This window comes from Heptranchias perlo, chromosome 11 (genome assembly GCF_035084215.1).
Source record: "Heptranchias perlo isolate sHepPer1 chromosome 11, sHepPer1.hap1, whole genome shotgun sequence".
NCBI classification, from domain to species: domain Eukaryota; kingdom Metazoa; phylum Chordata; class Chondrichthyes; order Hexanchiformes; family Hexanchidae; genus Heptranchias; species Heptranchias perlo.
The window spans coordinates 76,501,679-76,630,268 of NC_090335.1; the positions used below are offsets into that span (position 1 = coordinate 76,501,679).

Sequence of the window (128,590 nt, forward strand, 5' to 3'; positions counted from 1 at the left end):
TTGATTGCACTGCTGAAACAAAAGGTGAAGTGTGTTGCTACCTGTGGAGGGTGAAGGTCGCCCGGTGTCCCCATCTGTTTTTCGGCTCGGGTTGAACTTTGGGTGGAGGTGACTGCTCCAGAGCATTATTCTACATAGAAACAAAAATAGTCCATTCAGCCCTTTGAGCCTGCTGCATCGTTCAGTGAGATCATGGCTGATCTGTATCCTAACTCCATTTATCAGCCTTGGCTCCATATCCCTTAATACTGTTATCGAACACAAATCTATCAATCTCAGTCTGGAAAGCTCCATTTGACCCCCAGCATCCACAGCCTTTGGGAGGGAAGAGAATTCCAGATTTCCACTCCCCTTTGTGTGCTTCCTAATTTCACTCCTGAATGGCCTAGCTCTAATTTTAATACTGTGCCCCCTTTTTCTGGATCCTTGGTGCGGTGCCCAGAATTAAACGCGGTATTCCAAATGGGATCTAACCAGAGCTGTGTCGCATATCTTTGTATACCAGCCCCCTTTGAGATAAAGGCTCACATTCTGTTAACTGTGCCAAGTGCCAGCTCTCCACCAGTGCCCCCCCTCTCCCCGGCGGTCAGTGGTTGGGGTAGTCTGCCGCCTTGCTGTGTGCTCTCACAGGTCTCCTCGCTGCTCATGTCTCCATATTGTGAACTCATTTTCCTCTGTCTGCGGCTGCGGTTGGGAGAGCTGCAATACCCCCAGATTTTAACTGGTTGTCTGAAGGGATAAAAATACCTGATGTGAGCAGTGTTGGACATTAAATAAAAGTTGAATGGAGCATTTGACCGCAGGCCCCTGCTGGGGGCAGGCTGTGCTCCTCGTACTGACTGGGATCTTGTCGTCATGTGTGTCCGAGTTTGGAAGGGGATCACATTCACACTTCTCTCCATACACATGGGGGAGGCGATCCAGATGGTGCCCAGTGCGGGCACAGAGCGCAGACGCCAGCAGTGGCAAGACGTCTGACACCTCGTGGGGTTGAAATTTTTTTGACGGGGTGAGGGTCAAGCACTTTACAGCCAAGGAAGTACTTTGAAGTGTAGTCACTGTTGTAATGTAGGAAACACAGCAACCAATTTGCATCCAGCAAGGTCCCACAAACAGCAATGAGATAAATGACCAGTTTTAGTGATTTGGTTGAGGGATAAATGTTGGCCAAGACACCGGGGAGAACTCCCCTGTTCTTTGAATAATGGCCATGGGATCTTTTACATTCACCTGAGAGAACGGATGGGGCTTTGGTTTAATGGCTCACTGAAAGACTGACCCTCCGACAGTGCAGCGCTCCCTCGGCGCTGACCCTCCGACAGTGCAGCGCTCCCTCGGCGCTGACCCTCCGACAGTGCAGCACTCCCTCGGCACTGACCCTCCGACAGTGCAGCGCTCCCTCAGCGCTGCACTGGAGCATCTGCCTGGATTATGTACTCAAGTCCCTGTAGTGGCTTCTGACTCAGAGGCGAGTGTGATAAACCACGGGGGGGGTGGGGGGGGGGGGAGAAGGTGGATGATGGGGATTGAAAGTGGGGTTGTTGTTTGGGGTGGGGGCCCTGGTAATTCTGCCTGTGCCCAGTGAGAGGAGTATTTTTGCCATTAGCTGAATGTAGCACCGTAGGTTTATGAGACCTTTTGTTTTTTTAGTGAGGACGGGCCCTCAGAGGACAGGGGAGACGATGGGATCGTGGCCTTTGCGTTTTCTCCTTCAGGGACCTATGTTGCTGTGACTGTCGACAATAAGCAGCTGCTCCTGTTCGGTACCAGACCCTGGGAGTGTCTCAGTGTGCGGTAAGTAATCTCCCCGATAGAGAGATTGCTCCTCTTTTAGTGATCCCCCCCCCCACCGTTCCCCCGACGGAGGGATTCCCTCCCTCCCGGTCATCTATCTGTCTCTCTCCTAATCATCCTACAGCTCCACGATCCGTCGATCTACCTCATTGACCATTACTGGAGCAGAGGATCGAATCCTGCTGGCTGACAAATCCGGGGACGTGTACAGCTTCTCAATCAGCGAGCCACACAGAGCAGGTCAACTCCAGCTCGGGCACCTCTCCATGCTGCTGGCTGTGGTAAGGATCAGCTGCCACCTCCTGGGGGTGGTGTGGACGAGGAGGAGCAGGGGGAGGGGGCGGGCGGGCGAATGGGGGTGTGGAGGGGATGTGGGGGTGAGGAGGGTTGTTGGGGACCGCTGCTCCATGTCAGGTGTGTGAGACAGGCTCTCCCATGCTATTCGATCCCTTCCTAAAGGAGGGTCATCACCGGGTCAGGACAGGGTGCTGAGACCATAAGAGGTAGGAGCAGGAGTAGGCCATTTGGCCCCTCGAGTCTGCTCCGCCATTTAATGAGATCATGACTGATCTGATTTTTACCTCAACTCCACTTTCCTGCCTTTTCCCCATATCCTTTGACTCCCTTCCTGATCAAAAATTTATCTAACTCAGCCTTGAATGTATTCAATGACTCAGGCTCCACAGCTTTTTGGGGTGAAGAATTCCAAAGATTCACGACCCTTTGGAAGAAGAAATTCATCCTCATTTCTGTCTTAAACAGGCAACCCCTTATTCTCAGACTATGCCCCCTAGTTTTAGATTCCCCCATGAAGGTTAACATCTTCTTAGCATCTACCCCATCGAGTCCCCTCAGAATCTTGTATGTTTCAATAAAATCTCCTCTCATTCTTCTAAACTCCAATGAGTATAGACCCAACCTGTTCAATCTTTCCTCATAAGACAACCCTTCAATACCTGGAATCAACCTAGTGAACCTTCTCTGAACTGCCTCTAATGCAAGTATGTCCTTCCTTAAATAAGGGCACCAGAACTGTACGCAGTACTCCAGGTGTGGTCTCACCAGCACCCTGTACAGTTGTAGCATGACTTCCCTGCTTTTATACTCCATCCCCCGAGAAATAAAGGCCAATATTCTGTTTGCCTTCCAGATTACCTGCTGCACCTGTATGTTGACTTTTTGTGTTTCATGTACGAGGACACCCAGATCCCTCTGTACCGCAGCATTTTGTAGTATTTCTCCATTTTAAAAAAAGCAAAATATTATTTGATTTTTCCTCCCAAAGTGGATGACTTCACATTTTCCCACATTATAATCCATTGGGGGTAATATTCTGGCATGGGTGGAGGATTGGTTATCTAACAGGAAGCAGAGAGTTGGGATAAATGGTACATTCTCAGACTGGCAACCAGTAGCCAGTGGTGTTCCGCAGGGGTCGGTGCTGGGTCCCCAACTCTTTACAATCTATATTAACGATTTGGAGGAGGGGACCGAGTGTAACATATCAAAGTTTTCAGATGATACAAAGATGGGAGGGAAAGTAGAGAGTGAGGAGGACATAAAAAACCTACAAGGGGATATAGACAGGTTGGGTGAGTGGGCGGAGATTTGGCAGATGCAATACAATATTGGAAAATGTGAGGTTATGCACTTTGGCAGGAAAAATTATTATCTTAAGAGCAAGTTATTATCTTAATGGCAAGAAACTGGAAAGTACTGCAGTACAAAGGGATCTGGGGGTCCTTGTGCAAGAAAATCAAAGTGTTAGTATGCAGGTGCAGCAGGTGATCAAGAAGGCCAACGGAATGTTGGCTTTTATTGCTAGGGGGATAGAATATAAAAACAGGGAGGTATTGCTGCAGTTATATAAGGTATTGGTGAGACTGCACCTGGAATACTGCATACAGTTTTGGTGTCCATACTTAAGAAAAGACATACTTGCTCTCGAGGCAGTACAAAGAAGGTTCACTCGGTTAATCCCGGGGATGAGGGGGCGGACATATGAGGAGAGGTTGAGTAGATTGGGACTCTACTCATTGGAGTTCAGAAGAATGAGAGGCGATCTTATTGAAACATATAAGATTGTGAAGGGGCTTGATCGGGTGGATGCGGTAAGGATGTTCCCAAGGTTGGGTGAAACTAGAACTAGGGGGCATAATCTTAGAATAAGGGGCTGCTCTTTCAAAACTGAGATGAGGAGAAACTTCTTCACTCAGAGGGTAGTAGGTCTGTGGAATTTGCTGCCCCAGGAAGCTGTGGAAGCTACATCATTAAATACATTTAAAACAGAAATAGACAGTTTCCTAGAAGTAAAGGGAATGAGGGGTTACGGGGAGCGGGCAGGAAATTGGACATGAATTTAGATTTGTGGTTGGGATCAGATCAGCCATGATCTTATTGAATGGCGGAGCAGGCTCGAGGGGCCGATTGGCCTACTCCTGCTCCTATTTCTTATGTTCTTATCTGTAAAATTTTTGCCCATTTGCTTAACCTGTCAATATCCCTTTGCAGACACTTTGTGTCCTCATCGCAACTTGCTTTTCCACCTATCTTTGTATCATCAGCAAATTTGCCCACAATACACACTGTTCCTTCATCCAAGTCATTGATATATATTGTAAATAGTTGAGGCCCCTGCACTGAGCCCTGCGGCACCCCACTAGTTACAGATTGCCATTTTGAAAATGACCCTTTTATCCCGACTCTGTTTTCTGTTAGTTAGCCAATCCTCTATCCATGCCAAAATATTACCCCCAACACCATGAGCTCTTATCTTGTGCAGTAATCTTTTATGTGGCACCTTATTGAATGCCTTTTGGAAATCAAAATATACTGCATCCATTGGTTCCCCTTTATCCACCCTGTCCGTTACTTCCTCAAAGAACTCTAATAAATTTGTCAGACACGATTTCCCCTTCATAAAACCATGTTGACTCTCTTTGATTGTATTATGAGTCTCCAAATGTCCTGCTACTACTTCCTTAATAATGAATTCTAGCATTTTTCCAATGACAGATGTTAGGCAGATGTAAGCTGGTGACCGGTCTACCCAGTTATTTGGGCAATTGCTGCACTGCTGTAACTTATCAGCTGCTTCAGTGTGTTTGGGGCTTGTAATAGACAAACATTGGACCCTACAGTGCAGCCATATCAGGATTTGGGGCCCTTCAAGATGCGTGCTTGGGCCAAATAATAAATATGAAGGTTCAGGATTGGTTTCTCTGTGTGCCCCCCTCTGTGTCTGTGTGCCCCCTTTTACACTTCGAGCTGAGGCCTGTCATATACATCAAGTCCCACTCATCCTGCTTCCAGGCCCTTTGATGAATGTGGGTTTTTCTCTAAATGATGTTTGTTTCACCACTTCCACATCTAACTTTTTGAAAAGTTTAAAAAAAAACAGCAACGCCATCTAAGATAGAGCAGGGCAGACAGACAGACAAGTGGGGGGTGGGATACTTGAGTTGAGCTGCGATGCTTTGCTAACAGGTCAGTCTGAGGGCTGCTGCCAGTAATTGCTCTGCTTTTCTCAACAGGCAGTCAGTCCAGACGATCGATACGTGATTACTGCGGACCGCGATGAGAAGATTCGAGTCAGTTTACTGGAGCAGCCGTATGCCATTGAAGCGTTCTGCCTGGGGCACCGCGAGTATGTTCACAGTGAGCGTTTCACCTCCTAATGAAATTAGAGCACAGGGCCTGAAACTGCCGGGCTGGGGATCTGAGCCCGACCCTCAGGTCCCCTCTGGGCTTGGTCCCCCCCCGGGCTGGGGATCTGAGCCGGGTCCCCGCCCCCCCCGGGCTGGGGATCTGAGCCGGGTCCCCCCCCCCGCCCCCCCCGGGCTGGGGATCTGAGCCGGGTCCCCCCCCCCCGGGCTGGGGATCTGAGCCGGGTCCCCCCCCCCGGGCTGGGGATCTGAGCCGGGTCCCCCCCCCGGGCTGGGGATCTGAGCCGGGTCCCCCCCCGGGCTGGGGATCTGAGCCGGGTCCCCCCCCCGGGCTGGGGATCTGAGCCGGGTCCCCCCCCCGGGCTGGGGATCTGAGCCGGGTCCCCCCCCCGGGCTGGGGATCTGAGCCGGGTCCCCCCCCCGGGCTGGGGATCTGAGCCGGGTCCCCCCCCCGGGCTGGGGATCTGAGCCGGGTCCCCCCCCCGGGCTGGGGATCTGAGCCGGGTCCCCCCCCCGGGCTGGGGATCTGAGCCGGGTCCCCCCCCCGGGCTGGGGATCTGAGCCGGGTCCCCCCCCCGGGCTGGGGATCTGAGCCGGGTCCCCCCCCCGGGCTGGGGATCTGAGCCGGGTCCCCCCCCCGGGCTGGGGATCTGAGCCGGGTCCCCCCCCCGGGCTGGGGATCTGAGCCGGGTCCCCCCCCGGGCTGGGGATCTGAGCCGGGTCCCCCCCCCGGGCTGGGGATCTGAGCCGGGTCCCCCCCCCGGGCTGGGGATCTGAGCCGGGTCCCCCCCCCCGGGCTGGGGATCTGAGCCGGGTCCCCCCCCCGGGCTGGGGATCTGAGCCGGGTCCCCCCCCCGGGCTGGGGATCTGAGCCGGGTCCCCCCCCCGGGCTGGGGATCTGAGCCGGGTCCCCCCCCCGGGCTGGGGATCTGAGCCGGGTCCCCCCCCCGGGCTGGGGATCTGAGCCGGGTCCCCCCCCCCGGGCTGGGGATCTGAGCCGGGTCCCCCCCCCCGGGCTGGGGATCTGAGCCGGGTCCCCCCCCCGGGCTGGGGATCTGAGCCGGCTCCCCCCCCCCCCCCCCCCCGGGCTGGGGATCTGAGCCGGCTCCCCCCCCCCCCCCCCCCCCCCCGGGCTGGGGATCTGAGCCGGGGCTCCCCCCCCCCCCCCCCCGGGCTGGGGATCTGAGCCGGACCCTCGGGTCTCTTCCTTCCCCCCCCCCCCCCCCGGGGCTGGGGATCTGAGCCCGGCCGGCCCCCTGTGCAGTGAAATCTCTCTTAATTTTAAATTGATGACCGTTCGTCACTGACTCCCTAACCACAGGGAGTCTGTCCTGATTTACTCTATCAAAGCCCTTCCGTTTTAAGACCCTCTACTAAATCTCCTCCGCCTTCTCTGCTCCAGTGGAAACAGTCCCAGCAGCTCATCTCTCCTCATAACTATAGTTCCCCATCCCTGGCATCTTGGTGAATCTAGGAACAGGCGTAGGCCATTCAGCCCCTCGTGCCTCTTCCGCCTGTACAATCTACGCTATACGCTCTCCGTGGCATTAATGTCCTTCCTATAATGGGGCACTCAAATCTACACACAGTCTCTAATTGTGGCCTAACCATTACCTCATACAAATATATCTTTACTTCTTTACTCTTGTACTCTATGACCTATTTATAAATCCCAAATGTTAGCCTTTTTTATGTCTTTATCTACCTTCGCTCACACTTTGAGAGTTCTGTATTTGATCCCCTAGATTTCTCTGTTCATACTCACCCTGCAGTGTCTTTCCATTAAGTGTACACTCCCATTCCTTGTTCCTCTTCCCAAAATGTATAACCACATACTTGCCAAACACTTTATTTTTCATGTTGCAAGCAAATTTCTATATCATGTACTGTAGGAGGTGGAGGTGAGTGTCAGCTTCACCTCTGACTTCCGAGCGATTCGAATCGCTCCCACTCCCTGGGTTCTAGACCTTGGACTTATTTGGGGGTTGTGACAAAAGTGCAGCAGACAACTGGTTTTGGTGCAAGAAACTTTGATCTTTATTCAAGAGAGAAAATACAACACAACAATCTTAACACTCTAATAAAATGGGAACACTTCGGTACACACGAGGGAAATTACAGTAGAAAGATACCTCACCCCTCCCAATCCCACTTTACTAGCTAAGTTGGGCTCTAAAGGACCAGAGATAATGCTCACTAAACGAATCCTTGACAGTTGAGCTGGTTCGCGATTTTGGGGTTCGCTGTATGTGTTGGTTGGTGTCTGCTGTACCCCGGACACGGTAGAGGACTTCAACTGCGTAGCTGGCCAGTCTTCGGGGGTCCGCTGATGCGGTAGGGTGCGTCCTGGATCTATCGGGTGAGTACCCACTTTTCTTCATAAAGTGATAGGATTTAGAGTCTTTTGAGTAGAAAACTCAACCGGTGTAAGTCAGGAATAGATTGTAGAGTGGAAACTTTGCGGATCTTCGGTTTTCTCCTGAGTTGGTTTTCTTTGGTCGCGGTGGCTCAATATTACCCGGTTGGTTGGTGGTAATATTCGGTTGGTTGTTTCGTAAGGCCCTTGTTGCCGCGAGGTGTCCGATGGTCACTGGAGCAGTTGCTCTGGTTTCTTGTGTGTCGGCCTGCTTCTCGAGCTGCTGACCTTCTCTGTTGAACTTCTTTCTGTTGCCCCCTCGCCTTGTTGAACTGTTGTCTCCCGAGCTGTCGAACTCCTGGCTGAACTGAACTTCTTGAGAAAATGGGCCTTCAATTATGCTAATTGAAGCCTCCTTATCTGCACGCCAAATCTGACCTGGTTTATTGTAAGATTCTGGCTGGCTCGTTAAGAGTAACTTGTTTATGAAATGTGTGAAGTGGTTTCGGGATGGTTTCATGAGTTGTTGAGCTCTTGCTTGATTGTAGTCTTTGTGCTCAGGTTTCGAGTTTCCTGACTGGGCCTGAGATTTCTATGGAGTGGGCTGATTGGATTTGTTTTATGCATGTTTTGGATGGGTCCTGTAATTTGGGTGGGGACTGCTCTTCCGTGGGTCTGTTGTCTGAATGTAAATGTCTAGTAGGGGCTGAGTGAGGTCACACAGTTCCCCAGACAGTTTGATTAACTCCAATACTCAAACCGTCTATTACAGAGGTTGATCCCAACTCCTGTTGCAGCTGTTTTTTTCTTTACAAGCCCAAACATGCCTTTTTAAAATACCAAATGTTGGTTTTTGACCTTGAATCACTCTTTGTTAGGCTCAATATTTCATCACCCTGAAATGGTTAGAAGAGTCCAAAGTCCTTTTCTTTAGGGTTTTTCTCCGAGTTTTGGGGGATCTGTGAATTTTGAGAATCTTGCAGTACCCTGTGCCCAAGTGCATCATCTCTCTATATCCAAACTCCCATTGACCCGAGCCCTTGATTCACTGTCTCTCTCTATATACAAACTCCCATTGACCCAAGCCCTTGATTCATTGTGTCTCTCTATATATACAAACTCCCATTGACCCAAGCCCTTGATTCACTGTCTCTCTCTATATATACAAACTCCCATTGACCCGAGCCCTTGATTCACTGTCTCTCTCTATATATACAAACTCCCATTGACCCGAGCCCTTGATTCACTGTCTCTCTCTATATATACAAACTCCCATTGACCCGAGCCCTTGATTCACTGTCTCTCTCTATATATACAAACTCCCATTGACCCAAGCCCTTGATTCACTGTCTCTCTCTATATATACAAACTCCCATTGACCCGAGCCCTTGATTCACTGTCTCTCTCTATATATACAAACTCCCATTGACCCGAGCCCTTGATTCACTGTCTCTCTCTATATATACAAACTCCCATTGACCCGAGCCCTTGATTCACTGTCTCTCTCTATATATACAAACTCCCATTGACCCGAGCCCTTGATTCACTGTCTCTCTCTATATATACAAACTCCCATTGACCCGAGCCCTTGATTCACTGTCTCTCTCTATATATCCAAACTCCCATTGACCCAAGCCCTTGATTCACTGACTCTCTGTATCCAAACACCCATTGATCCAAGCCCTTGGTGCACTGTGTCTCCACCAATTTTCTGTCCATTCTGCTATACGGGTGAAGGCTGTGCTTGGCCGAGTTACGCAGAGATCTGCTTCAGGTCGTATGCCGTTCACCCAATCAGAATGCTGTGTTGAAGCAGGTTTCTGCAAACTTAAACCTTGTTGGTTTGGTGTCAAACACTGGGTCTGGATGCCAAGTGTAAGGAGGTGATGGAATGGGGATAGATTTCTGTGCCCTCTGACTGCATATGAAAGCATTACGGCAGCATGAGTCTGTTTTTAAGGGCAAATTACAGTCCACTACTGATAACTGAATGTTTCTTTTGCACTAAACCTCTTTTGCACTATTTTTTTTTAATAATGTAATTAAGCAATGTAAATAACACAGTAAAGTCTCTCTCTCTCTCTCTCTCTCTCTCTCCCCCCCCCACAGGTTTGTTAGTGAGCTTCTCGTTCCTCCAAACCACCCGCGGCTGCTTGTGTCCGGCTCTGGGGTAGGTACCGAACTTGTAATATCTCCTCTCTCTGGAACACGTACCGAACTTGTAATATCACCTCTCTCAGTACTGCACTGAAGTGTCTGCCTGGAATTTGTGCACAAGTCTCTGGAGTGGGACTTGAACCCACAACCTTCTGACTCAGGCAAGAGTGATACCACTGAGTCAAGGATGACACCTCAAAAAAAAACAACTTTTGATGTGCCATGTAAAAGACTAGTTTCAAAATGTAATGGATGATATTGAAGTGAATGTCGGTGCATGGATAGAGAGATGGCTAGTGAATCAAAAGCAAAAGATGGGGGCTCAATTAATGTTTTTTAGCTTGACACTATCAATAGTATGGTGCCCTAGAGATCTGTGCTGGAACCTCTCTTGTTTTCCATTCCTGTAAATGGTTTAAAATTAGATGCAAGAAAAATTATATCGAAGGTTGCTGCTAGCAAATTAGGGGTACAGGGCCTTGGGCAGGTGAGGGGCGTGGACAGGTAGGTGGCAGATACAGCTCAGTGCAGAGAAATATGAAGATTTTGGGAAAAAGAACAGTGAAAGGAAGTGTCCCTTTAAATAAAACTGTAAGAGTGGAAGCACATGGTGATCTAGGGGTGCAGATAGTTTGATCTTCAAAAGTGGGAGTGCAGGTAGATAAGGCCATAAAAAGGCAAATGGGATTCTGGGTTTTATACGCGGGGGCAGTGACTACAAAAGCAAGAAAGTGGTGTTGAATTTGTACAAGACATTGATTAGACCACAGTTTGAGTATTGTGTGCAGTTCTGGGCTCCGCATTGTAGGAGGGATATTGGAGCCATAGAAAGGGGACACTGAAGGTTCAAGCACGAGAGGTTATAGTTCGAGAGAAAAGCTCAAAATTAGAGGTTTTTCATTTGAACACGGAAAGTTAAGGAGGGGAATCGAATAGAGGTTTTCAAAATTATGAAAGAAGGTAAATAGTGAGAGATTGTTTCAGTAACAAGGGGCACAGACTGAAGATTATCACTGGAAGAATGAAAGGAGGAGTTAGAAGAAATGTTTTCTCACAGGTTTTGATGCTGTGGCTCCATTAGTTAGAGTGTTAGTTTTAATCACACTGGTTTTTAACCTGCTCTCTGATCCTCAGGATGGGACTGTCAGGTTGTGGGAGTACGAAAGTGGGAAGGAGCTGCACTGCTGTCAGCTGAGTGAACCACAACCTTCCGGGAGTCAGAAGGTGAGTGCTGTCTGTGGGTTAACCCCCAAGCCCAGTCTGTCTGCAGGTTAAATGCAGGGCTCAGAGTGGTTTGGGAGATGGGTTTCGATTCACAGGGCACTGGTACCAGTACTGGGGAAAGAGGGAGCTGTTCCGTTGGGATGGGCTCCACTTAAACCAGGCTGGGACCGGTGTCCTGGCGAATCGAACAACTAGGAATGTAGATAGGGCCTTAAACTAAAAAAAAAGGTTGGTGCGGGGGGGGTGGGGGTAAGGGAGGGAGGGGTCAGGTGAGGGGAAATTTAGAAATCTAATGAGAAAAGTCAAAGCAACAGAGCAGTGTAGCGATTTGGGTAAAGATAAGCAGAGTGTGACTGGAAGGGTCACACTCTGTTTATCAGTAATAGTGCATCAGCAAATAAGGTCAAAGCAGGGAAAATAATAAAAAGTTAAAATTAAAGACTCTTTCACAAATAGAGATAAATGGGTTTGATTCAATAGCCATTACAGAGATGTGGTTGCAAGGTGACCAAAGTTGGGAACTAAATATTCCAGGGTATTTGATGTTTCAAAAAGACAGGCAGAATGGAAAAGGAGGGGGTGTGTAGCCCTGATAAAGGATGAAATAAGGACAGTGGTGAGAAAGGACCTTGGCTCAGAAGATCAGAAAATAGAATCAGTATGGGTGGAAAACACTGGTGGGAGTAGGTTATAGGCCCTCTAATAGCAGCTATACCGTTGGACAGAGTATTAATCAAGAAATAATAGGAGCTGTAATAAAGGTAGTGCAGTAATCGTGGGGGACTTTAATCTACATATAGACTGGGCCAATCAAATTGGCAAAGGTAGTTTGGAGGACGAGTTCATGGAATGCATTTGAGACAGTTTCCTAGAACAATACGTCATGGAACAGGCTATTTTAGATCTTGTATTGTGTAATGAGGCAGGGTTAATTAGTAATCTCACAGTAAAGGATCCTCTGGGGAAAAGTGATCATAATATGATCACTGAGTTTGAGAGTGAAGTACCTAAGTCATAAACTAGTCTTAAACTTAAAGCCAATTACATAGATATGAGGGGTGAGTTGGCTAAGGTAAATTGGGAAATTTGATTAAAGGATATGACAGTAGATAAACAATGGCAAACATTTAAAGAAATAATTCAGTATTCTCAACAAATACACATTCCATTGAGAAATAAAAACTCCACAGGAAAAGTGATTCCCGTCTAACTAAAGAAGTTAAGGATAGTGTTAGATTAAAAGAAGAGGCGTATAATGTTGCCAAGAAGTGTAGAAAGTCTGAAGATTGGGAGAGTTTTAGAAACCAGCAAAGGATGACCAAAAAATTGATAGGGGAGAAAATAGAATATGAAAGCTTTTTTTTATTCATTCATGGGATGTGGGCGGCGCTGGCGAGGCCAGCATTTATTGCCCATCCCTAATTGCCCTCGAGAAGGTGGTGGTGAGCCGCATTCTTGAACCGCTGCAGTCCGTGTGGTGAAGGTTCTCCCTCAGTGCTGTTAGGGAGTTCCAGGATTTATGGACCCAGCAACGATGAAGGAACGGCGATATATTTTCAAGTGGGGATGGTGTGTGACTTGGAGGGGAACGTGCAGGTGGTGATGTTCCCATGTGCCTGCTGCTCTTGTCCTTCTAAGTGGTAGAGGTTTGGGAGGTGCTGTCGAAGAAGCCTTGGCGAGTTGCTGCAGTGCATCCTGTGGATGGTATACACTGCAGCCACTGTGTGCCGGTGGTGAAGAGGGTGAATATTTAGGGTGGTGGATGGGGTGCCAATCAAGCGGGCTGCTTTGTCCTGGATGGTGTCGAGCTTCTTGACTGTTGTTGAAGCTGCACTCATCCAGGCAAGTGGAGAGTATTCCATCACACTCCTGACTTGTGCCTTGTAGATGGTGCAAAGGCTTTGGGGAGTCGGGAGGTGAGTCACTTGCCACAGAATACCCAGCCTCTGACCTGCTCTTGTAGCCACAGTATTTATATGGCTGGTCCAGTTAAGTTTCTGGTCAATGGTGACCCCCAGGATGTTGATGGTGGGGGATTCGGTGATGGTAATGCAGTTGAATGTCAAGGGGAGGTGGTTAGACTCTCTCTTGTTGGCGATGGTCATTGCCTGGCACTTGTCTGGTGCAAATGTTACTTGCCATTTATCAGCCCAAGCCTGGACGTTGTCCAGGTCTTGCTGCATGCGGGCACGGACTGCTTCATTATCTGAGGGGTTGCAAATGGAACTGAACACTGTGCAATCATCAGTGAACATCCTCATTTCTGACCTTATGATGGAGGGAAGGTCATTGATGAAGCAGCTGAAGATGGTTGGGCCAAGGACACTGCCCTGAGGAACTCCTGCAGCAATGTCCTGGGGCTGAGTTGATTGGCCTCCAACAACCACTACTATCTTCCTTTGTGCTAGGTATGACTCCAGCCACTGGAGAGTTTTCCCCCTGATTCCCAATGACTTCAATTTTACTGGGGCTCCTTGGTGCCACATTCGGTCAAATGCTGCCTTGATGTCAAGGGCAGTCACTCTCACCTCACCTCTGAAATTCAGCTCTCTTGACCATGTTTGGTCCAAGGCTGTAATGAGGTCTGGAGCCGAGTGGTCCTGGCGGAACCCAAACTGAGCATTGGTGAGCAGGTTATTGGTGAGTAAGTGCCGCTTGATAGCACTGTCGACGGCACCTTCCATCACTTTGCTGATGATTGAGAGTAGACTGATGGGGCGGTAATTGGCCGGATTGGATTTGTCCTGCTTTTTGTGGACAGGACATACCTGGGCAATTTTCCACATTGTTGGGTAGACGCCAGTGTTGTAGCTGTACTGGAACAGCTTGGCTAGAGGCGCAGCTAGTTATGAAGCACAAATCTTCAGCACTACAGCCGGGATGTTGTCGGGGCCCATAACCTTTGCTGTATCCAGTGCACTCAGCCGTTTCTTGATATCACGTGGAGTGAATCGAATTGGCTGCAGACTGGCTTCTGTGATGGTGGGGATATCGGGAGGAGGCCGAGATGGATCATCCACTCGGCACTTCTGGCTGATGATGGTTGCAAACGCTTCAGCCTTGTCTTTTGCACTCACGTGCTGGACTCCGCCGTCATTGAGGATGGGGATGTTTACAGAGCCTCCTCCTCCTGTTAATTGTTTAATTGTCCACCACCATTCACGACTGGATGTGGCAGAGCTTTGATCTGATCCGTTGGTTGTGGAATCGCTTAGCTCTGTAAACTAGCAAGAAATATAAAAATGAATTGTAAGAGCTTTTACAAGTATGTGAAAAGGAAGAGAGTAGCAAAAGTAAATGATGGTCCCTTAGAGGCTGAGACAGGAGAAATTATAATGGGGAATAAGAAAATGGCAGAGACATTAAACAAATATTTAGTATCTCTCTTCACAGTAGAAGACAGAAAAAGCATACCAGAAATAGTGGGGAACCAAGGGGCTAATGAGAGTGAGGAACATAAAGTAATTAATATTTAAAAAGAAAATGTACTGGAGAAACTAATGGGACTAAAAGCCAACAAATCCCCTGGACCTGATGGCCGACATCCTAGGGTTCTAAAAGAGGTGGCTGCAGAGATAGTGGATGCATCGGTTATGATCTTCCAAAATTCCCGAGATTCTAGAACGGTCCCAGCATATTGGAAGGTAGCAAATGTAACCCCGCTATTCAAGAAAGGAGGGAGAGAGAAAACAGGGAACTGCAGGCCAGTTAGCCTGATGTCAGTCGTCGGGAAAATGCAGGAATCCATTATTAAGGAAGTGGTAACAGGGCACTTTGAAAATCATAATACGATTAGGCAGAGTCAACATGGTTTTATGAAAAGGAAATCGTTTTGACAAATCTATTAGTGTTTTTTAAGGATGTAACTAGCAGGGTAGATAAAGGGGAACCAGTGAATGTAGTATATTTGGATTTTCAAAAGGCATTCAATAAGGTGCCATGTAAAAGGTTGTTACACAAGATAAGGGCTCATGGGGTTGGGGGTAATATATTAGCATGGGTAGAGGATTGGTTAATGGACAGAAAACAGAGAGTAGGGATAAACAGGTCATTCTCAGGTTGGGAGGGTGTAACTAGTGCGGTGCTGCAAGGATCAGTGCTTGGGCCTCAGCTATTTACAATCTATATTAATGACTTAGATGAAGGGACCGAGAGCAATGTATCCAAGTTTGCTGACAAAATAAAGCTTGGTGGGAAATTAAACTGTGAGGAGGAGACAGAGTCTGCAAAGGGATACAGACAGGTGAGTGGGCAAGAAGGTGGCAGATGGAGTATAATGTGGGAAAATGTGAGGTTATTCACTTTGATAGGAACAGGAGTAGGCCATTCAGCCCCTCGTGCCTGCTCCGCCATTTGATAAGATCATGGCTGATCTGTCATCTAACTCCATATACCCACCTTTGGCCCATATCCCTTAATATCTTTGATTGCCAAAAAACTATCCATCTCAGATTTAAGTTTAGCAATTGAGCTAGTATCAATTGCCGTTTGCGGAAGAGTTCCAAACTTCTACCGTCCTTTGTGTGTAGAAATGTTTTCTAATCTCACTTCTGAAAGGTCTGGCTCTAATTTTTAGACTGTGCCCCCACTCCTAAAATCCCCAACCAGCGGAAATAGTTTCTCTCTATCCACCCTATCCGTTCCCCTTAATATCTTATAAACTTCGATCAGGTCACTCCTTAACCTTCGAAACTCCAGAGAATCCAACCCCAATTTGTGTAATCTCTCCTCGTAACTTAACCCTTGAAGTCCGGGTATCATTCTAGTAAACCTACGCTGCACTCCCTCCAAGGCCAATATGTCCTTCCGAAGGTGCGGTGCCCAGAACTGCTCACAGTACTCCAGGTGCGGTCTAACCAGGGTTTTGTGTAGCTTGCAGCATAACTTCTGCCCGCTTGTACTCTAGTCCTCTCGATATAAAGGCCAGCATTCCATTAGCCTTATTGATGATTTTCTGCACCTGTTCATGACACTTCAATGATCTGTGTACCCGAACCCCTAGGTCCCTTTGGACAGCCACTGTTTTTAACTTTTTACCATTTAGAAAGTACCCTGTTCTATCCTTTTTTTGATCCAAAGTGGATGACCTCACATTTGTCTACATTGAATTCCATTTGCCACAGTTTTGCCCATTCACCTAATCTATCAATATCGCTTTGTAATTTTATGTTTTCATCTACACTGCTTACAATGCCACCAATCTTTGTGTCATCGGCAAATTTAGATATGAGACTTTCTATGCCTTCATCTAAGTCGTTAATAAATATTGTGAATAATTGAGGCCCCAAGACAGATCCCTGCGGGACTCCACTAGTCACGTCCTGCCAATGTGAGTACCTACCCATTATCCCTACTCTCTGTCGCCTTTCGCTCAGCCAACTTCTGAACCAAGTCCGTACTTTTCCCTCGATTCCATGGGCTTCTATCTTAGCTAACAGTCTCTTATGTTGGACCTTATCAAATGCCTTCTGGAAGTCCATATAAATAACATCCATTGACATTTCTCTGTCCATTACTTTAGTCACCTCTTCAAAAAAAATTCAATCAGGTTTGTCAGGCACGACCTACCTTTCACAAATCCATGCTGGCTCTCTCTGATTAACTGAAAATTCTCGAGGTGTTCAGTCACCCTATCCTTAATTATAGACTCCAGCATTTTCCCCACAACAGATGTTAGGCTAACTGGTCTATAATTCCCTGGTTTCCCTCTCTCTCCTTTCTCAAAAAAGCGGAGTGACATGTGCAATTTTCCAATCCAGAGGGACAGTTTCTTGAATCCAGAGAACTTTGAAAGATTATAGTTAGGCATCTGCAATGTGCTCACCTACTTCCTTTAAAACCCTGGGATGGAAACCATCTGGTCCTGGGGATTTGTCACTCTTTAGTGCTATTATTTTCTTCATTACTGTTGCTTTACTTATGTTAATTTTATTGAGTCCCTGTCCCCGATTCAATATTAGTTTTCTTGGGATTTCCGGCATGCTATCCTCTTTTTCTACTGTAAATACTGACGCAAAGTAATCGTTCAACATGCCCGCCATTTCCCCATTGTCAATGACAATATCCACGCTTTCAGTTTTTAAGGGGCCAACACTGCTCCTGACCACCCTCTTTTTCCTAATATAACTATAAAAGTTCTTCGTATTGGTTTTGATATCCCTTGCAAGTTTCTTTTCATACTCTCTTTTTGTAGCTCTTACTATCTGTTTTGTGACTCTTTGTTGATCTTTGTATCTTTCCCATTCGCCAGGATCTGTGCTATTTTTTGCCTTTTTGTATGCCCTTTCCTTATGTCTTATACTGTCCCTTACCTCTTCAGTTGTCCATGGCTGTTTTTTTTGGCAAGTAGAGTTCTTGCTCCTCGGGTATAAACTGATTCTGTATCTCGTTAAATGTTTCTTTAAACATTTCCCACTGATCATCAGTCGTTTTACCCATTAACGGATTTGCCCAGTTTACTGTGGACAGTCTCTGTCTCATCCCATTGAAGTCGGCCTTACCCAAGTCTAGAATCTTAGCAGCTGACTCACTTTTTTCCCTTTCAAACACTACATTGAACTCAATCATGTTATGATCGCTAGTGGATAGATGTTAGTGTACAGTTAAGCCGTTAACTAAATCTGGTTCATTACTCATTACTAAATCGAGTATGGCTTGCCCCCTTGTTGCCTCTAGGACATACTGCTGTAGAAAACTATCCCGGACACACTCAAGAAATTCACTACCTTTCTGACAGTTGCTAGTCTGCTTTTCCCAATTTATGTGAAGGTTAAAGTCCCCCATTAAGACCACTATGCCTTTGTTACACGCTTGTCTAATCTCTGCATTTATACAATCTAGCACTTCAGAGCTGCTGCCAGGGGTTCTACACACAACTCCCACTATAGTCTTAGATCCTTTTCTATTTCTCAGTTCAACCCATAAGGTCTCTGTTGGCTGCTTACCTCTCGTTGTATCTTCCTTTATCATTGAAGTGATTTCATCTGTAATCGCTAGGGCTACTCCTCCCCCTCTTCCATTTTCCCTATCTCTCCTGTAGACTTTATAACCTGGTATATTTAGTTCCCAATCCTGACCATCCTGCAGCCATGTCTCAGTGATAGCTATCATGTCATACCCTCCAATTTGAATTTGAACCTGTAGTTCATTTAATTTATTCCTTATACTCCGTGCATTTGTATATAGAACTCTTAGTTGGGCCACACACCCTAGCCTGACCTTCAGCTTTGATGCTGGGTTAATCGCCTTACACCTTCTAGTTTTCACTTTATCTGTAGTGTCTAAAGTACACTTTCTGCTGCTCTACGCTTTTCCCTTTCACTTGTTCTTGAACAACTGTTTGTACTATTTGTATTCTAAATTTTCCCTGGGTCTTCCCCTTTCTTGCTGCTCTCAACTTTACTCCCTTCTGACTCCCCGCTCAGGTTCCCATCCCCCTGCCACTCTAGTTTAAACCTTCCCCAACAGCACTAGCAAACACCCCCGCGAGGACATTGGTCCCGGTCCTGCTCGGGTGTAACCCGTCTCGCTTGTACAGGTCCCAATGTCCCAGGAATCTAAATCCCTCCCTCCTACACCATCCCTGCAGCCACGCATTCATCCTGTCTATTCTCCTGTTCCTATACTCACTAGCACGTGGCACCGGTAGTAATCCTGAGATCACTACCTTTGAGGTCCTGCTTTTTAATTTATCTCCTAACTCCTTAAATTCACCTTGCAGGACCCTCATCCCTTTTTTTACCTATGTCATTGGTACCAATATGGATCATGACTTGGTTGTTCACCCTCCCCCTCCAGAATGTCCTGCAGCCACTCCACAACATCCTTGAACCTAGCACCAGGGAGGCAACATACCATCTGTTCCCCTTACAATTGAATCCCCTATCACTATAGCCCTGCCACTCCTCTTCTTCCCCTCCTGTGCAGCTGAGCCACCCGTGGTGCCACAAACTTGGTTCTTGCTGCTTTCCCCTGGTAAGCCATCTCCCCCAACAGTATCCAAAGCGGTATATCTGTTTGAGAGGGAGATGGACCCCGGGGACTCCTGCTCTACCTGCCTAGTCCTTATACTCTGTCTGGCGGTCACCCATTTCCTTTCTGCCTGCGTAATCTTTACCTGCGATGTGACTACCTCACTGAACGTGGAGGGAGAATAGGAAGAATAGAAAAACAGAATATTTTTTTAAATGGTGAGAAACTATTAAAAGTTGGTATTCAGAGAGATTTGGGTGTCCTTGTACACAAAACACAAAGTTAGCATGCAGGTACAGCAAGCAATTAGAAAAGCAAATAGCATGTTGGCATTCATTGCAATGGGGTTGGAGTACAAGAGTAAGGAAGTCTTACTACAATTGTACAGGGTTTTGGTGAGATCTCACCTGGAGTACTGTGTACAGTTCTGGTTTCCATATCTAAGGAAGGATATACTTGCCTTAGAGGCGGTGCAACGAAGGTTCACTAGATTGATTCCTGGAATGAGAGGGTTGTCCTATGAGGAGAGATGAAGAAGAATGGGCCTATACTCTCTGGCGTTTAGAAGAATGAGAGGTGATCTCATTGAAACATATAAAATTCTGAGGGGGCTTGACAGGGTAGATGCTGAGAGGTTGTTTCCCCTGGCTGGAGAGTCTAAAACTGGGGGTCATAGTCGCAGGATAAGGGGTCGGCCATTTAAGACTGAGATAGAGAGTCATAGAGTTATACAGCACGGATAGAGGCCCTTCGGCCCATCGTGTCTGCTCCGGCCATCAAGCCCTGTCTACTCTAATCCCATATTCCAGCATTTGGTCTGTAGCCTTGTATGCTATGGCATTTCAAGTGCTCATCCAAATGCTTCTTGACTGTTGTGAGGGTTCCTGCCTCCACAACCCTTTCAGGCAGTGAGTTCCAGACTCCAACCACCCTCTGGGTGAAAAAGTTCTTTCTCAAATCCCCTCTAAACCTCCTGCCTTTTACCTTGAATCTATGTCCCCTTGTTATAGAACCCTCAACGAAGGGAAAAAGCTCCTTAGTATCCATCCTATCTGTGCCCCTCATAATTTTGTGCACCTCAATCATGTCCCCCCTCAGCCTCCTCTGCTCCAAGGAAAACAAACCCAATCTTCCCAGTCTCTCTTCATAGCTGAAGCGCTCCAGCCCTGGTAACATCCTGGTGAATCTCCTCTGCACCCTCTCCAAAGCGATCACATCCTTCCTGTAGTGTGGCGACCAGAACTGCACACAGTACTCCAGCTGTGGCCTAACCAGTGTTTTATACAGCTCCATCATAACCTCCTTGCTCTTATATTCTATGCCTCGGCTAATAAAGGCAAGTATCCCATATGCCTTCTTTACCACCTTATCCACCTGTTCCGCCGCCTTCAGGGATCCGTGAACTTGCACACCAAGATCCCTCTGACCCTCTGTCTTGCCTAGGGTCCTCCCATTCATTGTGTATTCCCTTGCCTTGTTAGTCCCTCCAAAGTGCATCACCTCGCACTTTTCTGGGTTAAATTCCATTTGCCACTGTTCCGCCCATCTGACCAACCCATCTATATCGTCCTGCAGACTGAGGCTATCCTCCTCGCTATTTACCACCCTACCAATTTTTGTATCATCAGCGAACTTACTGATCATACCTTTTACATTCATATCCAAGTCATTAATGTAGACCACAAACAGCATGGGACCCAGCACCGATCCCTGTGGTACCCCACTGGCCACAGGCTTCCAGTCACAAAAACAACCTTCGACCATCACCCTCTGCCTTCTGCCACTAAGCCAGTTTTGTATCCAAAGTGCCAAGGCACCCTGGATTCCATGGGCTCGTACCTTCTTGACCAGTCTCCTGTGGGGGACTTTATCGAAGGCCTTACTGAAATCCATGTATACCACATCCACTGCGTTACCCTCATCCACACGCCTAGTCACCCCCTCAAAAAATTCAATCAAATTAGTCAGACATGATCTTCCCTTGACAAAGCCATGTTGACTATCCCTGATTAATCCTTGCTTCTCCAAGTGGAGACTAATTTTGTCCTTCAGAATTTTTTCCAATAATTTTCCTACCACTGATGTTAGGCTCACTGGCCTGTAGTTCCCCGGTTTTTCCCTACTCCCCTTCTTGAATAATGGTACTACATTAGCGGTTCTCCAGTCCTCTGGCACATCCCCTGTGGCCAGAGAGGTTCTGAATATATGTGTCAGAGCCCCCGCAATCTCCTCCTTTGCCTCACACAGTAGCCTGGGATACATTTCGTCCGGGCCTGGGGATTTATCCATTTTTAGGCCTGCTAAAACCGCCAATACCTCCTCCCGCTCGATGTTAATATGTTCGAGTATATCACAGTCCCCCTGCCGTATTTCGATGTCTACGTCGTCCTTCTCCATAGTGAAAACAGATGCAAAAAATTCATTTAGAATCCCTCCTACATCTTCCGGCTCCACACACAGATTGCCATTTTTGTCCCTAATGGGCCCTATTTTTTCCCTAGTCATCCTCTTACCCTTAATATACTTATAAAACATCTTAGGATTTTCCTTTATTTTGCTCGCCAGTGTTATTTCATGGCCCCTCCTTGATCTCCTAATTTCTTTAAGTATCCCCCTGCACTTTTTGTACTCCTCTAGGGCTTCCTCCGTCTTTAGCCTTTTGTATCTGCCAAAAGCCCTCCTTTTTTTCCTCATCCATTCTCATATATCCCCTGACATCCAAGGTTCCAAGATGAGGAGGAATTTCTTCACTGAGGGTTGTGAATCTTTGGAATTCTCTACCCCAGAGTGCTGTGGATGCTGAGTCCTTGAGTATTTTCAAGACTGAGATCGATAGGTTTTTAGATTCTAGGGGAATCAAGGGATATGGGGATCGGGCAGAAAAGTGGAGTTGAGGTTGAAGATCAGCCATGATCTGATTGAAGGCGGAGCAGGCTCGAGGGGCCGTATGGCCAACTCCTGATCCTATTTCTTATGTTCTTAACCCCCAAGCCCCCTCTGTGATCACCATTGCCTGTGTTACTGGGCTGTTGTAACCCTGGTGATCGCTGCCTGTGTTACTGGACTGTTGTAACCCTGGCGATCGCTGCCTGTGTTACTGGACTGTTGTAACCCTGGTGATCGCTGCCTGTGTTACTGGACTGTTGTAACCCTGGTGATCGCTGCCTGTGTTACTGGACTGTTGTAACCCTGGTGATCACTGCCTGTGTTACTGGGCTGATTTTAAGTGCCAGCCACTGACCTCTGTCTCTCACTTGCAGGCCAGATGTGCTGTGGTGCGGATAGTCCATTGCAGATGGGGGGACTTCTTTGCTGTTCTGTGTGACAGGTAAGTGTGGCTACAGAATGACTGCCTGAATCCTCTGCCCATAACACTCAAAACAGTGAAAACTTGTCCGCACCTTGTTCTGGCCTTCGCCGCTTCGAATGTGGCCTACACTCCCAGGGCAAGGGCTTCCACCAGCCTTTCCAGCTCTTAGGGCTGTTTTGAGTTAAGTTTGGAACAGTCACAATGCAGTTCCGAGTGGGGCTGAACTCCAACAGCCTCTAATTTGGCTCCAGCACACACACAATTTGCCATCTCACTCAGGACACAGGATAGCTAGTGTGGGAAATGGAAACATCACTATAGGGCATTCTTGAAGTGAAACAGTGTAGATGGAGCTTTACTCTGTATCTAACCCGTGCTGTACCTGCCCTGGGAGTGTTTGATGGGACAGTGTAGAGGGAGCTTTACTCTGTATCTAACCCGTGCTGTACCTGCCCTGGGAGTGTTTGATGGGACAGTGTAGAGGGAGCTTTACTCCATATCTAACCCGTGCTATACCTGTCCTGGGAGTGTTTGATGGGACAGTGTAGAGGGAGCTTTACTCCATATCTAACCCGTGCTGTACCTGCCCTGGGAGTGTTTGATGGGACAGTGTAGAGGGAGCTTTACTCTGTATCTAACCCGTGCTGTACCTGCCCTGGGAGTGTTTGATGGGACAGTGTAGGGGGAGCTTTACTCCATATCTAACCCGTGCTGTACCTGCCCTGGGAGTGTTTGATGGGACAGTGTAGAGGGAGCTTTACTCCATATCTAACCCGTGCTGTACCTGTCCTGGGAGTGTTTGATGGGACAGTGTAGAGGGAGCTTTACTCTATATTTAACCCGTGCTGTACCTGTCCTGGGAGTGTTTGATGGGACAGTGTAGAGGGAGCTTTACTCTGTATCTAACCCGTGCTGTACCTGCCCTGGGAGTGTTTGATGGGACAGTGTAGAGGGAGCTTTACTCTGTATCTAACCTGTGCTGTACCTGCCCTGGGAGTGTTTGATGGGACAGTGTAGAGGGAGCTTTACTCTGTATCTAACCCGTGCTGTACCTGCCCTGGGAGTGTTTGATGGGACAGTGTAGGGGGAGCTTTACTCCATATCTAACCCGTGCTGTACCTGCCCTGGGAGTGTTTGATGGGACAGTGTAGAGGGAGCTTTACTCCATATCTAACCCGTGCTGTACCTGTCCTGGGAGTGTTTGATGGGACAGTGTAGAGGGAGCTTTACTCTATATTTAACCCGTGCTGTACCTGTCCTGGGAGTGTTTGATGGGACAGTGTAGAGGGAGCTTTACTCTATATTTAACCCGTGCTGTACCTGTCCTGGGAGTGTTTGATGGGACAGTGTAGAGGGAGCTTTACTCTATATCTAACCCGTGCTGTACCTGTCCTGGGAGTGTTTGGGACAGTGTAGAGGGAGCTTTACTCTATATCTAACCCGTGCTGTACCTGTCCTGGGAGTGTTTGGGACAGTGTAGAGGGAGCTATACTCAGTGTCGACCTGTGACTTGTTGCCCTGTACTGAAGCCCCGATTGTTCAGTTTTTCCGCAGTGTTTGTCCTTGAGCTGGATGTGGAAGCGCGGAGACTTGTTCAGAGGCAGACGATCACTGTGAAACAGCGAGCCTGGGACGTGGCGTTCGATGACTGTGCAGGACTCTGGATCCTTGATGGTGAGGTGGCCGTTCTGTACCGACTGGAGGAGAGGCAGTGGCAGGTGAGTGGGGGGGGGTCAGAGTTCAGTAAAGGTCAACACTGGAGGGGTCAGAGTTCAGTAAAGGTCAGCACTGGGATGGGGGGAAGGACATGTGATGCATTGGGTGAAGGGAGTTCTGAGAATGAGAAGGCGCAGAGTCTCCCCACATTGTTCAGCAGCATGAGCTGAGAGTCCAACCTCGGGGTCAAGGGACACCCAGTGTTCCAGGAATTAACCTTCGGGAGGGGTTTACAACACAAAGCACTCGATACCCTGAGTCAGTTGTACGGTCAGTGCCAGGCGGTCAGTCTGGGCAATGTCCGGCTCAAATTCTCGAACTGCCATTGATCTCACGTCCTGTGGATTACTAGTGCAGTGATATAACCACTGCATTACTGCACCCACTTTTTTTTTTATTCGTTCACGGGATGTGGGCGTCGCTGGCAAGGCCGGCATTTATTGCCCATCCCTAACGAGATTTTTTACAACTGAGTGGCTTGCTAGGCCATTTCAGAGGGCAATTAAGAATCAACCACATTGCTGTGGGTCTGGAGTCACACATAGGCCAGACCAGGTAAGGATGGCAGGTTTCCTTCCCTAAAGGACATTAGTGAACCAGATGGGTTTTTATGACAATCCGGTAGTTTCATGGCTATCATTACTGATACTAGTATTTTAATTCCAGATTTTTATTTAATTAATTGAATTTAAATTTGCCAGCTGCCGTGGCGGGATTTGAACTCGTGACTCTGGATTTTAGTCCAGGCCTCTGGATTACTAGCCCAGTAACATAACCACTACGCTACCGTACCCTCACTGACCCCTTGTGCCACCCTGAAATTGGACTTCCAGAACAAGGGGGGATAATAAAATTAGAGCTCGGCTGTTCAGGGGTGATATCAGGGAGCATTCCCTCACACAAAGGATAGTGGACGCTGGGGGTCAGTTGGAGCTTTGAAGACTGAGATTGATAGATTCTCCTCTTTTCCCCCCCCTCCCCCAAACCCCGCTTCTCCCTCACCAGTCGGTGCACACTTGCCCGTTGAGTTACTGACCCGATAACGTGCAGTGCTGCACTCAGATTTCCACAGATTCACCAACTTGTACAATTCCTGAAATCGTGTTTGACTAACTTGATTGAATTCTTTGATGAAGTAACGGAGAGGGTCGATGAGGGTGGTGAGGTTGATGAGGTTGTGTATGTGGACTTTCAAGTACCACATAATAGACTTGTTAGCAAGATTAAAGCCCATAGGATTAAAGGGACAGTGGCAGCGTGGATACAAAATTGGCATGGGGAAAGAAAGCAGAGAGTATTGGTGAACGGTTGTTTTTCAGACTGAAGGGAGTATACAGTGGTGTTCCCCAGAGGTCAGCATTAGATCCCCTGCTCTTTTTGATATATATTAATGATCTGGACTTGAGTATACAGGGCGTAAATTAGAAGTTTTCAGATGACACAAAACTCGGAAATGTAGTAAACATTGAGGAGTATAGTAACAGATTCAGGAGGAAATGGGCAGACACGTGGCAGATGCAGTTTAATGCAGAGAAGTGTGAAGTGATACATTTTGGTAGGAAGAACAAGGAGTGGCAATATAAACTAAATGGTACAATTTTAAAGGGGGTGCAGGAACAGAGACTCCTGGGGGTGTACGTATATAAGTCTTTGAAGGTGGCAGGTCAAGTTGAAAAGGCATCCGGGATCCTTGGCTTTGTAAATAGAGGCATAGAGTACAAAAGCAAGGAAGTTATGTTAAATCTTCATTAAAACACTGCCAGAAGGGTTGGTAACCAGAGGGGACAGATTTAAGGTAATTGGCAAAAGAACCGGTGTCATGAGGAAAAAATTTTTTACTCAGCGAGTTGTTCTGATCTGGAATGCGCTGCCTGAAAGGGCGGTGGAAGCAGATTCAATAGTGACTTTCAAAAGGGAATTGGATAAATACTGGAAGGGAAAAGAATTACAGGACGATGGGAAAAGAGCAGGGGAGTGGGACTAATTGGATATCTCTATCAAAGAGCCGGCACAGGCGTGATGGGCCAAATGGCCTCCTGTGCTGTACCATCCTATGATTTCCGCAAACTGGTTTGTGACCCTGGGTTCTGCACGGTTTTCCCACTCCTCCAGGAGCCATGAAATGTAAATAAAATTGTAAATGTGGAGTTTAATACTCTTCCCTGATTTTTCAGATGGTTTCAACATGTTGGAAATTTGAAAACTGGTCCCTAAACATTAAAAGCAGCTGAGGGGGGGCGGGGTCACAGAATAAACGGAAGATGCAGAACCCCAGCTGCATGTACTGACTGAGACTTGCTGCCTTTCACCCTCTTCCACAACCCAGGACCACAGTGGGGAATGGGGACAGTTTTCAGTCACTAGTCGGGGTGACTATGTGTCTGTGGGGAACGGGGGCAGGTTTCAGTCACCTAACCAGCGTTCATCTCTCCAATAGAAAATTCCGGAACATCGAGAGCAGATGAAGATCGAAGAAGTCATTCGTGCCAACTGGGCAGTGTTCCGGGGTAAGTCACGCTGCTACCACCCCGGGGAGAGTCGGTGCCTGTGGGGCCCGGGCCCCGGGGAGAGTCGGTGCCTGTGGGGCCCGGGCCCCGGGGAGAGTCGGTGCCTGTGGGGCCCGGGCCCCGGGGAGAGTCGGTGCCTGTGGGGCCCGGGCCCCGGGGAGAGTCGGTGCCTGTGGGGCCCGGGCCCCGGGGAGAGTCGGTGCCTGTGGGGCCCGGGCCCCGGGGAGAGTCGGTGCCTGTGGGGCCCGGGCCCCGGGGAGAGTCGGTGCCTGTGGGGCCCGGGCCCCGGGGAGAGTCGGTGCCTGTGGGGCCCGGGCCCCGGGGAGAGTCGGTGCCTGTGGGGCCCGGGCCCCGGGGAGAGTCGGTGCCTGTGGGGCCCGGGCCCCGGGGAGAGTCGGTGCCTGTGGGGCCCGGGCCCCGGGGAGAGTCGGTGCCTGTGGGGCCCGGGCCCCGGGGAGAGTCGGTGCCTGTGGGGCCCGGGCCCCGGGGAGAGTCGGTACTTTCAGGAGAGGAGAAAGAAGCAGAGGTGGTTTTTCAGTTTCTGCCATTCACTAAGTCTGTCAGTGGCCGGGTTGGGGCCACTTGCAATGTGTGGAATGGGGCATCACAGATGCTGTTAGACTTAATTCTCCCAATTTTACTTTCTTTCCATTTGATGTGAGGAGTTGGGTGTAGAACAGAACAATGTGCTTGTCATTAAACGAATTCTACCGTCTCCGGTGCCCAGCTGTGCTGTTAGTTAACTGGGCACCAGTCTCCAGGAGCTCCCTGTTTAACAGAGCAAATGGAAATTGGCTGAGTGGCAGAGCAGCTGATGTGGTTCAGGTTTTTCCAGAACGCACTGCCCATGCTCACAGATTCCACCCCTATGGGTGGTGGGGAGCGGCCTGCCCTTGAGAAGGTGGTGGTGGGCCTTCTGCTTGAAGCGCTGCAGTGCATGTGGTGAAGGTGCTCCCACAGTGCTGTTAGGGAGCTCCAGGATTTTGACCCAGCGACGATGAAGGCAAGGCCAATATATGTCCAAGTCGGGATGGTGGTGTTCCCATGCACCTGCTGACCATGTCCTTCTAGGTGGTAGAGGTCACAAGTTTGGGAGGTGCTGTCGAAGATGCCTTGGTGACTTGCTGCAGTGCATCCTGCAGCCAAGGTGCACCAGTGGTGGAGGAATGGATGTTTAAGGTGATGGATGGGCTGCCTTGTCCTGGATGGTGTCGAGCTTCTTGTGTTGTTGCAGCTGCATCTATCCAGGCAAGTGGAGAGTATTCCATCACACTCCTGACTTGTGCCTTGTCGGTGGTGGAAAGGCTTTGGGGAGTCAGGAGGTGAGTCACTCGCCGCAAGATATCCAGTCTCTGACCTGCTCCAGTAGCCACGGTATTTATGTGGCTGGTCCAGTTAAGTTTCTGGATAGTGGTGACCCCCAGGATGTTGATGGGGGCTTTTATGATGCTAATGCCATTGAATGTCAAGGAGAGGTGGTTAGACTTTCTCTTATTGGAGATGGGCATTGCCTTAATAGATTCCAGCCTGTAACTCCCTCCTGGGTATCTGTTATTCTATATATAAACCACCCGAACCCCTCAACTAGATTCCAGCCTGTATCTGTTTGGTGTTTTATCTCCTTCCGTCCTTTCTCTTTCCAATGACAGGCTCTGAAATCAGCTACAGCAATTTGTACAAAATTAGCATCGATAACATGGCCCAGTATCGGTTGAAGAAGGAACAGAGAATTCACCAGAGACAGAACAAGAGGGAATTGGAGACGGGGCAGGTGACTGAAGTCACCAAAAGGATGAGGGTGGGGGAAGCGTCACTGTGAGGCCGGCGATGGGACGCTGAGCTGTGGCTGGAATCTTGGTCCCGTCGTTGCTCCCATTCCCAGCGGACCAGGTGGGTTATAGGGCTTGGAGGAGTTTGTAGAGATAGGGAGGGCGAGGAGGCCATTGAGGGATATGAACATAGTGGGCAGCTGATCCAATATTGCCTTGTTTACACAATTGCCAAAAGTTAGAATTACCCCCATATCTCGCTGTCCCATTTACTCTCAAAATCGGGCCATCCTGTGTAACTGGGTTTGTCAGTCCTGTGTATATTATATATTTATATATATATTCAAAATCTGTGTGGTGTGCACTTCCTGTCCATAAATTGTACTTCCTGTAAAACTTCAGGTAAACATACGTTTATAATGGGGAAAATCATATGTAAACATACATTTATAATGGGAAAACCGCATGAGAACATAAGAAATGGGTGCAGGAGGCAGCTATACCACTCCTCAAGCTTGCTCTGCCATTCAATAAGATCGTGGCTGATCTTCTATCTTAACTCCTTTCCCGCCCTATCTCCATATCCCCTGATTCCCTTAGTGTCCAAATATCCATCGATCTCAGTCGTTGAGTATATTCAAGACTCAGCATCCACTGCCCTCTGGAGTAGAGAATTCCAAAGATTCACAACTCTGAGTGAAGAAATTTTTCCTCATCTCGGTCGTAAATGGCCGACCGCGTATCTTGAGACTATGTTCTCTAGTTCTAGACTCTCCAGCCAGGGGAAACAGCCTCTCAGCATCTACCCTGTCAAGCCCTCTAAGGATCTTATACATTTTAATGAGATCATCTCCTCTTCTTCTAAACTCCAGAGAGTATAGGCTCATTCTACTCTATCTTTCCTCATAAGACACCCCTCTCATCCCAGGAATCAATCTAGTGAATCTTAATTGCACTGCCTATACGGCAAGTATATCCTTCCTTATGTAAGGAGACCAAAACTGTACTAAGTACTCCAGGTGTTGTCTCACCAGAACCCTATATAATTGCAGCAAGACCTCCTTGCTCTTATACTCCAACCCCCTTGCCTTCCTAATTGCTTGCTGTACCTGCATGTTAACTTTCTGTGATTCGTGTACAAGGACACCCAAATCCCTCTGACTACCAACATTTCTTAGTCTCTCACCTTTTAAAAAATATTCTGTTTTTCTATTCTTCCTATAATTTCACATTTCCCCACATTATACTCCATCTGCCACCTTCTCGCCCATTCATTTAGCCTGTCTATATCCCTTTGCAGACTCTTTGTGTCCTCCTCACAGCTTACTTTCTCACCTAGCTTTGTATCGTCAACAAACTTGGATATATTACAGTCGGTCCCTCATCTAAGTCATTGATATAGATTGTAAACAGCTGAGGCCCCAGCACTGATCCTTGCAACACCCCACTAGTTACAACCCGCCAACCCAAAAATGACCTGTTTATTCCTACTCTGTTTGCAGTATTACATTTATAATGGGGAAAATCATATAATGGGGAAGACCATATGAAAACTGTATGTAAACACATTTATAGTGGGAAAACCTATATATACATTTATAATGGGGAAAAAAATATTTACAATGGGAAAACTGCATGTAAACATACATTTACAATGGAAACCCGTATAACATACCATTTATCATGGGGAAAGCCATATTTAAACACATTTATAGTGGGAAAACCTATACATTAATAATAGGAAAAACTGTATGTAAGCGTACATTTATAATGGGAAAAACCACATGTCTAGACTCTCTAGCCAGGGGAAACAACCTCTCAGCATCTACCCTGTCAAACCCCCTCATACTCTTGTATGTTTCAATGAGATCCAGAGAGTATAGGCCCATTCTACTCAATCTCTCCTCATAGGACAACCCTCTCATCCCAGGAATCAATCTAGTGAACCTTCGTTGCACTGCCTCTAAGGCAAGTATATCCTTCCTTAGATAAGGAGACCAGAACTGTACACAGTACTCCAGGTGTGGTCTCACCAAAGCCCTGTGCAATTGTAGTAAGACTTCCTTATTCTTGTACTCCAACCCCCTTGCACTAAACATACATTAATAATGGGAAACCCATACATTTGTAATGGAAAAACCACATGTAAACATACATTAATAATGGGGAAAACGGCATTTAAACACATTTATAATGGGGAAACCACATGTAAACACATTTATAGTGGGGAAAACCTATACACTTATTATGGGAAAAACCACATGTAAACATACATGTGTAATGGGAAACTGTACATTTATAATGGAAAAACGCATGTAAACATACATTTATAATGGGAAAACAATATGTAAACATACATTTACACATTTGTAATGGGAAAACCGTATGTAAATATTTGCTTGTCGCATCAAACAAATCTCACAAACGGCTTTTTGAATCGACCGCCATTTTTAAAAACTCTAATTGAAACTTCCGTGTCTAAAATAAGGTTTTGAACAAAATAATCAAAAAATTTGTTTCACAATAACATAATTAAATTATTTGGCTTTTCTGCCTTTTAATATCTTCATTTAAATTTTTACGTCAAGGCCTTAGCCTGTCTCAAAAGCCTGGGGTTCCACTGGATACAGAATCCTCCAGCAATTTGCGCATCAGTATGAGTAGATTTGAAGGGGGCGTCTCCTCATCCCCAAAAGACTTTAAAAGAAACTGGAGATTGAATTCTCAAAGCTTATCCCAGGTGATTTAACAAATGCTGTTTACTATAAAGAACTGCGCAGACGACAACCGGCATTGGATTCCCTTCCCTCCCCTCCCGTCCCCAGATATCGTGGTCCAGGTTTGGGGGGGACAGAAGGTGTGGCCCAGAATAGGCCTCAGCTGAAACCAGAGGCCTGGCCACACTCTGTTGTGTGCCTGGCCCATGGATTTTTGGGACCAAGGACTTTGCCTCAGTTTTACTGAGGAGGTGGATATTGGGATTGTAGAATCACCAGAGGTGAGTGTGGAACAGTTAGTGCGGGTTAATAGACAACCACGTCGGTGTGGGACTGGAGTCTCACGCAGGCCAGACTGGGTAAGGACGGCAGGTTTCCTTTCCCAAAGGACATTAGTGAACCAGTTGGGTTTTTACGACAATCCAGCTGTGATGTGATCAGAGATGGTATTAAATAAATTACTCAAACTTAAATTAGACAAATCACTGGGACCTGATGGATCCTGAGGAAAGCTAAGGAAGCAATAGCAGAGGCTCTGACTATAATTTTCCATAGTGCTGTTCAAAGAATTTGAATTTAGTTTTTTAAAAAGAAAACTGGAATAAAAAGCTGGTATCAGTAAAAGTGACCATGAAGCTGTCGGATTGTTGTAAAAACCCAACTGGTTCACTAATGTCCTTTAGGGAAGGAAATCTGCCGTCCTTACCCGGTCTGGCCTGCGTGAGACTCCAGTCCCACACCGACGTGGCTGTCTATTAACTGCCTTCTGAAATAGCCTAGCAAGACACTCAGTTATATCAAATTGCTACAAAGAATAAGAATAAAACTGGATGGACCACTTGGCTGGGACCTATGCATCGAATTCAGACACAACAAAGGCACACCCAGCCAGTTGACCCTGCAAAGTTCCCCTCACTAACATCTGGGGACTAGTGCCTGAGATGGGAGAGCTGTTCCACAGACTAGTCAAGCAACAGCCTGACAGTCATACTCACAGAATCATTCCTATCATTCAACATCCCAGACCCCTCCATCACCATCCCTGGGTATATCCTGCTCTACTGACAGGACAGACCCACCAGTGGTATACAGTCGGGTTTGAGTGGTCCTCTCCCTCCCTCAGCCGATGATTCAGTACACTGATGAAGCTACAACACAGGTTTACATGCATGCTAAACAGCGGAAGCAGCCTGCTATGGACAGAGCTAAGTGATCCTACATTCAACAGATCAGATCAAAGCTTTGCAGTCCTGACACATCCAATCGCGAATGGTGGTGGACAATTAAGTAACTAACAGGAGGAGGAGGCTCCATGAACATCCCCATCAATGATATCGGAGTCCAGCACGTGAGTGCAAAAGGCAAGGCTGAAGCGTTCACAACGATCTTCAGCCAGAAATGCCGAGTGAATGATCTTTCTCTGCCTCCTCACAAATGCCAGTCTCCAGCCAATTCGACTCACTCCACGTGATATCAAGAAACGGCTGAGTACGCTGGACACAGCAAGGGCTGCGGGGCTGCAGGCTCGCATAGTGATCCCAGGATTTCCCGCCATATTCCGAGAACCCCCTTCCCAGGCCATAAAGACCTTTTTAAAAATACCGTTCGACCTTGAGGCCAAGTTACACCAGTTCCCTTCCCCCTGCTCCCAGAATGCTGCTAATGTTGATAAATTAGTGTCCTTGTTAATGTGACTTGTCCACTAACAGCCTTGTTCTTATGAATCTCTGACTCAATTTGATCCACTATATTATTAAAAATCTTGCAGGTACGTGAATTTCCTGTCCACAAACCTTACTTCCTGTTGTCACAATTTTTGGTAATACTTTTGTGTCATTTCTACATAATCATTTTATAATGACATTTCTCCGTGTAAACAATCAAATCGCTCAAAATTCTTTCTGAAACAAACTTCAGCCACAAATTTATTTTCAATAATTGAAATTTCTACTGTCCAAAATAATGTTTAAAACAAAATTTCAAAAAAATTCTTATTTCATAATATGATTAAATTTAGTAACTGGATGTTTTTGTGTCTTTTAATACCTTCATTAAAATTCTTACTTGAAGGACTCAAGCTGTCCCAAAAGCCTGGGCTTGGATTTAATGGACCTAAAGTCCACGTCCCTTTCATTGTAGCCCTGTCATAACTCTGGTGCAAAGATCACAAATTAGGTTAGGACCTGAGCTGGGAGCGGGGACTCCTCTCTGGGAGTCGGGGTCCATGTCAGGTGCGACCACAAGTACTGGCCCACAGAAAGGCAGGAATAGGGCCCACCTGGCAGTTCAAACCTTTGTTCTTGCCTGGACCCCTGGACCCCCGCCCCCAGGGGAAGCAATATATTAAAAGAAATTGTAGTCCTGTTTAAAAAGGGGATTGAGGAGGAGGTAGTTGCACTTTCATTCTAGGGGGCCCTGGCACCCCTCTAGAACCAGCACACTAGGCCTCAGTATGAAGTCTCCCTTCACCAGTGAGCACCAGCCCGTTACATTTAAATTAAGGGACTTCCACCTGAACCCGCAGTCTGGTGGGGTCAGCACTGGAGGCTCCGGCTCGGCCTATCCCAGCATTTTGCTTTTCAAAATTATCATAAGCTTTTGAAATGTCTCTAGCTTTATTCAGGTAAAATTGTGTGTGTGTGAGAGAGAGAGGGAGAAACTGATATCTGTTGTCACTTTAGCTGGTGTTTCGATTCTAAATACATTATCAGCTTAATACTCTTTAAAAAAAATTATAAAGTGGCAGAAAGGTTTTTTTAATCAAAAAAGTTGAATTTTGAATGTAAACAGAGAGCCTCTAATTATCACCTTGGTTTTGTTAAGTTAGAAAATATAAACATTCTAGTTATTAATAGCTATCAGGCACAGACAGAGAAATGCACAGCAAATGTCTTTCCTCTTGATTTCTTTTTTCCAAAAAAAATTAATAAGAAATGGTTGAATTTTGAAAATCCTTTTATCACCTGGGTTATGGCATGAGAGAGATGGGCTTTGACAATTCTTATTATTTAGTGAGCCAGTAGTCAACAAAATATGAACAGAAATCATTGTAAGTAATTTTAAAAATAAATAAATGTAAACAATGATCTACAAAATGATTTAAAAATCTGAACAAATGAAAGCAGCTGTGACTATAGGTAGAATCTTCACTTCAGCAACAATTAAAGTTTAAATAATTCGATCAACGACAGAGATAAACCCAATAAACATTCATTATATTAAATACAATTTCCATTCTCACAGCTCTTCCTGCAATTGATCAACTTGTGTCTCAGAGAGCAGTTTACACTGAGACACAGGCCCCTGCAGCCCAGTGAGAGGCCCAGAAACAGGCCCCTGGTGCCCAGTGAGAGGCCCAGAAACAGGCACCTGGAGCCGTGAGTCCTGGGCTCGGTGAGAGGTCAAAATGTTGTTTTTAAAGAAATAAATACCAAAAAAAAATGTAGAAAATGTAAAAGTTAATCATAGACACTGGAAATCTTACAAAATAAACTAGGTCAAAGGTGAAATGTTCTGATGGGATGCTGAGAGAAACCAACAATATTAACAAATAAATAAAGACTGTCCTTGTTCTGTTGGGTGTTTCCAGCGCACTGAGGCCTCCATATTCAGGCAAAGGCTCCAAAAATAGATAAACTTTCGGTAAACTCAAGATCACATGGAGCAAACTATCAGAATAACCAGGAGCAGCGTCAGGGGAAGGAAAATGATTGTTGACCAAATCCGGTCACCTGACTCCTCAAACACATCCCACAGCAGCACAGGTGCCGGTTTCTGCTCCACCTGTTTTGCTGCTGTGGAAACTCTCCATTCCCTCGAGTTCCCGGGTTCCTCCCTCATGGAATCCTTTAACGAAGAAAGATTATTCTCTGTGAATTTACAGAATGTCCCGCACTTTATAGACAACACAATGGACAGACCCCTCGCTGCTCATTCTAGGCACAGTGAACCCCACAAAACATAAATAGAGGTAAAGGACACCTTGCACCCAGAGTGACTGAACCCCAAAGACTTCGAGCTCCTCTCAACCCTACTATGCCCGTCTGTCCACTGTGCTGATCAGTAGATTTGACAATCAATTACCCTCAGGAAGCCCTTCTGTACTTGGTCCGTCAATCGCAGAGTTATAATGAACCGGAACATTCTGTTGCTGAAGGAAATCCCTGACTAGTATTCATCTGCTCACCTTGAACAAACATCTCAATTTCCCTTCTTTTTGCTCCCAAGGGTTAAGGACTCGTTCTTCTTCTTTTGTATCTAGAAATTAAAAATTCAGGAGGTGTAAGGTCCCACAGGATTGAGCGAGACTGTGGCAGCCCTCAGTGTCTGGCTGTTTGGCAGTCAATCAGTCAGTTCAACACCAGACAATTTGCAGATTACCGAGAAATAGGAATGTAAAAAATATGGCACATGAAATGGGTGATGCTCTGCAGCCCCGGCAGTGCAGTGACCCGGGGAATCACTGAACCCGGGAAATCACTGAACCCGGGAAACAACGGCACAGGTGAGTGTGACAGGACACGTGTCCGGGGTGAGTGTGACAGGACACGTGTCCGGGGTGAGTGTGACAGGACACGTGTCCGGGGTGAGTGTGACAGGACACGTGTCCGGGGTGAGTGTGACAGGACACGTGTCCGGGGTGAGTGTGACAGGACACGTGTCCGGGGTGAGTGTGACAGGACACGTGTCCGGGGTGAGTGTGACAGGACACGTGTCCGGGGTGAGTGTGACAGGACACGTGTCCGGGGTGAGTGTGACAGGACACGTGTCCGGGGTGAGTGTGACAGGACACGTGTCCGGGGTGAGTGTACAGTTTCACGGTGTTACCTCGTTCATAGTGTCATCGATTTGCTTTAACTCCTCATATCGGTCACGTGAATCTCGCAGCGGCTGCACCATCACATCCTCAATCTGAGGGAAGAGCTGAACACAGAGAGCGGATTCTAAACATTTACATTTAATAAACTGAAAACATTCTCTTTGAATGTTGGTGAAAGGCTCTGAGCCCAGCCCACTGGACCAGGGTGGGCCTCAGGTCATGACCCACAGTTCTGCCTGTGCTGAGCTCCCAATCCCATTGATGTCAAGAGGAAACCAGTGAGCACAGCCCAGTCCCTATCCCACAGGCCGGGGACTACCCCACAGGCCGGGGCCTATTCCAAAGACCAGTCCTTGTCCCACAGGCTGGGCCTCTGCTTAATGCCCGGGCCCAGCTCACAAACAGCAGCTGATCATTGAAGAAATGGTCCAGGTAAGGTGAGGGGAGACTGGAGGGAGAGAAAAACATTAATCAGAAAAGAAAAACAGGGGAAAAAAAAGAAATTGATTGGGGTCAGGAACACTGGGGTCTCACCAGTGGTGAGCACAAATTGTAAAATCAAGGCCACAATGTTCAGCTTGGTCTCTACCACTGAGGGTTCGCACTGGGTCTGGGCTCATAAATTACCCATCGTCTAATCTTAGCCTCAATGAACGGCATCAGGAATTCTCAGCCCCATGCGTGTGTATCTGAATGAATGTATAAGCGCATGAGTGTGTGAGTATGCAAGTGTGCACGTGTGTGAATACGTAAGCGAGTGTGTGTACGTGTGTCATTGTGTAAGTACGTTGAGTGTAGGTGTGTGGATGTGAATATGTGTAAGTGTGTACGCGTGTGAGTCTATGCGTGTGGCTGTGTGTAAGTGTGTGTGCATAAACCAGTGCACTTCACCACTTCCGTCACTCACTTTCATCACTGTCTCAAACATGGGGACCAAGACGAACTTGATGAATCCGATCTGTGCCGTGGGCTTCGTCACCATCTCCCGGTCCATGAACGGAGCCACTGGGAGACCCTCCGACTTCTCCCGGTCACTCTGCAAAAAATAAAATCAAAGAACTTGCATACGGTGGGGGATATGGGGAGGGGGACGACGGGGCAACAGGGGGGAGGGGGACGACGGGGCAACAGGGCGGGGGGGTCGGGACAGGGGGACGTGGGGGGGGGGTGAGGGATGACGGGGACAGTGGGTACAGGGAGATACAGGGTCTTTACCTGCAAGAAATATTCTTCCAGTAAACAGTCCACCCAGGGTTCCGCCACCTCCATCGGTCTCACCTCGTTCGAGATGTCGCAGCATTTTATCAGCACCATCTTCAGCTGCAGGGACAGAGAAGGGAGACTTTACACAGGCTCAGTAACTCCGCCTCCACAGGGGCAGGACTCAGTAACTCTGCCTCCCATGGGGCATTGCCAGTGTTGTAGCTGTACTGGAACAGCTTGGCTCGAGGTGCGGGTAGTTCTGGAGCACAAGTCTTCAGCACAACAGCTGGAATATTGTCGGGGCCCATAGCCTTTGCTGTATCCAGTGCACTCAGCCGTTTCTTGATATCACGTGGAGTGAATCGAATTGGCTGAAGACTGGCTTCTGTGATGGTGGGGATATCAGGAGGAGGCCGAGATGGATCATCCACTCAGCACTTCTGGGTGAAGATGGTTGCAAACGCTTCAGCCTTGTCTTTTGCACTCACGTGCTGGACTCCGCCATCATTCAGGATGGGGATGTTCATGGAGCCTCCTCTCAGCCCCAGCCCTGGGCCCCAGCCCCCTCCTAAAATCATAGAATGATATAGCACATTATAAGGCAATAGAAAAAAGGGACATAAATAACATTAAGATAGAAACAGATTCCGTATGGATTGAGACAAAGGATAAGAAGGGATCGGGCATGTTAGTAGGTATATTCTACAGACCACCTAATTGTCTGTAATAGTGGAAGGGAAGTGGAGGAGGAAATATGTAGACAGATCTATGAAATGAGTAAAAAACATTGAATAATAATCATGGGAGATTTCATAAAATCATAGAAAATTTACGGCACAGAAGGAGGCCATTTGGCCCATTGTATCCGCGCCGGCTGAGAAACGAGCCAGCCAGCCTAATCCCACTTTCCCGCGGTTGGTCCTCAGCCCTGTAGGTCACAGCTCTTCAGGTGCACATCCAGGTATTTTTTAAATGAATTGAGGGTTTCTGCCTCTACCACCCTCTCAGGCAGTGAGTTCCAGACCCCCACCACCCTCTGGGTGAAAAATCTTTTCCTCATTTCCACTCTAATCCTTCTACCAATCACTTTAAATCTATGCCCCCTGTTTACTGACCCCTCTGCTAAGGGAAATAGGCTCCTCATAATTTTGTACACCTCAATCAAGTCACCCCTCAGCCTCCTCTGTTCCAAGGAAAACAACCCCAGCCTATCCAATCTTTCATCATAGCTAAAATTCTCCAGTCCTGGCAACATCCTCGTAAATCTCCTCTGCACCCTCTCTAGTACAATTACATCCTTCCTGTAATGTGGTGACCAGAACTGTACACAGTACTCAAGCTGTGGCCTAACTAGTGTTTTATACAGTTCCAGCATAACATCCCTGCTTTTATATTCTATGCCTCGGCTAATAAAGGAAAGCATTCCATATGCCTTCTTAACCACCTTGTCTACCTGTCCTGCTGTCTTCAGGGATCTGTGGACATGCACTCCAAGAACTCTCACTTCCTCTACACCTCTCAGTATCCTCCCATTTATTGTGTATTCCCTTGCCTTGTTTGCTCTCCCCAAATGCATTACCTCACATTTCATTGGATTGAACTCCATTTGCCACTTTTCTGCCCATCTGACCAGTCCATTGATATCTTCCTGGAGTCTACAGCTTTCCTCCTCACTATCAACCACACGGCCCATCTTTGTGTCATCCGCAAATTTCTTAATCACACCCCCTACGTTTAAGTCCAAATCGTTAATGTGTACCACAAAAAGCAAAGGACCTAGTACCGATCCCTGTGGCACCCCATTGGAAACAGCCTTCCAGTCGCAAAAACACCCGTCGACCATTTCCCTTTGCTTCCTGCCACTGAGCCAATTTCGGATCCAATTTGCCACATTCCCTTGGATCCCATGGGCCTTTACTTTTTTGACCAATCTGCCATGTGGGACCTTGTCAAAAGCCTCGCTAAAATCCATGTAGACTATATCAATTACACTACCCACATTGATCCTCCTTGTCACCTCCTTGAAAAATTCAATCGAGTTAGTCAGACACAACGTCCCCTTAACAAATCCATGCTGACTGTCCTTGATTAGTCCGTGCCTTTCTAAGTGACAGTTTATCCTGTCCCTCAGAATTGATTCCAATAATTTACCCACCACCGAGGTTAGGCTGACTGGCCTGTAATTACTCGGTCTATCCTTCACTCCCTTTTTAAACAACGGTACAACGTTAGCAGTCCTCCAATCCTCCGGCACTACGCCTGTATCCAGTGAAGTTTGGAAAATGATTGTTAAAGCCTCCGCTATTTCCTCCCTGGCTTCTTTTAACAGCCTGGGATACATTTCATCCGGTCCTGGTGATTTATCCACTTTCAAAGATGCTAATCCCCTTAATACTTCCTCTCTCACTATGTTTATCCCATCCAATATTTCACACTCCTCCTCCTTATCTTCAATCCCTGCATCATCCCTCTCCTTTGTGAAGACAGATGCAAAGTATTCATTAAGAACCATACCCACATCTTCCGCCTCCACACATAGTTTACCTTTTTGGTCTCTAATAGGCCCTACTCTTTCCTTAGTTATCCTCTTGCTCTTAATGTATTTATAAAACATCTTTGGGTTTTCTTTGATTTTACCTGCTAATATTTTTTCATGCCCTCTCTTGGCTTTCCTAATTTCCTTTTTAACTTCACCCCTGCACTTTGTATACTCCTCTAAGCTTTCTGTAGTATTGAGTTCCTGGTGTCTATCATAGGTTTTCTTTTTCTGCCTTATCTTACCCTATTTCAACTACCCCAAAATAAACTGGCAAGAAAGGGTAGAGAAAGGGATGTTGTGATCTTTCTTTACAGTGGCGCCTTTATATCGGTGCACAAACCCAAATTCATTCCACAAATGGCCGAAAAGAATTAGAGGGAACATTGGAAAGGGAAATGGAATTTTTCCAGTGCGTACAGGACTTTTTCCTTACCCAGTGCGTAAGAAGCCCAACAAGAGAGGAATCACTGCTGGATCCAGTATTGGGAAATGAATCGGAGCAGTTTAGAGAAGTAAGTGTAGGGGAACATCTAGGCAATAGCGATCATAACATAATAAGGTTTAAAATAATGTTGGAGAAAGACATAAGACAGACAAAAACCAAAGTCATAAATTGTAAAAAAGCTAATTTTGAGGAGAAACGAATGGAACTAGGGAAGGTAAACTGGAAAAAAAATTTGACAAACAAAGAGATAAAACCGCAGTGAATAATATTTAAAACGGTAATTACTATGGATGAAAAAAGAGATAAGGGTAAAATTGAAACTAAAGGAAAAGACATAATCTAAGTACATAGACAATAAAGGAGGGGATTTCAAAAGGGAATTCAAAGAGGTTAAGAAAGATGTCAAAAAAACAATTAGCAAATAGGAACTATGAAATTAAATTATCAAGGAATATAAAAAGGAATAGTAAAGTATTCTACAGACCCTTAAATAACAAAAGAAAAATCAGGTTAGAGATAGGACCACACGATAAACTCACAGGTAATGACAGCAAAATGGCAGAAATATTGCATAGTTGCTCTGCCTCGGTATTTACCAGGGAGGCTAACATGGTGGGCATGACATTAGAAGAGATCAAAAAAGGTATAAAGACATTTAAGACAGTAAGGGGGAGATAATTGATAAACTAATTAAAATTACAGAGGATAAAACCCCTGGTCCAGATGGATTGCATCCACGAATATTAAAAAAAGTTAGGGAGAAGAGAGCAGAGGCACTATTACATATATATAAAAATTCATTATGAAAGGGAATAGTGCCAAAGGACTGGCGGACAGTTATTGTGATTCCTATATTTAAAAAGGGAGATAGAACAAGTCCAGGGAACTATAGATTGGTTAGCTTAACATCGGTGGTAGGAAAGATAATGGATCTTTACTCAAAGATGTAATAGAAAAACATTAAGAAAATAAAAATATACTAAAGAATAGTCAGCATGGATTTCAGAAAGGAAAGTCATGCTTGCCCAACCTTATTGAATTCTTTGAAGAAGTAACAGAAAGAGTAGACAAGGGTAATGCAGTAGATGTAATATATTTAGATTTTCAAAAGGCCTTCGATAAGATTGTAGACTCATGACTAAGGTCAGAGCAGGTGGAGTCAGGGGACAGGTAGCAGAATGGATACCTTCTCAAGGGGCAATTAGGGATGGGCAATAAATGCTGGCCTTGCCAGCGACGCCCACATCCCATGAATGAATTAAAAAAAATAGAGCCCAGGATCCCATATGCTATATAACAGCCTGCTGTTGATACTTACAGAGGTGACATGTTCCTCGTTGGAGAAATCGAAGTTGTCGACTTTCTGTTTGAAGCAGTCGAGGATCTCTCCGTGTCGGGCCATGTCGGTCGCCAGGATCAGATTGATTATCCCCTGGAATAGGCACACAGGGAAATGCTGAGTAAGTCTGAACCTGAGTCCGAACCTGAGTCCAGAGACACAGGTGCGGTCTCTCCCCTCCTCTCCGGCAGGGGTACGGTTCCACAGGCTTCTGTCTGGTGCCTCACGCACGTGGTCTGTCTTCATGCGTCAGCTAACAAGTGATGGCAGGCCTTTCCACCGTGTGAGGCATCACCCCCGAGTCTGATGACTAAATACAAGCATTTTTCAGCGGGCATCACTGGGCAGTGATCAGGAGCAGGAACCCTGGCTGATTTCCCCTCTCCCTAACCCACCCTCTTCCCTGTGCTCCTCACCTGGCGAACCTGCTTGAAGGTATCCAGGTCCATGTTGGCGAAGATGTGACACTCGGGCTGTGAATAGATTTGGAATGCGATGGCACAGTGATGGTTTTCTAGCGGTGAGATGTCGTTGTATCGGACTGCGAGCTCGGTGCGGGCGTTTATTTGGTAGCTGTGTAGAAAGAGAAGCCCAACAACCGGTAATGGTGCTCTCAGTCGCCGCGTTAGTCACCCACAGCTGTCACTGTGACCACCCAGACTCACCCTCCGGAAAACTGCCCACTTCAGAGACGTTAGAAGGTCTCTTGGTGCGTAACACAGGAGGAGGCCATTCAGCCCCTCGAGCCTGTTCCGCCATTCAGTTAGATCATGGCTGATCTGTATCCTAACTCCATTTACCTGCCTTCATTCCATAACCCTTAATAGCCTTTCCCAACAAAAATCTATCAATCTCAGTTGTGAAATTTTAAATTTTCCGGGAATCCCGGCCGGTCGGCCCACTTTGGGAGGGGTGGGTGATCCCCCCCACTACCCCGTCCTGAAAGAGCTGCCCACTGGCTCCATTTGTAAAGAGGCCTTCAAGCAGATTCTCCAGATGAGGAGGGTGGGGGGCAAGCGTTGGGTTAGGGAGGGGAAATCAGCCAGGGTTCCTGTTCCTGATCCCTACCCAGTGGCCCAAGTCTGGAACCCCGAGAGGAGCCCCACAACCTCTTTCTCTCAACCAGTGTTGCCCAGGCCAGGGGACGCGGGGACTCCTGGTGTCGGGGGGCGCGGGGACTCCTGGTGTCGGGGGGCGCGGGGACTCCTGGTGTCGGGGGGCGCGGGGACTCCTGGTGTCGGGGGGCGCGGGGACTCCTGGTGTCGGGGGGCGCGGGGACTCCTGGTGTCGGGGGGCGCGGGGACTCCTGGTGTCGGGGGGCGCGGGGACTCCTGGTGTCGGGGGGCGCGGGGACTCCTGGTGTCGGGGGGCGCGGGGACTCCTGGTGTCGGGGGGCGCGGGGACTCCTGGTGTCGGGGGGCGCGGGGACTCCTGGTGTCGGGGGGCGCGGGGACTCCTGGTGTCGGGGGGCGCGGGGACTCCTGGTGTCGGGGGGCGCGGGGTCTCCTGGTGTCGGGGGGCGCGGGGACTCCTGGTGTCGGGGGGCGCGGGGACTCCTGGTGTCGGGGGGCGCGGGGACTCCTGGTGTCGGGGGGCGCGGGGACTCCTGGTGTCGGGGGGCGCGGGGACTCCTGGTGTCGGGGGGCGCGGGGACTCCTGGTGTCGGGGGGCGCGGGGACTCCTGGTGTCGGGGGGCGCGGGGACTCCTGGTGTCGGGGGGCGCGGGGACTCCTGGTGTCGGGGGGCGCGGGGACTCCTGGTGTCGGGGGGCGCGGGGACTCCTGGTGTCGGGGGGCGCGGGGACTCCTGGTGTCGGGGGGCGCGGGGACTCCTGGTGTCGGGGGGCGCGGGGACTCCTGGTGTCGGGGGGCGCGGGGACTCCTGGTGTCGGGGGGCGCGGGGACTCCTGGTGTCGGGGGGCGCGGGGACTCCTGGTGTCGGGGGGCGCGGGGACTCCTGGTGTCGGGGGGCGCGGGGACTCCTGGTGTCGGGGGGCGCGGGGACTCCTGGTGTCGGGGGGCGCGGGGACTCCTGGTGTCGGGGGGCGCGGGGACTCCTGGTGTCGGGGGGCGCGGGGACTCCTGGTGTCGGGGGGCGCGGGGACTCCTGGTGTCGGGGGGCGCGGGGACTCCTGGTGTCGGGGGGGCGCGGGGACTCCTGGTGTCGGGGGGCGCGGGGACTCCTGGTGTCGGGGGGCGCGGGGACTCCTGGTGTCGGGGGTCCCTGCCTCCAGTCTCACCACCTCTGACTTAATGCCCTGGCTTGGGGTGGGCAGAGGCTCCGCCCCCAAGAAGAGGCAAAGGGAACTCCCAGGCCAGGTGACTCCCAGTCCTAGCCTGGTTTGGGTCCCGTGGGAGTTACAGCAGGACTGCGCTGGAAAGGCTGTGGGACTCCATACTCAGACACCATGCAATTATTTCACTTCACAGGCAGAAACTTCTGTTCCTAAAGTTTAAATAATGTGGTGAGTGGAGTGTGTCCAAGTTGCCTGGGGAACCATCAGCCGAGTCTAGAATTGGAACTTGTGTCTGTCCCCGAGAGGCACAGGGCTCCTCAGCTGGTTAAATCTCAGGGCAGTGTGGAGTTAGTCCATCTCAGCCGAGGCTCAGTGCCCCAGACTAAGGAGGGGGAGCCCCAGTCAGGGTTCCTGCTCCTGGTCACCATCCAGTGACCCCCTGCTGGAGGTGCTGATATCAGGTGAGGTCTGGATCAGGTTCCACTGCGATACCCCCACGACCGAATAGCCTATTGACACTCACTGTTTGGGCTAACATTTTGGTGAGGTCCTGGAGGCCAGCTGCGGACTGTGGAACCAAACCCCAGTGAGAGCCAGAGCCTTTGGGGAGGAGGGGTGGGGGGGAAAAGAGTACAGGCAGGTTTAACCAGAGAGAGGTGAGGACAAGACGACAGAAGATGGAGAGGAGACAGGACGGGACGAGATGGGGTGGGGTGGGCCGGGACGAGACGGGATGAGACTCACGTATTGTTGTAGCCGGGGTGGTCCAAGTCATGACAGACGGCGGCGCTCATTAGGATCAGGATATCGACCTGTGTGAACTTCTCCTGGAACAGACGGACAACCGTGATCAGCTGACGGATAACGGCCAAACCTCCCCTCCCCCACCGCGTGACCCACTCTGTGACCTCCCCTCCCCCACCATGTGTGACCCACTCTGTGACCTCCCCTCCCCCACCGCGTGACCCACTCTGTGACCTCCCCTCCCCCACCATGTGTGACCCACTCTGTGACCTCCCCTCCCCCACCGCGTGACCCACTCTGTGACCTCCCCTCCCCCACCGCGTAACCCACTCTGTGACCTCCCCTCCCCCACCGCGTGACCCACTCTGTGACCTCCCCTCCCCCACCGCGTGACCCACTCTGTGACCTCCCCTCCCCCACCATGTGTGACCCACTCTGTGACCTCCCCTCCCCCACCATGTGTGACCCACTCTGTGACCTCCCCTCCCCACCATGTGTGACCCACTCTGTGACCTCCCCTCCCCCACCATGTGTGACCCACTCTGTGACCTCCCCTCCCCACCATGTGACCCACTCTGTGACCTCCCCTCCCCCACCATGTGACCCACTCTGTGACCTCCCCTCCCCACCATGTGACCCATTCTGTGACCTCCCCTCCCCACCATGTGACCCACTCTGTGACCTCCCCTCCCCCACCATGTGACCCACTCTGTGACCTCCCCTCCCCACCATGTGACCCACTCTGTGACCTCCCCTCCCCCACCATGTGACCCACTCTGTGACCTCCCCTCCCCACCATGTGACCCATTCTGTGACCTCCCCTCCCCCACCATGTGACCCACTCTGTGACCTCCCCTCCCCCACCATGTGACCCACTCTGTGACCTCCCCTCCCCACCATGTGACCCACTCTGTGACCTCCCCTCCCCCACCGTGTGACCCACTCTGTGACCTCCCCTCCCCCACCGTGTGACCCACTCTGTGACCTCCCCTCCCCCACCGTGTGACCCATTCTGTGACGTCCCCTCCCCCGTGTGACCCACTCTGTGACCTCCCCTCCCCCACCATGTGACCCACTCTGTGACCTCCCCTCCCCACCATGTGACCCACTCTGTGACCTCCCCTCCCCCACCGTGTGACCCACTCTGTGACCTCCCCTCTCCCCCGTGTGACCCACTCTGTGACCTCCCCTCCCCCACCGTGTGACCCACTCTGTGACCTCCCCTCCCCCAGCGTATGACCCACTCTGTGACCTCCCCTCCCCCACCGTGTGACCCACTCTGTGACCTCCCCTCCCCCAGCGTATGACCCACACTGTGACCTCCCCTGCCCCACCGTGTGACCCACACTGTGACCTCCCCTCCCCCACCGTGTGACCCACTCTGTGACCTCCCCTGCCCCACCGTGTGACCCACACTGTGACCTCCCCTCCCCCACCGTGTGACCCACTCTGTGACCTCCCCTGCCCCACCGTGTGACCCACACTGTGACCTCCCCTCCCCCACCGTGTGACCCACTCTGTGACCTCCCCTGCCCCACCGTGTGACCCACTCTGTGACCTCCCCTCCCCCACTATGTGACCCTTTCTGTGACCTCCCCTCCCCCACCATGTGACCCACTCTGTGACCTCCCCTCTCATGTGTGGCTCGTCTCTTTATATAACACAGTGCTGCTCGATCTGCGGCCAGGCCATTGATTGGACCCCGATTGTGGAGCCATTCCCTCCCCCGCGCTCCGTTCCCTCCCCCGCGCTCCGTTCCCTCCCCCGCGCTCCGTTCCCTCCCCCGCGCTCCGTTCCCTCCCCCGCGCTCCGTTCCCTCCCCCGCGCTCCGTTCCCTCCCCCGCGCTCCGTTCCCTCCCCCGCGCTCCGTTCCACCCCCCGCGCTCCGTTCCCTCCCCCGCGCTCCGTTCCCTCCCCCGCGCTCCGTTCCACCCCCCGCGCTCCGTTCCACCGCCCGCGCTCCGTTCCCTCCCCCGCTCCGTTCCCTCCCCCGCGCTCCGTTCCACCCCCCGCGCTCCGTTCCACCCCCCGCGCTCCGTTCCACCCCCCGCGCTCCGTTCCCTCCCCCGCGCTCCGTTCCACCCCCCCCGCTCCGTTCCCTCCCCCGCGCTCCGTTCCCTCCCCCGCGCTCCGTTCCACCCCCCGCGCTCCGTTCCCTCCCCCGCGCTCCGTTCCCTCCCCCGCGCTCCGTTCCCTCCCCCGCGCTCCGTTCCACCCCCCGCGCTCCGTTCCCTCCCCCCGCGCTCCGTTCCCTCCCCCGCGCTCCGTTCCCTCCCCCGCGCTCCGTTCCACCCCCCGCGCTCCGTTCCACCCCCCGCGCTCCGTTCCCTCCCCCGCGCTCCGTTCCCTCCCCCGCGCTCCGTTCCACCCCCCGCGCTCCGTTCCACCCCCCCGCGCTCCGTTCCACCCCCCGCGCTCCGTTCCCTCCCCCGCGCTCCGTTCCCTCCCCCGCGCTCCGTTCCCTCCCCCGCGCTCCGTTCCACCCCCCCCGCTCCGTTCCCTCCCCCGCGCTCCGTTCCCTCCCCCGCGCTCCGTTCCACCCCCCGCGCTCCGTTCCCTCCCTCGCGCTCCGTTCCCTCCCCCGCGCTCCGTTCCCTCCCCCGCGCTCCGTTCCACCCCCCGCGCTCCGTTCCCTCCCCCGCGCTCCGTTCCACCCCCCGCGCTCCGTTCCACCCCCCGCGCTCCGTTCCCTCCCCCCGCGCTCCGTTCCACCCCCCGCGCTCCGTTCCACCCCCCGCGCTCCGTTCCCTCCCCCGCGCTCCGTTCCCTCCCCCGCGCTCCGTTCCACCCCCCGCGCTCCGTTCCCTCCCCCGCGCTCCGTTCCCTCCCCCGCGCTCCGTTCCCTCCCCCGCGCTCCGTTCCACCCCCCGCGCTCCGTTCCCTCCCCCGCGCTCCGTTCCACCCCCCGCGCTCCGTTCCCTCCCCCGCGCTCCGTTCCACCCCCCGCGCTCCGTTCCACCCCCCGCGCTCCGTTCCACCCCCCGCGCTCCGTTCCCTCCCCCGCGCTCCGTTCCCTCCCCCGCGCTCCGTTCCACCCCCCGCGCTCCGTTCCCTCCCCCGCGCTCCGTTCCACCCCCCGCGCTCCGTTCCCTCCCCCGCGCTCCGTTCCACCCCCCGCGCTCCGTTCCCTCCCCCGCGCTCCGTTCCCTCCCCCGCGCTCCGTTCCACCCCCCGCGCTCCGTTCCCTCCCCCCGCGCTCCGTTCCACCCCCCGCGCTCCGTTCCCTCCCCCGCGCTCCGTTCCACCGCCCGCGCTCCGTTCCCTCCCCCGCGCTCCGTTCCCTCCCCCCGCGCTCCGTTCCACCCCCCGCGCTCCGTTCCACCCCCCGCGCTCCGTTCCCTCCCCCGCGCTCCGTTCCACCCCCCGCGCTCCGTTCCACCCCCCGCGCTCCGTTCCACCCCCCGCGCTCCGTTCCCTCCCCCGCGCTCCGTTCCCTCCCCCGCGCTCCGTTCCCTCCCCCGCGCTCCGTTCCGCCCCCCGCGCTCCGTTCCGCCCCCCGCGCTCCGTTCCGCCCCCGCGCTCCGTTCCGCCCCCCGCGCTCCGTTCCCTCCCCCGCGCTCCGTTCCACCCCCGCGCTCCGTTCCCTCCCCCGCGCTCCGTTCCCTCCCCCGCGCTCCGTTCCACCCCCCGCGCTCCGTTCCCTCCCCCGCGCTCCGTTCCCTCCCCCGCGCTCCGTTCCCTCCCCCGCGCTCCGTTCCACCCCCCGCGCTCCGTTCCCTCCCCCGCGCTCCGTTCCCTCCCCCGCGCTCCGTTCCACCCCCCCGCGCTCCGTTCCACCCCCCGCGCTCCGTTCCACCCCCCGCGCTCCGTTCAGCCCCCCGCGCTCCGTTCCCTCCCCCGCGCTCCGTTCCCTCCCCCGCGCTCCGTTCCCTCCCCCGCGCTCCGTTCCACCCCCCGCGCTCCGTTCCACCCCCCGCGCTCCGTTCCCTCCCCCGCGCTCCGTTCCCTCCCCCGCGCTCCGTTCCCTCCCCCGCGCTCCGTTCCCTCCCCCGCGCTCCGTTCCCTCCCCCGCGCTCCGTTCCCTCCCCCGCGCTCCGTTCCACCCCCCGCGCTCCGTTCCCTCCCCCGCGCTCCGTTCCCTCCCCCGCGCTCCGTTCCACCCCCCGCGCTCCGTTCCCTCCCCCGCGCTCCGTTCCCTCCCCCGCGCTCCGTTCCACCCCCCCCGCTCCGTTCCACCCCCCGCGCTCCGTTCCACCCCCCGCGCTCCGTTCCACCCCCCGCGCTCCGTTCCACCCCCCGCGCTCCGTTCCACCCCCCGCGCTCCGTTCCCTCCCCCGCGCTCCGTTCCCTCCCCCGCGCTCCGTTCCCTCCCCCGCGCTCCGTTCCCTCCCCCGCGCTCCGTTCCACCCCCCGCGCTCCGTTCCCTCCCCCGCGCTCCGTTCCCTCCCCCGCGCTCCGTTCCCTCCCCCGCGCTCCGTTCCACCCCCCGCGCTCCGTTCCCTCCCCCGCGCTCCGTTCCCTCCCCCGCGCTCCGTTCCACCCCTCGCGCTCCGTTCCACCCCCCGCGCTCCGTTCCACCCCCCCCGCTCCGTTCCACCCCCCGCGCTCCGTTCCACCCCCCGCGCTCCGTTCCACCCCCCGCGCTCCGTTCCACCCCCCGCGCTCCGTTCCCTCCCCCGCGCTCCGTTCCCTCCCCCGCGCTCCGTTCCACCCCCCCCGCTCCGTTCCCTCCCCCGCGCTCCGTTCCACCCCCCGCGCTCCGTTCCACCCCCGCGCTCCGTTCCACCCCCCGCGCTCCGTTCCACCCCCCGCGCTCCGTTCCACCCCCCGCGCTCCGTTCCACCGCCCGCGCTCCGTTCCCTCCCCCGCGCTCCGTTCCACCCCCCGCGCTCCGTTCCACCGCCCGCGCTCCGTTCCACCCCCCGCGCTCCGTTCAGCCCCCCGCGCTCCGTTCCCTCCCCCGCGCTCCGTTCCACCCCCCGCGCTCCGTTCCCTCCCCCGCGCTCCGTTCCCTCCCCCCGCGCTCCGTTCCCTCCCCCGCGCTCCGTTCCACCCCCCGCGCTCCGTTCCACCCCCCGCGCTCCGTTCCCTCCCCCGCGCTCCGTTCCCTCCCCCGCGCTCCGTTCCCTCCCCCGCGCTCCGTTCCCTCCCCCGCGCTCCGTTCCCTCCCCCGCGCTCCGTTCCCTCCCCCGCGCTCCGTTCCACCGCCCGCGCTCCGTTCCCTCCCCCGCGCTCCGTTCCACCCCCCGCGCTCCGTTCCACCCCCCCCGCTCCGTTCCCTCCCCCGCGCTCCGTTCCACCCCCCGCGCTCCGTTCCACCGCCCGCGCTCCGTTCCCTCCCCCGCGCTCCGTTCCACCCCCCGCGCTCCGTTCCACCCCCCCCGCTCCGTTCCACCCCCGCGCTCCGTTCCACCCCCCGCGCTCCGTTCCCTCCCCCGCGCTCCGTTCCCTCCCCCGCGCTCCGTTCCACCCCCCGCGCTCCGTTCCACCCCCCGCGCTCCGTTCCCTCCCCCGCGCTCCGTTCCACCCCCCGCGCTCCGTTCCCTCCCCCGCGCTCCGTTCCCTCCCCCGCGCTCCGTTCCCTCCCCCGCGCTCCGTTCCCTCCCCCGCGCTCCGTTCCACCCCCCGCGCTCCGTTCCCTCCCCCGCGCTCCGTTCCCTCCCCCGCGCTCCGTTCCCTCCCCCGCGCTCCGTTCCCTCCCCCGCGCTCCGTTCCACCCCCCGCGCTCCGTTCCCTCCCCCGCGCTCCGTTCCCTCCCCCGCGCTCCGTTCCACCCCTCGCGCTCCGTTCCCTCCCCCGCGCTCCGTTCCCTCCCCCGCGCTCCGTTCCACCCCCCGCGCTCCGTTCCCTCCCCCGCGCTCCGTTCCACCCCCCGCGCTCCGTTCCCTCCCCCGCGCTCCGTTCCCTCCCCCGCGCTCCGTTCCGCCCCCCGCGCTCCGTTCCCTCCCCCGCGCTCCGTTCCACCCCCCGCGCTCCGTTCCCTCCCCCGCGCTCCGTTCCACCCCCCGCGCTCCGTTCCACCCCTCGCGCTCCGTTCCCTCCCCCGCGCTCCGTTCCCTCCCCCGCGCTCCGTTCCGCCCCCCGCGCTCCGTTCCGCCCCCCGCGCTCCGTTCCACCCCCCGCGCTCCGTTCCCTCCCCCGCGCTCCGTTCCCTCCCCCGCGCTCCGTTCCCTCCCCCGCGCTCCGTTCCACCCCCCGCGCTCCGTTCCCTCCCCCGCGCTCCGTTCCCACCCCCGCGCTCCGTTCCCTCCCCCGCGCTCCGTTCCCTCCCCCGCGCTCCGTTCCACCCCCCGCGCTCCGTTCCACCCCCAGCGCTCCGTTCCCTCCCCCGCGCTCCGTTCCCTCCCCCGCGCTCCGTTCCCTCCCCCGCGCTCCGTTCCACCCCCCGCGCTCCGTTCCACCCCCGCGCTCCGTTCCCTCCCCCGCGCTCCGTTCCCTCCCCCGCGCTCCGTTCCACCCCCCGCGCTCCGTTCCACCCCCGCGCTCCGTTCCACCCCCGCGCTCCGTTCCCTCCCCCGCGCTCCGTTCCACCCCCCGCGCTCCGTTCCACCCCCCGCGCTCCGTTCCCTCCCCCGCGCTCCGTTCCCTCCCCCGCGCTCCGTTCCGCCCCCCGCGCTCCGTTCCACCCCCCGCGCTCCGTTCCACCCCCCGCGCTCCGTTCCACCCCCCGCGCTCCGTTCCCTCCCCCGCGCTCCGTTCCACCCCCGCGCTCCGTTCCCTCCCCCGCGCTCCGTTCCCTCCCCCGCGCTCCGTTCCCTCCCCCGCGCTCCGTTCCCTCCCCCGCGCTCCGTTCCCTCCCCCGCGCTCCGTTCCCTCCCCCGCGCTCCGTTCCCTCCCCCGCGCTCCGTTCCCTCCCCCGCGCTCCGTTCCCTCCCCCGCGCTCCGTTCCACCCCCCACGCTCCGTTCCACCCCCCGCGCTCCGTTCCACCCCCCGCGCTCCGTTCCACCCCCCGCGCTCCGTTCCACCCCCCGCGCTCCGTTCCACCCCCCGCGCTCCGTTCCACCCCCCGCGCTCCGTTCCACCCCCCGCGCTCCGTTCCACCCCCCGCGCTCCGTTCCACCCCCCGCGCTCCGTTCCCTCCCCCGCGCTCCGTTCCCTCCCCCGCGCTCCGTTCCCTCCCCCGCGCTCCGTTCCACCCCCCGCGCTCCGTTCCACCCCCCGCGCTCCGTTCCACCCCCCGCGCTCCGTTCCACCCCCCGCGCTCCGTTCCACCCCCCGCGCTCCGTTCCCTCCCCCGCGCTCCGTTCCCACCCCCGCGCTCCGTTCCCTCCCCCGCGCTCCGTTCCCTCCCCCGCGCTCCGTTCCACCCCCCGCGCTCCGTTCCACCCCCCGCGCTCCGTTCCACCCCCGCGCTCCGTTCCCTCCCCCGCGCTCCGTTCCCTCCCCCCGCGCTCCGTTCCACCCCCCGCGCTCCGTTCCACCCCCCGCGCTCCGTTCCACCCCCCGCGCTCCGTTCCACCCCCCGCGCTCCGTTCCACCCCCCGCGCTCCGTTCCCTCCCCCGCGCTCCGTTCCCTCCCCCCGCGCTCCGTTCCACCCCCCGCGCTCCGTTCCACCCCCCGCGCTCCGTTCCCTCCCCCCGCGCTCCGTTCCACCCCCCGCGCTCCGTTCCACCCCCCGCGCTCCGTTCCCTCCCCCGCGCTCCGTTCCACCCCCGCGCTCCGTTCCCTCCCCCGCGCTCCGTTCCCTCCCCCGCGCTCCGTTCCCTCCCCCGCGCTCCGTTCCACCCCCCGCGCTCCGTTCCACCCCCGCGCTCCGTTCCCTCCCCCCGCGCTCCGTTCCCTCCCCCCGCGCTCCGTTCCCTCCCCCGCGCTCCGTTCCACCCCCCCCGCTCTGTTCCCTCCCCCGCGCTCCGTTCCACCCCCCGCGCTCCGTTCCCTCCCCCGCGCTCCGTTCCCTCCCCCGCGCTCCGTTCCACCCCCCGCGCTCCGTTCCCTCCCCCGCGCTCCGTTCCACCCCCAGCGCTCCGTTCCCTCCCCCGCGCTCCGTTCAGCCCCCCGCGCTCCGTTCCACCCCCGCGCTCCGTTCCCTCCCCCCGCGCTCCGTTCCACCCCCCGCGCTCCGTTCCCTCCCCCGCGCTCCGTTCCACCCCCCGCGCTCCGTTCCACCCCCCGCGCTCCGTTCCCTCCCCCCGCGCTCCGTTCCACCCCCCGCGCTCCGTTCCCTCCCCCGCGCTCCGTTCCCTCCCCCGCGCTCCGTTCCACCCCTCGCGCTCCGTTCCCTCCCCCGCGCTCCGTTCCACCCCCCGCGCTCCGTTCCACCCCCCGCGCTCCGTTCCCTCCCCCGCGCTCCGTTCCACCCCCCGCGCTCCGTTCCCTCCCCCGCGCTCCGTTCCGCCCCCCGCGCTCCGTTCCACCCCCCGCGCTCCGTTCCCTCCCCCGCGCTCCGTTCCCTCCCCCGCGCTCCGTTCCCTCCCCCGCGCTCCGTTCCCTCCCCCGCGCTCCGTTCCCTCCCCCGCGCTCCGTTCCCTCCCCCCGCGCTCCGTTCCACCCCCCGCGCTCCGTTCCCTCCCCCGCGCTCCGTTCCGCCCCCCGCGCTCCGTTCCACCCCCCGCGCTCCGTTCCACCCCCCGCGCTCCGTTCCCTCCCCCCGCGCTCCGTTCCCTCCCCCGCGCTCCGTTCCCTCCCCCGCGCTCCGTTCCCTCCCCCCGCGCTCCGTTCCCTCCCCCCGCGCTCCGTTCCCTCCCCCGCGCTCCGTTCCCTCCCCCGCGCTCCGTTCCACCCCCCGCGCTCCGTTCCCTCCCCCCGCGCTCCGTTCCACCCCCCGCGCTCCGTTCCCTCCCCCGCGCTCCGTTCCACCCCTCGCGCTCCGTTCCCTCCCCCGCGCTCCGTTCCCTCCCCCGCGCTCCGTTCCCTCCCCCGCGCTCCGTTCCGCCCCCCGCGCTCCGTTCCGCCCCCCGCGCTCCGTTCCACCCCCCGCGCTCCGTTCCACCCCCCGCGCTCCGTTCCCTCCCCCGCGCTCCGTTCCCTCCCCCGCGCTCCGTTCCCTCCCCCCGCGCTCCGTTCCACCCCCCGCGCTCCGTTCCCTCCCCCGCGCTCCGTTCCCTCCCCCGCGCTCCGTTCCACCGCCCGCGCTCCGTTCCACCCCCCGCGCTCCGTTCCACCCCCCGCGCTCCGTTCCCTCCCCCGCGCTCCGTTCCACCCCCCGCGCTCCGTTCCCTCCCCCGCGCTCCGTTCCACCCCCCGCGCTCCGTTCCCTCCCCCGCGCTCCGTTCCACCCCCGCGCTCCGTTCCACCCCCCGCGCTCCGTTCCACCCCCCGCGCTCCGTTCCCTCCCCCGCGCTCCGTTCCACCCCCCGCGCTCCGTTCCACCCCCCGCGCTCCGTTCCCTCCCCCGCGCTCCGTTCCACCCCCAGCGCTCCGTTCCACCCCCCGCGCTCCGTTCCACCCCCCGCGCTCCGTTCCCTCCCCCGCGCTCCGTTCCACCCCCCGCGCTCCGTTCCACCCCCAGCGCTCCGTTCCACCCCCCGCGCTCCGTTCCACCCCCCGCGCTCCGTTCCACCCCCCGCGCTCCGTTCCACCCCCCGCGCTCCGTTCCACCCCCCGCGCTCCGTTCCCTCCCCCGCGCTCCGTTCCACCCCCCGCGCTCCGTTCCACCCCCCGCGCTCCGTTCCCTCCCCCGCGCTCCGTTCCACCCCCCGCGCTCCGTTCCCTCCCCCCGCGCTCCGTTCCCTCCCCCGCGCTCCGTTCCACCCCCCGCGCTCCGTTCCCTCCCCCGCGCTCCGTTCCACCCCCCGCGCTCCGTTCCACCCCCCGCGCTCCGTTCCCTCCCCCGCGCTCCGTTCCCTCCCCCCGCGCTCCGTTCCCTCCCCCCGCGCTCCGTTCCACCCCCCGCGCTCCGTTCCCTCCCCCCGCGCTCCGTTCCCTCCCCCGCGCTCCGTTCCACCCCCCGCGCTCCGTTCCACCCCCCGCGCTCCGTTCCACCCCCCGCGCTCCGTTCCCTCCCCCGCGCTCCGTTCCACCCCCCGCGCTCCGTTCCACCCCCGCGCTCCGTTCCACCCCCCGCGCTCCGTTCCACCCCCCGCGCTCCGTTCCACCCCCGCGCTCCGTTCCACCCCCGCGCTCCGTTCCCTCCCCCGCGCTCCGTTCCCTCCCCCGCGCTCCGTTCCACCCCCCGCGCTCCGTTCCCTCCCCCGCGCTCCGTTCCCTCCCCCGCGCTCCGTTCCCTCCCCCGCGCTCCGTTCCACCCCCCGCGCTCCGTTCCCTCCCCCGCGCTCCGTTCCCTCCCCCGCGCTCCGTTCCCTCCCCCGCGCTCCGTTCCCTCCCCCGCGCTCCGTTCCCTAAGTGGGTCAAGGGACACCCAAGGCTGGCACTAACCTGCAAATTGCACAGTGAGATCATGCTGTACATCATCTGGGTCACACAGAAGCAATGCCGGAAGTTGTGGAATGGATTGTTCCGGTAATTGTCATGAATGCAGAGCTTTAAAAAAGAAAATGAGATCCCACTTAAACCAGAATTACAAGGAGCGTACCCTCTGATAGTGATCCGTCTTCCAGCGCCTGTAACCCCCCGATACTGACCCACATACCAGCGCCCGTAACCCCGCCCAATGGTGACCCGTCTTCCAGCGCCCGTGACCCCCACCGATACCCAGCGCCCGTGACCCCCACCGATACCCAGCGCCCGTAACCCCCCCCGACCCATAACCTGAGGAGCGGGATTTAAAATGTGCAGAGGCTGGACAGCTGGTCACCCACCTCGTCCCCCGCCCGCTACCCTTACACCCCAAGTTAAAACCAGAGACACGTTGCCTCATCACATCCCTCACAGATGCTTCAAAGCACTGCTCTGTCCCAGAAACAGTAATGAGATAAATGAGCAGATAAGGACCCTGAATTCACTTGGAATTACTGCCTTTACACCGATGTAACCTCGTTTACCCATCATGCTTCAGACAGCGTAACAGCCCAGGGCGGAGACTCCGAGGAAATTCAGGGACAATCTGTGTTTTTTTATTTGTTCACGGGATGTGGGCGTCGCTGACGAGGCCGGCATTTATTGGCCATCCCTAATTGCCCTTGAGAAGGTGGTGGTGAGACACCTTCTTGAACCGCTGCAGTCCGTGTGGTGACGGTTCTCCCACAGTGCTGTTAGGAAGGGAGTTCCAGGATTTTGACCCAGCGACGATAAAGGAACGGCGATATATTTCCAAGTCAGGATGGTGTGTGACTTGGAGGGGAACGTGCAGGTGACGGTGTTCCCATGTGCCTGCTGCCCTTGTCCTTCTAGGTGGTTGAGGTCGCTGGTTTGGGAGATGCTGTCGAAGAAGCCTTGGTGAGTTGATGCAGTGCATCCTGTAGATGGTACATACAGCAGCCACGGTGCACCGGTGGTGAAGGGAGTGAATGTTTAGGGTGGTGGATGGGGTGCCAATCAAGCAGGCTGCTTTGTCCTGGATGGTGTCGAGCTTCTTGAGTGTTGGAGCTGCACTCATCCAGGCAAGTGGAGAATATTCCATCACACTCCTGACTTGTGCCTTGTAGGTGGTGGAAAGGCTTTGGGGAGTCAGGAGGTGAGTCACTTGCTGCAGAATACCCAGCCTCTGATCTGCTCTTGTAGCCACAGTATTTATGTGGCTGGTCCAGTTAAGTTTCTGGTCAATGGTGACCCCCAGGATGTTGATGGTGGGGGATTTGGCAACGGTAGTGCCGTTGAATGTCAAGGGGAGGTGGTTAGACTCTCTCTTGTTGGAGATGGTCATTGCCTGGCACTTGTCTGGCGCGAATGTTACTTGCCACTTATCAGCCCAAACCTGGATGTTGTCCAGGTCTTGCTGCATGCGGGCACGGACTGCTTCATTATCTGAGGGGTTGTGAATGGAACTGAACACTGTGCAATCATCAGCGAACATCCCCATTTCTGACCTTATGATGGAGGGAAGGTCATTGATGAAGCAGCTGAAGATGGTTGGGCCTAGGACACTGCCCTGAGGAACTCCTGTAGCAATGTCCTGGGGCTGAGATGATTGGCTTCCAACAACCACTACCATCTTTCTTTGTGCTAGGTATGACTCGAACCACTGGAGAGTTTTCCCCCGATTCCCATTGACTTCAATTTTACTAGGGCTCCTGTTCATCCACCTGAGAGGGCAGATGAGGCCTCAGTTTAACATCCCATCCGAAAGACAGCGCCTCCAACAATGCAGCACTCCCTCAGTACTGACCCTCCGACAGTGCAGCGCTCCCTCAGTACTGACCCTCCGACAGTGCAGCGCTCCCTCAGTACTGACCCTCCGACAGTGCAGCGCTCCCTCAGTACTGACCCTCCGACAGTGCAGCGCTCCCTCAGTACTGACCCTCCGACAGTGCAGCGCTCCCTCAGTACTGACCCTCCGTCAGTGCAGCACTCCCTCAGTACCGCCCCTCCGACATTGCAGCACTCCCTCAGTACTGACCCTCCGATAGTGCAGCGCTCCCTCAGTACTGACCCTCCGACAGTGCAGCACTCCCTCAGTACTGACCCTCCGACAGTGCAGCGCTCCCTCAGTACTGACCCTCCGACAGTGCAGCGCTCCCTCAGTACTGCACTGAAGTGTCAGCCTGGAATTTTGTGCTCAAATCCCTGGAGTGAGGCTTGAACCCACGACCTTCCGGCTCAGAGGAGAGAGTGATACCAACTGAGCCATGGTTGACATTAAATGTTAAATACAGTACAATTAGTGCACAGTAACATGCTGTCTCTGTCTTCCTCTTTTTCTCCCTTCCTCCACCCCCATCTCTCCCCCTTTCATCTTTACCCCTCTCTCAACGCTTTCCCCCTTTCATCTTTACCCCTCTCTCAACGCTTTCCCCCTTTCTCTCCATCTTCCCTTGTCCCACTCTCTTTCCCCTCACCGTGGGGCAGCATTGTGAGTTAGATCCTTACCAGCCACCTCTTCAGAGTGATGGGGTTGATGTTGAAATCTTTGACCAGTCCCAGGCTGTGGTACATGTGTTCTAAACAGCTGAGCATCTGGGGAGCAGAGAAAGAACATCAGTCTGTAACTCCTGTCGTACCTGAGACACGGACAGTGCTCCACATCCAGCTGCAGCCAATATACCCAAGTGCGACAGGGTCTGTACCAGTGGGGGGCGCCGGTGAGCACTGCCACGCCCTGTAGAGCATGTGTACGCGCCTGTATTCTGTATGATTCCAGTGTACAATATTGTACTTGCACTAGCTTTTTGTAATCGTTTATACAAATGGATGAATCCCTATTCTGTTTAATTGTGGTGTGTCTATTTGTCGGTTACATTCGCGTCTGCTGAGTTTTATGGTCCCTTTTGTCGATTGTATTACCGGGGTTTTTATATTGGAATTTATCTAATTATTACGATAATATTTGACCCAGACTTTGAACAAATATTGTTTTTAAAAAAATGTCTACAAGTTTATTGTTTCAGTATATTTGCATTAATAATGGCCAACAAATCAAACGAAGCAAAGCTAGCTGACTGATCATATACAAAGACAATTAAAGACATAAACACAAGTGTTTTTATAAATTAAAAGTATATAATTCCCAGCAAAAGAAAGGTAAGAACCGAGAACAGTTAAAGGAAACAAAAGCTGCTATTAGATGAGCTAAAAGGATGATGGAAAAGTGGATATTGGGCAACTGTGGCAGTGAGGGGCAGTCTGAGGACCATGAGACTGGGCCGAGGAAAGGATCTCTAGGACAGGTTAGAAAGGACTCTCAGGGCACGGCGGAGATAGTAAACCAATACTTAGCAACAGCCTTTACTCTTGAAGACAATTCTCAACTAATAAGTTGTGCTGTTAGTGGTACAACTGTTAATATTAAAATAGATGAGCTATCGTCTTAGAAAGAAAAACACCTTAAAATAGATCGAGCTGCCCCGATGATAAACAGCCGAGGATCCTGACGGAGATGGGGCAGGCGCTGAGCGAGCTCCTTGCCCGCATCTTTAATAGATCGCTGGAGTCGGGCACGGTTCCCTCCGACTGGAAGGACGCTAATATAGATTTGAATAAAACCCTGTTGAAGCGCCTGCCTGCGATGGGGGTGAAGGTGAGGACCTTCGGCATCGTCTTCGACAGCGAAGGGGTGAGCAGCTACTCGAGCGGCGACGCGGTGTCGGGGCAGGTGTTGCTGGAAATAACATCAACCTCTAACTCATTAACCACAATGTGGAGATGCCGGTGATGGACTGGGGTTGACAATTGTAAACAATTTTACAACACCAAGTTATAGTCCAGCAATTTTATTTTAAATTCACAAGCTTTCGGAGACTTCCTCCTTCCTCAGGTAAACATTTACCTGAGGAAGGAGGAAGTCTCCGAAAGCTTGTGAATTTAAAATAAAATTGCTGGACTATAACTTGGTGTTGTAAAATTGTTTACAATCATTAACCACAGAACAGGCAGAGAGGCTCCAGTTTGGTGAGGGTGGTAATTTCTCGGTGTATGAGCCTGAGGAGTGGCGACGTGAAGCAGATGAAAATGTCCCGACAACAGCCCAGCTCCAGGCTCTCACCCCCTCCCCCCGACCTAATCAGTCCCACACGGTGGAAAATGTGGCAGCAGTCAGAGCTTCCAGTGGAGGCGGATCAGCCCCTCGATTCACTCACTGCAGATCCAGGGCCTTGTTGGGTTGTTATCTCCCACTCACAGCTAAAGGCAGACAGGGTTGGCCAGGCACAGGATTTGTTCTAAGACACCGACACTAACTGAAGCCTCCAGCTCACGGCACAAACTGCGGAGTGAGGCGGTGACCGTGACGGTGGGTCTCTCTCTCTCTCTCTCCCGGGCGGTGACCGGATCTCTCTCTCAGCTCCGGTGGCTTTTTAACCCGTTTTTAACTTATTTTTAACAGATTTAATTCACTGATTAAATTTAAATGTATTCTTTTTTAATTTAGTTTATTTTAACCTTAATTTTTAAGGTTATTGTGTTATTGTGTTTTATTTAATTCATATTTTTAACCCAGCCTCGCCCAGGTCGGGCCCTCGCCGCTCCCGTTGCCCCAGTGGATAGGTGGACGATGAGTGTTTGTTAGTCCCCGTCCTACAGCAGAGCCTGGTCTCCAATTGTCTCGGATTCCCCTGCCATTGGGCCAAGACCTCGCTCCGCTGGGACCGTGTGGTGGTTGGTGTGCAACGACCACCCCACGTTAAGAGAATCCACGCGCAGGCATCTTCCACCCCAACCCCACCCTACCCACCCGAATGAATTTCGGGACCTGGAACGTCAGGACCCTTATGGACAATCCCAACAGGGACAGACCTGAACGTCGCACTGCCATCATAGCCCGGGAACTCCGGCGCTACGACATCGACATCGCCGCCCTGAGTGAGACACGGCTCGCAGGAGAAGGCCAGCTTAATGAACAAGACGGCGGATATGCCTTCCTCTGGAAAGGCAAACCAGAAGAAGAATGCCGTCTCTATGGGGTCGGCTTTGCCGTAACCAACGAATTGGTTGGACGTCTCAACGAATCCCCCTGCGGGGTAAATGAACGCCTCAAGACCCTACGGCTCAGCCTGGCCCAGAAGCAGCACACCACAGTCGTCAGTGCTTACACCCCGACTCTAGACGTAACGGACGAGATAAAAGAGGCATTCTACCCTAGCCTTGACCAATCGCTGTCCCGTATCCCAAAGGGAGACAAGTTGATTCTCCTCGGCGACTTCAATGCCAGAGTCGGGAGGGACGCAAACCTTTGGAAAGGCGTGTTAGGCAAGGAAAGTGTCGGGAAAGCAAACCCCAGTGGAGTCCTGGCACCTAATAGACTACATCATCGTCCGAGCGAGGGACCGCAAAGATGTCCGCATCACCCGCGCCATGACCGGGGCCATCGACTGCTGGACTGACCACCGACTAATCCGCTCTACCATCTCCATCAACCTGGCCCCAAATCGGCAGCGGCAGAAAAAACTCTGCCGCAGGAGACTTAATGTCGCTGGACTCAAAGACCCTGAGAAGAAAGACCTACTCAGCCGTCGCCTTACAACCAACCTGGCGACGACCAACGAACCAGAGCCGCAGAGTGCCCACAGCGTCTGGTCCGCCCTGAAAGCCACCATAGTCAGCACCTGCGAGGAGACGCTCGGTCTCTCGACCAGGAAAACACCAAGACTGGTTCTACGAGAACGATCAGGAGATCCAGGATCTCCTAGACCGTAAACGCAAGGCATTCCTGAATTGGCAGCTCCGCCAAAAAGTCAAGCGAGAGGAAACAAGCCTACAGGCAACTGAAGGCCGAGGTGCAACAAAGAACCTGCGACCTAAAGAACAGATGGTGGGTGGAAAGAGCACAGGAGACTCAGCAACTCGCCGACAACCACGATGTGCGCGGCTTCTTCAGCGCAATTAAAGCCATCTACGGTCCGAGTACCCAGGGACCTACCCCACTGAGAGCCAAACATGGAGAGGCGCTCATCAAAGGCAGGGAGCAGCATCAACCTCTGTACATGGCCTTCTTCGATCTCGCAAAGGCCTTCGACTCTGTCAACCGTGAGGGATTGTGGAGCATCCTCCTCAAATTTGGCTGCCCGCAGAAATTCGTCACCATTCTCTGCCTGCCCCATGATGACATGCAAGCCGTGATCCTCACCAACGGATCCACCACAGACCCAATACGAGTGCAAACTGGGGTCAAGCAGGGCTGCGTCATCGCACCAACGCTCTTTTCCATCTTTCTCGCTGGAACACTCCACCCCACCACCATGAAGCTCCCCGCCAGAGTGGTGCTCACCTACAGGACAAGTGGGAAACTGTTCAACCTTCGACGCCTCCAGGCCAGAACCAAGACCACCCCAACTTCTGTCATCGAGCTGCAGTACGCAGACGATGCCTGCGTGCGCGCACACTCAGAGGCCGAGCTACAAACCATCGTCGACGCATTCACCGAGGCGTATGAGAGAATGGGCCTCAGTCTAAACATCCGGAAAACAAAGGTCCTCTACCAGCCCGTTCCTGCCACACAACACTGTCCCCTGACCATCAAGATCCACGGTGAGCCTCTGGGCAGCGTGGATCATTTCCCATTCCTCGGGAGCCTCCTCTCGGTGCGAGCAGACATCGACGATGAAATTCAACATCGACTCCAATGCGCCAGTGTAGCCTTCATACGGCTGAGGAATAGAGTGTTCGAAGACCGAGACCTCAAATCCAGCATCAAGCTCGTGGTCTACAGAGCAGTCGTGGTCCCCGCCCTCCTGTATGCATCAGAAACATGGCCAATGCACCGCAGACACCTCAAATCCCTGGAGAGATATCACCAATGCTGCCTGCGCAAAATCCTGCAAATCCACTGTCAGGATAGGCGTTCTCTCCCAGGCTACCATTCCCAGTATCGAGGCACTGGTCACGCTCAACCAGCTGCGATGGGCGGGCCACATTGTCCGCGTGCCCGACACAAGATTCCCTAAACAAGTGCTCTACTCCGAGCTCCGCAATGGCAGGTGATCACTAGGAGGGCAGAGGAAATGCTATAAGGACACTCTCAAAGCCTCCCTAAAAAAATGCAACATCCCCACCGACACGTGGGAATCGCTTGCCCTAGAACGTCCAAACTGGAGAAGAATCATCCGCGAAGGCGCTAATCATCTCGAGCGTCACCGAGTGGAGCATCAATGGAGGCCAAGTGTAAGCAGCGGAAAGAGCGCGCAAAATCCAGAGCGTCTCACCCACCCGCTTTATTAAAAACTACCTGCCCCACCTGTGGCAGAGTCTGCGGCTGCAGGATTGGACTATTCAGCCTCTGCAGAACCCACCCTCCCAGAGTGGAAGCAAGTCATCCTCGGCCCTGAGGGACTGCCAAAGGAGGAGTATATAGATTTGAACGCAAGGGTCCTGCTCCATCACTGACCAGAAACAAGTTTCATTTTGAAATGGTGCGACTCACAGGTCCTACAGCAGGGCACAGGGTGAGGGGAGGGGGTGCGCTCACCTCATTGGCTTCCCACTGCCACGCATCGAAAGTGGGCTTCCTGAGGGCATCAATGGTCTCTTGAGAGAGTTTGTACTGTAAATAAGACAGGTTAAAGTTCAACACACCCAGCTTTCTACCAAATCACCATCAGTCTTTATATCAACCGCAGCCTCTTAAACAACCTTCCAGTGGAAAAAACAGGCGACTCTCCTGCTCACTCCCCGTACCCTTTATTATCCAGTCTAATCCCACTCTCCTGCTCACTCCCCGTACCCTTCAATATCCCACCCAGCCTAATCCCACTCTCCTGCTCACTCCCCGTACCCTTCAATATCCCACCCAGCCTAATCCCACACTCCTGCTCACTCCCCGTACCCTTTAATATCCCACCCAGCCTAATCCCACATTCCTGCTCACTCCCCGTACCCTTTAATATCCCACCCAGTCTAATCCCACACTCCTGCTCACTCCCCGTACCCTATAATACCCAGTCTAATCCCACACTCCTGCTCACTCTCCGTACCCTTTAATACCCATCCTAATCCCACACTCCTGCTCACTCCCCGTACCCTTTAATATCCCACCCAGCCTAATCCCACACTCCTGCTCACTCCCCGTACCCTTTAATATCCAGTCTAATCCCACTCTCCTGCTCACTCCCCATACCCTTTAATATCCAGTCTAATCCCACTCTCCTGCTCACTCCCCATACCCTTTAATATCCAGTCTAATCCCACTCTCCTGCTCACTCCCCGTACCCTTTAATATCCCACCCAGCCTAATCCCACACTCCTGCTCACTCCCCGTACCCTTTAATATCCAGTCTAATCCCACTCTCCTGCTCACTCCCCATACCCTTTAATATCCAGTCTAATCCCACTCTCCTGCTCACTCCCCATACCCTTTAATATCCAGTCTAATCCCACTCTCCTGCTCACTCCCCATACCCTTTAATATCCAGTCTAATCCCACACTCCTGCTCACTCCCCGTACCTTTAATATCCAGTCTAATCCCACTCTCCTGCTCACTCCCCATACCCTTTAATATCCAGTCTAATCCCACTCTCCTGCTCACTCCCCATACCCTTTAATATCCAGTCTAATCCCACTCTCCTGCTCACTCCCCATACCCTTTAATATCCAGTCTAATCCCACTCTCCTGCTCACTCCCCATACCCTTTAATATCCAGTCTAATCCCACTCTCCTGCTCACTCCCCATACCCTTTAATATCCAGCCTAATCCCACACTCCTGCTCACTCCCCGTACCCTTTAACATCCCACCCAGTCTAATCCCACTCTCCTGCTCAATCCCTGTACCCTTTAATATCCCACCCAGTCTAATCCCACACTCCTGCTCACTCTCCGTACCCTTTAATATCCAGTCTAATCCCACACTCCTGCTCACTCCCCATACCCTTTAATACCCAGTCTAATCCCACACTCCTGCTCACTCCCTGGACCCTTTAATACCCAGTCTAATCCCACACTCCTGCTCACTCCCCGTACCCTTTAATACCCAGTCTAATCCCACACTCCTGCTCACTCCCTGGACCCTTTAATACCCAGTCTAATCCCACACTCCTGCTCACTCCCCGTACCCTTTAATACCCAGTCTAATCCCACACTCCTGCTCACTCCCCGTACCCTTTAATACCCAGTCTAATCCCACACTCCTGCTCACTCCCCATACCCTTTAATACCCAGTCTAATCCCACACTCCTGCTCACTCCCCGTACCCTTTAATACCCAGTCTAATCCCACACTCCTGCTCACTCCCCATACCCTTTAATACCCAGTCTAATCCCACACTCCTGCTCACTCCCCGTACCCTTTAATACCCAGTCTAATCCCACACTCCTGCTCACTCCCTGGACCCTTTAATACCCAGTCTAATCCCACACTCCTGCTCACTCCCCATACCCTTTAATATCCAGCCTAATCCCACACTCCTGCTCACTCCCCGTACCCTTTAACATCCCACCCAGTCTAATCCCACTCTCCTGCTCACTCCCTGTACCCTTTAATATCCCACCCAGTCTAATCCCACACTCCTGCTCACTCTCCGTACCCTTTAATATCCAGTCTAATCCCACACTCCTGCTCACTCCCCATACCCTTTAATACCCAGTCTAATCCCACACTCCTGCTCACTCCCTGGACCCTTTAATACCCAGTCTAATCCCACACTCCTGCTCACTCCCCGTACCCTTTAATACCCAGTCTAATCCCACACTCCTGCTCACTCCCCGTACCCTTTAATACCCAGTCTAATCCCACACTCCTGCTCACTCCCCATACCCTTTAATACCCAGTCTAATCCCACACCCCTGCTCACTCCCCGTACCCTTTAATACCCAGTCTAATCCCACACTCCTGCTCACTCCCCATACCCTTTAATACCCAGTCTAATCCCACACTCCTGCTCACTCCCCGTACCCTTTAATACCCAGTCTAATCCCACACTCCTGCTCACTCCCTGGACCCTTTAATATCCAGTCTAATCCCACACTCCTGCTCACTCGCTGGACCCTTTAATACCCAGTCTAATCCCACACACCTGCTCACTCCCCGTACCCTTTAATATCCCACCCAGTCTAATCCCAAACTCCTGCTCACTCCCCGTACCCTTTAATATCCCACACAGTCTAATCCCAAACTCCTGCTCACTCCCCGTACCCTTTAATATACTACCCAGTCTAATCCCACACTCCTGCTCACTCCCCGTACCCTTTAATACCCAGTCTAATCCCACACTCCTGCTCACTCCCCGTACCCTTTAATACCCAGTCTAATCCCAAATTCCTGCTCGCTCCCCATACTCTTTAATATCCAGCCTAATCCCACACTCCTGCTCACTCCCCGTACCCTTTAATATCTCACCCAGTCTAATCCCAAACTCCTGCTCGCTCCCCATACTCTTTAATATCCCATCCAGTCTAACCCCACACTCCTGCTCACTCCCCGTACCCTTTAATACCCAGTCTAATCCCACACTCCTGCTCACTCCCTGGACCCTTTAATACCCAGTCTAATCCCACACTCCTGCTCACTCCCTGGACCCTTTAATATCCAGTCTAATCCCACACTCCTGCTCACTCCCTGGACCCTTTAATACGCAGTCTAATCTCACACTCCCGCTCACTCGCTGGACCCTTTAATATCCCACACAGTCTAATCCCAAACTCCTGCTCACTCCCCGTACCCTTTAATATCCTACCCAGTCTAATCCCACACTCCTGCTCACTCCCCGTACCCTTTAATACCCAGTCTAATCCCACACTCCTGCTCGCTCTCTGGACCCTTTAATATCCCACCCAGTCTAATCCCAAATTCCTGCTCGCTCCCCATACTCGTTAATATCCAGCCTAATCCCACACTCCTACTCACTCCCCGTACCCTTTAATATCTCACCCAGTCTAATCCCACACTCCTGCTCACTCCCCGTACCCTTTAATACCCAGTCTAATCCCACACTCCCGCTCACTCGCTGGACCCTTTAATATCCCATCCAGTCTAATCCCACACTCCTGCTCACTCCCCGTACCCTTTAATACCCAGTCTAATCCCACCCTCCTGCTCACTCCCCGCACCCTTTAATATCCCACCCACTCTAATCCCACTTTCATGGTCTCTCCACGTACCCTTTCATAAGAACATAAGAAATAGGAGCAGGAGTAGGCCATACAGCCCCTCGAGATGGCTCCGCCATTCAATAAGATCATGGCTGGTCTTTGACCTCAACTCCACTTTGCCGCCCTATTCTCATATCCCTTGATTTCCTTAGTGTCCAAAAATCTATCCATCTCAGCCTTCTTCAGTAACCTAGGATGCATCCCATCTGGACCGGGTTACTTTTCTACTTTATATATGTATTATGTATTATACAAGGGACAGGGTAAGGCACATCACACTACACTTCCTGCAAGGAGCAGACCTCCTGCAATTTTTAACACCACTGCCCCCCCACCCCCCCCCCATTAGTTCTTAGTGATCAGGGTGGATCATCTGATTGATTTTTTTCAGAGCAACAACTTGCAGTTACAAAATATCTTTAATGTTCCTGAGAAATGAATACTGAGCTGGAGGAGGAATGACCGATAACTTGGCCACAGAGCTGGGCTTTAAGGAGGGACTTAATAGAGCGAGGGAGAGGGAGAGGCGGGGGGGATTTGGGAGGGTATTCCACAGCGAGGGCCCCAGATGGCTGAAAGAACAGCGACAAATTGTGGTGCAAAGGGGGGAGGGGGAACCACAAGGTGCCGGAGTCAGTGGAACAGAGAGTTCAGGGGCACAGTTGCGGGGCTAGAGTAGGTTACAGTGATCGGGAGGGGTAAGGCCATGGAGGGATTTAAACACAAAGGGGCTAGGCAGGGACCTGGTTACTGTGAGCCAGTCCGTGCAGAGACTGGTTACCTGGTTATTGTGAGCCAGGCTGGGCAGGGATCTGGTTACCTGGTTACCGTGAGCCAGGCCGTGCAGGAACTTGGTTACCGTGAGCCAGACTGGGCAAGGACCTGGTTACCTGGTTACCGTGAGCCAGGCCGTGCAAGAACTTGGTTACCATGAGCCAGACTGGGCAAGGACCTGGTTACCTGGTTACTGTGAGCTAGGCGGTTTTGGGACCCGATGCCTGGCTCTATCAGATCATAGAATCATAGAAATTTACGGCACAGAATGAGGCCATTCGGCCCATCGTGTCCATGTCAGCCGAAAAAGAACCATCCAGCCTAATCCCACTTTCCAGCACTTGGTCCGTTGCCCTGTAGGTTACAGCACTTCAAGTGCACATCCAAGTACTTTTTAAATGAGTTGGGCGTTTCTGCCCCTACCACCTTTTCAGGCAGTGAGTTCCAGACCCCCACCGCCCTCTGGGTGTAAAAATTTCTCCTCAACTCCCTGCTAATCCTTCTACCAATCACTTTAAATCTATGCCCCCTGGCTATTGGCCTCTCTGCTAAGGGAAATAGGTCCTTCCTATCCCTCTATCTAGACCCCTCATAATTTTATGCAATTAAATCTCGCCTCAGCCTCCTCTGTTCCAAAGAAAACAACCCCAGCCTATCCAATCTTTCCTCATAGCTAAAATTCTCCAGTCCTGGCAACATCCTCATAAATCTCCTCTGTACCCTCTCTAGTGCAATCACATCTTTCCTGTAATGTGGTGACCAGAACTGTATGCAGTACTCTAGCTGTGGCCTAACTAGTGTTTTATACAGTTCCAGCATAACCTCCCTGCTCTTATATTCTATGCCTCGGCTAATAAAAGAAAGTATCCCGTATGCCTTCTTATCTATCTGTCCTGCTACCTTCAGGGATCTGTGGACATGCACTCCAAGGTCCCTCACTTCCTCTACACCTCTCAGTATCCTCCCATTTATTGTGTATTCCCTTGTCTTGTTTGACCTCCCCAAATGCATTACCTCACACTTCTCCGGATTGAATTCCATTTACCACTTTTTTGCCCACCTGACCAGTCCATTGATATCTTCCTGCAGTCTACAGCTTTCTTCCTCACTATCAACCACACGGCCAACTTTTGTATCATCTGCAAACTTCTTAATCATGACCCCTACATTAAAGTCTAAATCATTGATATATACCACAAAAAGCGAGGGACCGAGTACTGAGGCCTGCAAAACCCCACTGGAAACACCCTTCCAGTCACAAAAACACCCCTCAACCATTACCCCTTGCTTCCTGCCACTGAGCCAATTTTTGATCCAACTTGCCACTTTTCCTTGGATCCCATGGGCTTTTACTTTTCTGACCAGACTGCCATGTGGGACTTTGTCAAAAGCCTTGCTAAAATCCATGTACACTACAACAAACGCGCTACCCTCATCGACAAGGGTGGTAATAGTAGGGGACTTTAACTTTCCCAACATTGACTGGGACAGCCATAGCATTAGGGGCTTGGGTGGAGAGAAATTTGTTGAGTGTATTCAGGAGGAATTTCTCATTCAGTATGTGGATGGCCCGACTAGAGAGGGGGCAAAACTTGACCTCCTCTTGGGAAATAAGGAAGGGCAGGTGACAGAAGTGTTAGTGAGGGATCACTTTGGGACCAGTGATCATAATTCCATTAGTTTTAAGATAGCTATGGAGAATGATAGGTCTGGCTCAAAAGTTAAAATTCTAAATTGGGGAAAGGCCAATTTTGATGGTATTAGACAGGAACTTTCAGAAGTTGATTGGGAGAGTCTGTTGGCAGGCAAAGGGATGTCTGGTAAGTGGGAGGCTTTCAAAAGTGTGTTAACCAGGGTTCAGGGTAAGCACATTCCTTATAAAGTGAAGGGCAAGGCTGGTAGAAGTAGGGAACCTTGGATGACTCGGGAGATTGAGGCCCTAGTCAAAAAGAAGAAGGAGGCATATGACATGCATAGGCAGCTGGGATCAAGTGGATCCCTTGAAGAGTATAGAGATTGCCGGAGTAGAGTTACGAGAGAAATCAGGAGGGCAAAAAGGGGACATGAGATTGCTTTGGCAGATAAGGCAAAGGAGAATCCAAAGAGCTTCTACAAATACATAAAGGGCAAAAGAGTAACTAGGGAGAGAGTAGGGCCTCTTAAGGATCAACAAGGTCATCTATGTGCAGAACCACAAGAGATGGGTGAGATCCTGAATGAATATTTCACATCGGTATTTATGGTTGAGAAAGGCATGGATGTTAGGGAACTTGGGGAAATAAATAGTGATGTCTTGAGGAGTGTACATATTACAGAGAGGGAGGTGCTGGAAGTCTTAACACGCATCAAGGTAGATAAATCTCCGGGACCTGATGAAATGTTTCCCAGGAGATTATGGGAGGTTAGGGAGGAAATTGCGGGTCCCCTAGCAGAGATATTTGAATCATCAACAGCTACAGGTGAGGTGCCTGAAGATTGGAGGGTAGCAAATGTTGTGCCTTTGTTTAAGAAGGGCGGCAGGGAAAAGCCTGGGAACTACAGACCGGTGAGCCTGACATCTGTAGTGGGTAAGTTGTTAGAGGGTATTCTGAGGGACAGGATCTACAGGCATTTGGAGAGGCAGGGACTGATTAGGAACAGTCAGCATGGTTTTGTGAGAGGAAAATCATGTCTCACGAATTTGATTGAGTTTTTTGAAGGGGTAACCAAGAAGATAGATGAGGGCTGTGCAGTAGACGTGGTCTACATGGACTTCAGCAAAGCCTTTGACAAGGTACCGCATGGTAGGTTGTTACATAAGGTTAAATCTCACGGGATCCAAGGTGAGGTAGCCAATTGAGTACAAAATTGGCTTGACGAACTGGAGGCCTGTGTCCAGTGGTGTGCCTCAGGGATCGGTGCTGGGTCCGCTGTTATTTGTTATTTATATTAATGATTTGGATGAGAATTTAGGAGGCATGGTTACTAAGTTTGCAGATGACACCAAGATTGGTGGCATTGTGGACAGTGAAGAAGGTTATCTAGGATTGCAACGGGATCTTGATAAATTGGGCCAGTGGGCCGATGAATGGCAGATGGAGTTTAATTTAGATAAATGTGAGGTGATGCATTTTGGTAGATCGAATCGGGCCAGGACCTACTCCGTTAATGGTAGGGCGTTGGGGAGAGTTATAGAACAAAGAGACGAAAAACAAGGACATATAAGGTAGCCAAAGTTAGTGGGAGGATAGAAGATTGGGAATTCTTCAAAAGACAGCAAAAAGTAACTAAAGGATTGATTAAGAAAGGGAAGTTAGATTATGAAAAGAAATTAGCAAAAAATATAAAAACAGATAGCAAGAGTTTCTATAGTTATATAAAAAGAAAAAGGGTGGCTAAGGCAAACATAGGTCCCTTAGAGGATGAGACCGGGAAATTAATGGTGGGAAACATGGAGATGGCAAAAATGCTGAACAAATATTTTGTTTCAGTCTTTACAGTAGAGGACACTAAGAATATCCCAACACTGGACAAACAGGGGACTCTCGGGGGGGAGGAGCTAAATACGATTAAAATCACTCAAGAGATGGTACTCAGTAAAATAATGGGACTCAAGGCGGATAAATCCCCTGGACCTGATGGCTTCCATCCTAGGGTCTTGAGGGAAGTGGCAGTAGGGATTGTGGATGCTTTGGTGATAGTTTTCCAAAATTCCCTGGACTCAGGAGAGGTCCCGGCAGATTGGAAAACTGCTAATGTAACACCGTTATTTAAAAAGGGTAGTAGGCAGAAGGCTGGAAATTATAGGCCAGTTAGCTTAACATCTGTGGTGGGTAAAATTTTGGAGTCTATTATTAAGGAGACAGTAACGGAACATTTAGATAAGCATAATTTAATAGGACAAAGTCAGCATGGCTTTATGAAGGGGAAGTCATGTCTGACAAATTTGCTTGAGTTCTTTGAGGATATAACGTATAGGGTGGATAAAGGGGAACCAGTGGACATAGTGTATTTAGACTTCCAGAAGGCATTCGACAAGGTGCCACATAAAAGATTATTACTTAAGATAAAAAATCACGGGATTGGGGGTAATATTCTGGCATGGGTGGAGGATTGGTTATCGAACAGGAAGCAGAGAGTTGGGATAAATGGTTCATTTTCGGACTGGCAACCAGTAACCAGTGGTGTTCCACAGGGGTCGGTGCTGGGTCCCCAACTCTTTACAATCTATATTAACGATTTGGAGGAGGGGACCGAGTGCAACATATCAAAATTTGCAGATGATACAAAGATGGGAGGGAAAGTAGAGAGTGAGGAGGACATAAAAAACCTGCAAGGGGATATAGACAGGCTGGGTGAGTGGGCGGAGATTTGGCAGATGCAATATAATATTGGAAAATGTGAGGTTATGCACTTTGGCAGGAAAAATCAGAGAGCAAGTTATTTTCTTAATGGCGAGAGACTGGAAAGTACTGCAGTACAAAGGGATCTGGGGGTCCTAGTGCAAGAAAATCAAAAAGTTGGTATGCAGGTGCAGCAGGTGATCAAGAAAGCCAACGGAATGTTGGCTTTTATTGCTAGGGGGATAGAATATAAAAACAAGGAGGTATTGCTGCAGTTATATAAGGTATTGGTGAGACCGCACCTGGAATACTGCATACAGTTTTGGTCTCCATACTTAAGAAAAGACATACTTGCTCTCGAGGCAGTACAAAGAAGGTTCACTCGGTTAATCCCGGGGATGAGGGGGCGGACATATGAGGAGAGGTTGAGTAGATTGGGACTCTACTCATTGGAGTTCAGAAGAATGAGAGGCGATCTTATTGAAACATATAAGATTGTGAAGGGTCTTGATCGGGTGGATGCAGTAAGGATGTTCCCAAAGATGGGTGAAACTAGAACTAGGGGGCATAATCTTAGAATAAGGGGCTGCTCTTTCAAAACTGAGATGAGGAGAAACTTCTTCACTCAGAGGGTGGTCGGTCTGTGGAATTTGCTGCCCCAGGAAGCTGTGGAAGCTACATCATTAGATAAATTTAAAACAGAAATAGACAGTTTCCTAGAAGTAAAGGGAATTAGGGGTTATGGGGAGCGGGCAGGAAATTGGACATGAAGCTGAGTTCGGATCGGTCAATGCCCTGTGGGTGGCGGAGAGGGCCCAGGGGCTATGTGGCCGGGTCCTGCTCCGACTTCTTGTGTTCTTTAGATTTGTGGTTGGGATCAGATCAGCCATGATCTTATTGAATGGCGGAGCAGGCTCGAGGGGCCGATTGGCCTACTCCTGCTCCAATTTCTTATGTTCTTATGTTCTTATCTAGGAGTACAGGTTCATAGCTCCTTGAAAGTGGAGTCACAGGTGGATAGGGTGGTGAAGAAGGCATTCGGCATGCTTGGTTTCATTGGTCAGAACATTGGATACAGGAGTTGGGGTGTCTTGTTGAAGTTGTACAAGACATTAGTAAGGCCACACTTGGAATACTGTGTACAGTTCTGGTCACCCTATTATAGAAAGGATATTATTAAACTAGAAAGAGTGCAGAAAAGATTTACTCGGATGCTACCGGGACTTGATGGTTTGACTTATAGGGAGAGGTTAGATAGACTGGGACTTTTTTCCCTGGAGAGTAGGAGGTTAAGGGGTGATCTTATAGAAGTCTATAAAATAATGAGGGTCATAGATAAGGTAGATAGTCAAAATCTTTTCCCAAAGGTAGGGGAGTCTATAACGAGGGGACATCGATTTAAGGTGAGAGGGGAGAGATACAAAAGGGTCCAGAGGGGCAATTTTTTCACTCAAAGGGTGGTGAGTGTCTGGAACGAGCTGCCAGAGGCAGTATTCGAGGCGGGTACAATTTTGTCTTTTAAAAAGCATTTGGACAGTTACATGGGTAAGATGGGTATAGAGGGATATGGGCCAAGTGCAGGCAATTGGGACTAGCTTAGTGGTATAAACTGGGCGACATGGACATGTTGGGCTGAAGGGCCTGTTTCCATGTTGTAACTTCTATGATTCTATATGATTCTATGACCCTCCTTGTTAACTCCTCAAAAAATTCAATCAGGTTAGTCAGACACAACCTTCCCTTAACAAATCAATGCTGACTGTCCTTGATTACTCTGTGCCTTTCTAGATGATGATTAATATTGTCCCTCAGAATTTTTTCCATTAATATGTCCTCCACCGAGGTTAGGTTGACTGGCCTGTAATTACTCGATCTATTCCTTTCTCCCTTTTTAAACAACGGTACAACATTAGCAGTCCTCCAATCCTCCAGCACCGCACCTGTAACCAGAGAGGATTGGAAAATGATGGTCAGAGCCTCGGCTATTTCCTCCCTTGCTTCTCTTAACAGCCTGGGATACATTTCATCTCGGCCTGGCGATTTATTTACTTTCAAAGATGCTAGACCCCTTAATATTTCCTCTCTCACTATGTTTATCCCATCCAATATTTCACACTCCTTCTCCTTAACTACAATCTCTGCATCATCCCTCTCTTTTGTGAAGACAGATGCAAAGTATTCATTAAGAACCATACCCACATCTTCCGCCTCCACACGTAGTTTACCTTTTTGGTCTCTAATAGGCCCTACTCTTTCCTTAGTTATCCTCTTGCTCTTCATGTACTTATAAAACATCTTTGGATTTTCCTTAATTTTACTTGCCAATATTTTTTCATGCCCTCTCTTTGATTTCCTAATTTCCTCTTTAATTTCACCCCTGCACTCTCTATATTCATCCAGGCTTTCTGCAGTATTGAGCACTCAGTATCTAACATAAGTTTCTCTTTTTTGCCTTATCTTACCCTGTATGCTCCTTGACATCCAGGGGGCTCTAGATTTGGCAGTCCCACCCTTTTTCTTTGTGGGAACATGCTTACTCTGAACCCCTTGAATCTCCCTCTTGAATGCCTCCCACTGCTCTGACACTGATTTACCTTCAAGTAGCTGTTTCCAGTCCACTTTTGCTGAATCACTTCTCAGCTTAGTAAAATTGGCCTTTCCCCAATTGGGAACTTTTACTCCTGTTCTGTCTCTGTCCTTTTCTATAACTACGCTAAATCTAACTGAATTATGATCACTACCACCTAAATGCTCTCCCGCTGATACTCCTTCCACCTGCCCAACTTCATTCCCTAAAACTAAATCCAGAACTGTCCCCCCTCTTGTTGGGCTTGCTACATACTGGCTAAAAAAGTTCTCCTGAATGCATTTTAAGAATTCTGCGCCCTCCATACCTTTTACACTGATTTTATCCCAGTTAATATTAGGGAAGTTGAAATCACCTACTATTACTGCCCTATTATATTTAATTAATGAGGAATTGTGTTACCTTCGGGTAGGAGGGCACATCACGGCGAGGAGTCAACTTCAGCTCATCCAGGAAACTATATTTACAGCAAGAGTTAGTTAGTGTACAACATCAGCAGCAACACAGCCCAGCCCCAGCACTGACCCTTACTGAGTGGGGTGTCCCGGGGATCAGTGTGGGGAGATGGTGTGAGTGGGGTGTCCCGGGGATCAGTGTGGGGAGATGGTGTGAGTGGGGTGTCCCGGGGATCAGTGTGGGGAGATGGTGTGAGTGGGGTGTCCCAGGGATCAGTGTGGGGAGATGGTGTGAGTGGGGTGACCCGGGGATCAGTGTGGGGAGATGGTGTGAGTGGGGTGACCCAGGGATCAGTGTGGGGAGATGGTGTGAGTGGGGTGTCCCGGGGATCAGTGTGGGGAGATGGTGTGAGTGGGGTGTCCCAGGGATCAGTGTGGGGAGATGGTGTGAGTGGGGTGACCCAGGGGAGATGTACCGAGTTGGGTGTCTAACTGAACCCCCGCCCAACACTCACCTATTGTTCTTTGTTGCTATTTCATCACGCAGCTTTCGAATGTCGTTCCGACATTTCTCGATTTCAACCACCTTCAGCCCCTCCACTGCCAATAAACAGAGAGAACTCAACAAGAGAACACTTGCCTGTAGCAGATCTCGCTGCAAATTCTCCAACCTACCCTTCCCTTTCAGTTCTCACCGCCTCCTCTGCCGGAAGTGCTGACTCTCGCTGGGGTTCAGTTCCAGGAGGACCAGTCGCCCTACAGGACCTCATCTAAATAACCGGACTTCATATCTGATGCCAGATCCTAACCCGATCCTGTCCTCTCCTGAAGCTCACACACACTTTCAGCCTGGAGTCACTGGGAGGTGATCAGGACCAGGAACCCTGGCTCATTGTTCCCTCCCTAGCCCAGGGGCACCGAGGAAATGTTAACAAGCTACCCCCTGCCCCCCCCCCCCCCGACAGGGTGGGATCAGTCAACTCAGCACAGGCCGGGGATGGAGCCGGGGCCTTTCCTACTCTGTGTGTGGGGCTCAGTCCCACACCAGGTGGGATCAGCTCACTCAAAATTGAACAGACTTACACAGAAGCAGACAGCATTGACACATTTAAGGGGCTGTTAGATGAGAAGGGAATAAAGGGATATGGGGACAGGATGACAAGCGGTAATGAGTGAGAGGAGGCTCACGTGGAGCTAGACCAGTTGCTCTATTTACATGCTGCAGATTTGATGTAATTCTCCGTAACAAACAACAACTTGCATTTATATAGCGCATTTAACGTAGTAAAACATCCCAAGGCACTTCTCAGGAGCAATTATCAAACAAAATTTGACACCAAGCCACATAAAGAGATATTAGGACAGGTGACCAAAAGCTTGGTCAAAGAGGTAGGTTTTAAGGAGCGTCTTAAAGGAGGAAAGAGAGAGGCGGAGAGGTTTAGGGAGGGAATTCCAGAGCTTAGGGCCGAGGCAGCTGAAGGCACGGCCGCCAATGGTGGGGCGAAGGTAATCGGGGATACGCAAGAGGCCAGAACTGGAGGAGCGCAGAGATCTCGGAGGGTTGTAGGGCTGGAGGAGGTTACAGAGATAGGGAGGGGCCAAGCCATGGAGGGATTTGAAAACAAGGATGAGAATTTTGAAATCGAGGCCTTACCGGACCAGGAGCCAAATCAGGTCAGCGAACACAAGAGGTGATGGGTGAACGGGTCTTGGTACAAGTTAAGATATGGGCAGCTGTGCTGTACACTTTGCACTCTCTAATACAGAGCTTTGGGCGCTAAATTGGGCCATGTAACGCTGGAATCATGTAAACAATCTTACAACACCAAGTTATAGTCCAACGATTTTATTTGAAATTTACAAGCTTTCGGAGGCTTCCTCCTTCCTCAGGTAAATGTCAGGAACTCCTCGCAGCCAACGCATTTATAAATCACAGAACAATACATGGTGATTACAGATAGTCTTACATGGTGATTACAGATAGTCTTTGCAACTATCTGTAATCACCATGTATTGTTCTGTGATTTATAAATGCGTTGGCTGCGAGGAGTTCCTGACATTTACCTGAGGAAGGAGGAAGCCTCTGAAAGCTTGTAAATTTCAAATAAAATCGTTGGACTATAACTTGGTGTTGTAAGATTGTTTACAATTGTCAACCCCAGTCCATCACCGGCATCTCCACATCATGGAATCATGTAAAGTAGGGAGAAAATGGCTTCAATCAGTGTACAACGCTGATTTAAAGTGATAGACGCCATTTTGGGACTTAACGCTCAACTCAACGCGCAGTCTTAACCCCGATCATCTGAACGTGTCTTAGAGTGCCTGGAGGACCCCCCACCGGTGCTATTTAAAGGGACGATGCAGGATTTACAGGTCAGTGGCTGGATTATTGCCTCTGGCTGCCGAGACATTTGTAACTGTTTTTGGAGGTCTCCTAGACTTCAATACTAGGATGTGGGGACATAGCCTAACATTTAAAGCCAGGACGTGCAGGAGTGAAGTTAGGAAATGCTTCTACACGCAAAGGGTTGGAGAAGTTTGGAACGCTCTTCTGCAGATGACAGTTGATGCTAGCTCACTTGTGAATGTTAAATCTGAGATTGATAGATTTCTGTGAACCAAGGGTATTAATGCATATGGGGCTACGGCGGGTACATGGAGTTAGGTCACAGGTCCACCATGATCTCATTGAATGGCGGAACAGGCTTGATGGGCTAAATGCCACTGCCACTTGCTGCCTCTTGATATGCGCCACCTTCTCCTGCAAGAAAGCGAGGCGTGTGCCTGGGTGATGTGCCTGTCATGGTTGAATAGCTGCCAGTGTGTGCGGCCTGTGAGTTGTGGGTGGGCGACTTGAAACAGTGGTAAAGTGTAAGGGCGGGAGGAAGCATCTGATTGGAAGAGTTGAGTACTGATGGAAAGAGTTTATTGGTATGTGGGGGATGAAGGGTGTAGTGCGTGGTGTAGTTGGTAGGAGACGCCACTTGGCAGTTGACCTCATTCACCTTGACCACTCATGTCAAAGCATTGAACTTCTTCCTGCACTGTGTCCATGGTCATGATGCTGTGTGCCTGGCATTGACTTTGTCCCCCACTGCCTCCCACTGTCTTTTGAGTATATGTCTGGAGGGCCTCTTGCACCTCCCCCCCCGCCCCACTGCAGATATAGGATGTCCCTCCTTCTGTCCACCTCTTGCACCCAAGGTCTCTAGTGTATCAGCAGAGAACCTTGGTGCACGCACTCTCGCAGGTGTACCAACTCAGATCGGCGGATTGGTGAGGTCTGGTGTGCAGATTGGAGGGTGTGGGATTTAGTAATACGCAATCTTTATTCAATGTTTTAACATAGCTCATCAGTGTGTAAACATAGGGATGTGATCTGCATCTGTGTATTATGTGTGCGATGTCTGATGTCTGTTCAGACTCCATGCAGACAGTAGACTGTTATTTTCAGTGCGAATTGCATTCATTCCAGGTGCAAGGCCTGGAAAGGAACGCCGATTGCAGGTAAGTGCTCCCTTGGGACCAAACTTGTGTCTTGCCTGCCCAGGGTTCGTCAGGTGCAGGGTGTTAGTGCATTGCGCTATCATCGCCCAGAATGGACCCTTAACCCCCTTCATCTTTTATGCCCTGTGCTGTATGCCACGTGCTGTACATTCTTACATAGAATGAACAGCACAGAAATAAGCCATTTGGCCCAACAAGTCAAAGCCGGCGTTTGTGCTGCACACGAGCCTCCTCCCTCCCTACTTCATCTCACCCTATCAGCATATCCTTCTATTCCTTTCTCCCTCATGTGTTTATCGAGCTTCCCCTTAAATGCATCTATACTATTCACCTCAACTTCCCCTTGTGGTAGCAAGTTCCACATTCTCACCACTCTCTGGGTGAAGAAGCTTCTCCTGAATTCCCTATTGGATTTATTAGTGACTATCTTATATTTATGGCCCCTAGCTCTGGTCTCCCCCGCAAATGGAAATATCTTCTCTACGTCTACCCTATCAAACCCTTTCATAATCTTAAAGACGTTTATCAGGTCACCCCTCAGTCTTCTCTAGTCTAGAGAAAAGAGCCCCAACCTGTTCAATCTTTCCTGCTAGGTATAACCTCTCAGTTCTGATATCATCTTAGTAAATCTTTTTTGCACCTTCTCCAGTGCCTCTGTATCCTTTTTCTAATATGGAGACCAGAACTGTTCACAGTACTCCAAGTGTGGTCTAACCAAGCTACTCTACAAGTTTAACATAACTGCTTTACTTTTCAATTCTATCCCTCTAGAAATTAACCCCAGTGCATGGTTTGCCTTTTTATGGCCTTATTAACCTGCGTCGCCACTTTTGGTGATTTGTATCTGTACCCCCCGATCCCTCTGCTCCTCTACCCCATTTAGACTCTTATTTTCCAAAGAATATGTGGCCCCCTTATTCTTCCTAACAAAATGTACCACCTCACACTTATCTATGTTGAATTCATTTGCCAATTACACGCTCATTCTGCAAGTTTATTAATGTCTTCCTGTATTTTGTCGCAGTCCTCCTCGGTATTAACCATACTCCCCAATTTGGTGTCATTCGAGAATTTTGAAATTGTACTTCTGATTGCCGAGTCCAAATCGTTTATGTAAATGGTGAACAACAGTGGTCCCAGCACCGATCCTTGTGGAACACCACTTCTCACCTTTTGCCAGTCTGAGTAACGACCTTTTACCCCTACTCTCTGTTTTCTGTTTTGTAGCCAGCTTGCTATCCATTCTGCTACTTGTCCCCTGATTCCACGTGCTCTGACCATAGTCACGTGCTACTATGTGGTACCTTATCGAACGCCTCTTGAAAATCCAAATATATTACATCTACTTCATTACCCTTGTCTACACTTTCTTTTACTTGAAAGAATTCAATAAGGTTGGTCAAGCATAAGGTTTTCAAATCTGGCTATTCTTTATTATATTTTTGGTTTCTAGATGTTTTTCTGTTACATCTTTGAGTAAGGATTCCATTATCGTTCCTACCACCGATGTTAAGTTAACTGGTCTATAGTTCCCTGGACTTGTTCTATCTCGCTTTTTAAATTGTAGGAATTACATTAGCTGTCTGCCAGTCCTCTGGCACTACTCCCTTTTCTAATGATTTTTTATATATATGTAATAGCACCTCTGCTATTTCCTCCCTAACTTCTTTTAATATGCGTGGATGCAATCTATCCGGACCAGGGGTTTTATCCTCTCTAAGTTTGATTAGTTTATCAATTTTCTCCCCCCTTTCTATCTTAAATGTCTTTATATCTTTTTTGATCTCCTCTTCTAATGTCCTGCCCACCTTGTTAGTCTCCCTGGTAAATACTGAGGCAAAGTAATTATTTAATATTTCTGCCATTTCGCTGTCATTGCCCGTGAGTTTATCGTGTGCATCTCTTAGTGGCCCTATCCCTATCCTGATTTTTCTTTTGTTACTTAAGTGTCCGTAGAATACTTTACTATTTCTTTTTATATTTCTTGATAATTTAATTCCGTAGTTTCTCTTTGCCTTCCTAATTGTTTTTTTGATTTCTTTCCTAACCTTTTTGTATTCCTTCTTGTCATCCTCTCCTTTATTGTCTATATACTTAGTGTATGCCTTTTTCTTTAGTTTCAATTTTGCCCTTATTTCTTTTTTCATCCATGGTGTATCATTACTGGCTCGCTTGTTCTTGCTTTTTATTCTCCTGGACTCTATTGATCACCGTTCTAAATGTTTCCCATTGCTGTTCTATTTATTTGTTTATCAGTAAATTTTTCCAGTTTATTTTCCCTAGTTCCATTCTCATCCACTCAAAATCAGCTTTTTTCCAATTTATCACTTTAGTCTTTGTCTCACTTATTCTTTATCTTAAACTTTATTATCTTGTGATCGCTATTGCCTAGATGTTCCCCTACGCTTACTTCTCTTATCTGTTCTGATTCATCTCCCATTACTGGATCCAGCAGTGGTTCCTCTCTTGTTGGGCTTTTTACATACTGGGTAAGAAAAGAGTCCAGCACACATTGTAAAAACTCTATTCCCTGAACCCCTTTACCTACCTCTTCTTATCAGTTTATTTGGGGATAGTTAAAATCTCCCATGATTATTATTCTATGTCCTTTACTCATTTCACATATTTGCTTACATATTTCTTCCCCTACCTCCTTTCCACTGTTAGGTGGTCTGTAACATACCCCTATTAGCGTGATCGATCCTTTCTTTTATTTCAATCCTTATTTCTATCCTTCTGTTAGTTATGTTCCTTTTTTCTACTGTCACTATATTATCTCTAATTAGTACAGCTACTCCACCCAACCCCCTTCTTCCTTCCCTATCCTTTCTGATGATGTTATAACCTGCAAAATTTAGATGCCAGTCCTGTTCTTTATGTAGCCATGTTCCAGTTATTTCTACTATATTTGGTTCCTCGCTATAGATTATTGCCTCCAGTTCCCCGGTTTAATTTTGGACGCTGTGTACATTTTGTACAGGCAGTTTAATTCATCTTTAATAGTTGTTACTTTTACTTTATTTTTAACAGTCCTTTTATACTTCTGTTTTATAATTGTATTTGTTCCTTGACTGTTTATGTTATTCCTTGCTCTGTTCTGACCTTTACACTCAGGTCCTGTTTCTTTTATCTTTAAGCTTTTGTTATTGCTACCAGATCCCTCCCCCCATCTTACTAGTTCAAAGCCCTGTGCACCGCCCTATTTATCCTTTCCACGAGGACACTGGTCCCATTCCGGTTCAGGTGGAGCCCGTCCCAGTGGTACAGCTCCTTCCTGTCCCAGTACTGGTGCCAGTGTCCCATGAAATGGAACCCCTCCTTCCCACACCAGTCTTTCAGCCATGCATTCACCTTCCTAATCTGCCTATCCCTATGCCAATTAGCATGTGGCTTGTAAACCTGAGATTACCACCCGTGAGGTCCTGATTTTTTTAATAAATAGTTCCTAGCTTCTGATATTCCCTTAGCAGGACCTCCTCCTTGTTCTTCCTTATGTCATTAATGCTGACATGGACCACGACAACTGGATCCTCCCCCTCCCTTTCCAAGTTCCTCTCCAGTTCATAGTATCATAGTAGGTACAGCACAGGAGGAGGCCATTCGGCCCATCATGCCTGTGTCGGCTCTTTGAAAGAGCTATCCAATTAGTCCCATTCCCCTGCTCTATCCCCATAGCCCTGTAAAATTTTTTCCTTCAAGTATTTGTCCAATTCCCTGTTGAAAGCCACGATTGAATCTGCTTCCACCACCCTTTCAGGCAGCACATTCCAGATCATTACAACTCGCTGCATAATGAAATGCTTCCTCATGTCGCCTCTGGCTCTTTTGCCGATCACCTTAAATCTCTGTCACTGATCCGTCTGCCACTGGAAACAGTTTCTCCTTATTTACTCTGGAAATGGCAGAGCAATTAAACAACTACTTTGGTGCTGTCTTCATGGAAGAGGAAACAAATAACTTCCCAGAAATGCTAGGGAACCAAGGGACTAGTGAGAAGGAGGAATTAAAGGAAATTAGTATTAGTAAAAAAAATAGTGCTGGAGAAATTAATGGGACTGAAAGCCAATAAATCCCCAGGGCCTGATAATCTGCATCCCAGAGTACTAAAAGAGGTAGCCATGGAAATAATGGACGCATTAGTTGTCATCTTCCAAAATTCTATAGATTAGGGAACAGTTCCTGCAGACTGGAGGGTGGCAAATGTAACCCCACTATTTAAAAAAGGAGGGAGAGAAAACAGGGAACTACAGACCGGTTAGCCGAACATCAGTAGTAGGGAAAATGCTACAGTCTATTATAAAGGATGTGATAACAGGACACTTAGAAAATATCAACAGGATTAGACAAAGTCAACATGGATTTATGAAAGGGAAATCATGTTTGATAAACCTACTGGAGTTTTTTTAGGATGTAACTGGTAGAATAGATAAGGGAGAACCAGTGAATGTGATTTATTTGGATTTTCAGAAGGCCTTTGATAAAGTTCCGCATAAGAGGTTAGTGTGCACAATTAAAGCACATGGGATTGGGGATAATATACTGGCATGGATTGAAAATTAGTTGACAGACAGGAAACAGAGAGTAGGAATAAATGGGTCTTTTTCGGGGTGGCAGGCAGTGACTAGTGGGGTATTGCAGGGATCAGTGCTTGGGCCCCAGCTATTCACAATACATATCAATGATTTGGATGAGGGAACCAAATGTAATATTTCCAAGTTTGCTGACGACACAAAACTAGATGGGATCGTGAGTTGTGAGGAGGATGCAAAGAGGCTTCAAGGCGATTTAGACAATTTGAGTGAGTGGGCAAATACATGGCAGATGCAGTATAATGTGGATAAATGTGAAGTTATCCACTTCGGAAGGAAAAACAGAAAGGCAGAGTATTTAAATGGTGATAGATTGGGAAATGTTGATGCACAAACGAAACTGGGTGTCCTTGTACACCAGTCACTGAAAGCAAACATGCAGGTGCAGCAAGCAGTTAGGAAGGCAAATGGTATGTTGGCCTTCACTGCAAGAGGATTTGAGTACAGGAGCAAGGATGTCTTACTGCAGTTATACAGGACCTTGGTGAGACCACACCTGGAGTATTGTGTGCAGTGTTGGTCTCCTTACCTAAGAAAGGATATACTTGCCATAGAGGGAAGGTCCACCAGACTGATTCCTGGGATGGCAGGTCGTATGAGAAGAGATTGGGTCGACTCGGCCTGTATTCACTTGAGTTTAGAAGAATGAGAGGGGATCTCATTGAAACATATAAAATTCTGACAGGGCTAGACAAATTGGATGCAGGGAGGATGTTTCCCTGACGGGGGGGGGGTCCAGATCGAGGGGTCACAGCCTCAGGATACGGGGTAGGACATTTAGGTCTGAGATGAGGAGAAACTTCTTCACTCAGAGGGTGGTGAACCTGTGGAATTCTCTACTACAGAAGGCTGTGGAGGCCAAGTCACTGAATATATTTAAGAAGGAGATAGATAGATTTCTAGACACAAAAGGCATCAAGGGGTATGGGGAGAGTGCGGGAATATGGTATTGAGATAGAGGATGAGCCATGATCATATTGAATGGCGCAGCAGGCTCGAAGGGCTGAATGGCCTACTCCTGCTCCTATTTTCTATGTTTCTATGTTCCTGTCAAAACTGTTCATGATTTTGAACACCTCTATCAAATCTCCCTCTTAACCGCCTCTGTTCTAAGGAGAACAACCCCAACTTCTCCAGTCTTTCCACAGCACCCTCTCTAAGGCCTTGACACCATTCCTAAAGTGTGCTGCCCACAATACTGCAGCTGAGGTCTAACCAGTGTTTTATAAAGGTTTAGCATAGCTTCCTTGCTTTTGTACTCTATGCCTCTGATAATAAAGCCCAGGATCCCGTATGCTTTTTTAATATAAAAACAAAAAGTGCTGGAGAAGCTCAGCAAGTGAGGCAGCATCTGTGGAGAAAGGAACAGAGTTTACGTTTCAGGTCGAAGACCTTTCAAAGGGTTCTGACGAAAGTTCTTCAACCTGAAATGTTAACTCTGTTTCTTTCTCCACAGATGCTGGCTCACTTGCTGAGCTTTTCCAGCATTTTCTGTTTTTATTTCCGATTTCCAGCTTCTGCAGTGTTTTGCTTTTGCTTTTTTAATAACCTTCTCAATTTGGCCTGTCACCTTCAAAGATTTGTGTATGTGCACCCCCAGGTCTCTCTGCTGCTGCACCCCCTTTAAAATTGTACCACCTAGTTTATATTGCCTCTCCTCATTCTTCCTACCAAAATGTATCATTTCACACTTCTCTGCATTAAATTTCTTCTGTCATGTGTCTGCCCATGTCACCAGTCTGTCAATGTCCTTCTGTTATTATCCACCACATTGTTTACTACATTTCCGAGTTTCGTGTTATCTGCTTGTTGCCCTGAGATGTCCCTTACTCTTGCACCAGGTAGGCAACACACTGTGGTCCTGACTGCAGCCGTGGTCACGACTGCAGAGGATCACTTGGTTTAAATCGCATAGCTCCTGCTTCCCCCTCTGTACCTAATTCCCACACTCACCAAATTCCCAGTTGAAAGTCCTCGCTCTGTCAGCAATTCACTCCGTTAGAAGTTCACTCCCTGTCTTTACCAACCCTGTGCTGTACACTCTCTGCTCTCTAATACATACGTACGCTCCACTCTCTTTTCCAGCATGGCCAGTCGGTTTGTAATTTCCATTTTCAGTTCAGTTATTTTGAACGCCCTTAACAAGAAAGAAGATAGTTAGTGGCTGAGAGACGAGAGCGAGATAAGGGAATGAGGCCGGTAATTTGTACCAATAACGGATTTACCTGGAAAATTGCTCAGCAACTTGTGCTAGAACATTCTGGAAAATCTCACTTTTCTCTGAAACAAGAAGGTTGAAGTGGAGAACTTTTACTGCCATGTCAACAACAACAACTTGCATTTATATAGCGCCTTTAATACAGTAAAAAGTCCCAAGGCGCTTCACAGGAGCGATTAGCAAACAAAAATTAGACACCGAGCCACATTAGGAGATATTAGGTCAGATGAAAGCTTGGTCAAAGAGGTAGGTTTAAAGGAACGTCTTAAATCACACCGAGATACACAGAGTGACTCATAAACTTGAGCTCATCCAAAACTATGCTGCCTGTTTCCTAACTCGCACCAAGACCCGTTCAACCATTACCCCCATGCTCGCTGACCGACATTGGCTCCCGGTCCGGGAACGCCTCGATTTTAAAATCCACATCCTTGTTTTCAAATCCCTCCATGGCTTCGCCACTCCCTATCTCTGTAACCTCCTCCAGCCCCACAACTCTCCGAGATCTTTGAGAAATGCTCACACACTGAGATACAGAATTACTCACACACTGAGATACAGAATAACTCACACTGAGATACAGAATAACTCACACTGAGATACAGAATAACTCGCACACTGAGATACAGAATGATTCACACTGAGATACAGAATAATTCACACTGAGATACAGAATAACTCACACACTGAGATACAGAATAACTCACACAGATACAGAATTACTCACACTGAGATACAGAATAACTCACACACTGAGATACAGAATAACTCACACAGATACAGAATTACTCACACTGAGATACAGAATTACTCACACTGAGATACAGAATAACTCACACTGAGATACAGAATAACTCACACTGAGATACAGAATAACTCACACACTGAGATACAGAATAACTCACACACTGAGATACAGAATAACTCACACACTGAGATACAGAATAACTCACACTGAGATACAGAATAACTCACACAGATACAGAATTACTCACACTGAGATACAGAATTACTCACACTGAGATACAGAATAACTCGCACAGATACAGAATTACTCACACTGAGATACAGAATAACTCACACTGAGATACAGAATAACTCACACAGATACAGAATTACTCACACTGAGATACAGAATAACGCGCACACTGAGATACAGAATAACTTGCACACTGAGATACAGAATAACTCACATACTGAGATACAGAATAACTCACACTGAGATACAGAATAACTCGCACACTGAGATACAGAATAACTCACATACTGAGATACAGAATAACTCACACTGAGATACAGAATACCTCACACACTGAGATACAGAATAACTCACACAGATACAGAATAACTCACACTGAGATACAGAATAACTCGCACACTGAGATACAGAATAACTCACACACTGAGATACAGAATAACTCGCACACTGAGATACAGAATAACTCACACACTGAGATACAGAATAATTCACACTGAGATACAGAATAACTCACACACTGAGATACAGAATAACTCACACAGATACAGAATTACTCACACTGAGATACAGAATTACTCACACTGAGATATAGAATAACTCACATTGAGATACAGAATAACTCACACACTGAGATACAGAATAACTCACACTGAGATACAGAATAACTCACACACTTAGATACAGAATAACTCACACACTGAGATACAGAATAACTCACACACTGAGATACAGAATAACTCACACTGAGATACAGAATAACTCACACACTGAGATACAGAATAACTCACACTGAGATACAGAATAACTCACACACTGAGATACAGAATAACTCACACAGATACAGAATTACTCACACTGAGATATAGAATTACTCACACTGAGATACAGAATAACTCACACTGAGATACAGAATAACTCGCACACTGAGATACAGAATAACTCACATACTGAGATACAGAATAACTCACACTGAGATACAGAATAACTCACACAGATACAGAATTACTCACACTGAGATACAGAATTACTCACACTGAGATACAGAATAACTCACACACTGAGATACAGAATAACTCACACTGAGATACAGAATAACTCACACTGAGATACAGAATTACTCACACTGAGATACAGAATAACTCACACTGAGATACAGAATAACTCACACAATGAGATACAGAATAACTCACACACTGAGATACAGAATAACTCACAATGAGATACAGAATTACTCACACACTGAGATACAGAATAACTCACACACTGAGATACAGAATAACTCACACTGAGATACAGAATAACTCACACAGATACAGAATTACTCACACTGAGATACAGAATAACTCACACACTGAGATACAGAATAACTCACACTGAGATACAGAATAACTCAAACAGATACAGAATTACTCACACTGAGATACAGAATAACTCACACACTGAGATACAGAATAACTCACACTGAGATACAGAATAACTCAAACAGATACAGAATTACTCACACTGAGATACAGAATAACTCACACTGAGATACAGAATAACTCACACTGAGATACAGAATAACTCACACAGATACAGAATTACTCACACTGAGATACAGAATTACTCACACTGAGATACAGAATAACACACATTGAGATACAGAATAACTCACACTGAGATACAGAATAACTCACACACTGAGATACAGAATAACTCACACACTGAGATACAGAATAACTCACACACTGAGATACAGAATAACTCACACTGAGATACAGAATAACTCACACAGATACAGAATTACTCACACTGAGATACAGAATTACTCACACTGAGATACAGAATAACTCGCACAGATACAGAATTACTCACACTGAGATACAGAATAACTCACACTGAGATACAGAATAACTCACACAGATACAGAATTACTCACACTGAGATACAGAATAACGCGCACACTGAGATACAGAATAACTTGCACACTGAGATACAGAATAACTCACATACTGAGATACAGAATAACTCACACTGAGATACAGAATAACTCGCACACTGAGATACAGAATAACTCACATACTGAGATACAGAATAACTCACACTGAGATACAGAATACCTCACACACTGAGATACAGAATAACTCACACAGATACAGAATAACTCACACTGAGATACAGAATAACTCGCACACTGAGATACAGAATAACTCACACACTGAGATACAGAATAACTCGCACACTGAGATACAGAATAACTCACACACTGAGATACAGAATAATTCACACTGAGATACAGAATAACTCACACACTGAGATACAGAATAACTCACACAGATACAGAATTACTCACACTGAGATACAGAATTACTCACACTGAGATATAGAATAACTCACATTGAGATACAGAATAACTCACACACTGAGATACAGAATAACTCACACTGAGATACAGAATAACTCACACACTTAGATACAGAATAACTCACACACTGAGATACAGAATAACTCACACTGAGATACAGAATAACTCACACACTGAGATACAGAATAACTCACACTGAGATACAGAATAACTCACACACTGAGATACAGAATAACTCACACAGATACAGAATTACTCACACTGAGATATAGAATTACTCACACTGAGATACAGAATAACTCACACTGAGATACAGAATAACTCGCACACTGAGATACAGAATAACTCACATACTGAGATACAGAATAACTCACACTGAGATACAGAATAACTCACACAGATACAGAATTACTCACACTGAGATACAGAATTACTCACACTGAGATACAGAATAACTCACACACTGAGATACAGAATAACTCACACTGAGATACAGAATAACTCACACTGAGATACAGAATTACTCACACTGAGATACAGAATAACTCACACTGAGATACAGAATAACTCACACAATGAGATACAGAATAACTCACACACTGAGATACAGAATAACTCACAATGAGATACAGAATTACTCACACACTGAGATACAGAATAACTCACACACTGAGATACAGAATAACTCACACTGAGATACAGAATAACTCACACAGATACAGAATTACTCACACTGAGATACAGAATAACTCACACACTGAGATACAGAATAACTCACACTGAGATACAGAATAACTCAAACAGATACAGAATTACTCACACTGAGATACAGAATAACTCACACACTGAGATACAGAATAACTCACACTGAGATACAGAATAACTCAAACAGATACAGAATTACTCACACTGAGATACAGAATAACTCACACTGAGATACAGAATAACTCACACTGAGATACAGAATAACTCACACAGATACAGAATTACTCACACTGAGATACAGAATTACTCACACTGAGATACAGAATAACACACATTGAGATACAGAATAACTCACACTGAGATACAGAATAACTCACACAGATACAGAATTACTCACACTGAGATACAGAATTACTCACACTGAGATACAGAATAACTCACACAGATACAGAATAACTCACACACTGAGATACAGAATAACTCACACACTGAGATACAGAATAACTCACACTGAGATACAGAATAACTCACACAGATACAGAATTACTCACACTGAGATACAGAATTACTCACACTGAGATACAGAATAACTCGCACAGATACAGAATTACTCACACTGAGATACAGAATAACTCACACTGAGATACAGAATAACTCACACAGATACAGAATTACTCACACTGAGATACAGAATAACACACATTGAGATACAGAATAACTCACACTGAGATACAGAATAACTCACACACTGAGATACAGAATAACTCACACACTGAGATACAGAATAACTCACACACTGAGATACAGAATAACTCACACTGAGATACAGAATAACTCACACAGATACAGAATTACTCACACTGAGATACAGAATTACTCACACTGAGATACAGAATAACTCGCACAGATACAGAATTACTCACACTGAGATACAGAATAACTCACACTGAGATACAGAATAACTCACACAGATACAGAATTACTCACACTGAGATACAGAATAACGCGCACACTGAGATACAGAATAACTTGCACACTGAGATACAGAATAACTCACATACTGAGATACAGAATAACTCACACTGAGATACAGAATAACTCGCACACTGAGATACAGAATAACTCACATACTGAGATACAGAATAACTCACACTGAGATACAGAATACCTCACACACTGAGATACAGAATAACTCACACAGATACAGAATAACTCACACTGAGATACAGAATAACTCGCACACTGAGATACAGAATAACTCACACACTGAGATACAGAATAACTCGCACACTGAGATACAGAATAACTCACACACTGAGATACAGAATAATTCACACTGAGATACAGAATAACTCACACACTGAGATACAGAATAACTCACACAGATACAGAATTACTCACACTGAGATACAGAATTACTCACACTGAGATATAGAATAACTCACATTGAGATACAGAATAACTCACACACTGAGATACAGAATAACTCACACTGAGATACAGAATAACTCACACACTTAGATACAGAATAACTCACACACTGAGATACAGAATAACTCACACTGAGATACAGAATAACTCACACACTGAGATACAGAATAACTCACACTGAGATACAGAATAACTCACACACTGAGATACAGAATAACTCACACAGATACAGAATTACTCACACTGAGATATAGAATTACTCACACTGAGATACAGAATAACTCACACTGAGATACAGAATAACTCACACTGAGATACAGAATAACTCGCACACTGAGATACAGAATAACTCACATACTGAGATACAGAATAACTCACACTGAGATACAGAATAACTCACACAGATACAGAATTACTCACACTGAGATACAGAATTACTCACACTGAGATACAGAATAACTCACACACTGAGATACAGAATAACTCACACTGAGATACAGAATAACTCACACTGAGATACAGAATTACTCACACTGAGATACAGAATAACTCACACTGAGATACAGAATAACTCACACAATGAGATACAGAATAACTCACACACTGAGATACAGAATAACTCACAATGAGATACAGAATTACTCACACACTGAGATACAGAATAACTCACACACTGAGATACAGAATAACTCACACTGAGATACAGAATAACTCACACAGATACAGAATTACTCACACTGAGATACAGAATAACTCACACACTGAGATACAGAATAACTCACACTGAGATACAGAATAACTCAAACAGATACAGAATTACTCACACTGAGATACAGAATAACTCACACACTGAGATACAGAATAACTCACACTGAGATACAGAATAACTCAAACAGATACAGAATTACTCACACTGAGATACAGAATAACTCACACTGAGATACAGAATAACTCACACTGAGATACAGAATAACTCACACAGATACAGAATTACTCACACTGAGATACAGAATTACTCACACTGAGATACAGAATAACACACATTGAGATACAGAATAACTCACACTGAGATACAGAATAACTCACACAGATACAGAATTACTCACACTGAGATACAGAATTACTCACACTGAGATACAGAATAACTCACACAGATACAGAATAACTCACACACTGAGATACAGAATAACTCACACACTGAGATACAGAATAACTCACACTGAGATACAGAATAACTCACACAGATACAGAATTACTCACACTGAGATACAGAATTACTCACACTGAGATACAGAATAACTCGCACAGATACAGAATTACTCACACTGAGATACAGAATAACTCACACTGAGATACAGAATAACTCACACAGATACAGAATTACTCACACTGAGATACAGAATAACGCGCACACTGAGATACAGAATAACTCGCACACTGAGATACAGAATAACTCACACTGAGATACAGAATAACTCACACAGATACAGAATTACTCACACTGATATACAGAATTACTCACACTGAGATACAGAATAACTCACACTGAGATACAGAATAACTCGCACACTGAGATACAGAATAACTCACATACTGAGATACAGAATAACTCGCACACTGAGATACAGAATAACTCGCACACTGAGATACAGAATAATTCACACTGAGATACAGAATAACTCACACTGAGATACAGAATAACTCACACAGATACAGAATTACTCACACTGATATACAGAATTACTCACACTGAGATACAGAATAACTCACACTGAGATACAGAATAACTCGCACACTGAGATACAGAATAACTCACACACTGAGATACAGAATAACTCGCACACTGAGATACAGAATAACTCACACACTGAGATACAGAATAATTCACACTGAGATACAGAATAACTCACACACTGAGATACAGAATAACTCACACAGATACAGAATTACTCACACTGAGATACAGAATAACTCACACACTGAGATACAGAATAACTCACACAGATACAGAATTACTCACACTGAGATACAGAATTACTCACACTGAGATACAGAATAACTCACACTGAGATACAGAATAACTCACACACTGAGATACAGAATAACTCACACTGAGATACAGAATAACTCACACTGAGATACAGAATTACTCACACTGAGATACAGAATAACTCACACAATGAGATACAGAATAACTCACACACTGAGATACAGAATAACTCACATTGAGATACAGAATTACTCACACACTGAGATACAGAATAACTCACACACTGAGATACAGAATAACTCACACTGAGATACAGAATAACTCACACAGATACAGAATTACTCACACTGAGATACAGAATAACTCACACACTGAGATACAGAATAACTCACACTGAGATACAGAATAACTCAAACAGATACAGAATTACTCACACTGAGATACAGAATAACTCACACACTGAGATACAGAATAACTCACACTGAGATACAGAATAACTCAAACAGATACAGAATTACTCACACTGAGATACAGAATAACTCGCACTGAGATACAGAATAACTCACACAGATACAGAATTACTCACACTGAGATACAGAATTACTCACACTGAGATACAGAATAACTCGCACAGAGATACAGAATAACTCACACTGAGATACAGAATAACTCACACAGGTATAGAATTACACTGAGATACAGAATTACTCACACTGAGATACAGAATAACTCACACTGAGATACAGAATAACTCTCACACTGAGATACAGAATAACTCACACTGAGATACAGAATAACTCACACTGAGATACAGAATAACTCACACACTGAGATACAGAATAACTCACACACTGAGATACAGAATAACTCACACACTGAGATACAGAATAACTCACACACTGAGATACAGAATAACTCACACTGAGATACAGAATAACTCACACACTGAGATACAGAATAACTCACACACTGAGATACAGAATAACTCACACTGAGATACAGAATAACTCACACACTGAGATACAGAATAACTCACACTGAGATACAGAATAACTCACACACTGAGATACAGAATTACTCACACACTAAGATACAGAATAACTCACACACTGAGATACAGAATAACTCACACACTAAGATACAGAATAACTCACACACTGAGATACAGAATTACTCACACACTGAGATACAGAATAACTCACACTGAGATACAGAATAACTCACACTGAGATACAGAATAACTCACACACTGAGATACAGAATAACTCACACACTGAGATACAGAATAACTCACACACTGAGATACAGAATAACTCACACACTGAGATACAGAATAACTCACACAGATACAGAATTACTCACACTGAGATACAGAATAACTCACACACTGAGATACAGAATAACTCACACACTGAGATACAGAATAACTCACACACTGAGATACAGAATAACTCACACAGATACAGAATTACTCACACTGAGATACAGAATAACTCGCACACTGAGATACAGAATAACTCGCACACTGAGATACAGAATAACTCGCGCACTGAGATACAGAATAACTCACACACTGAGATACAGAATAACTCACACTGAGATACAGAATAATTCACACTGAGATACAGAATAACTCACACAGATACAGAATTACTCACAATGAGATACAGAATAACTCGCACACTGAGATACAGAATAACTCACACACTGAGATACAGAATAACTCACACAGATACAGAATTACTCACACTGAGATACAGAATAACTCACACACTGAGATACAGAATAACTCACACACTGAGATACAGAATAACTCACACACTGAGATACAGAATAACTCGCACACTGAGATACAGAATTACTCACACTGAGATACAGAATAACTCACACAGATACAGAATTACTCACACTGAGATACAGAATAACTCACACACTGAGATACAGAATAACTCACACTGAGATACAGAATAACTCACACAGATACAGAATTACTCACACTGAGATACAGAATTACTCACACTGAGATACAGAATAACTCACACTGAGATACAGAATAACTCACACTGAGATACAGAATAACTCACACACTGAGATACAGAATAACTCACACACTGAGATACAGAATAACTCACACACTGAGATACAGAATAACTCACACACTGAGATACAGAATAACTCGCACACTGAGATACAGAATTACTCACACTGAGATACAGAATAACTCACACAGATACAGAATTACTCACACTGAGATACAGAATAACTCACACACTGAGATACAGAATAACTCACACTGAGATACAGAATAACTCACACAGATACAGAATTACTCACACTGAGATACAGAATTACTCACACTGAGATACAGAATAACTCACACTGAGATACAGAATAACTCACACTGAGATACAGAATAACTCACACTGAGATACAGAATAACTCACACTGAGATACAGAATAACTCACACACTGAGATACAGAATAACTCACACACTGAGATACAGAATAACTCACACACTGAGATACAGAATAACTCACACACTGAGATACAGAATAACTCACACACTGAGATACAGAATAACTCACACAGATACAGAATTACTCACACTGAGATACAGAATAACTCGCACACTGAGATACAGAATAACTCACACACTGAGATACAGAATAACTCACACTGAGATACAGAATTACTCACACAGATACAGAATTACTCACACTGAGATACAGAATTACTCACACTGAGATACAGAATAACTCACACTGAGATACAGAATAACTCACACTGAGATACAGAATAACTCACACTGAGATACAGAATAACTCACACTGAGATACAGAATAACTCACACACTGAGATACAGAATAACTCACACACTGAGATACAGAATAACTCACACACTGAGATACAGAATAACTCACACACTGAGATACAGAATAACTCACACACTGAGATACAGAATAACTCACACAGATACAGAATTACTCACACTGAGATACAGAATAACTCGCACACTGAGATACAGAATAACTCACACACTGAGATACAGAATAACTCACACTGAGATACAGAATAACTCACACAGATACAGAATTACACTGAGATACAGAATAACTCGCACACTGAGATACAGAATAACTCGCGCACTGAGATACAGATTAACTCACACACTGAGATACAGAATAACTCACACTGAGATACAGAATAATTCACACTGAGATACAGAATAACTCACACAGATACAGAATTACTCACACTGAGATACAGAATAACTCGCACACTGAGATACAGAATAACTCACACACTGAGATACAGAATAACTCACACAGATACAGAATTACTCACACTGAGATACAGAATAACTCGCACACTGAGATACAGAATAACTCACACACTGAGATACAGAATAACTCGCACACTGAGATACAGAATAACTCGCACACTGAGATACAGAATTACTCACACTGAGATACAGAATAACTCACACAGATACAGAATTACTCACACTGAGATACAGATTAACTCACACACTGAGATACAGAATAACTCACACTGAGATACAGAATAACTCAAACAGATACAGAATTACTCACACTGAGATACAGAATAACTCGCACACTGAGATACAGAATAACTCACACACTGAGATACAGAATAACTCGCACACTGAGATACAGAATAACTCGCGCACTGAGATACAGATTAACTCACACACTGAGATACAGAATAACTCACACTGAGATACAGAATAATTCACACTGAGATACAGAATAACTCACACAGATACAGAATTACTCACACTGAGATACAGAATAACTCGCACACTGAGATACAGAATAACTCACACACTGAGATACAGAATAACTCACACAGATACAGAATTACTCACACTGAGATACAGAATAACTCGCACACTGAGATACAGAATAACTCACACACTGAGATACAGAATAACTCACACACTGAGATACAGAATAACTCGCACACTGAGATACAGAATAACTCGCACACTGAGATACAGAATAACTCGCACACTGAGATACAGAATTACTCACACTGAGATACAGAATAACTCACACAGATACAGAATTACTCACACTGAGATACAGAATAACTCACACACTGAGATACAGAATAACTCACACTGAGATACAGAATAACTCAAACAGATACAGAATTACTCACACTGAGATACAGAATAACTCACACACTGAGATACAGAATAACTCACACACTGAGATACAGAATAACTCACACAGATACAGAATTACTCACACTGAGATACAGAATTACTCACACTGAGATACAGAATTACTCACACTGAGATACAGAATAACTCACACTGAGATACAGAATAACTCACACTGAGATACAGAATAACTCACACTGAGATACAGAATAACTCGCACAGAGATACAGAATAACTCACACACTGAGATACAGAATAACTCACACACTGAGATACAGAATATCTCAAACAGATACAGAATTACTCACACTGAGATACAGAATAACTCACACACTGAGATACAGAATAACTCACACAGATACAGAATTACTCACACTGAGATACAGAATAACTCGCACACTGAGATACAGAATAACTCACACACTGAGATACAGAATAACTCACACAGATACAGAATTACTCACACTGAGATACAGAATAACTCGCACACTGAGATACAGAATAACTCACACACTGAGATACAGAATAACTCACACAGATACAGAATTACTCACACTGAGATACAGAATAACTCGCACACTGAGATACAGAATAACTCACACAGATACAGAATTACTCACACAGATACAGAATTACTCACACTGAGATACAGAATAACTCACACACTGAGATACAGAATAACTCACACTGAGATACAGAATAACTCAAACAGATACAGAATTACTCACACTGAGATACAGAATAACTCACACACTGAGATACAGAATAACTCACACACTGAGATACAGAATAACTCACACTGAGATACAGAATAACTCACACAGATACAGAATTACTCACACTGAGATACAGAATTACTCACACTGAGATACAGAATTACTCACACTGAGATACAGAATAACACACTGAGATACAGAATAACTCACACTGAGATACAGAATAACTCGCACAGAGATACAGAATAACTCACACACTGAGATACAGAATAACTCACACACTGAGATACAGAATATCTCAAACAGATACAGAATTACTCACACTGAGATACAGAATAACTCACACACTGAGATACAGAATAACTCACACACTGAGATACAGAATAACTCACACACTAAGATACAGAATAACTCACACACTGAGATACAGAATAACTCACACTGAGATACAGAATAACTCAAACAGATACAGAATTACTCACACTGAGATACAGAATAACTCACACACTGAGATACAGAATAACTCGCACTGAGATACAGAATAACTCACACTGAGATACAGAATGACTCGCACTGAGATACAGAATAACTCACACACTGAGATACAGAATAACTCACACTAAGATACAGAATAATTCATACACTAAGATACAGAATAACCTGCACACCGAGATAGAGAGAGTAACTCTTACACACTTAGATACAGAGTCACTCTCACACACCGAGATTCAGAGAGTGACTGTCACACACCGAGATACACAGAGTAACTCATACACTGAGATACGGGGAGTAAGTCAGACACTGAGATAGAGAGTAACACTTACACTAAGATGGAGGGTAATACTCATATACAGGAGGTAGAGAGAATAACAACTACTTTCCCACTGAGATACAGAATAACACATGGGGGTCACCATTGACCAGAAACTTAACTGGACCAGCCACATAAATACTGTGGCTACAAGAGCAGGTATTCTGCGGCGAGTGATTCACCTCCTGACTCCCCAAAGCCTTTCCACCATCTACAAGGCATAAGTCAGGAGTGTGATGGAATACTCTCCACTTGCCTGGATGAGTGCAGCTTCAACAACACTCAAGAAGCTCGACACTATCCAGGACAAAGCAGCCCACTTGATTGGTACCCCATCCACCACCTTCAATATTCACTCCCTTCACCACCGGTGCACCGTGGCTACAGTGTGTACCATCTACAAGATGCACCGCAGCAACTCGTCAAGGCTTCTTCGACAGCACCTCCCAAACCTGCATGTTCCCCTCCAAGTGCCCACACCATCCTGACTTGGAAATATATCGCCGTTCCTTCATCGTCGCTGGGTCAAAATCCTGGAACTCTCTACCTAACAGCACTGTGGGAGAATCTTCATCACACGGACTGCAGCGGTTCAAGAAGGCGGCTCACCACCACCTTCTCAAGGGCAATTAGAGATGGGCAATAAATGCTGGCCAGCGATGCCCATATCCCATGAACGAATAAAAAAAAAACATACTCAGACACAGAAAGTAACACACAGTAACATGCATTCACACAGTGAGATAGAGAATAATGCTTCTCTAGTAAAATGCTGAGTAACATGCAATCAAACAGAGATATAGTAATACTAGCTCACACTGAGTAAAACTCAGGCACTAGGATACAAAGAGTAACACTCACTCACACCAAAATACAAAGCAACAATCAGAGAATGACCATTGCTTACACACTTGATGTCGAGAGAGTATTGCTCACGACAATGGTGAACAACTTACCTGATAATTGTGCACCAGTGAGAGCAACGACCCTATATGGAAAGCTGGAATTAAGAGAATGGGGAGAATACTGAAACACATTAACATGTTAGGAGAAACTGCAACCAGTAACTTCTGATTAACTGAGTGTGGGCTCTTTATTAGTACTGCAGAGATTACTTAATAACTGGTAGTTAATTACGAAAGGGGAAGGAAGTTGGAGTGGTGAAGGTACCTTTCTGTGTTTGTAGGCATGGTGGGATCAATGGAGATTATCGCATTGTCTCTGTCCAGCAGCGAGATAGCAGAGCTCCTGAAACAAACAGAGAACGGTCAGACTAATGATATTTGACAAAAGGGAACAATTTTATAGCTCATTCCTCACAGATATGTGAGCCACATTACTGAGGAAGGACCAGACGATATGGGGTCTCCATGCCCACTGGACATTTGTAATCAGTTTGAAGATCTCTGTTCAACACCAACTGAATTGAATCAAACGCTCCCACAAACCAAGATCACTCAAAAAAACATTGAGTTCACACAGATCAAGTGGTGCTTTTCAGTGCATTACTGATTCTGGTGTCAGTATACCTGCAGTCTCTGGGTGACAGTATACCTGCTGTCTCCTCTAGGTGTTGGTATACCTGTTGTCTCCTCTGGGTGTCGGTATACCTGTTGTCTCCTCTGGGTGTCGGTATACCTGTTGTCTCCTCTGGGTGTCGGTATACCTGTTGTCTCCTCTAGGTGTTGGTATACCCGTTGTCTCCCCTGGGTGTCGGTATACCTGTTGTCTCCTCTGGGTGTCGGTATATCTGTTGTCTCCTCTGGGTGTCGGTATACCTGTGCAGCCTTTGGCTGTTGGTATACCTGCTGTCTCTGGCTGATGGTAAACCTGCAGTCTCTGGGGGTCAGTATACCTGCAGTCTCTGGGGGGGGGTCAGTATACCTGCAGTCTCCTCTGGGTGACAGTGTACCTGCCCTGGGAATGCTTAATGGGACAGTGTAGAGGGAGCTTCACTCTGTATCTAAGCTCCTCCTCCTCCTCCCTCTTCCTCCTTCTCCTCCCACACTGCTACCCCCTCCTCCTCCTCCCACTCCACCGCCCTTCCCCCTCCCCATTAAACTGCAGGACACCCCCTGAAAGGTCCAAGTCCCTGAACCTCTGCTTTAGCATCCCAGAGGTGTTCTCAATGATGAGTCTTGTGAATCTATGAGCCTCATTATATTGTTGCATTGCTGCATTGGAAGGTGCCCTCAGGGCTGGCATCAGCCACGGCAGCACTGGGTATGAAAGATTCCCTGGCAGCCAACCCTTTCACCCCATGGCTCCTTTAAGCAAAGCTGGATTGCCTGAGGATGAAGGAATCGTGTGAGCTGCTGGGCAGCCTGATGCTGGTGACCAGCTGCACAGTGATAGAGGGACATTCATAGAATCATACAATCTTACGGCACAGGAGGAGGCTACTCGGCCCATCGTGCCTGTGCTGGCTCTTTGAAAAAGCTGTCCAATTAATCCCATTCCCCTGCTCTTTTTCCATAACCCTGCAAATTAGTGCTGTTCAAGTACACGTCCAATTGCCTTTTGAAAGTTCCTATGGAATCTACTTACACCACGCTTTCAGGTGGTGCGTTCCAGATCTTAACAACCTTCTGTGTGAAAAACTCTGTATCCAACCCGTGCTGTACCTGCCCCGGGAGTGTTTGATGGGACAGTGTAGAGGGAGCTTTACTCTGTATCTAACTCGTGCTGTACCTGCCCTGGGAGTGTTTGATGGGACAGTGTAGAGGGAGCTTTACTCTGTATCTAACCCGTGCTGTACCTGCCCTGGGAGTGTTTGATGGGACAGTGTAGAGGGAGCTTTACTCTGTATCTAACCTGTGCTGTACCTGCCCTGGGAGTGTTTGATGGGACAGTGTAGAGGGAGCTTTACTCTGTATCTAACTCGTGCTGTACCTACCCTGGGAGTGTTTGATGGGACAGTGTAGAGGGAGCTTGAAATTGAGAGAAATACTGAGACGATATGATGTGTTATTTTGTGCTCAGTTTCCTCAGGACTGTATATTTAGTCTGGAAGTAAGTACAAGGAGAGAGTAGCCTTACCGGGAAAGGCCAGCTGTGCTGCACAGTAGTTCCTTGATGTCACGCGGGTTGCAGTACCTGCTGAAAATCACCTGTGTAAAACAGAATGAGTAAAAGTAAAGACAGAATTAATCCCAGACTGTCCTTCTCCTCTCCACTCCCTTATCCTCCTCTCCAAACTCCTCCTCAACCTCCTCTCCACACCCTCCTACTCCTCTCCCCCTACCTTCACTTCCTCCCCATCCCCACCTCCTCCCCCAACCCACCTCCTCCCCCCCACCCCCACCTACTACTCCTCCTCCTCTCCACCCACCCCCACTTCTCCTCTCCACCCACCCCCACTTCCTCCTCTCCACCCACCCTCACCTCCTCCTCCTCTCCACCCACCCCCTCCTCCTTCACCTCCTCCTCTCCACCCCCTTCTCCTCTCCATCCCCTCCTCCTCCTCCTCCCCACCCCCTCCTCTCCACCCCCTCCACCCTCTTCCTTCTCCTCCTCTCCACCCCTCCTCCTCCCCACCCTCTTCCTTCTCCTCCTCTCCATCCCCACATCCTCCTCCTGCTCTCCACCCCCACCTCCTCCTCCTCTCTCCACCCCCACCTCCTCCTTCTCCCACTCCCCATTAAACTGCAGCACACCCCCTGAAAGGTCCAAGCACCTGAACCTCTGCTTTAGCATCCCAGAGGTGTTCTCAATGATGAGTCTTGTGAATCTATGAGCCTCATTATATTGCTGCATTGGAAGGTGCCCTCAGGGCTGGCATCAGCCACGGCAGCACTGGGTATGAAAGATTCCCTGGCAGCCCACCCTTTCACCCCATGGCTCCTTCAAGCAAAGCTGGATTGCCTGAGGATGAAGGAATCGTGTGAGCTGCTGGGCAGCCTGATGCTGGTGACCAGCTGCACAGTGATAGAGGGACATTCATAGAATCATACAATCTTACGGCACAGGAGGTGGCTACTCGGCCCATTGTGCCTGTGCCGGCTCTTTGAAAGAGCTGTCCAATTAGTCCCACTCCCCTGCTCTGAACACTCAGTGGCCGCGACCCGCCACCGAGTCTCAGATCATTGACGTTAGCGCAACATAATCGAGTCATTCCCATTTCTGCGCCTCCTTCTGGCGAAGCTTCATGAGGACCATTGTGAGACATCACCGGAGGCTCGGGGCAATGTCATGGGAGCACAGACTGCCACTATCATCTGAAAACATGCAGATTATTCCACAAACACCTATATCTAGGACATTTGTGAAAATAGTAAAAAGCAGTGGCCCCAACACCAATCCCTGCTGAGCTCCAGCAGGCAGTCCCATGAGAGCCACAAGCTTCACGCTTGTTCCAAGGCAGCCCCAAGGTTGACTCTTGCTGGGGTACTAAGGACCAGCCACTCTCTGGAAACTTGCCCAAAGACCCATTCCCTTTGTGTGAGTCCAGACAGTGAGTGTCAATGTGACATCCAACTGTACAGGGAATCACAGACCAACCCAGTACCGTACTCAGCCGATGTCCCCACTCACACACTTTCCAACAGAAGTCAGTGGACAATGATCAGGAGCAAGATCCCAGGTTGATTTGCCTTTCCCTAACCCAGTGGTCACTGGACAGTGATCAGGAACAGGAATCCTGGCTGATTTTCTTTTCGTTCATGGGATGTGGGTATTGCTGGCGAGGCCGTCATTTATTGCCCATCCCTAATTGCCCTTGAGAAGGTGGTGGTGAGCTGCAGTCCGTGTGGTGAAGGTTTTCCCACAGTGCTGTTAGGAAGGGAGTTCCAGGATTTTGACCCAGCGACGATGAAGGAATGACGATATATTTCCAAGTCGGGATGGTGTGTGACTTGGAGGGGAACGTGCAGGTGATGTTGTTCCCATTTGCCTGCTGCCCTTGTCCTTCTAGGTGGTAGAGGTCGCAAGTTTGGGAGGTGCTGTCGAAGAAGCCTTGGCGAGTTGCTTCAGTGCATCCTGTAGATGGAACACACTGTAGCCATGATGCGCCGGTGGTGAAGGGAGTGAATGTTTAGGGTGGTGGATGGGGTGCCAATCAAGCGGGCTTGATTGGCACCCCTGGATGGTGTTGAGCTTCTTGAGTGTTGTTGGAGCTGCACTCATCCAGGCAAGTGGAGGGTATTCCATCACACTCCTGACTTGTGCCTTGTAGATGGTGGAAAGGCTTTGGGGAGTCAGGAGGTGAGTCACTCGCCGCAGAATACCCAGCCTCTGACCTGCTTTTGTAGCCACAGTATTTATATGGCTGGTCCAGTTAAGTTTCTGGTCTATGGTGATCCCCAGGATGTTGATGGTGGGGGATTCAGCGATGGTAATGCTGTTGAATGTCAAGGGGAGGTGGTTAGATTCTCTCTTGTTGGAGATGGTCATTGCCTGGCACTGGTCTGGCGCAAATGTTATTTGCCACTTATCAGCCCAATCCTGGATGTTGTCCAGGTCTTGCTGCAAGTGGGCACGGACTGCATCATTATCTGAGGGGTTGAGAATGGAACTGAACACTGTGCAACCATCAGTGAACATCCCCATTTCTGACCTTATGGTGGAGGGAAGGTCATTGATGAAGCAGCTGAAGATGGTTGGGCCTAGGACACTGCCCTGAGGAACTCCTGCAGCAATGTCCCCTCTCTCTTACCCAGGGGTCACTGGACAGTTATCAGGAGCAGGAATCCTGGCTGATTTCCTCTGTCTCTAACCCAGGGGTCACTGAACCGTGATCAGGAGCAGAAACCCTGGCTGATTTCCCCTCTCTCTAACCCAGGGATCAGTGGGGAGCGATCAGGAGGGTGAACCCAGGCTGATTTCCCTTCTCTGTGACCCAGGGGATCACTGGACAATGATCAGGAGAAGGAACCCCGACTGATTTTTATCCTCTCCAAGCCAGGGGCCAGTTGTAGTCCTCAAATTGGTTCAGATCAGCTAACAAAACAGACCAGGATGGCAACTGGGACCTCCTGCTTTGTGTGTGGGCTCAGAACCACACTGTGCTGAACCAGCAGAGAGCCCTGACACCTTGTGTTTATAGTTATACAACAAAAAATAGCATTTAAAATAAACTGACCGGTTTCCTCCTCCTATTTTCTATATATGGGGAACTAGTACCTTTCTTGTGAAGTGGGAATGGAGCCCTAGGGATTAACCCTTTCTACGCAGAGTGGACAGTAACTGTGCGACAAGCGACTGTACCTTCTGTGTGCGGCCCTCGATGTCCAGATAGATGGCTTTGGGTCTGTAAGTGGACGATGCGGATCCCATTGCACTGCAGCTGAGATTGTGAGTCAAAGAGCTGAGGGGCGATGATCACAGGCAATGGAGGATGAGACACTCAGACTCCTCCGCAGACCAGCACTTAACCTGAGCTCCACACGCTCTGTCTAACTTTTAACACAACACTCCCACTACAAACCCAGCCACCCACTGACGCTGTGCAAGCTCCACACACTCCGATACCGTTCCCCACTACCCTCCCAGCCCCTCACTTACAGCTCCAGTCCGCCCAATTGTTTTGCACAGCATTCAGCTCTCTTGTCTCCAAGCACTCAGGATCTCCATAGCAACACACAGGAGAGATGGAAGCCTCTGGAATTTAATTATCTAATTACCATAGCTTGAGAAGCACTTTTAACAGAACCCTGTTGGACAGTAGGAGAGGATCAGTGCAGTCATCCCAGGCGCCGGTCCTTATAACAGGTCCTGAATTTAACCTGAAAAAGCTCCCTCTGCACTGTCCCATCAAACATTCCCAGGGCAGGTACAGCATGGGTTAGATACAGAGTAAAGCTCCCTCGACACTGTCCCATCAAACACTCCCAGGGCAGGTACAGCATGGGTTAGATACAGAGTAAAGCTCCCTCGACACTGTCCCATCAAACATTCCCAGGGCAGGTACAGCATGGGTTAGATACAGAGTAAAGCTCCCTCTTCACTGTCCCATCAAACACTCCCAGGGCAGGTACAGCATGGGTTAGATACAGAGTAAAGCTCCCTCTACACTGTCCCATCAAACACTCCCAGGGCAGGTACAGCACGGGTTAGATACAGAGTAAAGCTCCCTCGACACTGTCCCATCAAACATTCCCAGGGCAGGTACAGCATGGGTTAGATACAGAGTAAAGCTCCCTGTACACTGTCCCATCAAACACTCCCAGGGCAGGTACAGCACGGGTTAGATACAGAGCATCGCTCCCTCTACACTGTCCCATCAAACACTCCCAGGGCAGGTACAGCATGGGTTAGATACAGAGTAAAGCTCCCTCTACACTGTCCCGTCAAACACTCCCAGGGCAGGTATAACATGGGTTAGATACAGAGTAAAGCTCCCTCTATAGTAAGGCAGGCTCCATTATGTTCCTCAGCTCTACCACAACAGGCACAGTGTGACATCTTGTCTCCTCTGCGAGTGTGATTTCCAATTGATTCATGACATTTTGTGCTTTAGGGCCATTATGAAACTGAGACTGTCCTACTCTCACCTCACATAACCTATCCCTGATTAAGAATTTTCAGGTCCCTGGGCACCAAGAACATTCAGGCTCCTCTGCACCCCCTCCCCACCCTGGTCCATTAAAACCCAAACGTGTAGTAAAACGCTTGTATGAATACAGCCATAGAATGTTTACATATTGCATAATAATAAAGAACATCCTATCACAATGCGCTACACTTAAATGAAAGTACTTCATTGTACTGTGGCCCTGATAGTTAGCTGGATCCCTGGGACTGGCCATGAAACCTCATGCGCTAATCTCTCCTGCGTATAGGATGCTGCCAGCCAGCAGAGCGAGGAGATTTTGGACCCACCAGTCCTCGCTGTATTTACACAGTGGGGGACCCAGAGGTAAAAGTCATGCCCAGTTTGATATCCATTTCATTTTGTTTAATTTTGAACTTTATTTTTCTATTTGTATTTTGAGGGGATGTCACCAACACATGTCCTTCACACCAGCTGTCAGCTCCACACAGTGTCCGACAATCTCTGGAGGGTGCTTACAGAAATATGGAACAAAGTGCCAGCGTTACAGGCGGACGGCTGCAGGAGACTCGCACTCTCAACAACCATTTCATAACTCGGAGTTTCCGTTAGCCTGGCCATCACATTGCCTAACGGCATAAGGCCATGTGACTGTGACCTGGCTCCCTGGTGAGATTCTGCAGGGCATCCTATCGATTGTATATACTGTAGCTAGTGCACGGGGGTGCAGGGGGCGGACACTGGGTTTGATGGCAGGGGCACCAATCAAGTGATTTGCTGTATCCTGGATGACATTGAGTATTAAAAGGTCAATATTAAGCCCAAATAGTGAGGTAATCCTCCCATCTAATAAAGTGCGACCGCACTTAGAATAGTGCGTGCGGTTCATAGAATAGTGCGTGCGGTTCATAGAATAGTGCGTACGGTTCATAGAATAGAGCGTACGGTTCATAGAATAGAGCGTACGGTTCATAGAATAGTGCGCACGGTTCATAGAAAAGAGTGTATGGTTCTGGTCGCCACAGTACAAGAAGGATATTGCAGTTATTGAAAGGATACAGAAAAGAATGATTGAGGGGATGGAGGGATTGGATTATGAGGGGCGATTATGGATATTGGACATGTTCTCACTGGAAAATAGAAGGTTGAGAGGTGATATGGTTGCTGTTATTAGGATTATAAAGGGACTAGATAACGTCAACCAGATAACACGACGAAACAAACTATTTCACCTTGTCCAGAACAGTAGAACCAGAGGGCACGGCCTGCGCTTGAAGGGAGGTAAATTCAAAACCAATCCGTGAAAACAATATTTCAGTGAGTGAGTGGTCAATCTGTAGAACAGGCTCCCCAGGGAGACAGTGGAAGCAAAAAGTGTTGATTCATTCAAATGCAAATTGGGTAGATTTCTTTCAGAAACCAACATTTTGGGAGACAGTGTATGAGTAATTTGAGACATGAGGTGTGATAAGTGTAACAGGCTTGGGAGGAACAGGTGACTTTGGACCTATGGTTCCCAAAGCTCTCCACCACTAGGGGATTTCCTTGCCTCATGTCTGGGTCTGTTGTAGACTAATTGATAGAGATTGATTGCTGTGATTAATTAACAACTCTATTATTGTTGTATCATGTGACTACCAGGAAGGTAGAAGGTGAACGAGATGGACCTTGTTTTTTTTCATCTAGCAATTCCTACATTCCTACGTGTCACTGTGGGTCTCCTTTACTAACTCAAGCAATAAAAAGCTGATGGTTCCCGTCCCAGGACTCCTGCTCCCTGCTCTCAAATAAACAAGAGGTCCAGTAACCAGGCAGCATTTGGGCAAACTGAGGTCTCAGAGCTGAGTTTTTTTTTATTCGTTCATGGGATGTGGGCGGCGCTGGCGAGGCCGGCATTTATTGCCCATCCCTAATTGCCCTTGAGAAGGTGGTGGTGAGCCGCCTTCTTGAACCGCTGCAGTCCGTGTGGTGACGGTTCTCCCACAACTGAGTGGCTTGCTAGGCCATTTCAGAGGGCAATTAAGAATCAACCACATTGCTGTGGGTCTGGAGTCACATATAGGCCAGACCGGGTAAGGACGGCAGATTTCCTTCCCTGAAGGACATTAGTGAACCAGATGGGTTTTTACGACAATCCCGTAGTTTCATGGCCACCATTACTGATACTAGTATTTTAATTCCAGATTTTTATTTAATTAATTGGTTGTGTGGAGTGAAAGAAGCCAGGCAGAACTGCAGCAAACAACAGTCAGTACCTGTAGAACAGTCAGCGCCTGTACAAGTCAGCACCTTTTTAAAAAAATTCATTCATGGGATGTGGGCATCGCTGGCAAAGGCAGCATTTATTGCCCTTGAGAAGGTGGTGGTGAGACGCCTTGAACCGCTGCAGTCCGTGTGGTGAAGGTTCTCCCACAGTGCTGTTAGGTAGGGAGTTCCAGGATTTTGACCCAGCGACGATGAAGGAACGGCGATATATTTCCAAATCAGGATGATGACTTGGAGGGGAACGTGCAGGTGGTGGTGTACCCATACGCCCGCTGCCCTTGTCATTCTAGGTGGTAGAGGTCGCGGGTTTGGGAAGTGCTGTCGAAGGAGCCTTGGTGAGTTGCTGCAATACATCTTGTAGATGGTACACACTGCAGCCACGGTGTGCCGGTGGTGGAGGGAGTGAATGTTTAAGGTGGTGGATGGGGTGCCAATCAAGCGGGCTGCTTTGTCCTGGATGGTGTCAAGCTTCTTGAGTGTTGTTGGAGCTGCACTCGTCCAGGCAAGTGGACAGTATTCCATCACACTCCTGACTTGTGCCTTGTAGATGGTTGAAAGGCTTTGGGGAGTCAGGGGGTGAGTCACTCGCCGCAGAACACCCAGCCTCTGTCCTGCTCTAGTAGCCACAGTATTTATGTGGCTGGTGCAGTTAAGTTTCTGGTCAACGGTGACCCTTAGGGTGTTGGTAGTGGGGGATTCGGCGATGGTAATGCCGTTGAATATCAAGGGGAGGTGGTTAGATTCTCTCTTGTTAGAGATGGTCATTGCCTGGCACGGACTGCTTCATTATCTGAGGAGTTGCGAATGGAGCTGAATATTATGCAATCATCAGCAAACATCCGACTTCTGACCTTATGATGGAGGGAAGGTCATTGATGAAGTAGCTGAAGATGACTGGGCCAAGGACACTGCCCTGAGGAACTCCTGCAGCAATGCCCTGGGGCTGAGACGATTGGCCTCCAACAACCACTACCATCTTCCTTTGTGCTAGGTATGTCTCCAGCCACTGGAGAGTTTTCCCCCCGATTCCCATTGACTTCAATTTTACTAGGGCTCCTTGGTGCCACACTCAGTCAAATGCTGTCTTGATGTCAAGGGCAGTCACTCTCACCTCACCTCTGGAATTCAGCTCTTTCATCCATATTTGGACCAAGGCTGTAATGAGGTCTGGAGCCGAGTGGTCCTGGCAGAACCCAAACTGAGCATTGGTGAGTAAGTGCCACTTGATAGGACTGTCGACGACACCGTCCATCACTTTGCTGATGATTGAGAGTAGACTGATGGGGCGGTAATTGGATTTGTCCTACTTTTTGTGGACAGCACATACCTGGGCAATTTTCCACATTGTCAGGTAGATGCCAGTGTTGTAGCTGTACATCGAACAGGTTGGCTAGAAGCGCAGCTAGTTCTGGAGCACAAGTCTTCAGCACTACAGCCGGGATGTTGTCAGAGTCCATAGCCTTTGCTATATCCAATGCACTCAGCTGTTTCTTGATATCACGTGGAGTGAATCGAACTGGCTGAAGACTGGCTTCTGTGACAGTGGGGATCTCTGGAGGAGGCCAAGATGGATCATCCACTCGGCCCTTCTGGCGGTACAGTCAGCACCTGCAGAACAGTCAGCGCCTGCGGAAGAAGGGTGCATGGTCCCATTCTGTCCTCAGACCTCATTTTACACAGAACCCACAATACAAGATAAGTTCAAATGTTCCCTTTTACCCATTGTGTACTGTAGATGTACAGGAGCTGACGTGAGACACACACGGTCCATACAATACCAGACAGGAGTGGAGTTTCTTTTTATCCCATGTACTATACATGTGCAGGAGCTGACATTGAGATACATACGGGCCGTACGGTCCCAGACAGGACTGAATCATTCCCTTTTACCCACTGTGTACCGTACATGTACAGGAGCTGAAAGAGATACTCATGAGCTGGTCAGTACTAGACAGGAGTGAATGTTCCATTTTTAACAGGCTGTGTAAGCTACATTTGGAAAAGAATAGTGATGCTGAGAATCAGAAGCTAATTGTAGTTTGACAGCCCTTACTGTCACCAGCAGCTGATCCTCAGCCTTCAGTTAGAGTGCATTAAGCAGCTGTGAACTTAATATAGGTCAGGTGGAATTGGATAATGGAATGGAGTCACTCAAACTGACGAAGTGTCAGTAGTATTATCCTTATGCCTGCTCCAGCCAGCCCCAGCTCAATATAACCTTTGAAGCGCCAAAAAGATTTATTGCAACCTCCAACCATTTGTGCAAAATTCCAGACATCAGGAAAACGACGAGCCTGTCACACTTTAAACCGGTGTCAGTATTGGAATGCTCCCAGTGGGGTAGGATTCCCTAATGGTTAAGTATTTTTGGGTGTAAAATGGGTGTAGCCGAGCATGAATTTCGGCAGAGGTCAGCAATGCTGGATTTCCCAGACTGCTCAGTCATCTGTATTCTGTTTCGTACTTGCAAGAAGCACCTGCCTGTTTGTGGCTGTGTCCATGTAAATGAGATCGTAATGTTGTCACTACACACAGTTCCAAACGGGAACTAGCTCTCACTGCACCCAGAGCTTCCCAAACAGGAACCACCTGAGCACTACCTACATACACGCTGCCCTCTCTCGCCTGAACACTGCCCACATACAGCCGTCCCTCTCTCACCTGAGCACTGCCCACATACACCCAGCCCTCTCTCACCTGAACACTGCCCACATACAGCCGTCCCTCTCTCACCTGAGCACTGTCCACATACAGCCGTCCCTCTCTCACCTGAACACTGCCCACATACACCCAGCCCCCTCTCACCTGAACACTGCCCACATACACGCTGCCCTCTCTCACCTGAGCACTGCCCACATACACGCTGCCCTCTCTCACCTGAACACTGCCCACATACACCCAGCCCTCTCTCACCTGAACACTGCCCACATACACGCTGCCCTCTCTCACCTGAACACTGCCCACATACAGCCGTCCCTCTCTCACCTGAACACTGCCCACATACAGCCGTCCCTCTCTCACCTGAACACTGCCCACATACACCCAGCCCTCTCTCACCTGCACCCCGCCCACATACACCCAGCCCCCTCTCACCTGCACCCCGCCCACTTACTCCTCACGCTCTCTCACCTGCACCCCACCCACTTACTCCTCACGCTCGCCCACCTGCACCCGGCCCCACTCCCCTCCCTTCCCCTGCCCACCTCCACCCCGTCCCCTCTCCCCTGCCGACTTGAACTCCGCCCTCTCTCACCTGCCCACAAACAGTCTTAAAGAAGATACCGGGATGAAAGAGGAGCTCTGCTGGTGAAACAATAAGGCCCCAAATTTCTGGCAGAACTTATTATAAAATGGAAGCGCCCCAGTTGTGCTGGATCCCTTGGAAGGGTTGAAATCTCTTATTGGTGAGTAAGTACCGCTTTATAGCACTGTCGACGACATCTTCCATCACTTTGCTGATGATTGAGAGTAGACTGATGGGGCGGTAATTGGCCGGATTGGATTTGTCCTGCTTTTTGTGGACAGGACATACCTGGGCAATTTTCCACATTGTCGGGTAGATGCCAGTGTTGTAGCTGTACTGGAACAGCTTGGCTAGAGGCGCAGCTAGTTCTGGAGCACAAGTCTTCAGCACTACAGCTGGGATGTTGTCGGGGCCCATAGCCTTTGCTGTATCCAGTGCACTCAGCCGTTTCTTGATATCGTGTGGAGTGAATCGAATTGGCTGAAGACTGGCTTCTGTGATGGTGGGGATATCGGGAGGAGGCCGAGATGGATCATCCACTCGGCACTTCTGGCTGAAGATGGTTGCAAACTCTTCAGCCTTGTCTTTTGCACTCATGTGCCGGACTCCGCCATCATTGAGGATGAGGATGTTTGCAGAGCCTCCTCCTCCCGTTAGTTGTTTAACTGTCCACCACCATTCATGACTGGATGTGGCAGGACTGCAGAGCTTTGATCTGATCCGTTGGTTGTGGAATCGCTTAGTTCTGTCTATAGCATGTTGCTTCCGCTGTTTAGCATGCATGTAGTCCTGAGTTGTAGCTTCACCAGGTTGGCACCTAATTTTTAGTTACGCCTGGTGCTGCTCCTGGCATGCTCTTCTACACTCCTCATTGAACCAGGGTTGATCCCCTGGCTTGTTGGTAATGGTAGAGTGAGGAATTTGCCAGGCCATGAGGTTACAGATTATGTTGGAATACAATTCTGCTGCTGCTGCTGATGGCCCACAGCGCCTCATGGATGCCCAGTTTTGAGCTGCGAGATCTGTTCTGAATCTATCCCATTTAGCACGGTGGTAGTGCCACACAACATGTTGGATGGTGTCCTCAGTGCGAAGATGGGACTTCGTCTCCATGAGGACTGTGCGGTGGTCACTCCTACCAATACTGTCATGGACAGATGCATTTGCGACAGGTAGATTGGGGAGGACGAGGTCAAGTAAGTTTTTCCCTCATGTTGGTTCGCTCACCACCTGCCGCAGGCCCAGTCTGGCAGCCACGTCCTTCAGGACTCGGCCAGCTCGGTCAGTAGTGGTGCTACCGAGCCACTCTTGTTGATGAACATTGAAGTCCCCCACCCAGAGTACATTCTGTGTCCTTGCTACCCTCAGTGCTTCCTCCAAGTGGTGTTTAACATGGAGGAGGACTGATTAATCAGCTGAGGGAGGGCAGTAGGTGGTAATCAGCAGGAGGTTTCCTTGCCCATGTTTGACCTGATACCATGAGATTTCATGGGATCCAGAGTCAATGTTGAGGACTCCCAGGGCCACTCCCTCCTGACTGTATATCACTGTACCGCCACCTCTGGTCGGTCTGTCCTGCCCGTGGGACAGCACATAACCAGGGATGGTGATGGAAGAGTCTGGGATGTTGGCTGAAAGGTATGATTCTGTGAGTATGGCTATGTCAGGCTGTTGCTTGACTAGTCTGTGTGACAGCTCTCCCAATTTTGGCACAAGTCCCCAGATGTTAGTGAGGAGGACTTTGCAGGGTCGACTGGGCTTGGTTTGCCATTATCGTGTCCGGTGCCTAGTGGTCCGATGCCGGGTGGTCCGTCCGGTTTTATTCTTATGACTTTTTTAGCGAGATTTTACAACTGCGTGGCTTGCTAGGCCATTTCAGAGGGCAATTAAGAATCAACCACATTGCTGTGGGTCTGGAGTCACATATAGGCCAGACCGGGTAAGGACGGCAGGTTTCCTTCCCTAAAGGACATTAGTGAACCAGATAGGTTTTTACGACAATCCAGTAGTTTCATGGCCACCATTACTGATGCTGTATTTTAATTTCAGCTTTTATTTAATTAATTGAATTTAAATTCCCCATTACAATAGTGAGTACACTTCAAAAGTACTTCATTGGTTCTGAAGCGCTTTGGGATGTCCTGAGATCTTGAAAGGCATTGTATAAATGCAAGTCTTTCTTTTTTTCCTTCTTTATTTCAGATACTGGATGTGAAGCTGAAACAAACACCTGAGGTAATGCACCATAAATTACAAGAAACAGGAGTCAACATCTTAAATCACTTCATTTCACCATCCACAGACATATTCGGTCATCAATGCATAAAATCTGAATTATTCATAAACCCTTTAAGACAAAGGACATCTCATTTTCTCCATAGTGCATTAGCTTCAAAGAAAAACTATTTTCATCAGTTCCCAAGGAGGTCAATGAGACTGTTCACCAAAATATATCTGCAAATCAATTATATTCAGAAAACAGCACCCTTTAAAAACACTCCATACAAATAAAGGGGCTGGGGGCACAAAGGAGCAAGTGAAGAATTCACAGAGCTCCTGAATACCAGGACCCTCAGGAAACATCACACAAATAGCAAACACCTGGAAATCAGTCCGCAAACAAAGCCTACTATAACGGAGCCAGAACCCACAGTGCTCTACCAGCACCTCTCTGCCTCCCCTGCCTGGCTGCCTCTCCTTGGCAATCATTATCTGTTTCACTTTCCTCCCCCTCAGGTACAGTCCAGTGCCACCTTCCAATGGCCTATACTCCACTGGTCTCCTCTAGGCAGATTATTCGAATTTTACAGCACGTCTGTGCCAACTCCCATGGAGCTCTGGTCCCAAAGGCACCTGCAGTCACCCTGCCCAGTGGTTCAACTTTCTCAGCAATATGAAATCTGACTCCTGAAGCCCCGAGCCAGATACAGTGCTCCTCACCTAGTACAGACTTAAATCTTTCCCCATTTCACCATCAAGAGCGTTCTGCTGTGCCATTTCAGTCACTTTCCTCCAACACACATTGCCCCCAAAGTATATTCCTTTGCAGCACTCACTGCCCACTGGTATAATCTGTTTATCAAGCAGAAGTAAAGGGGAAGTCACAGAAAATGTTTTTACACACAGGCAGGTTAGAATGTGGAATTCTCTGCTGCAAAACAGAGCCATAAAGTCTATTAAAAGGGAATTTGAAATTTGAAAAAGAGTAATATTCAAGAATATGGGGAACTTCAGTTTAAGTGCAGAGGGAAGTTTAATATTCCTGAGCTAGGACACGGTGCTGTCCCATGGAACTGGACATTAGGGTTAGGAGTTATTTCCAGGCCCAAAGCTCAAATGCTACTAATCAGATTCCTCTCCACCAGTTTACTTTTAATGGCCCAAGATCTCAGTAAAATGTGAGGCAAGAAATTGGACACAAACATTGATGATAATATTGCACCGTGTAAATTTCCGTCTCTTCTATCTTTGTGTGAGCTGATTTTCAGTTGTTCACACTAGTTCTTCCAGCACTTTAAAGATTGCATTAGCAGGGATTTGAGTTCCAGCCCAGCTACTGCAGATTAATAACCTGTAATGACTTTAACATTCTAATATTTATAAAACATTGAGGTTTACGTTAAATGGCAACAACAGTCTGATAAAAGCTTTGACCCACTTCCTGACCTGCAAGTTTTAGCTCATATTTATAGTCCTGTAATAACAAGTCTGTTCAAACCAAGAACATTAACCCGCCCAGTGATCTACACTGGAATATCCTGCCCAGTGATCGACACTGGAATAACCTGCCCAGTGTGATATAAGCTGGAATAACCTGCCCAGTGTGATATAAGCTGGAATAACCTGGCCAGTGTGATATAAGCTGGAATAACCTGGCCAGTGTGATATAAGCTAGAATAACCTGGCCAGTGTGATTATACGCGAGAATAATCTGCCCAGTGTGTTACAATCCTAGAAATACCTGCCCAATACGATACAATCCTAGAATAACCTGCCCAGAGTGATATATGCTAGAATAAACGGCCTAGTCTGATATATGCTAGAATAAACTGCCCAGTGTGATATACGCTAGAATGACCTGCCCAGCGCGATATACGCTAGAATGACCTGCCCAGCGCGATATACGCTAGAATGACCTGCCCAGCGCGATATACACTAGAATAAACTGTCCAGCGCGATATACGCTAGAATAAACTGTCCAGTGTGATACAATTCTACAGTAATCTGCCCAGCGCGATATACGCTAGAATGACCTGCCCAGCGCGATATACGCTAGAATGACCTGCCCAGCGCGATATACACTAGAATAAACTGCCCAGCGCGATATACGCTAGAATAAACTGCCCAGTGTGATACAATTCTACAGTAATCTGCCCAGCGCGATATACGTTAGGATAAACTGCCCAATGTGATACAATTCTAGAATAACCTGGCCAGTGTGATTATACGCTAGAATAATCTGCCCAGCGTGTTACAATCCTAGAAATACCCTCCCAGTGCGATACAATCTGAGAATAACCTGCCCAGTGTCATAAAATCCTGGAATAACCTGCCCAGTGATATACGCTAGAATAACCTGTTCAGTATGATATACGCTAGAAACGCCTGCCCAGTGTGGTATTCGCTAGAATAACCTGCCCAGTGTGATACAATCCTAGAATAACCTGCCTAGTGTGATACAATCCTAGAATGACCTGCCCAGTGTGGTACAATCCTAGAATAACCTGCCCAGTGTGGTATACGGTAGAATAATCTGCCCAGTGTGATACAATCCTAGAATAACCTGGCCAGTGTGATACAATCCTAGAATAACCTGCCCAGTGTGGTATACGCTAGAATAATCTGCCCAGTGTGATACAATCCTAGAATAACCTGCCCAGTGTGGTATACGGTAGAATAACCTGCCTAGTGTGGTACAATCCTAGAATGACCTGCCCAGTGTGGTATACGCTAGAATAATCTGCCCAGTGTGATACAATCCTAGAATGACCTGCCCAGTGTGGTATACGCTAGAATAATCTGCCCAGTGTGATACTATCCTAGAATAACCTGCCTAGTGTGATACAATCCTAGAATAACCTGCCTAGTGTGATACAATCCTAGAATGACCTGCCCAGTGTGGTATACGCTAGAATAATCTGCCCAGTGTGATACAATCCTAGAATGACCTGCCCAGTGTGGTATACGCTAGAATAATCTGCCCAGTGTGATACAATCCTAGAATAACCTGCCCAGTGTGGTATACAGTAGAATAACCTGCCTAGTGTGATACAATCCTGGAATAACCTGCCCAGAGTGATATACGCTAGAATAACCTGTTCAGTGTGATACAATCCTAGAATGACCTGGCCAGTGTGATACAATCCTAGAATAACCTGGCCAGTGTGATACAATCCTAGAATAACCTGGCCAGTGTGGTATACGGTAGAATAATCTGCCCAGTGTGATACAATCCTAGAATAACCTGTTCAGTGTGATACAATCCTAGAATGACCTGGCCAGTGTGATACAATCCTAGAATAACCTGGCCAGTGTGGTATACGGTAGAATAATCTGCCCAGTGTGATACAATCCTAGAATAACCTGGCCAGTGTGATACAATCCTAGAATAACCTGGCCAGTGTGATACAATCCTAGAATAACCTGGCCAGTGTGATATCTTACTATGTGCGAAATGGCTGCCAAGTTTACCTAATAAGTCATTCCAAAAATGAATTGCATCTTAAACACTTTGGGGCCTAAGTGATAATGTGCTAAATAAATACATGTCTTTTCTCTCTAACATACACATTCTGCTTCCCATTTATTCAGTGGATTTTGTTTGAGTCATGCCAAGAGTTCTACACATCTCCCACGCACTGGGAGAAATGATTTAATAAGTATTCCAACCTATGACAGTGGTCATGGGAAACGTACTAACTGTGCCATGGTTCAGATACTACACACTTTCAACTGAGGCACAGGGTCATGTTCAAGGCTGCAGCAGCACAGAGAAGGCTGCTTAATTTTTTTTTTAAACATTTAAAATTCTAATTTGAGTTTCTATGGAGATTGCCATGGGTTGCTGAGCTTGTGTGATGGCTCTTGTTCACATCTCAAACATAACCCCCCCACCTTCATTGAACATTTAACTGTCTGCTCTTCAATAGGTGTTTATTAGTGCATTCACACTACAGATTTGGTACTGGCGTGAGGTGTCTTTGGCTTCACACTGACACACTATTGTGGCGTCAAGTCCCAAAGTGACTCTGAAGCGAAGCAGAGTGAAAGTCCCTCCTCCATGGAGTCATGCTCCACTTCACTACAGTACCAGGTCTGGATTCTGACTCCAGATTAAGGTTGAATTTACACTCTAATTGAAGCACTTCATGTCAGCATTACAGCTGCAGCGTGAGTGCATTCTAAAAGATTTTTAACGTTCAGGATAATATAATGGAAGCAGAATAATTTAATACAGCCATTTGATCCTCATAAGAGACTTTAGCTAAAGTTGCAGCTCATGGAATTGAGGGCAAATTATTGACCTGGTTAGGAAATTGGCTGAGCGGCAGAAGACAGAGAGTAGGGATAATGGGCAGGTACTCAAATTGGCAGGATGTGACTCGTGGTGTTGGGGCCTCAACTATTCACTGTATTTATTGACGACTTAGATGATGGGATTGAGAGCTACATATCCAAGTTTGCCGACGACACAAAGATGGGCAGCATTGTGAGCAGCGTAGATGGAAGCATAAAATTATAGAGAGATATTAATAGATTAAGTGAATGGGCAAACATGTGGCAAATGGATTTCAACATAGGCAAGTGTGAGGTCATCCACTTTGGACCTAAAAATGATGGATCAGAGTACTTTCTAAATGGTAAAAAGATCGAAACAGTGGAGGTCCAAAGAGACTTGGGGGTCCATATACATAGGTCGTTAAAATGTCATGGACATGTACAGAAAATAATCAAAAAGATTAATGGAATGCTGGCCTTTATATCTAGAGGACTAGAATAAAAGAGGGTTGAAGTCACGCTACAGCTATACAAAGCCCTGGTTAGACCACACCTGGAGTACTGTGTTCAGTTCTGGGCACCGCACCTTAAGAAGGATATATTGGCCTTGGAGGGAGTGCAGTGTACATTTACTAGAATGATACCTGGACTCCAAGGGTTAAATTACGAGGAGAGATTACACAAACTTGGGTTGTATTCCCTGGAATTTAGAAGATTAAGGGATGATTTGATCGAAGTTTTCAAGATATTAAAGGGAACTGATATTAATAGGGTAGATAGAGAGAAACTATTTCCGCTGGTTGGGGAGTCTCGGACTAGGGAACATAGCTTAAAACTTAGAACCAGGACTTTCAAGAGTGAAGATGAGAAACACTACTACACGCAAAGGATGGTAGGAGTTTGGAACTCTCTTCCACAAACAGCAGTTGATGCTAGCTCAATTGTTAATTTTAAATCTGAGATTGATAGATTTTTGTTAAGTAAAGGCATTAGGGAATATGGAGCTAAGGCGGGTATATGGAGTTAGGTCACAGATCAGCCATGATGTCATCGAATGGCGGAACAGGCTCGATGGGCTAAATGGCCCACTCCTGTTCCTGTGTTCCCCCGCAACTACCCTCCTGAGCTCAGAGAATAAATGGTCTCTAACTCACGACCTTTGCCAGAATCGCCTCACCTATCATCCAGCAGGCAATGACTTCCACAAGCACAGGATTGGTCCATTTCATTCAGTGGATCAGCTAAGGGCAGACACACAATAATGGAGGAGTTTGAATATCAAATAAAGGAGAGTTTTCACAAAACGGAAACACCAAACTCATCTATGGAGGGATGCTGGGGCTGGGAAGAAGAGTCAGTGCTTCAAGACAGGAGGGGAGAAAATGAATCTCAACATCTGCTGATTAATTTCAGGTACTGAAATTTCCAAACTTACACCCCCGTCCCAAATATTAAAGTTATTATTTGGAAATTACTGAAAAAGCACATTAATGAGGTACCAGGCTTGCAGTGAAGCTTCATTTTCTCCTTGCACATTTTTAAACTTTAAAAAAAAGTTATATTACAGTTTGTTAGCCAGTCTCAAAGGAATGACTTGGCTTTGATGTGAGGGAGAAGATAATGAGGTGAGAGGCCATTCTGCTCCTGGACACAAAATGCTCACCTTGGAGTGTGAACTCCTTCATTCACTGTGGTGGGCAGGTAGGCCTTTCCCTTGCCTCCTTTACCAGGTCTTTGATGTTATCATTCTGTAGGCTATTCGCAAGCAGAGACCTAAAATCGAGGTGTGTACATCCCCACAAAAACCACCAAAGTCCCCAAAAATAAATACATTGATACTAAACTGCAGCAGCGCTGATATTTCTCATATCAGAAACAAGCAAATTGCTTCTAAATAACCAGAAAGGCACCGATTGTCTTCATAAATACGAAATGCAAGGCACGCTGAATTTGGCTCAGACAAGGCATGGTCCAGGCGGTGGATTCAATTATTTTGAAGTTTAAACAGTAGATAATCCTGAGATTGGAATATTATATGCAGATCCTGCAGACGGCATTCTAGGCACAGGATTTCAGAGCAGTTCACGTTTCCACTGTCTGTCTCCGGTGTTGTGCAAATATGCTTCTTCAGTAACGTTGCGGAACTTGGATTAGACACGAAACCAACTGTTCAAACTTTAGATGCAGTACTGAGATGTGGGTCTCAGTGTTCCTTCAACCTGTAGGTGGAGCGAGGGGATGGGGGTGGGGGGAGGAAGCACACAAAAACACAAGTTAATAAAATAAAGTGCCAGAATTCCATAGCCTCACAATAAATCCAATTCCCCGCCACCGCCTCCCCCCCCCGCCACCATCCCTACACTGCAGCCTATTGTAGCCTGTACTGAGCTGGGCATAGTCAGCTAACTCAGCACAGTCAGGAGATCAAACCTGAGACCTTCCAACTGAGTAAGATTACTGAGGAATTGGAAGAGCCCAGTTAGAGAAGCTGAAGCTTGACAGGCTGGTAAGGCAGCTGTTAAAGGGGATCCATGTTAATGTAACTAAAATATTAAAAAGGTTAGATGAATTAAACCCATAATATTATCTCAAAGCAAGTGAGGTCTAAGACTGAATTGCAACACAAGCATGTTCCTGCTGGTGACAGTGCGGAGCAGAGAGCTTTGACAGCTCAGCAGCACCACCAACAGGAAGGGTTAGTACTGCAGGCCACAGACACTAACAAAATGGAATCATAACATTTACTGGTTAAAATGCAGCAACAGCTGAAAAACGTTAAAGTGACTTGCAGAACACTTGTTTTAAAATGATATGTCAGACAAAGATATCAGCACACTGACTGTGTCTGTTAGCCAGCCCTTGGTCCTCCATTCCATAGTCTTTATAACTGTTGCTCAGAGGGAGCTGCAATGTTACTGTTTTGGACATGGGTTGTTGGACTGTAACCTTCTTCCTTCTCTATGAAGTTAGCCCTTTCACCTTCCCCTCCTGTTTCTCTTGCAGCTCCTGCCTGAGGGATCTAACCAATAGAAGAATTAATAGAAGTGTTCAAAATTATGAGGGGCTTTGATAGAGTAGATGGGGAGAAATTGTTTCCACTGGTGGGAGGGTTGGTAACCAGAGGACACAGATTTAAAGCAATTGGCAAAAGAATCAGAGGGAGATGAGGAGGCCTTTTTTTAAATGCAGCGAGTTGTTCTGGTCTGGAATGCGCTGCCTGAAAGGGCGGTGGAAGCAGATTCAATAGTAACCTTCAAAAGGGAATTGGATTAATACTTGAAAAAGAAAAATTTGCAGGGCTATGGGGAAAGAACAGGGGAGCGGGGCTAATTGGATAGCTCTTTCAAAGAGCTGGCACAGGCACGATGGGTGAATGACCTCCTTCAGTGCTGTAAAAGTCTATGATTCTAGTAGGCTGTCCATAATACAATGATGAGCTCCAACGCTAATTACTTATTCTAGAATTACACAGAAATTACAACAAGGAAACAAGGCTTTCAGCCCAATCAGTCCATAGGAATGTTTATCTGCCACATGAGCAGTAGTTCTAATCCCATGTGCCCACTTTGTTCCCACATCCTTTTATCCCCCTTCCTTCAACCACCTACCTAACCTATACTTAAATGTTGACACAGTCTCTTCTTCAATCCAACTCCAGTAGTGCTCACAGCCTTGTGTAAAAAAAAATCTATGGCCCCATGCCCTAAAACCTTTAATCACTGGAAATAGTCTTAAGTAAATAAGGTAGGAAATCTGGCACAAATCACAAAAGTGACCCAGGAAACTACAGACCAGTGAGTTTGACATCCATTATGGGTAAATTATGGAAACTCTGATTAAAAATAAAATCATACTAGATAGCTAATATAGGCTCAGGAAGGGGTAGCAGGACATTTGGAGACTCATAATAAAACCATGTTGACTCTCGTTGATTGTATGAAGGGGAAATTGTGTCTGACAAATTTATTAGAGTTCTTTGAGGAAGTAACGGGCAGGGTGGATAAAGGGGAACCAATGGACGCAGTATATTTGGATTTCCAAAAGGCATTTGATAAGGTGCCACATAAAAGATTACTGCACAAGATAAGAGCTTGTGGTGTTGGGGGTAATATAATAGCATGGATAGAAGATTGGCTAACTAACAGAAAACAAAGAGTCGGGATAAAAGGGTCATTTTCAAAATGGCAATCTGTAACGAGTGGGGTGCCACAGGGATCAGTGCTGGGGCCTCAACTATTTACAATATGTATCAATGACTTGGATGAAGGAGCAGAGTGTCTTGTGACCAAATTTGCTGATAATACAAAGATAGGTGGAAAAGCAAGTTGCGATGAGGACACAAAGTGTCTGCAAAGGAATATTGACAGGTTAAGCGAATGGGCAAAAATTTGGCAGATGGAATATAATGTGGGAAAATGTGAAGTCATCCACTTTAGGAGGAAAAATAAAAAAGGCTAAATATTATTTGAATGGAGAAATACTACAAAATGCTGCGGTACAGAGGGATCTGGGTGTCCTCGTACATGAAACACAAAAAGTCAACATACAGGTGCAGCAGGTAATCTGGAAGACAAACAGAATATTGGCCTTTATTTCTAGGGGGATGGAGTATAAAAGCAGGGAAGTTATGCTACAACTGTACAGGGTGCTGGTGAGACCACACCTGGAATACTGCGTACAGTTCTGGTGCCCTTATTTAAGGAAGGACATACTTGCATTGGAGGCAGTTCAGAGAAGGTTCACTAGGTTGATTCCGGGTATGGAAGGGTTGTCTTATGAGGAAAGATTGAACAGGTTGGGTCTATACTCATTGGAGTTTAGAAGAATGAGAGGAGATCTTATTGAAACATACAAGATTCTGAGGGGACTCGATAGGGTAGATGCTGAGAGGATGTTACCCCTCATGGGGGAATCTAAAACTAGGGGGCATAGTCTCAGAATAAGGGGTCGCCGGTTTAAGACGGAAATGAGGAGGAATTTCTTCTCCCAGAGGGCCGTGAATCTTTGGAATTCTTTACCCCAAAAAGCTGTGGAGGCTGAGTCATTGAATACATTCAAGGCTGAGTTAGACAAACTTTTGATCAGCAAGGGAGTCAAAGGATATGGGGGAAAGGGCAGGAAAGTGGAGTTGAGGTAAAAAAAAATCAGATCAGCCATGATCTCATTAAATGGCGGAGCAGGCTCGAGGGGCCGAATGGCCTACTCCTGCTCCTATCTCTTATGGTCTTATGGGTGATCTTGCCAATCCAATTTACTGATTTCTTTGAGGGTGTGACAAAGGAGCTTGACAGGGATATGGCAGTGCATGTGGTGTACTTGGATTTCAGTAAGGCCTTTGAAACAGTTCCTCTGCAACAGCTGGTACTGAAAATAAAGGAAGTGGGAATCAGTGGAAATAATTTACAATGGATACGTAATTGGTTGACTGAGAGAATCCAGAGGGTGGTGGTACAGGGATTGTCACCAGCCTGGGGAGATTGTAACCAGTGGGGTCCCACAGGCGTCTGTTTCGGGACCTCTTCTGTTGCATATTTTTATAAATGACCTGGAGCTGGGAGTCACAAGCACAGAGGCTAAATTTGCAGTTGATACAAAGCTAATGAAAGTTGTAGACTCCAAAGCTGAACAGGATAAGCTACAGGAGGATTTGAATACACTTGGGAATTGGGCAGACAAGTGGCAGATGAAATTCAATATAGAGAAATGCAAAGTGCTTCAGAAAGGGACTATTACTTAAATGGAAAGAAAATAATGTGCATGGAAAATGAAAGCGATCTGGGGGTCCTGATGGACAATAAATTGAAAACTATCACAACAATGCTCGGTGAAAGTGAGTAAAGCAAATCAGATGTTGAGCCGAAATAGAGAGGTAATCCTGCCACTTAGAAAACTGTGTACAGTTCTGGTCGCCACAGTACAAGAAGGATATAGCAGCTATTGCAAGGATCGAGAAGAGAGCAACCAGAATTTCTTTTTAATTCGCTCATGGGATGTGGGCGTCGCTGGTGAGGCCAGCATTTATTGCCCACCCCTAATTGCCCTCGAGAAGGTGGTGGTGAGCCGCCTTCTTGAACCGCTGCAGTCTGTGTGGTGAAGGTTCACCCACAGTGCTGTTAGGAAGGGAGTTCCAGGATTTTGACCCAGCGACGATGAAGGAATGGCGATATATTTCCAAGTTGGGATGGTGCGTGACTTGGAGGGGAACGTGCAGGTGGTGTGTTGTTCCATGTACATACTACCCTTGTCCTTCTAGATGGTAGAGGTCGCAAGTTTGGGAGGTGCTGTCGAAGAAGCCTTGGCGACTTGCTGCAATGCATCCTGTGGATGGAACACACTGCAGCCATGGTGCGCCGGCGGCGAAGGGAGTGAATGTTTAGGGTGGTGGACGGGGTGCCAATCAAGCAGGCTGCTTTGACCTGGACGGTGTCGAGCTTCTTGACTGTTGTTGGAGCTGCACTCATCCAGGCAAGTGGAGAGTATTCCATCACACTCCTAACTTGTGCTTTGTCGATGGTGGAAAGGCTTTGGGAGTCAGGAGGTGAGTCACTTGCTGCAGAATAAACATAGAAACATAGAAAACATACCTCGTATCCTGAGACTGTAACCCCTGGTTCTGGTCTCCCCAGCCATCGGGAACATCCTCCCTGCATCTAGTCTGTCTAGTTCTGTTAGAATTTTATATGTTTCGATAGGATCACCTCTCATTCTTCTAAACTCTAGTGAATATAGGCCTAGTCGACCCAATCTCTCCTCATACGTCAGTCCTACCATCCCAGGAATCAGCCTGGCACACCTTCCTTGCACTCCCTCCATGGCAAGGGCATCCTTCCTCAGATAAGGACACCAAAACTGCACACAATACTCCAGATGTGGTCTCACCAAGGCCCTGTATAACTGCAGTAGGACATCCCTGCTGCTGTACTCAAATCCTCTTGCAATGAAGGCCAACATACCATTCGCCTTCCTAACTGCTTGCTGCACCAGAATGCTCGCTTTCAGCAACTGGTGTACAAGGACACCCAGTCTCGTTGCACCTCCCCTTTTCCCAATCTATTACCATTCATATAATAATCTGCCTTTCTGTTTTTACAACCAAAGTGGATAACCTCACATTTATCCACGTTATACTGCATCTGCCATGTTCTTGCCCACTCACACAACTTGTCTAAATCACATTGGAGCCTCTTTGCATCCTCCTCACAGCTCACATTCCACCCCAGCTTTGTGTCATCTGCAAACTTGGAAATGTTACATTTAGTTCCCTCATCCAAATCATTGATATATATTGTGAATAGCTGGGCCCAAGCACTGATCCCTGCGGTACCCCGCTAGTCACTGCATGCCACTCGGAAAAAGACCCGTTTATTCCTACTCTCTGTTTCCTGTCTGTCAACCAATTCTCAATCCATGCCAGTATATTCTCCCCAATCCCATGTGCTTTAATTTTGCGCACTAACCTCTTGTGTGGGACCTTATCAAAAGCCTTCTGAAAATCCAAATACACATCCACTGGTTCTCCCCTATCTATTCTACGAGTTACATCCTCAAAAACTCCAGTAGATTTGTTAAGCATGATTTCCCCTTCATAAACCCATGCTGACTTTGTCCAATCCCGTTAATGCCCTCCAAGTGTTCTGTTATCACATCTTTAATAATAGACTCTAGCATTTTCCCCACTACTGATGTTAGGCTAACTGGTCTGTAATTCCCTGTTTTTTCTCTCCCTCCTTTTTTAAATAGTGGGGTTACATTTGCCACCCTCCAATCTGTAGGAACTGTTCCAGAGTCTCTAGAATTTTGGATAATCAGGCCCTGGGGATTTGTCAGCCTTTAGCCCCATTAATTTCCCTAGCATTATTTTTTTTTAAACTAATACTGGTTTTCTTCAGTTCCTCCCTCTCACTAGACCCTTGGTTCCCTAACATTTCTGGCAGGTTATTTGTGTCCTCCTTTGTGAAGACAGAACCAAAGTATGTGTTTAATTGTTCTGCCATTTCTTTTGTTCCCCGTTATAATTTCCCCCATTTCTGACTGTAAGGGACCTACATTTGTCTTCACTAATCGTTTTCTCTTGACATATTTATAGAAGCTTTTACAGTCAGTTTTTATGTTCCCTGCTAGTTTACTCTCATACTCTATTTTCCCCCTCTTAATCAACCTAATTGTCCTCCTTTGCTGAATTCTGAACTGCTCCCAATCCTCAGGCTTGCCGCTTTTTCTGGCAATTTTATATGTCTCCTCTTTGGATCTAATACTATCTCTAATTTCTTTTGTAAGCCACGGTTGAGCCACCTTTCCTGTTTTATTTTTGCGCCAGACAGGAATGAATAATTGTTGTAATTCCTGCACACGTTCTTTAAATATTAGCCATTGTCTATCCACCGTCATCCCTTTTAGTAAAGTTCCCCAATCTATCATAGCCAACTCGCACTCGTACTTTCATAATTTCCTTTATTTAGATTCAGGACCCTAGTTTCGGATTCAACTACTTCACTCTCCATCTTAATGAGGAATTCCATCATGTTATGGTCGCTCTTCCCTAAGGTACCCCGCACAACAAGACTGTTAATTAATCCTTTCTCATTGCACAATACCAAGTCTAGGATCGCCTGTTCTCTAGTTCGTTCCTCAACGTATTGGTCTAGAAAACCATCACGTACACACTCCCGGAATTCCTCCCCCACAGTATTATTGCTAATTTGGTTTGACCAATCTATATGTAGATTAAAGTCACCCATGATTATAGCTGTACCCTTCTTGCATGTGTTTCTAATTTCCTATTTAATGCCCTCCCCTACATCTCCACTACTGTTTGGGGGCCTATAGACAACCCCCACCTCAATACCCAGGCCTTTGACCTGCTCTCGTAGCCAAAGTATTTATGTGGCTGGTCCAGTTAAGTTTCTGGTCAATGGTGACCCCCGGGATGTTGATGGTGGGGGATTTGGCGATGGTAATGCTGTTGAATATGAAGGGGGGGTGGTTCGTCTTTCTCTTGTTGGAGATGGTCATTGCCTAGCGCTTGTCTGGCGCAAATGTTACTTGCCACTTATGAGCCCAATCCTGGATGTTGTCCAGGTCTTGCTGCATGCGGGCATGGACTGCTTCATTATCTGAGGGGTTGCGAATGGAACTGAACACTGTGCAATCATCAGCGAACATCCCCATTTCTGACCTTACGATGGAGGGAAGGTCATTGATGAAGCAGCTGAAGATGGTTGGGCCAAGGACAATGTCCCGGGTGTGTGATGATTGGCCTCCAACAACCACTACCATCTTCCTTTGTCATGATGTGGAGATGCCGGTGATGGACTGGGGTTGACAATTGTAAACAATTTTACAACACCAAGTTATAGTCCAGCAATTTTATTTTAAATTCACAAGCTTTCGGAGATTTTCTCCTTCCTCAGGCAAACATTTGCCTGAGGAAGGAGAAAATCTCCGAAAGCTTGTGAATTTAAAATAAAATTGCTGGACTATAACTTGGTGTTGTAAAATTGTTTACAATCTTCCTTTGTGCTATGTATGACTCCAACCACTGGAGACTTTCTCCCAATTCCCATTGACTTCAATTTTACGAGGGCTCCTTGGTGCCACACTCGGTCAAATGCTGCTTTGATGTCAAGGGCAGTCACTCTCACCTCACCTCTGGAATTCAGCTCTTTTGTCCATGTTTGGACCAAGGCTGTAATGAGGTTTGGAGCAGAGTGTTCCTGGCAAAACCCAAACTGAGCGTCAGTGAACATGTTATTGGTGAGTAAGTGCCGCTTGATACCACTGTCGACGACACCTTCCATCCAATGATTGAGGGGATGGAGGGATTGGATTACGAGGAGCGATTATGTGTTCTCACTGGACGAGAGAAGGTTAAGAGGTGATATGATTGTTGTTTTTAGGATTCTAAAGGGACTAGATAATATAGACAATGACAAACTATTTCACCTTGTCCAGAACAGTAGAACCACAGTACACGGCCTGCACTTGAAGGGAGGTAAATTCAAAACTAATCTGTGGAAACAATATTTCAGTGAGCGAGTGGTCAATCCGTGGAACAGGCTCTCCAGGGAGACAGTATTGATTAATTCAAATGCAAATTAGATAGGTTTCGTTCAGAAAATAATATTTTGGGATACAGTATGTGAGTAATTTGAGACATGACATGTTGTAAATGTAACATGCTTGGGAGGAACAGGTGACTTTGGACCTATGGTCCCCAAAGCTCTCCACCACTGGGGGTTTTCCTCACTTCATATCTGGGTCTGTTGGAGACTCATTGATAGAGAATGATTGCTATGATTAGTCAACAACTCCATTATCTTTGTATCATGCGACAAGCAGGAAGGTAGACGGCGAACTCGATGGACCTTAGTTTTTTAAATCTAGAAATTCCTATGTTGCTATGTACTCTGACCATCCTATCATAATTTTAAATACCACAATCATCTCTGTATTAACAGCTGTGAAAACAGCCCCAAATTTTCAAATCATTCTTCGTATTGTATTTCCTCATACAAAGCGGCATCCTAGTGAATCTATTGCCTCAATATCCTTCCTGTCGTGTAGAGCCCAAATCTGCACACAGTACTCCAACTGTAGTCTTAAGGTTTTATTTAGATTCTCCATTACATCTTGACCTTTATATTCTATACCTCTTGCCATAAAACCCAGTATTCCATTAGCTTTTTTTATGGCCTTAACCATTTGAGGTGCTGTTTTTAAGTTCTTGTGACCCTGAACTCCTAAATCCCTCTGCTCTTCCACATTATCCAGCTGCCCCCCAAAGTATAATTATTACTTTAATTTTCACCAAAATGTACCACCTCACATTTACTGACACTGAATTCCATCTGCCAATTATTTCCCAACTCACCATCTTATCAATATCTCCTTGCAGCTTCCTTTGGTCTTCAAAATTATTTCCTCTGCGTCCTATTTTAGTATTGCCTGCAAATTTGGACACTACCCCCTTTAACCCTATATAACATAAGAACATAAGAAATTGGAGCAGGAGTAGGCCAATCGGCCCCTCGAGCCTGCTCCGCCATTCAATAAGATCATGGCTGATCTGATCCCAACCACAAATCTAAAGAACACAAGAAGTCGGAGCAGGACCCGGCCACATAGCCCCTGGGCCCTCTCCGCCACCCACAGGGCATTGACCGATCCGAACTCAGCTTCATGTCCAATTTCCTGCCCGCTCCCCATAACCCCTAATTCCCTTTACTTCTAGGAAACTGTCTATTTCTGTTTTTAATTTATCTAATGATGTAGCTTCCACAGCTTCCTGGGGCAGCAAATTCCACAGACCTACCACCCTCTGAGTGAAGAAGTTTCTCCTCATCTCAGTTTTGAAAGAGCAGCCCCTTATTCTAAGATTATGCCCCCTAGTTCTAGTTTCACCCATCTTTGGGAACATCCTTACTGCATCCACCCGATCAAGACCCTTCACAATCTTATATGTTTCAATAAGATCGCCTCTCATTCTTCTGAACTCCAATGAGTAGAGTCCCAATCTACTCAACCTCTCCTCATATGTCCGCCCCCTCATCCCCGGGATTAACCGAGTGAAC

The 128,590-nt window shown here is 48.6% G+C and overlaps 2 protein-coding genes across 3 annotated transcripts; one reads left to right on the forward strand and one right to left on the reverse strand.

The window, feature by feature from the left end:
- Positions 1-1,968: 1,968 nt before the first annotated feature.
- wdr4 (WD repeat domain 4) lies at positions 1,969-28,818 on the forward strand. Its single transcript, XM_067993402.1, has 8 exons — positions 1,969-2,075; positions 5,328-5,440; positions 9,925-9,985; positions 11,107-11,196; positions 22,428-22,495; positions 24,021-24,195; positions 26,631-26,700; positions 28,350-28,818. The coding sequence occupies exons 1-8, from the start codon at positions 2,061-2,063 to the stop codon at positions 28,517-28,519; spliced, it is 762 nt and encodes a 253-aa protein (XP_067849503.1). The 5' UTR covers positions 1,969-2,060; the 3' UTR covers positions 28,520-28,818.
- A 6,509-nt stretch (positions 28,819-35,327) lies between these two features.
- pde9aa (phosphodiesterase 9aa) lies at positions 35,328-103,797 on the reverse strand. 2 transcript variants are annotated; one of them, XM_067992410.1, is made up of 18 exons: positions 103,729-103,797; positions 100,564-100,634; positions 98,695-98,772; positions 98,481-98,524; positions 84,366-84,420; positions 84,207-84,277; positions 74,557-74,641; positions 74,049-74,127; positions 62,348-62,422; positions 57,319-57,405; positions 54,769-54,873; positions 44,512-44,594; positions 41,948-42,104; positions 41,511-41,624; positions 37,221-37,325; positions 36,913-37,041; positions 36,014-36,109; positions 35,328-35,443 (listed from the first exon to the last, which is right to left on the reverse strand). In XM_067992410.1, exons 1-18 carry the CDS (start codon positions 103,795-103,797, stop codon positions 35,387-35,389), a joined length of 1,560 nt encoding a protein of 519 aa, XP_067848511.1. In that variant the 3' UTR covers positions 35,328-35,386. The 2 variants fall into 2 exon arrangements, with proteins under 2 accessions (XP_067848511.1, XP_067848512.1); XM_067992411.1 differs by lacking the exon at positions 98,695-98,772.
- Between the last annotated feature and the right edge of the window lie 24,793 nt (positions 103,798-128,590).

What these genes read in the sequence shown, in the direction of transcription:
- pde9aa (XM_067992410.1), bottom strand. Translation starts at nt 103,797, where the DNA reads ATGGGATCCGCATCGTCCACTTACAGACCCAAAGCCATCTATCTGGAC. An exon ending in ATGCCTACAAACACAGAAAG is followed by an intron (nt 98,525 to 98,694) that starts GTACCTTCACCA and finishes TCTTAATTCCAG; the next exon opens with CTTTCCATATAGGGTCGTTG. An exon ending in TGTTTGAGACAGTGATGAAA is followed by an intron (nt 36,110 to 36,912) that starts GTGAGTGACGGA and finishes CTCTGTGTTCAG; the next exon opens with CTCTTCCCTCAGATTGAGGA.
- wdr4 (XM_067993402.1), top strand. An exon ending in AACCTTCCGGGAGTCAGAAG is followed by an intron (nt 11,197 to 22,427) that starts GTGAGTGCTGTC and finishes TCTCACTTGCAG; the next exon opens with GCCAGATGTGCTGTGGTGCG. An exon ending in TGGAGGAGAGGCAGTGGCAG is followed by an intron (nt 24,196 to 26,630) that starts GTGAGTGGGGGG and finishes TCTCTCCAATAG; the next exon opens with AAAATTCCGGAACATCGAGA.